The sequence below is a fragment of the Oncorhynchus mykiss genome, chromosome 2 (assembly GCF_013265735.2).
Source record: "Oncorhynchus mykiss isolate Arlee chromosome 2, USDA_OmykA_1.1, whole genome shotgun sequence".
Taxonomy (NCBI): Eukaryota; Metazoa; Chordata; class Actinopteri; order Salmoniformes; family Salmonidae; genus Oncorhynchus; species Oncorhynchus mykiss.
This window is the reverse complement of record NC_048566.1, coordinates 81,290,588-81,393,900: the sequence shown is the minus strand read 5'-3', so window position 1 is coordinate 81,393,900 and position 103,313 is coordinate 81,290,588. Positions and strand designations below refer to the sequence as shown.

The window sequence follows — 103,313 nt, the reverse complement described above, 5'->3', positions numbered from 1 at the left end:
CATGCCCCCATTCTCATCGACGGGGCTGTAGTGGAGCAGGTTGAGAGCTTGACGTTCCTTGGTGTCCACATCACCAACAAACAAATATGGTCCAAGCACACCAAGACAGTCGTGAAGAGAGCACGACAAAACCTATTCCCCCTCAGGACACTGAAAATAATCGGCATGTGTCCTCAGATCCTCAAAAGTTTCTACAGCTACACCATCGAGAGCATCCTGACTGGTTGCATCACTGCCTGGTATGGCAACTGCTCTGCCTCCGACCCCAAGGCACTACAGAGGGTAGTGCGTACGGCCCAGTACATCATTGGGGCCAAGCTTCCTGCCATCCAGGACCTCTATACCAGGCGGTGTCAGAGGAAGGCCCTAAAAATTGTCAAAGACTCCAGCCACCCTAGTCATAGAATGTTCTCTCTGCTACTGCACGGCAAGCGGTACCGGAGCGCCAAGTCTAGGTCCAAGGCTTCTAAACGGCTTCTACCCCCAAGCCATAAGACTACTGAACATTAATCAAATGGCTACCCAGACTATTTGCAATGCCCCCCCTCTTTTACGCTGCTGCTACTCTCTGTTAATATCTATGCCTAAGTCACTTTAGTAACTCTACCCATATGTATATATTACTTCAATTAGCTCGACTAACCAGTGCCCTGCACATTGACTCTGTTCCGTTACCTCCTGTATATAGCCTGGCTATTGTTATTTTACTGCTGCTCTTTAATTATTTGTTACCTTTTTTTCTTTTTTTTCTTAAAACAGCATTGTTGGTTAAAGGCTTGTAAGTAAGCATTTCTCTGTAAGGTATTTGGCGCATGTGACAAATACAATTAGATTTGATTATGTATGAATATTTTTAATGAGGTTTTACTTTCTCAACTTCTGTAAGTGAGAATGAGATGTAAACACTTGTAATCAATGCAGTGATAAATGTACACGTCTCTAAAGCTTTCAGTGTTTTAAATCAGACCCTGGAACGCTGTTTTATATTTGCCTAGGCTTACTTTATAATAGGTTATGCATTATATAACGTTGGCACAGACATATGATTAGGGGTAGTTCATAGGCCAAAATTGGGGGGTTGCTGTGTTCTGTGTGGTTTCACACTTTAATTGCAAAATGAAGCAGTTCGGGCTAGTTTGAAATAGAATATGTTTACCAAAGATGGTAGGCCTTGTAGTATTTTGTGGCCTAGATGCTTTTAGTAGCCTACCCTTTGGGACCTCCCTTACTGAGCATACTAAAAGAAAGCATCGCGCACAACCTAACCAATCGAATTCGTCTATTTCTCGACGGAGCCTTCTTCCCTACTGCCCTTGTGAAAAACCCTCCTCCAGGGTGAATGGAATGAATATATCCTTCCTTTTTATTTGATCAGTCCTAAACATCGGACTGTAATCAGATATATGTAAATCATTAATAGTAAGAAAACCCGTATATTATTGGACTTTATTGTGGATTATATAAATAGGGCACTTCACGAAGGAGGACTAGGCGGGTGCGACGAGGGATCGAGGGACGCCGCCATATTTGCTCTTGCTAGCTAGTGCACTACGAGATACGTGCTTTGTTTCGTGTACCCTTCATTTTAGTACCCTTGTATTTGTTCATGATGGAAGCGATGGATAAAAGGCCTTTTGGTTCAGAATATAACTATAAAAGTAAGTTTTATGCCAACCACGAATGTCGTTTTCTAAAATTTGTGTTAACCTAATTGTTTATGTTAAGCATAGGGTATTATTTTGCGACGCCGACTTGGGAGTCTGTTAAAGTTATCAAAGTTATTTGTTTACTGCTGATGATGGATATACTAACATTGTTGTATTTTTTACCCAATAAGTGTCGGAAAATGACATATCCAGATTGATAAAATTGCGTGCAACGAATGACGCCATCTTCACCGGGAAGAGAAACTCTGCCATGCCTGCCTGGAGGTGAGTGAGTGATACAATGTCTGATACTCAAAACAAAAGTGGATGTTTGATGGCTTTGATAATGGCAATTAGTTGTGGCTTTCATCTATATGCTTACCTCAAAATAAACTGTATCTTATGCCACTTTATTTGATATGAGAATGTTATATTTGATCAATTTTGTTGATAAATCAATGTTGAATCACTGATGTACATTTCCTAACAAAAATATAATTTGAAAAACATGTAGGCCTATAGGAAAGTCAGTGTTTTAAGAGCTAGTTATGAAGATGAAACCCTATCGATATCTGACTTAACTCACTTTGATTCTGCAGAGCAATGTTAGTGGAGTTGGGTCTCGAAGGAAAGCTGACAACTGGGCAATTGAAAAAGAAGTGGGAAAACCTTAAAAAGAAATATAAGGTAATAATTATGAATGCAATTGAGTACAGGAAACAAACACCCTTGGCCTTAACTCAAGATGTATTATCTTCTATTTGAATCACGCTTGAACACAGATTCTAGGCTTTGGTTCCGGCCCAGTACTAACCCGATGTAACTAATCAAGGGCTCAATGATGCATTTAATCAAGTGTGTGTCGTAACCATAAATCCTGCAAAGACAAGTAATAGAACATTAACCTGATTTTACCCTGTCATCTTTCTTTGTAGGATTTTAAGTACCCTCCTCTTGGCATGGAGAAAGTCAATCCAATGTCCTGGCGTTGGTTCCACCTCATGGACGATGCCATCGAGGGTCGCCTATCTGGGTCTGCCCGTATCCTAAACCCTTCACTGTTTGATTTTGGGGAAGTTGGGGACGTTTCATTTGCGTCCTCTCCCACTACCTCTCCCATAGCAAACAAGAGACTTTGTATGAGGCCGGAGGGGGGTGAGGGGACAAACATTTTTGAGTTCTGGGCCAAAGCACAGTTGGGGGAGAGTGTTGGGGCTGCGAGCACGGTAGCAGATGGACAAGTGGCGTACACAGACGCAGCTACAGAGGAGATCCGTAGGGCTGCGGTGGAGTGTGAGAGGGCCCTGCGAGAGGAGGGCAGGGGTGGGGGTCAGAACGAGAGGGCCGCGCCTGACAAAATGCCAGTGGGTGGATACGGGAGGACCATGGCTGAGGATGTAGAGACCATAGCTGAAGACGGAAGAGCCATGTTGGTGAGAAATCCTGGCAGGAACATTGAGAGGGAGACTGCTGAACTAGAGAGACAGATAGCAGATTTGGAGAAGGAGAGGGAAGTGTTAGAGAGGGAGCAGGCTGATTTTGACAGGGAGAGGTTGATATTGGACAGAGAGAGGGATGTGGTGAACAGAGAGAGGGTGGCTGTTGAGCGAGGCAGAGCATCACTGGACAAGGACAGAGCGGCGATGGATAGGGAGCGAGCGGCGATGGAACGGGAGCGAGCCATACTGGACAGGGATAGGGCGTCAATCGAGAGAGAGAGGACAGAGCTGCAGAAAGAAAAGGAAGCCCTAATGAAAAGCAAGATTTCCAGGAACAACGGCTCTGCTGATGTAGAACTGGACTCATCTACTATAGAGAAGAGAGAAAGACTGCTTTCCATATTTGAAAGACTTGTTGATAAGCTGTGAAAATGAAACATTCAAAAAACGTGTCTAGGTGAAGGATACTATAGGTGACAGTGCGTACAAGACATGAACAGGTTTCTATGTCACCAGGCCCCTTATCATTGTGATCATTTTCATAAAGTTATCTAGTGGTGGCTCTCAGATCCTCCCTGCAGACACTGGGAGTGCAGTCATTTAATTAGTGCTTGGTGAAATGAGCATTGAGTATGAGGTTTCACCTGGAAAAAGAACCCGCTACGATGTTTGTTGCGCTTGTTCTGTTTTAATTTTTTTTTTGTAGCTTGTTTACCATTAAATGTCATCCACTATTTAAATATAGGTTTACACTATGAGAAATGACAATAATTTCTGTTCCCTAAATGCATTTGTTAAACTGCATTTGACCATTATTTATGTTCTGTTCGATCTGCCAGAGTACCAGTGTAATGCTATACTGTTAATAAAGCCCACTTTTTTTTTCTTCGTTCCTCTAGTTGTCATATACTGCCATTACTATGTAATTACCCTCTACCGAGGTAGTAAATATGCATGAATGCATTCAGTTGTACAACTATAGTCTTTTACAATAAGCACTATGCAACTGCCTATATTTACATACCTGGTACAATGTAATGCTCCTCTATGACCCTGGAATAATACCTATAACATAATGACATAGCCTTCCTCACTGCCAACATGTCAATGTTATGATCATTTTATTTACTTTAAAAAGGTGTGCTTGAATCATGCAAAGACAGTCAGATTAATGTTATCAGGTTTCCAGATATTTATCCAGTCAACATTTTCAGAAAGAAATAATCTCAAAAACATCTGTCAGACAACAGTCAGTCCATAATTATTCCATCTGTGCCTAATGGACAGCTCCTGAGATACTATTGTACAGCATTACAAGTTTAATAAAGTCAAAAAAGGTAATGAGGTTTTCTGAACACCAAACGCATTAGTTCTTGTCACACCTTTTTTGCTTTGTGCAAAATCTGTACGATTCCATTGGCTGGAGACTTCCAATGGTGTCACGTGCCCTGCAAAAGGATTGTACATGTTAGCATTTTAAAATGCTCACATACAAAAAAACTAGAGAAAGTTGCCAGTCAACTCAACACTCATGACCTTTTCTTGACAGACAGCTGGTTGCCAGGCCAGGGAGTGTCCATTGGTTGGCTGTGGACACCAGGGCCTGAGAGATCCTGAAGTCATTGGAAAAACGTTAGGCCATTACCTCACAAGAGTGATGTGCCTAAACAAAACATCTGGGATACCTTGTCACAGCATAGATGTTCGTTAGAGGAAATGCCTGTATCCAACATGTGACACAATTACCTGACTGTGGCACGACGTGCCAGAGAAGACACTGACTGACTTCAAGGGGAAAGACCAAGCAAAACAGGTGCATGGCTGTGGGACAGAAAATCCAAAATAACTAAAAATTCCCCTCCAAGAGGAAATAGAGATGTGCATGTGATAATCCACCATGCATTAGCAGTACAAGCTCTGAAACATCAAAATAACTATAAACACTTGGAAGGAGTCATCAGACAGAGAAGAGCATACAATATACAAAAGATGGAGCTTTATAAAATGTTGGTCATTTTTTATGTTTACTGCACACCTTGATGCCTGTAGTCGGTGTGTGCGAAGTTCAAATGTGTGCCAGTCATGTTGAGAGTGCATATAGGGTGCTTTGTTTTTACACTGCTGCTACTCGCTGTTTATTATCTATGCAGTCACACGGCAAACTACCAAATTACCTCGACTAATCTGTACCCCCGCACATTGACTCAGTACCGGTACCCCCTGTAACATAGCCTTGTTATTGTTATGTCAGTTTCTTGTGTTACTTTTTTAGTTTATTTAGTAAATATTTTGTTAACTCTATTTCTTTAACTGCATTGTTGGTTAAGGGCTTGTAAGTAAGCATTTCACGGTAAGGTATACATACACCTGTTGTATTCTGCACGTGACAAATTTAATTTGAGTTCAGCCACACCCCTTGCTGACACATGTATTAAAATCGAGCACACAGCCATGCAATTTCCATAGACGAACATTGGCAGTAGAATGGCCTTACTGAAGAGCTCAGTGACTTTCAATGTGGCACTGTCATAGGATTCCACCTTTCCAACAAGTCAGTTTGTCAAATTTCTGCCCTGCTAGAGCTGCCCTGGTATGTGAAGTAGAAACGTCTAGGAGCAACAACAGCTCAGCCTCGAAGTGGTACGCCACACACGCTCACAGAACGGGACCGCCATGTGCTGAAGCACATAGTGCTTAAAAACCACCTGTCCTCGGTTGCAACACTCACTACCGAGTTCCAAATTGCCTCTGGAAACAACGTCAGCACAAGAACTGTTTGTCGGTAGCTTCATTTAAAGGGTTTCCATGAACGGGCCGCCGCTCACAAGCCTAAGATCACCATGCGCAATGCTAAGCGTCGGGTGGAGTGGTGTAAAGCTCGCTGCCATTGGACTCTGAAGTAGTGGACACACGTTCTCTGGAGTGATGAATCACGCTTCACCATCTGGCAGTCCGACAGACGAATCTGGGTTTAGCGGGTGCCAGGAAAACGCTACCTGCCGGAATGCACAGAGACTGGCCTGCAGAGCCCTGACCTCAACCCCATCGAACACCTTTGGGATGAATTGGAACACCGACTATGAGCCAGGCCTAATCGCCCAACGTCACCAATGCTATGTGGCTGAATGGAAGCAAGTCCCAGCAGCAAAGTTCCAAAATCTAGTGGAAAGCCTTTCCAGAAGACTGGGGGCTGTTGTAGCAGCAAAGGGGGACCAACTCCATATTAATGCCTATGATTTTGGAATGAGATGGTCGACGAGCCGTTGTCCACATACACTACAAGACCAAACGCATCTTAAGTGTGTTAAGTCTAAAGACAAGTCAAACGCATTATCTGCTGATGTATGCATGTCCTGTGGCGAGAAGGAAAACACTTGCAGAAAATTATCTGGGGTTATTTAACTGTAGAATTGACACTTCTTTCAGAATCAATGGAAATATCCTAGTAGACAATGTTCATTAAATATTGGGTAGTATTATTCGTGGCCATGGTTCCAAGGGGTGAAGTGAAAGGCCCACATTGTACGCCCAATTTCTTCTCGTCACACTGAGACACAATAATAAACATCTCAGTGATGGCGATTCTTTGGCCTGTTCTTTCATGATATTGCTCTAATGGCGAGTAGTTTTGTCTCTGAAGTTTCAGATTGCTGTTCAAAGGACCTTGTTTTCCCTGGCAACTTCGTGGCTTTTTCACCGACTTTCGATAGCAAGGACTGAATGTTCGTGGTTATTTTAAAGCCATTGCATCAAAACACATAGCTACCAAATTTTTGTTTTTTAATATCATGGAAAAAAAGTTATGTTTAGGACGGTCCTTTCTGTCAAATGGCTATTGTAGCTAGCATATCACAGAATTGACATCTACAGAAAATATTTTTGTTAAAATGTTTTCATTTTGTTGAAAAGATTGAATATCCTCGTAATATGCAAGAAAAAACTAATTTTTTTAAAAGTGGCGATGTGTCAACTATAAACTGCTGCAGAATTTGTGAACAAATATTTGGATCCAGTTGCGTTGTTTTTCTACCCCATGTTACACGGTTACGACACAGGAAACAACCAATCATATTGGTTGAAATACATGACACATCAAATTCATATGGATCGTCTATAACGTCGAAGTATATGCATATACTGACAAGATACTTGTCTCAATGGGAGTAGTTGTCCACAAAGCGGCACCTGTGTCAAGCTCCCGCCTATTCCTTTCTTTGGATTGGTGGATACATATATTTAAATACATGTTTTAGTATTCAATAAGGGTTGTTGACGTCAACAGCCTGTATTCAATTGGGATATGCTATTTTCGCCTTCACCTGCTCGTCGCAACTAGGAAACTCGAAAATGTTCAGACTCGCTAACTCATTGAAGTCAACAACCGCGTTCATCCAGTTAGCATTTCGGAAATGTCTGAGTTTCCTAGTTCCGACTTGCATGTGAACGTGGCATAGGGTGGTAGACTATGCTAGTAGTCTCATTTAATGAATGCACCATGCCATCTCGAGACAACTCCAAAAGTGTCCCCCCCCCCCCCCCCCCCAGGATGTCACGTGACCATTTATTTATTTTTATTGAACCTTTAACTAGGCACGTCAGTTAAGAACAAATTCTTATTTACAATGACGGCCTACCCCGGTCAAACCTGGGGTAGGCCGGTTGGAGCAGCCCTATGGGACTCCCAATCACATATTTAATACAGCCTGGATTCAAACCAGGGACTGCAGTGACGCCTCTTGCACTGAGATGCAGTGCCTTAGACAGCTGCACCACTATATCAGTACACTCATAACAATCTAAATAAACCTTACGTAGCAAATAAGCCATACACTTTTTTGTTGACCAAATGCCACTCTCTCATTGACCTCCATGCAAAACAAACGAAACATCGCCTGCTGGAGACAGATTTTTTTCCCTCTGGCTTCGCCTCTTCCTCGCTGATTAAGTGTTCACTGAGGGGATTCTATTAAACTGACCCGGGGTGCACTGGGCTATGGACCAACACGTGACCGGCCGAAGGCTGTGAGGGAGGCGCGCCCTTTTTCTTTGGAGTTTAATGGCGGTTGGCATCCAATATGTTACATTACCGCACCCAACGGGACTATAAAATAAATATATTATGCTTTGTAATACAAAATGGGAAAAGAAAGAAGTAAACAAATAAAATAATAACATAGATACCCTCCCTTCAAACTAACCCTACACTCATTAAAAACCCACTACCCCATTCCCTACTTTGACCCTATCAACTCCTGCACCATGCTAGAGGCCTGGGAGGACGGGACACCACCACTCAACATACCCTGTAACTTCTGAGGTCAAATCTCGTATACCAAAATACTTCTCTGCAGCTACCACCACAATATCTATTTTCTGTGGTTTACGTTCCATTTCTGCGGTACCTTACTTAAGTGATAATGCCCTCGAAGCCAGTATTTGTAAGATATATTGGCCAATATATCCTCCAAACACCACCTTTGAGGGCATGATCACTTTTATACAACGGGTTACCAACATATTCAAATAATGATTTACATATTTTCATTACATATTTTATTTTTATGAATTCATTCTTCCTTCAACAAGATGTAGTCTCGACACAAATCTAGGGTTGCTACCCTAACTGGTTGGTCGTTCATTCTAACGGTTCGTTTGCCAGAGACGCGACCCAGTCGTTAAGTATTTTTGTTCTGCATCTATGGACCCAGTCGTTCGATCTAAATGTTCTGTTGCCATACTGGCTGGCAACGTTCTTATCCAATGGTTGCTAGCTAGCCAACTACGGCTAATGTACAGTCACGTCAAACAGTGCAGCCAGAATAGCACCACTCGCCTCAGTTATGTTGTCAACAAGGTAGCCAGATCTGTTGTTCAGAAACATAACCGAGGTAAAGACAGTTTTAAGTTGGATATTCGCACTTTCAAACCACTTGAGCCACAGACTCCAAATAAGTGTCAATATGTTGGAAAAATTGCGCAAAACACTGCACAGGTCTTATTTTCACGATTTGGTCATTCATTCGCTTTCCAAAGCTAATAAACATTTGGAAATGTGAGCAGCATTAAGTATTCCTAGTTGAATTAGTTAGGGAGTGTAAACAAAGTACTAACTTTTGTTACATTTAAATTTCAATAGCTCCTTGGTCATGTGACCTACTGACCTCAACCAAGGTTCAGAATGTCCACTAACTACACTTCTATATTGCACACCCTTTAGTTTGTCCATTTTCCCCTCACTCAATTTTACATGATTTTTTTTCAAAATGTTACATTTCAATAGCTCCTTGGTCATGTGATCTACTGACAAGGTTCAGAATGTACACTCAGTGAGCCTACACATTGCACACCCTTTAGTTTGTCCATTATCTCACACGTTTCTACATACATTTTTCAAACGTTCTAATTTCTAGAGCTCCTTGGTCATGTGACCTACTGACCTCAAACAAGGTTCAGAATGTACACTCAGTGGGCAAGTCAGATCTGTAACTGTGTGATAAGGATTGGCTCTAAGGACTGAGTCGGTCAGGCTTGGTGACAGTGACTCTGGACGTGCCCCGGGCCCTTCTTGCGGATCTCCCCAGCTACGGTGCTAGCCGGCCCTTAGAAGCTGACTTAGAACTGGTATGGACCTGGGAAATCCGACTGTTTAATTAAAACAAAGCATCACGAAGGCCCGGGGTGGGGGATTTCTGCCCAGTGCTCTGAACAAATTCAATGTAGTGCGGGTAAACGGCTGGAGTAACAATGACTCTCTTAAGGAATCCTTAGCCTTAGTAAGGGAGATAACGAGGTAGCCCTCTAGTAGGGCTCTTCCAATCCCCCCCTGTATGTCACCTGTTTTCAGGTGTCGCTAACATACGCAAAGAGAGTCCTGCAGATGGTGATGGCTGTTGAACGTTAACGGAAGGCGGCAGTCGGTCATGGAATATGAAAATGTGACGGCGGTTCCACCAGACTCATTGATTTGCTGCGGGGCTCTTGTAAACGAATCCTGACCTTGACAGGAAGCCAATCAGAGAATGATGACTCAAACCTATCCCTGGCTTTGGCTGGGAGGGGGGGAGTCAAGTCCTGGGAGACGGCTGATGAAAGTGTACTACTGGCATCAGTCTTATCACAGAGCGGCTGTGGTGAAACGTTTAAACTCGTCCCCGTATACTTAGCTAACTGTAAACCGCAAAAGTGTGAATCGAACGCTGGCTTCGGCTGGACCCACTAACAGTGGAGCACTAAATGGAGATGGAATGTGCTTAGCGGTTATGGACACTGCCAGGTCTAAGGTCCGCCTGGGTGCGGGACTCCACACATTCTATGTGGGGGCTCTCCTCCACACTCCTTGGAACATGTAGTGGAGATGGCGTGTGCCTTACCATTAGCTGACACTACCAAGCCTCAGGCTTGCCTGAGTGCGGGACACCACACATTGTAGGTGGGGAGGTCTTCTCTACGCTCACTAGACTCTAGACCCATTGGCCCTGCAGTGATAGGGCATTGCATGGATCTGGATCATGCCCTACGAAGTGGGGAGAGGTATCTCCAGCTTGTCTGGGAGGAAGGCCTACATCTGATGTGGGTAGTACCATCCACGCCCATTGATTTGCTGCGGACCTATAAAATGGACGGGTGAAGCCTAGGTTCCCACTGGGCACGGATCACTGAATGTCAACTTGATGAAATTCAAAGGAGTATACCCACCTGTCGCGGTCGCACTCATATCACCCAAGCACATTTGGTGTATGTGCTTGGCTGAAGAGCCAATGCTGCGAAGCTACCATCTGTGGGATTATGACTGAATGCCTCTATGTCAGAATCCCCCCTAAATGTAACGATACAGTAGCACCACAGATCTTCGGTTGGCCCGGGATAGCCTGCCTCTTTTGGCAGGTGAGTAGAGCTGTTTGTGACGGGGTTGGGGTGCGGCCGGATGAGTTACCGCCCCTCTCCTGATGCGCACCGCATGTTTGTGGGGAACATAGTGCAAAATCACTTGCAGACAACCTGATTCTGGGTCGGGGTTCCGTACGTAGCAGAGCAGCTCACTCGCTGCGATCTATTGAAAGTCAGCCATCGATCCAAGCTTTTGTCGGGGACAGAAGGCCTTCTTCCCCTACCATCCTCCTTTTTTACTTATGGGTTACCAGATGTATGCAGAAGGGCCAGGGGCCAAAGGCCAGACACAGAGTGTGAGAGAGCCCAAGCAGGCAGGTAGAAGGCGTAAGACATTGACATGGGGCTCTGGATAGGTAAGGGTCACCCTACCACCCCCCCATCCACTCCACCTGTGAGTCAGGTTGGGACTCGCTGTAGAAGTCAAAGGGTCACCAGGTGCACGAGGAGGTGCACTCAGGTGCACTCCATCAAGGCAGGGGGCACTCAGAGTCCGAGCAGGGGTGGCCGGACACGGAGGCCATGGAGTTTATTTAACCATGCAAGTCTGTTAAGAACAAATTCTTATTGGGACTGTTTGGGACAAATTCTTATTGCCTGTTTGGACCTGTCCAAGGGTATCGTCGGATGGGGCCACAGTGTCTCCCGACTCCTCCTGTCTCAGCCTCCAGTATTTATGCTGCAGGAGTTCATGTGTCGGGGGGCTAGGGTCAGTCTGTTATATCTGGAGTATTTCTCCTGTCTTATCCAGTATCCTGTGTGAATTTAAGTATGCTATCTCTAATTCTCTCTCTTTCTCTCTTTTTTTCTCTCTCTCTCGGAGGACCTTAGCCCTAGGACCATGCCTCAGGACGACCTGGCCTGATGTCTCCTTGCTGTCCCCAGTCCACCTGGCCGTGCTGCTGCTCCAGTTTCAACTGTTGTTCCTGCGGCTACGGAACTCTGAATTGTTCACCGGATGTGCTACCTGTCCCTGACCTGCTGTTTTCAACTCTCTAGAGACAGCAGGAGCGGTAGAGATACTCTGAATGATCGGCTATGAAAACCCAACTGACATATACTCCTGAGGTGCTGACCTGTTGCACCCTCTACAACCACTGTGATTATTATTATTTGACCCTGCTGGTCATCTAAGAACATTTGAACGTCTTGGCCATGTTCTGTTATAATCTCCACCCGACACAGCCAAAGAGGACTGACCACCCCTCATAGCCTGGTTCCTCTCTAGGATCTGGCCTTTTTAGGGAGTTTTTCCTGGCCACTGTGCTTCTACACCTGCATTACTTGCTGTTTGGGGTTTTAGGCTGGGTTTCTGTACAGCACTTTGAGATATCAGCTGATGTAAGAAGGGCTTTATAAATAAATTAGATTTATTGACAATGACTGCCTACCCTGGACCAATTGTGCGCCACCCTATGGGACTCCCAATCACGGGGGATTTGATGCAGCCTGGATTCGAACCAGTTACTGCAGTGACACCTTTTGCACTGAGATGCAGTGTCTTAGACCTCTGCGCCACTCTGGAGCCACACTCAGAGTCTCTGAGTGGTAAAAAGTGGACGGGTCACAAACTGCACAGAGACTGTTTCGGGTTACCAGGTGCACGTGGTTCCTGACAGCGGAAATATAGACGTCTTAGTGTCCGGGGAGGGATGCTTAAGTGTCGTTGCCTAGTGGGCAAGGTTATGGAGATAGCTGACCCTGGCCGGGACGCGGTGATGGGTGATGCCCAGTGAGAGGGGTGTTGACCGGATAGGGAGAGTAGGTGTGGAGGCCCGGAGGTCTGTAGTTCCAGGGAGTAAGCTATACACTCTCAGCCCCAGGGAGAGGGCAGGCAGGCGGCAGGGAGTGTAGGCATAGAGGCCTGGAGTCAGAGATCACCAGGTCAATGGGTGCCTGCCTGGAGGTCAGGAAGGCCCCAGGGAGAAGGCCCAAGTGAATAGGTGTGTGAGTGACACTGTCCTTCAGGGGAACAGAGCAGGCAATTAATGTAAAATTGTGTGAGATGAAAATGGACAAGCGAAAGGGTGTGCAATATAGAAGGGTAGTCAGTGGATATTCTGAACCTTGGTTGAGTCCAGTAGATAACATGAACAAGGAGCTATTGAAATTAGAAAATTTGAAAAATTAATGTAAAATCTTGTGAGATGAAAATGGACGAACTAAAGAGTGTGCGATATAGAAGGGTAGCCGGTGTACATTCTGAACCTCTTTTGAGGTCAGTAGGTCACATGACCAAGGATCTATTGAAATTAGAAGGTTTGACAAATGTACAATGGCTTGCGAAAGTATTCACCCCCTTGGCATTTGTCCTATTTTGTTGTCTTACAACCTGGAATGAAAATTTTATTTTTTGGGTGTTTGTATCATTTGATTTACACAACATGCCTACCACTTTGAAGATGCAAAATATGTTTTATTGTGAAACAAACAAGAAATAAGACAAAAAAACAGAAAACTTGAGCATGCATAACTATTCACCCCCCCCCCCCCCCCCCCCCCCCAAGTCAATACTTTGTAGAGAGACCCTTTGCAGCAATTAAAGCTGCACGTCTCTTGGGATATGTCTCTATTAGCTTGGCACATCTAGCCACTGGGATTTTTGCCCATTCTTCAAGGCAAACCTGCTCCAGCTCCTTCAAGTTGGATGGTTTCGGCTGGTGTACAGAAATCATTAAGTCATACCACAGATTCTCAATTGGATTGAGGTCTGGGCTTTGACTAGGCCATTCTAAGACGTTTCCCCTTAAACCACTCAAGTGTTGCTTTAGCAGTATGGTTAGGGTCATTGTCCTGCTGGAAGGTGAATCTCCAACCCAGTCTCAAATCTATGGAAGATTGAAACAGGTTTCCTCTCAAGAATGTCCCTGTATTTAGTGCCATCCATCATTCCTTCAATTCTGACCAGTTTCTCAGTCCCTGCCGATGAAAAACATCCCCACAGCATGATGCTGCCACCACCATGCTTCACTGTAGGGATGGTGTTCTCTGGGTGATTAGAGGTGTTGTGTTTGCGCCAGACATAGTATTTTCCTCGATGGACAAAAAGCTTAATTTTAGTCTCATCTGACCAGAGTACCTTCGTCCATATGTTTGGGGAGTCCCCCACATGCCTTTTGGCGAACACCAAACATGTTTGCTTATTTTTCTCTTTAAGCAATGGCTTTTTTCTGGCCACTCTTCCATAAAGCCCTGCTCGGTGGAGTGTACTATGGACAGTCCTATGGACAGATATTCCAATCTCCGCTGTGGAGCTTTGCAGCTCCTTCATGGTTATCTTTGGTCTCTTTGTTGCCACTGATTAATGGCCTCCTTGCCTGGTCCATGAGTTTTGGTGGACGGCCCTCTCTTGGCAGGTTTGTTGTGGTGCCATATTCTCTCCATTTTCTAATAATGGATTTAATGGTGCTCCATGGGATGTTCAAAGTTTAGGATATTTTTTTATAACCCAACCCTGATTTATACTTCTCCACAACGTTGTCCCTGACCTGTTTGCCACTTTTCCGTTTCAATCATTTTTGAATATTTTGAAACATGTTGTTTTTTTCATTTCCCTTCACCAATTTGGACTATTTTGTGTATGTTCATTTTATGAAATCCAAATAAAAATCTATTTAAATTACAGGTTGTAATGCAACAAAATAGGAAAAACGACAAGGGGGATGAAGACTTTTGCAAGGCACTGTATGTAAAATCTTGTGAGACAGAAAATGGACAAACTTAGAGTGTGCAATATAGAAGGACAGTCAGTGTTCATTCTGAACCTTGGTTGGGGACAGTAGGTCACATGACCAAGGAGCTATTGAAATGAGAAAGTTAAAAAAATTAATGTAAAATCGTGTGTGATGAAACTGGACAAACCAAAGGGTATGCAATGTGTAGGCCAACTGAGTGTACATTCTGAACCTTGTTTGAGTCCAGTAGGTCACATGACCAAGGGGCTATTGAAATTAGAAACATTGAAAATGAATGTTAAATCGTGTGAGATGAAAATGGATAAACAAAAGATTGTGCTATATATATGGCTACTCAGTAGATATTCTGAAAGTAGTTTGAGAGTTGTAGGTCCTAAGACTAAGGAGCTATTGAATTTCTCAAATGGACAAACAAAAGGTTGTCCAATGTGTAGGCCCACTGAGTGTACATTATGAACCTTGTTTGAGATGTGTGGGTCACATGACCAAGGCGCTGTTGAATTTCAAAAATGTAAATAAATAATTTAAAATAGTGTGAGATGTAAACTGACACAAAAAAAAAAATTGTGCAATGTGTGTCTATGCCATCGGGTTAGCTAGAACCAGTTTTGAATGTTTTAAGAGTAATGGTCACTACGTTGATGGTCCCTAACTGCTGTTGGTGGATGTAAGGAAAACTACAGGCGAATAAACAGCCATCACTAACACAAAGCGGCTGCTGACAACATACAGACTTGAAATCATTAGCCACTCTAACAAATGGATCCCTAGTCACTTTATTAATGACACTTTAATAATGAGGTTTACATATCTTGTATTTCTCATCCCATATGTATATACTGTATTTTAGACCATCTATTGCATCTTGCCTATGTCACTCGGTCATTGCTCATTCATATTTATATGTACAGTGCCTTGCGAAAGTATTCGGCCCCCTTGAACTTTGCGACCTTTTGCCACATTTCAGGCTTCAAACATAAAGATATAAAACTGTATTGTTTTGTGAAGAATCAACAACAAGTGGGACACAATCATGAAGTGGAACGACATTTATTGGATATTTCAAACTTTTTTAACAAATCAAAAACTGAAAAATTGGGCGTGCAAAATTATTCAGCCCCCTTAAATTAATACTTTGTAGCGCCACCTTTTGCTGCGATTACAGCTGTAAGTCGCTTGGGGTATGTCTCTATCAGTTTTGCACATCGAGAGACTGACATTTTTTTCCCATTCCTCCTTGCAAAACAGCTCGAGCTCAGTGAGGTTGGATGGAGAGCATTTGTGAACAGCAGTTTTCAGTTCTTTCCACAGATTCTCGATTGGATTCAGGTCTGGACTTTGACTTGGCCATTCTAACACCTGGATATGTTTATTTTTGAACCAGTCCATTGTAGATTTTGCTTTATGTTTTGGATCATTGTCTTGTTGGAAGACAAATCTCCGTCCCAGTCTCAGGTCTTTTGCAGACTCCATCAGGTTTTCTTCCAGAATGGTCCTGTATTTGGCTCCATCCATCTTCCCATCAATTTTAACCATCTTCCCTGTCCCTGCTGAAGAAAAGCAGGCCCAAACCATGATGCTGCCACCACCATGTTTGACAGTGGGGTGGTGTGTTCAGCTGTGTTGCTTTTACGCCAAACATAACGTTTTGCATTGTTGCCAAAAAGTTCAATTTTGGTTTCATCTGACCAGAGCACCTTCTTCCACATGTTTGGTGTGTCTCCCAGGTGGCTTGTGGCAAACTTTAAACGACACTTTTTATGGATATCTTTAAGAAATGGCTTTCTTCTTGCCACTCTTCCATAAAGGCCAGATTTGTGCAATATACGACTGATTGTTGTCCTATGGACAGAGTCTCCCACCTCAGCTGTAGATCTCTGCAGTTCATCCAGAGTGATCATGGGCCTCTTGGCTGCATCTCTGATCAGTCTTCTCCTTGTATGAGCTGAAAGTTGCCTGGTGTGTTCCATGTTGGTGTGTTCCATGTTCTTCATGATGCTCTCTGCGCTTTTAACGGACCTCTGAGACTATCACAGTGCAGGTGCATTTATACGGAGACTTGATTACACACAGGTGGATTGTATTTATCAGCATTAGTCATTTAGGTCAACATTGGATCATTCAGAGATCCTCACTGAACTTCTGGAGAGTTTGCTGCACTGAAAGTAAAGGGGCTGAATAATTTTGCACGCCCAATTTTTCAGTTTTTGATTTGTTAAAAAAGTTTGAAATATCCAATAAATGTTGTTCCACTTCATGATTGTGTCCCACTTGTTGTTGATTTTTCACAAAAAAATACAGTTTTATATCTTTATGTTTGAAGCCTGAAATGTGGCAAAAGGTCGCAAAGTTCAAGGGGGCCGAATACTTTCGCAAGGCACTGTACATATTCTTATTCCATCTCTTTGCTTAGATCTGTGTATTAGGTAGTTGTTGTGGAATTGTTGGATTACTTGTTAGATATTTCGGCACTGTAGTAATTAAAAGCACAAGCATCTGCTAACCATGTATGTGACCAATACAATTTGATTACTCCACTTTTGTTTTGAGCCGACATCACTTTCGGGCAGAACGGGGCAGCCGGCTCATGCCCGGGAGACAGCCCGCTTCCAAAACGAATGCAATTATCTTCCACGCGTTGCAAAATACGCCTGCCCGGGCCAGATTAATAGAATCCCCTCACTAGCCAGCTTGTTAAATAGAAGAAAAACTGCATAACATCTCGTTAAATGTTGTACATTATTGTGCAACCTGTTCCATTTGGTACCAACTCGAAATATTCCTAACACATGGACAAATTTACTGCGAGATGAAAGGAAGAAATTGTTTTGATTGTTATTCCGTTAGTGGGTTGGGTTATCTGAGCTAGCTGCTTGCTACCAAAACGTTAGCGGCCACTGTTGCCTGCCTAGGCTACGAAAACGTTAGCTCCTAGCCAAACAACGAATCGAGCGCTGGCAAATCCAAAGTTCTTTGTTTAAACAAACTGCACCTTGAAGAGAAATATTATCAAACTCAACGAGATTCTGGCTGCAGGATAGGTACAACTACCTACTCAGCTATTCTTATAGTAAGCTCACTGGATGAAAAGCTTGGGCACGCTTCCTTCCTGTAAGTGTTCACTTCTCCATTCTTTAGCTGGCGCAAATGGTGGACCCACTTCCCGTCACGGATAGCTCTTATAAAAGTGAGTAGCTAACGTTATTAGCTAATTTCCCTTGTCTAATTTAGTTAGCTGGCAGAAGGTCAATTGTAACATGTTCAATTGCAGGTTGTTTTACTAGTAAAGTCATTTATTATGTGGATTGTTTTTATCAGCTGTGCCTCCATCGAGATCTCTAGCTTGTTATAGACAAGGAGATTGCAATACATTGTGTTTTGTTTACGGTATCTGAAAAGGACATCAAGAGGTTAATAGAACTCTGTTCCTCCAATGATGTTATTTTCACAGGACAAATAAATGCTGCCAAGGTTGCCTGGAAGTATTTATTTCACCTTTATTTAACCAGGTAGGCCAGTTGAGAACAAGTTCTCATTTACAACTGCGACCTGGCCAAGATAAAGCAAAGCAGTGTGACACAAACAACAACACAGAGTTACACATGGAATAAAGAAACGTACAGTCAATAACACAATATAAAAATATATATACAGTGTGTGCAAATGAGGTAAGGCAATAAATAGGCCATAGTGGCGAAATAATTACAATTTAGCAATTAAACACTGGAGTGATATATGTGCAGAAGATGAATGTGCAAGTAGAGATACTGGGGTGCAAAGGAGCAAAATAATAATATGGGGATGAGGTAGTTGAGTGTAGAGGTCGACCGATTATGATTTTTCAACTCAACTCGATACCGATTATTGGAGGACCAAAAAAAGCAGATACTTTTTTAATATACATATTTGTAATAATGACAATTACAACAATACTGAATGAACAATGAACACTTTTATTTTAACTTAATATAATACATCAATAAAATCTATTTAGTCTCAAATAAATAATGAAACCTTTTCAATTTGGTTTAAATAATGCAACAACAAAGTGTTAGAGAAGAAAGTAAAAGTGCAATATGTGCCATGTAAAAAAGCTAACGTTTTTAAGTTCCTTGCTCAGAACATGAGAACATATGAAAGCTGGTGGTTCCGTTCAACATGAGTCTTTAATATTCCCAGGTAAGAAGTTTTCGGATGTAGTTATTATAGGACTATTTCTCTCTATACCATTTGTATTTCATGTACCTTTGACTATTGGATGTTCTAATAGGTACTTTAGTATTGCCAGCCTAATCTCGGGAGTTGATTGGCTTGAAGTCATAAAAGTCATAAAAGAGCTGCTGGCAAACGCAGTAAAGTGCTGTTTGAATGAATGCTTACGAGCCTGCTGCTGCCTACCATCGCTCAGTCAGACTGCTCTATCAAATCATAGACTTAATAATATAATAACACACAGAAATACGAGCCTTAGGCCATTAATATAGTCAAATCCGGAAACGATCATTTCGAAAACAGAACGTTTATTCTTTCAGTGAAATACGGAACCGTTCCGTATTTTATCTAACGGGTGGCATCCATAAGTCTAAATATTGCTGTTTCATTGCACAACCTTCAATGTTATGTCATAAAATTCTGGCAAATTAGTTTGCAACTAGCCAGGCGACCCAAACTGTTGCATATACCCTGACTCTGCGTGCAATGAAATGCAAGAGAAGTGACACAATATCCCAAGTTTAATATTGCCTACTAACATGAATTTCTTTTAACTAAATATGCAGGTTTAAAAATATATACTTCTGTGTATTGATTTTAAGAAAGGCGTTGATGTTTATGGTTAGGTACATTTGTGCAACGATTGTGCTTTTTTCGCAAATGCGCTTTTGTTAAATCATCCCGCGTTTGGCGAAGTTGGCTATCTTTGTTAGGAAGAAATGGTCTTCACACAGTTCGCAACGAGCCAGGCGGCCCAAACTGCTGCATATACCCTGACTCTGTTGCACAGAACGCAAGAGAAGTGACACATTTTCCCTAGTTAAAAGACATTAATGTTAGCATGCAATATTAACTAAATATGCAGGTTTAAAAAATATATACTTGTGTATTGATTTTAAGAGAGGCGTTGATGTTTATGGTTAGGTACACATTGGTGCAACGACAGGGCTTTTTTTCACGAATGCGCTTGTTAAATCACCCATTTGGTGAAGTAGGCTGTGATTCAATGAGGGCAAGCTAGATAACTACACACATGGTTGATGATATTACTAGTTTAACTAGTGATTATGTTAAGATTGACAGTTTTTTATAAGATACATTTATTGCTAGCTAGCTTCTTACCTTGGCTCCTTGCTGCATTCACATTACCGGTAGTCCGCCTGCCACGCAGTCTCCTCGTGGAGTGCAATGTAATCGGCCATGATTGGTGTCCAAAAATACCGATTACCGATTGTTATGAAAATTTGAAATCGGCCCTAATTAATCGGCCGACCTCTAGTTGAGTGGGCTATTTACAGATGGGCTATGTACAGGCGCAATGATCTGTGAGCTGCTCTGAAAGCTGACGCTTAAAGTTAGTGAGGGAGATATGAGTCGCCAGCTTCAGTGATTTTTTTGGCTTTGGGGGTGATCAGTGAAATAGACCTGCTGGAGCGCGTGCTACAGGTGGGTGCTGCTATGGTGACCAGTGAGCTGAGATAAGGCGGGGCTTTACCTAGCAAAGACTTACAGATGACCTGGAGCCAGTGGGTTTGGCGACGAATATGAAGATAGGGCCAGCTAACGAGAGCATACAGGTTGCAATGGTGGGTAGTATACGGGGCTTTGGTGACAAAACAGATGGCACTGTGACAGTGCCATCCACTGGCATCCAGTGGCATCCAATTTGCTGAGTAGAGTGTTGGAGGCTATTTTGTAAATGACATCGCCGAAGTCAAGGATCGGGAGGATAATCAGTTTTACGAGGGTATGTTTGGCGGCATGAGTGAAGAATGCTTTGTTGTGAAATAGGAAGCCGATTCTAGATTTAATTTTGGATTGGAGATGCTTAATGTGAGTCTGGAAGGAGAGTTTACAGTCTAACCAGACACCTAGGTAGTTGTCCACATATTCTAAGTCAGAACTGTCCAGAGTAGTGATGCTAGACGTGCGGGCATGTGCGGGCAGAGATCGGTTGAAGAGCATGCATTTAGTTTTACTTGCATTTAAGAGCAGTTGGAGGCCACGGAAGGAGAGTTGTATGGCATTGAAGCTCATCTGGAGGTTAGTTAACACAGTATCCAAAGAAGGGTCAGAAGTATACAGAATGGTGTTGTCTGCGTAGAGATGGATCAGATAATCACCAGCAGCAAGAGCGACATTGATGTATACAGAGGAAAGAGTCGGCCCGAGAATTGAACTCTGTGGCACCCCCATAGACTGCCAGAGGTCCGGACAACAGGCTTTCCAATTTGACACACTGAACTCTGTCTGAGAAGTAGTTGGTGAACCAGGCGAGGCAATCATTTGAGAAACCAAGTCTGTTGAGTCTGCCGATAAGAATGCGGTGATTGACAGAGTCCAAAGCCTTGGCCAGTTTGATGAATACGACTGCACAGTATTGTCTTTTGTCGATGGCGGTTTGATATCGTTTAGGAACTTTAGCGTGGCTGAGGTGCACCATTGACCAGCTCTGAAACCAGATTGCATAGCGGAGAAGGTACGGTGGGATTCGAAATGGTCTGTAATCTGTTTGTTAACTTGGCTTTCGAAGACCTTAGAAAGGCAGGATAGGATAGATATAGGTCTGTAGCAGTTTGGGTCTAGAGTGTCACCGCCTTTGAAGAGGGGAATGACCACGGCAGCTTTCCAATCTTTGGGGATCTCAGATGATACGAAAGAGAGGTTGAACAGACTGGTAATAGGGGTTGCAACAATTGCGATGGATAATTTTAGAAAGAGAGCTTCTGGATTGTCTAGCCCAGCTGATTTTGTAGGGGTCCAGATTTTGCTGCTCTTTCAGAACATCAGCTATCTGGATTTGGGTGAAGGAGATGGTGGAGGCTTGGGCAAGTTGCTGTGGGGGTGCAGAGCTGTTGACTGGGGTAGGGGTAGCCAGGTGGAAAGCATGGCTAGCCGTAGAAAAATGCTTATTGAAATTCTCAATTATAGTGGATTTATCGGTGGTGACATTGTTTCCTAGCCTCAGTGCAGTGGGCAGCTGGGAGGAGGGGCTCTTATTCTCCAAATATGTCAGGGTTGGTGTATGAAATTGTATACACCAGTATACCACAACCAGGTTTATATCTATCTTTTAACGGTGCAGTGCAATTCTAAGGGGTTTGGGTCTTGATGGAAAGCTGACAGCTGACCAGATTGCCAAAAAGTTGGAAAATCTGAAGACCAAATACAAGGTAAAGTGGGCTTGTGTTCTTAGAAGACTGAGATTTCGGACTTCTAAAATAAGTGTTTACTGATATTGTCAATATTTACTGATCATGAAGTCAAAACAAAAAAGCCTCATCCCAGCCATAGTCACACTTTTGTATTTGTCTTTTAGGACTTTAAATACATTTTTCTTGGCAAGGACACTGTTGCTACCAGCATAGCCTCCTGGCCCTGGTTCCAATTTATGGGCGAGGCCATGGAAGGACGCCTCTTCAACAGCGCCCAAGTTTTGGCAGTAGCATCTTTGGCTGGTGAGGCTCCAGGTTCTTCCTCACCATTAACCAACGAGAGAGGACAGGGGGGTGACGGTGCTGACATTTTGGAGTTCTTGATCAAAACTGAGATGGAGGACAGTGTGGGGACAGAGAACTTGGAGGACAATGCAACTGTTAACACTGATGCAACTCAGACTGAGGGCCCTACTACTATGGGCTGGCGAAGAATTTCAGAATGCTCGTATAAAAGTAAGTGAGTTGGGGATACTCTGATTCTGTTGACCTTTCAAATTATTTCTTCAACCTTAATTTGACCAGGAGGTCTGTTTAGTCCAGGGCTCTCCAACACTGTTCCTGAAGAGCTACCATCCTGTAGGTTTTCAGTCCAAACCCAGTTGTAACTAACCTGATTCAGTTCAATTAATTATTAGAATCAGGTGCTGTAGATTAGGATGGATTGGAGCAAAAACCTACAGGACAGTAGCTCTCCAGGAAAGGGTTGGAGAACCCTGGTCTAGACTCTGGTCTTTAAGGTTCCCTAGTGGCGCAGCGGTCTATGGCACTGCATCTCAGTGCTTGAGGCATCACTACACACACCCTGGTTCAAATCCAGGCTGTAACACAACCGGCCGTGATTAGGAATCCCATATGGCGGCACACAATTGGCCCAGCATCGTCCGGGTTTGGCCGATGTGTGCCGTCATTGTAAATAAGAATTTGTTCTTAACCGACTTGCCTAGTTAAATAAAGGTTCAAATTCAAGAATAAGAATTTAATTGTAGTTATTGGTTGTTAGCAAGCTTGCTGCAAAAAATGGTGTGTTATTTGATACATGGTAATGTATGCTCAATCTGATGTACCTGATTCATATTACTGACATTGGTTCCTGCTTATCAGTGACAGAGCAGGAGACGGAGAGAATGATAAAGCTGCGTGCCGTGAATGAGGCTCTCTTCACAGGCAGAAAACATACTGCCAAGCCTGCCTGGAGGTGAGTATGTTTGGAAAGGACATATACAGACCATGTTTTGTCCCAGCACATCCTGTGATTATCTGTCCCAAATCCACCTCCAGCTCCTTTGCACTTATGTATGTCTAAAAGGACTGGATAGGTGTAAACAATATGGTGATAAGTCTTTCTAGCTCGACTTGGAGCTATTACCATATTGCTTATACCTATTTGATAATTTCAGATTTCGTTAACTGCTCTAAATGAGAATTAGTTTGCAAATTGTTGTCTTCTGCATTTTTGTTTGTCTCTGACAGGAGGCTGCTGAGTGGAGGACGGGCTCATAATAAGGGCTGGAATGGAGTAAATGGAATGGTATCAAACACATGGAAAACCATGTGTTTGATGAGTTCGATTACCATTCCATTGATTTCGTTCCAGCCATTACTATGAGCCCGTCCTCCCCAATTAAGGTGCCACCAACCTTCTGTGTTTGAGTTTATTTTATTTTTACAGGGACAGTGCACATTAATCAACGTTTCAGTAAAAGTGACGGTTTTAGCCGGCCGGCTAATTTTCAACCGCAGTCCCTGGGCAGGTTATTAAAAACAATTACAATATAGACAATAGCAACATAGGACAAGCAAGACATAGCATACAGACAGAGCAACATAGAACAAAAAGCAGCAAGACAAAATTAATAAAAGCAACAAAGTGTTTCCACACCTCACAAACAACAGACAAAATGGAAAGCGGCAACACACAGCTAGGGACCATGTTCACAAATCTGATTGACCTTTAGCCATGTCTTCAAGCATTTTGTGAAAGTGTGATATGTGGTGCAGTTATGTTGTCTCCATGTTTTCCTGCAGAGCTATTTTGAATGAGTTGGGCCTTCAGGGAAAGCTGACTACTGACCAGCTTGCCAAAAAGTGGGATAACCTCAAGAGGCGATATAAGGTAATGTGACAGTGACGGCAGTACTCAACCAGCGTATTTGTGCGTTTCATTTTCATTCTTGAATTTTTTTGTGTAGTGTATAAGAAACGTTCCCAAAGTTTCTTGAAGTTATTCTTAATCCACAATGTATCGCTCTCTCATCACCTCCTGCACACATCTCTTCTCAATTCCACTCCACACTGCTTTGTCCACTGAACCCAGACACTTTATTCCTCTTTTGGTGCAGGAGTTGAAATGTCCAGCCCGCAGCATGGAGAGCAACCCAAATTCCTGGCCCTGGTTCTACCGCATGAATGATGCCATGGAGGGACGATTCGCCGGCTGCGCCCCCATCCTGACGCCAGTAGTAGAGGAGGGTGATGAGGAGTTTGAGCCCTCTCCACTACCAAGGAAGAGGGCTCGTCGGATGCCAGGGAAGGGGGGGATGTCTGAGTTCTTGACAGAGTCTGAGATGGATGAGCTGGTGGAAACGGAGGAGAGGAATGGAGCAGCCGTCTTCCAAGGGGCCACCATAGGGGAGTATCACACGGCCACAGAATTCTCATATAAGCGTAAGTGATGATGTTTTGCCTTTCAAAGGGACTATTTGCTAAAAATATACATCAATATGATTTTCCACTTTCTTGGAATGGTATTGGTCGACCCAGACAGTTTATAAAGTGCATGTTTGAGTTATTGGCAATAAGCTAACTAGCAACAAGTTACTTCGATAACAATTATTTGTGAATAATAACGCTAGTTGTTATATTTGCTTGATTTACAGTGACTGAGGAGGACACCAAGAGATTGATAGAGCTGCGTGCTTCCAATGAGGCTCTTTTCACAGGGAAGAGAAATACAGCCAAGCCTGCCTGGAGGTGAGTTAGCTTGTGTTGGAAGAAACTATTTGGCTAAATAAAAATGTGATATTTCCAGTCAATGTACTCAGTTTATTTTATACTTCCATTATTTCTCTGTAGGGCTATAGTAAAAGAGATGGGCCTCGCAGGAAAGTTGTCTGCTGACCAGGTTGCCAAAAAGTGGGACAACCTGAAGACAAAATTCAAGGTATTGTAACTAGTGTGTGTCCGTGTATATTTTGTCCATGATTTCTCACCCTGTTTCAGGGGCTGTGTGTGTAGTTGCTTGCACATGTACACTGACTGTACAAAACATTAGTAACACTTTTCCTAATATTGAGTTTCACCCCTTTTGGCCTCAGAACGGCCCCAATTCATAAGGGCATGGACTCTACAAGGTGTCAAGTGTTCCACAGGGATGCTGACCCATGTTGACTCCAGTGCTTCCCACAGTTGTGTCAAGTTGTCTGGATGTCCTTTGGGTGGTAGACCATTCTTTTTATATATATTTATTTCTTTACTCCATTTTTCTCCCCAATTTTGTGGTATCCAATTGGTAGTTAGTCTTGTCTCATCGCTGCAACTCCCGTACGGACTCTGGAGAGGCGAAGGTCAAAAGCCGTGCGTCCTCCGAAACACAACCCAACCAAGCCGCACTGCTTCTTGACACAATGCCCATTAACCCGGAAGCCAGCCGCACCAATGTGTCGGAGGAAACACCGCTGACACAGTCACCTGGTGACTGTGTCAGCGTGCACAGCGTCACAGGACATCCCTGCCGGCCAAACCCTCCCCTAACCCAGACAATGCTGGGCCAATTGTGCTCCGCCCCATGGGCCTCACGGTCGCAGCCAGCTTCGACAGGTGCTGGACCATTCTTGATCCATACGGGAAACTGTTGAGCGTGAAAAACCCGGTGGCGTTGCAGATCTTGACACACTCAAACCAGTGTGCCTGACACCTACTACCATACCCCGTTCAAAGGCACTTTTGTCTTGCGCATTCACCCTTTGAATGGCACACGTACATGATCCATATCTCAAAGTTTAAAAACAATTATTTAACCTGTCTCCTCCCCTTCTTCTACACTGTTTGAAGTGAATTTAACAGGTGACATCAATAAGGGATCATAGCTTTCACCTGGATTCCCCTTGTCAGTCTCATGGAAAGAGGTGTCCCTAATGTTTTGTACAGTCAGTGTATATGTACATGGATGCTCATATGTGGGGACCAGAAGATGGATAGGTCACACTAAGTGATATCTCCTAATAAGTTTATATCTTCTCTTAGGACTTGAAGTATCCGCCGCGTGGCATGGAGAACCAGAGCACCCCTGCCTCCTGGCCTTGGTTCCAACTCATGAATGATGCCTTCGAGGGCCGACTGGCCGCGAGAGCCCCCAAAATAACTCCCATATGGATGAACGAGGAAGACTACTTGTTTGTATCCTCACCGATGCCTACAGAGAGAGACCCGTGTCCCATGCCAGAAAGGAGTGAGATTTCTGATCTGGAAGAGGGAATGAGACCAGAGGGGACAGAGGTGGATGGAACGGTTACGTTCTTAGACGCCAGTGGAGAAGAGTGCCCCACACCTGTGGAATTCTCCTATAAAAGTCAGTGTCATTCCTTCATTCTTCATGTCTCCGAATGTTCTTTTCAAGGAGGATAAAATATACTTTTAGAAGTCAAATTTCATGAGTAAAAATGGATTAATGTGTTCAGGTCTATATGGACTAGGGCTGTCCCCGACTAAAATAAATCTTGGTCGAACGAGAGTAGTCTTTTCTTTTGAGCAATCGATTGGTCGAAATTTAAAAACATGTACTTTTCCATATATAGACACACCCTATGTGTTTTAATAAAATCAACTATATGTACTGAGCTTGTCTGATGCTTTAAGCTCGCTGTTTTATTAAATAATTAAGTCACACAAATGACTCAAGGGAGCCAGAGATCAAGATAGCCTAACCAGAAGGGGAAAAAATAACTGTTCCGTACCCTCCTCCTCCTGCTGCTGCTCGCCTTCAAAGATTCTGCCTTGCCGTTACACTCCTGAAGTTGCCGGTAATAGGCTACACCAGGGGTCGGCAACCTTTTTCCATTTGGAGTGACAATTTATCTTACCATTTCTATCGATCTGTGTGCCAGTTATGATTTTCATTTGCACATTTTTGTGGAACAGTTTGATTTAATGTATTGTCTTTTATATCTCAAAATCATTGTAATGTGGTTCATCTAAATTCTATCTAACAAACAAATAAAAACATGGTAGCCTGAAGGTAGAAAATATCCTGATAAATATACTATAAATCACATTGGCTACGCATGTCTGTCTGCAATGAACTTGAAACATGTATCAACTGTGTCCGGCCCAAAGCCCATTGCTAGCAAATTTTCAACATTGGATAGAAAATACTGGGCCCTCAGTTTCCCACCCTAGTGAGCTTAGGACAGACACAGCTGTAGACTATTTGTGCAAGGGATAATAAGTAATACATTATTTTGAAGTTTACACTGGATCCGAGCATTACATTTTTCCCTTTCAGGCCGAGTGGTTATCAAAAGGGAGAGACCTGGAAATATTTGTCAAATACATTGAGGAACTATTGTCATTCTCAATGGAATCTAAAAAGAGACTTTGTTTACTTGCTGTTTGAGTTTAAGACATTTTTAATTTGAGAAGCTCCACAGCTCAATAGTGGTAGTGAGTTAAGACAATCAGAAATACTATCCAACATCCCCAAATAGGCACATTTATAAGTCAAGTAGCCTAGGCCTACTTCTATATGCGTAATCAGGTGCACATCCTTACTCAACATTGACAGGAGCTCTCCAAACAAAAGACAATGGGAAAAAAATGTACAATTTGTAAATGTTAAGAAATAAACCAAAACTTTTTCTCACAAGTGTAGCATAGGTTGTGAGCTCTGCAAACAACATTTCCACTCCGACCATGAGAGAGCTTCACGACTGTAATAATAATATTGAATGCATTAACAGAAATTACCGTAACCAAACAAATATTGTAGATTAGAAATTATGTGAATTAAAGTAAATGTAGGTTACTACTGGTGATTACAGTGGGGCAAAAAAGTATTTAGTCAGCCACCAATTGTGCAAGTTCTCCCACTTAAAAAGTTGAGAGGCCTGTAATTGTCATCATAGGTACAATTCAACTATGACAGACAAAACGAGAGAAAAAATCCAGAAAATCACATTGTAGGATTTTTTATGAATTTATTTGCAAATTATGGTGGAAAATAAGTATTTGGTCACCTACAAACAAGCAAGATTTCTGGCTCTCACAGACCTGTAACTTCTTCTTTAAGAGGCTCATCTGTCCTCCACTCGTTACCTGTATTAATGGCACCTTTTTGAACTTGTTATCAGTATAAAAGACACCTGTCCACAACCTCAAACAGTCACACTCCAAACTCCACTATGGCCAAGACCAAAGAGCTGTCAAAGGACACCAGAAACAAAATTGTAGACCTTCACCAGGCTGTGAAGACTGAATCTGCAATAGGTAAGCAGCTTCGTTTGAGTAAATCAACTGTGGGAGCAATTATTAGGAAATGGAAGACATACAAGACCACTGATAATCTCCCTCGATCTGGGGCTCCACGCAAGATCTCACCCCGTGGGATCAAAATGATCACAAGAACGGTGAGCAAAATTCCCCAAATTCCCAGACCCACACGGGGGGACCTAGTGAAGAGCTGAGACCATAGTAACAAAGCCTACCATCAGTAACACACTACGCCGCCAGGGACTCAAATCCTGCAGTGCCAGACGTGTCCCCCTGCTTAGGCCAGTACATGTCCAGGCCCGTCTGAAGTTTGCTAGAGAGCATTTGGATGATCCAGAAGAAGATTGGGAGAATGTCATATGGTCAGATGAAACCAAAATATAACTTTTTGGGAAACACTCAACTTGTTGTGTTTGGAGGACAAAGAATGCTGAGTTGCATCCAAAGAACACCATACCTACTGTGAAGCATGGGGGTGGAAACATCATGCTTTGGGGCTGTTTTTCTGCAAAGGGACCAGGACGACTGATCCATGTAAAGGAAAGAATGAATGGGGCTGGGTCTTTCAGCATGACACTGATCCCAAACACACCGCCCGGACAACGAAAGAGTGGCTTCGTAAGAAGCATTTCAAGGTCCTGGAGTGGCCTAGCCAGTCTCCAGATCTCAACCCCATAGAAAATCTTTGGAGGGAGTTGAAAGTCCGTGTTGCCCAGCAACAGCCCCAAAACATCACTGCTCTAGAGGAGATCTGCATGGAGGAATGGGCCAAAATACCAGTGTGAAAACCTTGTGAATATTTACAGAAAACGTTTGACCTCTGTCATTGCCAAGAAAGGGTATATAACAAAGTATTGAGATAAACTTTTGTTATTGACCAAATACTTCTTTTCTACCATAATTTGCAAATAAATTCATTAAAAATCCTACAATGTGATTTTCTGGATTTTTTTTTTTCTTATTTTGTCTGTCATAGTTGAAGTGTACCTATGATGAAAATTACAGGCGTCTCTCATCTTTTTAAGTGAGGGAACTTGCACAATTGGTGGCTGACTAAATACTTTTTTGCCCCACTGTATATGTAATGGGGAATTGATAGACACTAACAATCAAAAGGGCAAACAATTCACACAAGGAAGTTATGAAACAATAAATGTGCATGAAATGGCGGGAAAGACGTGCTTTGTGCATCTTAGCCACACTCCCCTTTTCCTTGGATAGTGGCATCCCCGCGGCTTCCTCAATGGATTTAGTCCACTGAGACCGGCGAGAATCAGACATGTCAAGTGTGCCATGAAAAAATCTATATATTTGCGACTGCTCAACAAAAAAATTCCCGGCCGACCAAGAGCCTATCGACCAGACAATCAACCAGTTGACTAAATGCGGTCAGCCTTAATATGAACCATATACAGTGCCTTCAGAAAGTATTACTCCTTGACTTATTCCACATTTTGTAGTTACATTCTGAATTCAATATTGATTCATATTTTGTTTATCACCCACCTACACACACTACCCTATAATGATTAGTGAAAATATGTTTAGAAACTTTTGCAAAAGTATTAAAAATAAGATACAGATCTAATTTACATAAGAATTCACACCCCTGAATACTTTGTAGAAGCACCTTTGGCTGAGATTACAGCATGAATTGTCTTGTACAGTGCATTCGGAAAGTATTCAGACCCCTCTACTTTTTCCAAATAATGAAAACCGGTTTAGACATTTTTGCAAATGTATTAAAAAACATATATTTTTTTTTAACATACCTTATTTACATAAGTATTCAGACCTTTTGCTATTAGACTCAATTGAGCTCAGGTGCATCCTGTTTCCGTTGATCATCCTTGAGAAGTTTCAACAACTTGATTGGTGTCCACCTGTGGTAAATTCAATTGATTGGACACACCTGTCTATATAAGGTCCCACAGTTGACAGTGCATTTCAGCAAAAACCAAGCCATGAGGTCAAAGGAATTGGCCGTAGAGCTCCGAGACAGGATTGTGCTGAGGCACAGATCTGGGGAAGGGTACCAAAAGAATGGCTGCAGCTGTGAAGGTCCCGAAGAACACATTCTTAAATGGAAGAATTTTGGAACCACCAAGACACTTCCTAGAGCTGGCTGCCTGGCCAAACTGAGCAATTGGGGGAGAAGGGCCTTGGTCAGGGAGGTGACCAAGAACCCGATGGTCACTCTGACAGAGCTCCAGAGTTCCTCTGTGGAGATGGGAGAACCTTCCAGAAGGACAACCATCTCTGCAGCACTCAACCAATCAGGCCTTTATGATAAAGTGTCCAGAGAATCCACTCCTTAGTAAAAGGCACATGACAGCCCACTTGGAGTTTGCCAAAAGGCACCTAAAGACTCTCAGACCATGAGAAACAAGATTCTCTGTTCTGATGAAACCAATATTGAACTCTTTGGCCTGAATGCCAAGTGTCACGTCTGAAGGAAACCTTGCACCATCCCTATGGTGAAGCATGGTGGTGGCAGCATCATGCTGTGGGGATGTTTTTCAGCGGCAGGGACTGGGATACTATTCAGGATCGAGGAAAAGATGAACAGAGCAAAGTACAGAGAGATCCTTGATGAAAACCTGCTTCAAGTCACTCAGGACCTCAGACTGGGTGAACGTACACCTTCCAACAGTACAACAACCCTAAGCACACAGCCAAAACAACGCAGGAGTGGCTTCAGGACAAGTCTCTGAATGTCCTTGAGTGGCCCAGCCAGAGCCCGGACTTGAACCTGATCTCTGGAGAGACCTGAAAATAGCTGTGCTCCGACGCTCCCCCATCCAACCTGACAAAGCTTGAGAGGATCTGCAGAGAAGAATGGGAGAAATTCCCCAAATACAGGTGTGCCAAGCTTGTAGTGTCTTACCCAAGAAGACTCAAGGCTGTAATCACTGCCAAAGGTGCTTCAACAAAGTGCTGAGTAAAAGGTCTGATATTTCAATTTTTTATATTTAAAACATTTGCAGATATTTCTAAAAACCTGTTTTTGCTTTTTTATTGTGGGGTATTGTGTGTAGATTGAGGGGGGACACAATGTAATACATTTGAGTAAGGCTGTAACCTAACAAAATGTGGAAAAAGTCAAGGTGTCTGTATACTTTTCCGAATGCACAGTTTACTTGTATTTGGTATTTTATTAGGATCCCCATTAACTGTTGCAAAACCAGCAGCTACTCTTCCTGGGGTCCACACAAAACATGAAACATATTGACATAACACAGAACATCAATAGACAAGAACAGCTCAAAGACAGAACTACATACCATTTTTTTTAAAATATGTAGCCTACATATCAATGCATACACACAAACTATCCAGGTCAAATATCTGCATTTGAGGATTATCTCAAGCTTTCTCACCCACCAAGTTGGGTGGGGAGTGTGGGAGAACAGCAATCTAAGTCTTTCCAAAGATTTTCAATTGGATTCAAGTCTGAACTTTGGCTGGGCCACTCAAGCGCTTTCACATTTCTGTTCTGAAGCCATTCCAGGGTTGCTTTGGCTGTATGCTTGGGGTCATTGTCCTGTTAGACTGAGGCAAAGATTTCCATTCCAAGGTCATTTGCACTCTGAAGCAGGTTCTCGTCAAGGATTTGCCTGTATTTGGCTCCATTCATTGTTCCCTCTATCCTTACCAGTCTCCTAGTCCCTGCCGCTGAAAAGCATCCCCATAGCATGATACTGCCACCATGCGTCATGATTTGGATGGTGTTCAGACCGGTGACCAGCTGTGCCTGGTTTTCTCCAGACATAGTGCTTTGCATTCAGGCCAAATGGTTACATTGTCTCTCAGATCATATAATATTTTGCCTTATGCGCCGAGTCTTTTACATGCCTTTATGCAATCTTCAGGTTGCCATGTGGCTTTTTCTCAGGAGTGGCTTCCTTCTGGTACACTCTTCCATAAAGTCCAGATTGGTGAAGTGTTATAGAGATTGTTGTCCTTCTGGCCAGTTCTCCCATCTTAGCCAAGGAACTCTGTAGTTCTGTCAGAGTGGTCATTAGGGTCTTGGTCATCTCCCTGACCAAGGTCTTTCTTGCCTGGTTGCTCAGTTTGGTTAAATGGCCAGCTCTCGGCAGAGTAGATCCAAATGTGTTCAATTTCCCAATGATGGAGACCACTGTGCTGTTGGAATCTTTCAACACTCTAGAAATAGTTTTACACCCTTCCCCAGATATATGCCTCCCCACCACTCTATTTCAGAGCTCTACAGCCAGTTCCTTGGACTTCATGGTATAGTTTCTGCTCTGACATGCACTGTCAACAATGGGACCTTATATAGACAGGTGTTTTCTTTCTAATTTATCTCCAAACAATTAAATTGGCCACAGGTGGACTCCAATCAATTTGTAGCGACGTCTCAAAGATGATAAAAGGAAATTGGATCCATCTGAGCTCAATCTGGAGTAAAAGGGTGTGAATACTTATTTAAATGAGATTTCTGTATTTCATGATGTGTGAGAAAAAAAATAAACAAAACAACAATGTGGACTAAGTCAAGGGGTATGACTACTTTATGAAGGCACTGTAGGCAACAATCAAGAAAAACATTGGCAAACGAATAGTAACTTTAATTTTGTTTTGATGACAGTGACAGAGCAGGATACGAGGAGGCTGATTAAGTTGCGTGCGGCCAATGAGGTTCTCTTCACTGGGAGGCGAAATGCTGCCAAGGCTGCATGGAAGTGAGTAGGATTTAGTATGAAAATAAATGTCAATGATGAAGCACTAAAGTCAGATATGCATAATCAACACTGATCACATTGGTTATTTTTGTGTGCAGGGCCATTTTAAAAGAGTTGGTTCTCCTGGGAAAGGTGTCAACTTACCAGGTGGCCAAGAAGTGGGACAACTTAAAAAGAAGATATAAGGTAAACAAACTGTCAAGTGTTTCTGGCAAATTTCTGCAACATGAAATAATCAAAGTTTAAATGGATCAAAATCAGAATGTTTATATTGAAGGACCAATCCTTAATAATGTCCATGCATTGCTAAAACACTTTCACCCAGCTGAAGTCTGCTCTGTTGTTTGTATTCTACACTGTGGTCACACTTGTCCCCTCTTGTTCCCTGAACAGGACCTGAAGTACCCTCCTGTGGGCATGGAGAGCATAGCAGACAACGCTGCTTCCTGGCCATGGTTCTACCTCATGAATGAGGCCATGGAGGGCCGCCTCGCCGCCAGCGGACCTGTCTTGACCCCTATAACGGAGGGTGATGACCCCGAGCCTTCCCCTTCACAGTCGTCTCGAAATAGAGGATGCCCGTTGCTGGAAAAGGGTGACATCACACTGGAGTACCAACAAGAGATTTATGTGCACCCCACCATCGAGGAGTGCCACCGGGCCACAGCGGAGTGTGAGAGTGCACTGAGAGAGGAGAGGTTGGGTAGGGGGCCAGCAGGGGGCACTGCTGCTCAGAAGTCAGTGACACTGGAGAGAGGGTGGGAGATGGTGGAGAGGGAGAGGGCAGCGATAGAGGGGGATAGAGCGGCGGTAGACAGAGAGCGGCAGTGGCTGGAGAGCGAGAGAGCCAACTTGGCAAGAGACAGGATGCTGTTGGAACAGGACATGGCGGCACTTGGTAGAGAGAGAGAGGCCTTTGAGAGCCAGAGGGCAGCAGTGATGATGCACAGTGCTACAGGGGTGCACACTGGACACGTCAACCACTGTGGGATGGGGATGTAGACCTATGGTATTAACTGCCTTGGAAGCCAAGGACTGTTCAAGAGCCTTCAAGTTAATTAGAGGAGTCTTTTCAGCATGTTTTCACCTTATTGGCTTGAGATTAATAAATGTTTTACACTCACAAGAGAACACGCTGTCTTTGATTTGTGATTGATACATTCAAAACATCTAAACGTAATGGTTTATTAAACTAACCAGTGACAGAGACTTCAATCTGTAACATTGTGGACTTGTTTTAAATGGCATTTGAGAATTTCTCTTTCTTTTCACAGAACAGGCTAATGATGTCATGTAACCCTTAAAGTGTTTGTGGTGTGACTCATTATCTCAATGGCCTCATCCTGTCTTTTCAGTCTCGGTTGCAATTATATTGTAATATAAGACAAAATTAGCACTATAAGTGAGAGAACTGAATTTGTTATGGAAGTGTTAACTTTTTATGTACTGACTACTTTTCTCTAATGTGAAAGCTGTTTCCATTTTCAAACAATGAATATGCTATAAATTACTGCCAAAAAAGTATGGAAGTGAAATATTGTTTGAGAAATCAAATCACAGTATGACCAAAGCTCAAGTGAGAAATGTGGTAATATATTTTTTGAGGAAATAGTACCCGCTCAACAATTGTGTATAGCCTACAATAAAAAGGCTCATACTCTGCTCATGATTTTCTTGTTATCGGATCTGTACAAATGTAGAGGACTAGGGGCTAAAATCAATGGATGGTTAGGTTTGAATGTAACAGCTATTTTATTTAACCTTGATATAACTCAACATAGTAATGCATGGAATTAAATATGTTTGTGTCCAGATGCCCTTTGTAGCCAGCTGAAGAAGCTTTGCTAGGAGAATCTCCAGGTGGACTTTATAAAGTCCTTGTCTAACCCGCTCCACTGGCTGGGACAGTGTGCCAAGTGCTGGGACAAGTCCTTCTTTCTTCACGGACCTGGAGGTCATGCAGTTCCACCGACTGTCTAGCTTGAAGTGTCATCGCGGCTGCAGCCTCCAGTGCAGTGAGCAGAGGGTTTCCGGGTGGAAAGGTTCCATATTACCCAGGAGATTCATTGCCTCTTGCATAGACCTTGTTGAAACATAATGCACAATGTGTTTTTGACAGGCAATGCCTGTGCATAGTACTGCAGTTGTATATTGTTTTGAGAGGGGGTGGAGAAAAGGAGGGATGATTCAGTTAAAGAATCTGGTGAAGAAAGAAACTTAGGTTAAAAGCTAACTGGATCAACCTGACTAGCAACCAGCTGCATTTGCTCTTTTGTGTTTTTCATAAGGGGATTCTCATACAGGCAACAGGAGAGAGAGTAATCAGATATCATGCTCACTGTACGCATAGGTAAGTCATAATTTCCCAAAAAATGCCAATGTTTTATGTTTACTGAGAAATCTGTATGTCAATCTGTCAATACAGTATTTGCTTTAAGAACAATGACAAGGTAATCTCTTGTAGGACAAATGATGCATAAAACACAGGGCTCCAGAAGTAAGTTGCAAAGCCAGGTTTTTTTAAAGCATGTTTTAATGTATTACTGCTCAATATATGTTTTAATAGTGTCTATAGAGTACTACGGAATAACTTATTTTATGAACAGATGAATAAACAAGATTATAAACAAAATATTTTTTCCCATAGAGGGTTGAAGACTACCAACCAACAATGTGGTTTTACTGGTATAGCAATCTTCTATTTATCTCTGGCTCAGGCCAGTCTGGTGTTATTAACCCTTTCCTACTGTAGGGTGAGTAGAAATATACTTTAGTGTTTAGTGTAGGGCCCAGATCCTAGCTTGTGATCCATGCGAGTACTGACTTTCTCATAATTCATGCATTTACTGTATGTCAATAGGAAATTGGATTGAACATGAGTGAAATCAGCCCTTTGGTTGTAAATTTTACAGTTGTAGTCATGCAGTCATTGACAGCTGTCTATGCTTGTCCACAATACATAAGTGACTTGGTGATTATCCTGTATAAGTACGATATCCCCATTATTTATCTTGCAGGCCTTCTTCCAATCATAGCAGTGCTTGGAATCATTTTCTTTGCTGTTTTCCTCATAATGCGGTCTCAAAGTAAGTCTCGATGACAATGTTTGTCACACAAGGACACATTCATTTGATAACGACTATTAATTACATGCTGTTAATAAAACCGGCATAACATTTGAATAAAAGTTTGTCATCTAGCCTAGCAACTGATGAATTTATCAGGAAAAGTGTTAATGTTTTCTTCAAGAGTAAGTACCCGCTACAATAGTTCCCATTCATAATGATACACGCCGCTCCTTCCCCCTATTACTCTAGGCCACACCCTCTCCTGGTATCCTGAGTTTCCTGGTCCAGAGTGGCTACAGGTGACTAATGTACCCAAAGAGACCAGTGAGTAATCAGAAGGATGTGTATTTCCACCTGTGCAACATGTTTGGGCTACTAGCATCCACATATTCAACATTTAAACAAAACAAAGTTATAGCTGGCAAGGCCAAAAAGCTAGTCTATCCCATCAAATTAATGGTATGGGGAACCATTAATATGTGTGATTGTGTGTGTTTCTCCTCCTGAATACTTGCACAGCCTCCAGACAAAGACCGTGTGGCATCCCAAAGCCCTGTCCAGAGGGGGACTTCAGCTTTTTAATCGCCAGTGGAGCTGCTAATGTGGTTGGACCCAAAATCTGCATGGAGGACAAAATGTAAGGAACATATCCTTATGTGTGTTGTTACAGGTTTTTTCCATTTATGTTTTGGGGTTGGACTTTTAGCACGTAGGGCTCACTGTGACCTTGTTAGTCAGTATGTGTTACACCTGTGCTGGTTGCAATGTCGTTAGTGTGAAGGTGTTTCACCTGAGCTTGCCCAGATGCTATTTAAGAGTGGCTGGCCCACTGTTCTAGTTGTCTTGATAGATCCGAAGGGTTAACACCTTTAGTTGGTGCTCCCTATTTTTATTTTGTAGACCAGCAAGCCTTCATCTGCTTTTGCGCCACACTTTTGTTTTGCTTCCTGTCTTTACATTTGGTGTGGGTTTTACTTTCGTTTGCTTTTTCTTGGGCAAATTCAGTCGGCGCTCATGGTGGGTGTCTTTTAGGTTCCTGTTGTTTCTAGTCAACCTTTAGTGGACACCACCATGAGTCTTTCAGAACCCCTCCTAAAACCCCACCTGTTTTGGTTGTTGGTCAGTGACTCTGTTTGTGCCCTATTCTGTTTGAGCAATTTTTAGTTTTTTTGCTGGGGAACGTATGTGTGAGTGAGAGCGATATCTTGATGTAGAGTGCCCTATTATTGTTCACTGTTGGGGGGGAGGTTGTCAGGTTGTGAGACTCTGTTCTATGTTCTCTTCAGGGTTATGGGTTATGTGGAAGAAAATGTTGGGTATGGAATTAACATTGCTGTTGTGAACGGTAAGTCAAAAGGTTATATGCACATAGTATTAACAGTTTTCTTATTTTACATCTTGTATTCAGCGTAAATCTGATTTTAAATACCTAATTATTCTCTTTTTCACACAGGGAAGACTGGGGAGGGTATGAAGACAGCATTTTTTAACATGTATGATGGTGGTAAGATGGTTTACAGCCCCTATAAAAAAAAAAATGTCCAGCGGAGCATGTACATTGCCTAGTGACCATCTACACACCACATTGCAGTTTTCACATTTTGCAAATCTAAATGGTTTAAATTGGGGACTTTTTTTAACCAATCTACACAACATACTCCACATTTCAAAGTTAAATAAATTATATAACAAAATACAATTATATCCCAGTTATGTATTCAGAAGACTGAGGCAGTGTTTTATCTAACCTTTCATATTTCTTTGAGCCTAGCAAACTGCCCAGTCCCTGCCGGTGACAAGCATACCCATAACATGCCACCTCAATACTTGAAAATACAGTATCAACATTGCATTCACTACACATTACTGACCTGTATGGGGAAAAAAGGAACCCCGTGTTAAAACTCCACTCTAAATCATTGATTCTGTTCGCAAAAAGGCAGTTAAGTAATATTCAAGACAATACATCAAAGAAATATACTTTTTAGAATAAACTGGAGGTTTGGGTCAAATCCAGTACAACACACAGTGAATCACTTTATTTTCAAGTATTGTGGTGGCAGCATTATGTTATGGGTATTCTTGTCACTGGCAGGGACTGAGTTGGTTAGGATCAAATACATTTGAAAGGAGCAAAGCTCCAGAATTTAGTACATTTTATTGCCGAAGACATACCAGAATGGCTTTCCAAGAGGTGTTGAGTGGTCCAGTCTATCCTGAATTAAATTTGCGTGAAAATAAGAGACATACAGAGTATACCAAACACCTTCCTAATATTGAGCTGCACCCCCCACCACATAACAGCCTGATTTCATCGGTGCCTGGACTCTACAAGGTGTCAAATGTCACAGGCTCCGAATACAACGGGTGTAGACCTTACCGTGAAATGCTTACTTACAAGCCCTTAACAAACCATGCAGAATATTTGCTAGATAAACTAAAGTTTAAAAAATTACACAAAATAACTAACGAGGCTATTTACAGGGTATACCGTTAGAGTTAATGTGGTACAGGTCAGTTGGGGTAATATGTACAGTGGCAAGACAAAGTATGTTAACCCTTTGGGATTACCTGGATTTCTGCATAAATTGGTCTTAACTTTTGAGCTGATATTCATCTAATTCACAACAATAGACAGTGTGCTTAAACTAACATGCAAATTGTGTATTTCTTGTCTAAATGTAATATATTTTAAACGTTCCCAGTGTAGGTTGGGAAAAGTATGTGAACCCCTTGGCTAATGACCTCCAAAAGTCAGATAACCTGGAGTCCAATCAATGAGACGAGATTGGAGATGTTGCTTAGAGCTGCCCTGCTCTATAAAAAACACTCACAAAATGTAAGTCTGCTATTCAAAAGAAACATTGCTTGACGTGAACCATACCTTGAACAAAAGAGATATCAGAAGACTTGGTGACTTGCATAAAGCTGGGAAGAGTTACAAAAGTATCTCTTAAAGACTTGATGTTCATCAGTCCACGGTAAGACAAATTGTCTATAAATGGAGAAAGTTAAGCATTGTTGCTACTCTCCCTAGCAGTTGCCATCCTGCAAAGATGACTGCAAGATCACAGCACAGAATGTTCAATGAGGATAAAAAGAATCCTAGAGTGTCAGCTAAAGACTTAGAGAAATCTCTGGAACATGTTAACATCTCTGTTGTTTATTCTACAATATGTAGAACACTAAACAAGAATGGGAGGACACCATGGAGAAGCCAAACATTGCTGCACGTCTGAAGTTCGCAAAAGAACACCTGGATGTTCCACAGCGCTACTGGAAAAATATTCTGTGGACAGATTAAACTAAAGTTGAGTTGTTTGGAAGGAACACACATCACTATGTGTGGAGAAAAAAAGGCACAGCACACCGACATCAAAACCTCATCCCAACTGCAAAGTATGGTAGAGAGAGCATCATGGTTTGGGGCTGCTTTGCTGCCTCAGGGCTTGGACAGTTTGCTATCATCAACGGAAAAATGAATTCCCAAGTTTATCAAGACATTTTGCAGGAGAATGTAAGGCTATCTGTCCGCCAATTGAAGCTCAACAGAAGTTGGGTGATGCAACAACACAACGACCCTAAGAACAGAGGTAAATCAACAACCGGATGGCTTCAACAGAAGAAAATATGCCTTCTGGAGTAGCCCAATCAGTCCTGACCTCAACCCGATTGACACCAGACATCCCAAGAATATTGCTGAACTGAAACAGTTTTGTAAAGAGGAATGGTCCAAAATTCCTCCTGACTATTGTGCAGGTCTGATCCGCAACTACAGAAAACGTTTGGTTGAGGTTACTGCTGCCAAAAGAGGATCAACCAGTTATTAAATCCAAGGGTTCACACACTTTTTCCACCCTGCACTCAATGTTTACACGGTGTGCTCAATAAAGGCATGAAAACGTGTAATTGTTTGTGTTATTAGTTTAAGCAGACTGTTTGTCTATTGTTGTGACTTAGGAGAAGATCAGATCAAATTTGATGACCAACTCATTCAGAAATCTGGGTAATTCCAAAGGGTTCAGATACTTTTTCTTGCAACTGTACATGTAGGTAGGGGTAAAGTGACTATGCATAGATAAACAGCGCGTAGCAGCAGCGTAAAAAAAGGGTGTCAATGCAAATAGTTTGGATAGCCATTTGATTAACTGTTTAGCAGTCTAATGGCTTAGGGGTAGAAGCTGTTAAGAAGCCTTTTGGACGTAGACTTGGCACTCCGGTACCGCTTGCTGTGTGGTAGCAAAGAGAACAGTCCATGACTGGAGTGTCTGGAGTCTTTTACAATTTGTAGGGCCTTCTTCTGACACCGCCTAATATAGAGGTCCTGGATGGCAGGAAGCATAGCCCCAGTGATGTACTGGGCCGTACACACTACTCTCTGTAGCGCGTTGCGGTCGGATTCCGAGCAGTCGGATGCCATACCAGGCAGTGATGCAACCAGTCAGGATGCTCTCGATGGTGCAACTGTAGAATCTTTTTGAGGATCAGAGGGCCCATGCCAAATCTTTTCAGGGGAATAGGTTTTGTCGTGCCCTCTTCACGATCTTGGTATTGTCCTGGCACCACACTGCCAGGTCTCTGACCTCCCTGTAAGCTGTCTCATCATTGTCGGTGATCAGGCCTACCGCCGTTGTGGTCGGTAACTTAATGATGGTGTTGGAGTCGTGCGTGGCCACACAGTCATGGGTGAACAGGGAGTACAGGAGGGGACTAAGCACGCACCCATGAGGGCCCCCAGTGTTGCGGATCAGCATGGCAGATGTGTTGTTGTTTACCCTTACCACCTGGGGGTGGCCCATCAGGAAGTCCAGGATCCAGTGGCAGAGGAAGGTGTTTAGTCTCGGGGTCGAAAGCATTCCACAGGGATGCTGGCCCATGTTGACTCCAGTGCTTCCCACAATTGTCAAGTTGGCTGGATGACCTTTGGGTGGAGGACCATTCTTGATACACATGGGAAACTGTTGTGTGGAAAAACCCAACAGCGTTGCAATTCTTGACAAAAACTGGTGCGCCTGGCACCTACTACCATACCCCTTTCAAAGGCACTTGCCCGTTCACCCTCTGAAAGGAACACATACACAATCCATGTCTCAATTATCTCGCGGCTTAAAAATCCTTTAACCTGTCACCTCCCCTTCAACTACACAGATTTAAGTGGATTTAACAAGTGACAACAGTAAGGGATTATAGCATTCATCTGGTCAGTCTGTCATGAAAAGAGAAAGTTTTGTATACTCAGTGTATTGCTGTCCATCAATGATTCCCAACCAAATTTACTGAGCTTGAGCAATTCTGACAAAAACAATGGATATACAGAGTTACATAATTATTGGCACCCTTGATAAAGATGAGTAAAAAATATATGATACTGGGCTATATTCTATGCTAAATAAAATTGGAAAATTATATTTTATACTAATACAATTAATCAGATTTAAAAAAAAAAACTTATAAAAAAAAGAAAAAAAGGGGTCAACATTATTGGCAACCCTGTTTTCAGTAATCCAGCACTCTCCCCTTGCGAGAATGACAGATTCTTTCCAAAATGTTTTGAGAACACATTGGGATGGATTTTAGACCCTTCCTCCATACATAATCTTCCCAGATCCTTGATATCCTTTGTCTGTGTTTATGGACTGTCCTCTTTTGATTCAAACCACAGGTTTTCAATGGGGTTCAAGTCCGGAGACTGAGATGGCCGTTGCAAGATGTTGATTTGTGGTCAATTAACCATTTCTTTGTGGATTTTGATTCATGCTTTGGATTGTTTTGCTGGAAGATCCACTTGCGGCCAAGTGTCAGCCTCCTGTCAGAGGAAACCAGGTTTTTGGCAAAAAATGTGCAGTTATTCAAAATGAGTAAACTGTAATGGCTTCCAAAGATGCTTCCACCAAGTATTAACTGTGAGGTGTGAAGACATGCAATAAAGACTTAATATTTAAAATTGTATTTAGAACATTGTCTATCATTTGAAACTTTATTATTTAAGGCAGCAAAATGTGAAGATTGCAAGGGGTGTGTAGATTTTCACTAGGCACTGCATTTCCTGCTTAGCAACATTAGTTAAATGCATCTCCACCCTTTCCATGATCGATTTCTGTACCTTGTTATAAATGTTGAGCTATTAACCAACCAGATACAATCATTCCTGTATGGGTTGGTCAACCATATCCAGCACATTGAAAACTGAAGTACAATTTTTTTTAAAATAATACATAGATTTTGTTCAATTTGAGTGTACATAATTCTAATTTCCACTCCTCAATAAAGAAGAAAACCATTGATCATGTTGAAAAGCTGACATGTTATCCCTGTCTTGCAGATATTGAACCTCTGGTGGAGTTTCTGGAGTCCATTGAGAATGGATCCATTGTGTTGATTGCCACCTACGACGACCCAGCTACAAAGTGAGTCACATTTCATTTTAACATTAAACCAACTTTCATGGCAGAATTTGACCAATATGGTCATCCAGGATACTATATGATAATGCTTTGGGATCTTTGGAGTGTGCACCAAAATCATTAAATTAATTGAAGCGCTCTGCATGCTCATATAAAGTCCTATCGAAAGCCTATCCATATTGTTTTTAGTGATACAATTAATGATGGTAGTGAGGAAAAATACTGAATGGTTTTAGTAATTGATTGACAGATTGAACGAAGAAGCAAGGAGGCTTATCAGAGAGCTTGGCAGCTCTGCTATCCAGTCATTAGGCTTCAGAGACAACTGGGTCTTTGTTGGAGGAAAAGGAGCAGATGTCGAGAGTACCTTGGAGAAGGTAATACCATACCAACGTTTATAATATGTTTTCACTGTCTCTGTTATCCAGTTTTTTGGATTGCACCTGCAGTTCCCCACTTTTTACTGATATCATTTGAGCTGGAGGAGCTATGTGTTTATGTTGCTGTTGCAGGAATCTAATTGATCCGTTTCCCCCCCCACAGCATATTAAAAACAATAGAGACAAAAACAAGTATGACTCCTGGCCAGAGATGATTGAATTGCAAGGATGCTTACCACGCTATTTGGAGTGATTGGTACCAAAAATGTTGTTATCCTGCCAGACCCCATATCCACTGTAAACATTTGCACATGTTGTGATGTCTGTATTACTCTGAAAAATGCATAATAAACAACAGTTTGGCCTTGTCTATGAAGTATTTTTTTGGCAAAATACAGAATTATCTGTTTATAACACAGATAATAGAGCTCGTTAGTCTGTAGTCCTACAAACGGGAAATTAGTTACCTGTGGTTCATTCAGCCATTTTTATTGGGGAAATTGATGGGGAAAGAATGGGGTTTTGGGATAAACACCAAAAATAAGGTCTGTGGTTAACACAGGCTTTGGTCTTATACGTTTTGTTCAATTAGATCGGTAAATCAGCTTTTAGTTACTTTTTTCTTGCCCCTTATTTGTGGAACATTCTTCAAAATATTCTTAATGTGATGTTTTGGTGCCTCAAGGGCAATTCAGAAAGCTGATTGAGGACCTTATTACTGATGAATGTGTTTTTTTTTATGACCGTGTCTTTCTAGAAGCAATTTGTATTTATATGAATGCATTTTCTGTAATTCAGGGCTAGTCTGTAAATGGGACCTTGGTCTCTGTATGACTCCTAGATAAAATAAAGGTAAAATAAAATCTGACATTTTAGCATGGAATTAAACATCAAGGTAGGTATTCAGGTAACAATCATGTAAGTAATAACAAATAAACAGTGCAGATAACAATTACCATCATCAACTCAATCTTCTCTTTCCTGCCAAGGTAGGATTTACCCTCCATCCTCCTCTTCCGAACGTCTCCTTTCCACTTAAGGGTATTTTGTTTTCTTGGTTGGCCCATTCTCATCCCCTCAGTTGTGCTACTACTGCTGTACAACTTTTTATTTGTAGTAGCTATCTAACACTTACTGAGATGTTTCACCATATGACAGATGTGCTTATAGGCGGTGTCATAAAAACAGAATTATATTTAGACACACACACTATACAGAGAGAGCAATGGAGTGGGAGGATTCTGCGCTGGCCTGACCAGTTGATCAGCTAGCTACTGTACATGGTTGACACTGCAGCAAGTTTAGCCAGTTGATCTAGTGTTGACCGAATGTGATAGTTAGCTATTGCCACACACCTGTTTAATCTGTTCACTCTTTATGCCAATGACAAGGTGGCTAGTTAATTTAGCCAACAAGCAGAGATCATATTATTAGCTAAAAACAGGAGATTAAACATTCTGTTAGATTGGGATTCTGGGTTAGCCAGCAAACTAGGTAGCTACCTAACCATTTAGTTTGCACACACCCTCAAAACACAATTTCAACTGCAAAATTATATAAGAAAAATGTACACAGACAGTATGGTGAAGAAGGCACAACAGTGTGTCTTCAACCTCAGGAGGCTGAAGAAATTTGTCTTGGCCCCCTAAGACAAACTTTAAAAGATGCACAATTGAGAGCATACTGTCAGGCTGTATCACTGCCTGGTATGGCAACTGCACTGCCCGCAACCGCAGGGTTCTCCAGAGGATGGTGCAGTCTGCCCAACGCATCACAGGGGGGCACACTCCTTGCCCTTCATGACACCTACAGCACACGATTTCACCGAAAGGCCAAAAATATAATCAAGGACAACAACCACCCGAGCCATCCAGAAGGCGAGGTCAGTACAAGTGCATCAAAGCTGGGACCGAGAGAGACTGAAAAACAGCTTCTATCTCAAGGCCATCAGACTGTTAAATCGCCATCGCTAGCTGTCACCTGTTTTAATTTTGTATTTTTTTTTATTTTACCTTTATTTAACTAGGCACATCAGTTAAGAACACATTTTTATTTTCAATGACGGCCTAGGAACAGTGGGCCTTGTTCAGGGGCAGAGTGACAGATTTTTACCTTGTCAGCTCAGGGTCAAACCTGTGTGGATTGTTAGATATTACTGCACTTCTGGAGCTAGGAACACAAGTATTTCGCTACACCCGCAATAACATTTGCTAAATATGCATGTGTGACCAATAAAATTTGATTTGAAAAAGCATAACAAGCAAATGTCTTGGTATTTGCTTCCTAAAAGCCTTGATTATATTTCACCATCTTTCATTATTAGTAATTCATTGCAATAGTATCAACATTAAAAATTATAGTAATTATGAAAATAACCATTCTAACCTGTCTTGCTTTCTTTTCAGTTTGCATTAGCCTCAAACAAATTAGGAGAATTTTACTGTAGAGCATTTTCACTTGAACAATTTAGTTTTTATTCTAATGCAAAATTGAGAGAACCAGTATTTTTGTTCTTATTGCTATATAACTTATATTAGAATAACACATAACTAAACCCACCCACCCCAGACTTTATGATTTTATCTGATTTGTTTTTCAAGAGCCACACCATGTGTGTGTGTGTATATATACAGTGCCTTGCGAAAGTATTCGGCCCCCTTGAACTTTGCGACCTTTTGCCACATTTCAGGCTTCAAACATAAAGATATAAAACTGTATTTTTTTGTGAAGAATCAACAACAAGTGGGACACAATCATGAAGTGGAATGACATTTATTGGATATTTCAAACTTTTTTAACAAATCAAAAACTGAAAAATTGGGCGTGCAAAATGATTCAGCCCCCTTAAGTTAATACTTTGTAGCGCCACCTTTTGCTGCGATTACAGCAATAAAGTAGCTAACAGCAAAGTCAAAGCTAGAAGGGGGGGTGGAGTCAAGTAAAAAAAAAAATGGGGGGGGGGGGTTCGATGTGAGGAGGCTATAGACTTACAGAAATTATACTTACTATGACTGTGATATGTGATTGTCCCACCTAGCTATCTTAAGATGAATGCGTTAACTCGCTTTGGATAAGCATGTCTGCTAAATGACTAAAATGTGAATGTAAATGTTCAGTATATATAATGTGGGGGGTTTGGGGGGCAAATGTTTAAATTGTGTAGTATTAGCAATAGTAAATACGAGTCTGATAGCAGCAGTTGTAATGTGTGTGTGTTGCATGAATGTATATGTTGTGACGTATTGATTAATACGTACTGCTGTTCATCGAATGATTAACTGATTATAATTACGTGATTCAATTAATCAGGTAATTATTAACTCAATAACCTGGGGCACCATGGGAAAGTTTGGTTTTATTGAGTTCCTATTTCCCAAATTAACTCAAAGGATATCAGAATATTTATTTTACAACAGTCACTAATTAATACATTTCCTCTACATTCTCATCCTGAACGTCGCAAAATCCGGGAATCTGCACACAACCGAGTCCCACTAAATAAGTCCGTACCACACCAATTGAGTTGATTATTTATTTACAGTGCCTTGCGAAAGTATTCGGCCCCCTTGAACTTTGCGACCTTTTGCCACATTTCAGGCTTCAAACATAAAGATATAAAACTGTATTTTTTTGTGAAGAATCAACAACAAGTGGGACACAATCATGAAGTGGAACGACATTTATTGGATATTTAAAACTTTTTTAATAAATCAAAAACTGAAAAATTGGGCGTGCAAAATTATTCAGCCCCCTTAAGTTAATACTTTGTAGCGCCACCTTTTGCTGCGATTACAGCTGTAAGTCGCTTGGGGTATGTCTCTATCAGTTTTGCACATCGAGAGACTGAAATTTTTTCCCATTCCTCCTTGCAAAACAGCTCGAGCTCAGTGAGGTTGGATGGAGAGCATTTGTGAACAGCAGTTTTCAGTTCTTTCCACAGATTCTCGATTGGATTCAGGTCTGGACTTTGACTTGGCCATTCTAACACCTGGATATGTTTAATTTTGAACCATTCCATTGTAGATTTTGCTTTATGTTTTGGACTCCATCAGGTTTTCTTCCAGAATGGTCCTGTATTTGGCTCCATCCATCTTCCCATCAATTTTAACCATCTTCCCTGTCCCTGCTGAAGAAAAGCAGGCCCAAACCATGATGCTGCCACCACCATGTTTGACAGTGGGGATGGTGTGTTCAGGGTGCTGAGCTGTGTTGCTTTTACGCCAAACATAACGTTTTGCATTGTTGCCAAAAAGTTCAATTTTGGTTTCATCTGACCAGAGCACCTTCTTCCACATGTTTGGTGTGTCTCCCAGGTGGCTTGTGGCAAACTTTAAACGACACTTTTTATGGATATCTTTAAGAAATGGCTTTCTTCTTGCCACTCTTCCATAAAGGCCAGATTTGTGCAATATACGACTGATTGTTGTCCTATGGACAGAGTCTCCCACCTCAGCTGTAGATCTCTGCAGTTCATCCAGAGTGATCATGGGCCTCTTGGCTGCATCTCTGATCAGTCTTCTCCTTGTATGAGCTGAAAGTTTAGAGGGACGGCCAGGTCTTGGTAGATTTGCAGTGGTCTGATACTCCTTCCATTTCAATATTATCGCTTGCACAGTGCTCCTTGGGATGTTTAAAGCTTGGGAAATATTTTTGTATCCAAATCCAGCTTTAAACTTCTTCACAACAGTATCTCGGACCTGCCTGGTGTGTTCCTTGTTCTTCATGATGCTCTCTGCGCTTTTAACGGACCTCTGAGACTATCACAGTGCAGGTGCATTTATACGGAGACTTGATTACACACAGGACGATTGTATTTATCATCATTAGTCATTTAGGTCAACATTGGATCATTCAGAGATCCTCACTGAACTTCTGGAGAGAGTTTGCTGCACTCAAAGTAAAGGGGCTGAATAATTTTGCACGCCCAATTTTTCAGTTTTTGATTTGTTCAAAAAGTTTGAAATATCCAATAAATGTCGTTCCACTTCATGATTGTGTCCCACTTGTTGTTGATTCTTCACAAAAAAATACAGTTTTATATCTTTATGTTTGAAGCCTGAAATGTGGCAAAAGGTCGCAAAGTTCAAGGGGGCCGAATACTTTCGCAAGGCACTGTAAATATATGGATGAGCAATGACAGAGCAGCATAGGCAAGATGCAATAGATGGTATAAAATACTGTATATACATATGAGATGAGTAATGCAAGATATGTAAACATGATTAAAATGGCATTATTAAAGTGAATAGTGATCCATTCATTAAAGTGGCCAATGAATTCAAGTCTGTATGTAGCAGCCTCTCTGTGTTAGTGATGGCTGTTTAACAGTGATGGCCTTGAGATAGAAGCTGTTTTTCAATCTCTCGGTCCCAGCTTTGATGCACTTGTACTGACCTCGCCTTCTGGATGGTAGCGGGGTGAACAGGCAGTGGCTTGGGTGGTTTTTGTCCTTGATTATCTTTTTGGACTTCCTGTGACATCAGGTGCTGTAGGTGTCCTGGAGGGCAGGTAGTTTGCCCCCGGTGATGCGTTGTGCAGACTGCACCACCCTCTGGAGAGCTTTGAGGTTGTGGGTGGAGTTGCTGCAGTTGCTGTACCAGGTGGTGATACAGCCCGACAGGATGCTCTCAACTGTGCATCTGTAAAAGTTTGTGAGGGTTTTAGGTGACAAGCCAAATTTCTTGAGCCTCCTGAGGTTGAAGAGGCGCTGTTGCGCTCCTCTGTCATTGTCACAGCTGTGCATATCCCCCCTCAAGCCGATACCACGACGGAACTCAAGGAACTTCACTGGACTTTATGTAAACTGGAAACCATATGTCCTGGGGCTGCATTTATTGTAGCTGGAGTTTTTATCAAAGCAAATTTGATAACAAGCCTACCTAAATTCTATCAGCATATTGATAGAATACTACTGCTACTCTAACTTCCGCGATCCATACAAGGCCCTCCCCTACCCTCCTTTCGGCAAATCTGACCACGACTCCATTTTGCTCCTCCCTTCCTATAGACAGAAACTCAAACAGGATGTACCCGTGCTAAGAACTATTCAACGCTGGTCTGACCAATCGGAATCCACGCCTTAAGATTGTTTTGATCAAGCGGACTGGGACATGTTACAGGTAGCCTCAGAGAATAATATTGACATATACGCTGATTCGGTGAGAGAGTTTATAAGGAAGTGCATAGAAGATGTTGTACCCACTGTGATGAGGTACAAGAATGGTGACTGGGAATATGGCCGAATACAAACAGTGTAGTTATTCCCTCCGCAAGGCAATCAAACAAGAAAAATGTCAGTATAGAGACAAAGTGGAGTCGCAATTCAATGGCTCAGAAACGAGACGTATTGGGCAGGGTCTAAAGACAATCACGGATTACAAAAGAAAAACCAGCCAGGTCACGGACACCGACGTCTTGCTTCCAGACAAACTGTAGTCGATTTAGCTACTTCAGGACATCAACACAAGCAGGCCAAGTTTTTCTTAGGAAGTTATTTGATTGGTGTGAAGTCAAATCCAAACTGGCCTCCCTTGGAGGTTGTTTTGCTGCACCAGTACAACCCACAGTTGAGCTCAGCTCAATGCTGATTGGCTAATTATTTATATTTTTTAACAGGGAAGGCCAAATGCTTCAGCCTCTTGCGAATTGACAAAAATATTAAAACACAGAGAGAGACGAAAAATTAATAATTATTATTTATATATTTTTATTGGTCAAATATTTGGAAAGCCTGGCTTCCCTTCGCATCCATACTTTTGCGATTGCTCTCTATTCAGGAAGGCCCTTACAAATCTGTCCGTAAAATCCCTTCCCATGAAACAGAGAAGACACTCTGTCCTGCTGAGTTTTGATCAGGGTTTGGAACCGGTTCAAGGAACAGAACCAGAACCGAGAACGAAAATGATCTATTCTGTTTTGAAAGATAACCGTTATTTTAAAAGCATGGGAGCCGGTTAATAAGGTTATTTTACCTTCCGGGCATTTTTTTCCAGTCCCACAAAAAAAAATACAACAAAGTGCCCATGCAAAGCCCTCACTGTCACTCAGAAACATATTCCAGTGACTGCCTGCCACCTGAAGATTTTTGCCTGTGTGTGTGTGTGTGTGTGTGTGTGTGTGTGTGTGTGTGTGTGTGTGTGTGTGTGTGTGTGTGTGTGTGTGTGTGTGTGTGTGTGTGTAGGCTATCTGCCCTCCCCCTCTCGCTGACGCATGCATAGTCTACTGTAGCTGCTGATGTTACAGGCGTGATTCAGAAATTAGGGAGAGAGATTTGCCCAAGTGATATACTGGGCCGTATGCACTACCCTCTGTAGTGCCTTGCAGTCGGAGGCCGAGCAGTTGCCATACCAGGCAGTGATGCAACCAATGCTCTCGATGCTCTCGATAGTGCAGCTGTAGACCCTTTTGAGGATCTGAGGACCCATGCCAAATATTTTCAGTCTCCTGAGTTAGTTAGGCTAACTCTCTGATGTTCAAAAGACATTCAAAGTGCCTTCATGGAAGCCGCTCCTCCGTAGGTATAATTCTGTGGTCCTAATTCAGGTCATGCAAGTCATAACAACAAGATGCCCAGCGCTTCATGCCCACTGCTCTCCTCACCTTCAAAATTTCAGTCGTATGTCACACCCTACACTACACTTGTCTGTCCAATGCGTGTACATAGCTTGCACGGTCCACTGCTCTATCCATTGGTGAAGACATTTAATGTTGAGCTAAATGTAAAAAATATATATATTTCTGAAGTTTAAAAGGGAACCGAATGGAACGTTATTTTTTGGGGGGTTTGAACCGGTTCAGGATTTTACTTCGCTGGTGGGAACAATGGCACAAAAATAATGATGGTTCTGTTCAGAACAAAACCAACCCCTGGTTTTGATGCAGTCTTTACACGACAAAGTCAGGTTTGGATGTCAGTTATCCCGTGAGAGCTTTTGTCACGAACCCATTAAGATGTTTTAGGTGCCAAGCTTATGATCATGTTGCAGCAGTGTGTAGGAAGGAGATTCCTAGATGTGAGAAGTGTGCAGGAGGGCATGAGACAAAGGAATGTGTAGTATCGGTTGAAAAAGTTGTGTGTGTTAACTGTAGCGGTAAACAGAACGGAAAACGCCGCACACTGCTGCTCATGCTCCCAGGTGATATTTATTTATGACAACATTTCAACCCTTAGTTCTTCATCAGGTATCCATCATATACCATATACCTGATGAAGACCTAAGGGTCAAAACATTGCGTTTTCCTTTCTGTTTTTGATGAATTTGCCTACAACTCCAGCACCTCCAGCATATTCTTTATTTAACTAGGCAAGTGAGTTAAGAACAAATTCTTATTTACAATGAAGGCCTACCGAGGAACAATGGGTTAAATGCCTTGTTCAGGGGCAGAACGACATATGTTTACTTTGTCAGCTCGGGGATTCGATCAATGCTCTAACCTTTTTCTTTTTTTTCACCTTTATTTAACCAGGTAGGCCAGTTGACAACAAGTTCTCATTTACAACTGCGACCTGGCCAAGATAAAGCAAAGCAGTGCGACACAAACAACACAGAGTTACACATGGGATAAACAAATGTACAGTCTATAGCACAATAGAAAATCTATATACAGTGTGCGCAAATGGAGTAAGGAGGTAAGGCAATAAATAGGCCAATAGTAGCAAAGTAATTACAATTTAGCAAATTAACACTGGAGTGATAGATGTGCAGATTATGATGTGTAAGTAGAAATACTGGTGTGCCAAAGAGCAAAAAAGTAAATAAAAACAATATTCAACTAACCTACCGCCCCAGGTTAGGCAGTAGGGCAATTTTTCTTCCCTTTTCCCAGTCCTTTTTCCTTTCCCTTTTTGTGTCACATCGTGTAATGAATTCGCACTCCAGAACAGTAGGCAGAAACACACGGCCAGATAAGAGAACTACAGTAGATGACTAGGAAGGCTGCGACTGGCCTCACACTCCAGTACAGTTGGTGGCGCTGTATACGCCTTTCAGTTGGTTGCGATCGGCCAATACAAATGTAAAGAAGAAGAACAATCCTTTCCCATACTGCAATGCGTCAATAATTTGATAATGTACCAAAATGGTGAGGAGTTTCTATGTGTACATCCATTTATTCTTTTTGTATGGTGTACATATGATACATTTTGTGTTGCAGTGGCTTTTATTATTATGCAGTGTTTCCTGTAGGTAGCTAGAGCTGAAAACACAGACAGGAAACTGTATTGGGCTCAAGGCCTTTGAGGTCTAGCACTGCCTAGCTCGAATTATTTTCAGTTGGCTAGCGAGCTATAGTAGCTATATGCTTATGGCCAACGTTAGCTAGCTAACTGTATACATATTATATTGTTCTAGTTGAAATTGGTAGTTAGGTAAAGGTCTATACGTATCCCACAAAAATGCAACCCAATAGCCCATGTAACACCACTATGCAACAGTAACCTGTTGAAGTTAGCATGCAAACAACTAGCAAACTAGACAGGCAGGATATAAGCATGTTTTGTGACCACTGACACTAGCCCAAGCAGAGACCTTAGAGGATAATAATCTATGACCCAAGCATTAGTTTGAACAGTTACAGCAAACAAGTTGAAAAAGATAAATGTGCACATTGAACTAGCTATGGCTATTGACATTGTGACATATGATTATTTTTAGACACTGATCTACAAGGCACTGATGGTTCAGGCATTCTTGGGGGCCCTGATGTACGCAGACGGATCCCCATTAAGCTGATATCCAAGCAGCCAGTCAGAAACAAGGCTGTTAACCACTCACAGAGACCCTTAAGCAGACTGCCCTCCAAAACTCAGTCTAATGATGAAGGTAAGCATGATGGTGGCTTGAAGGAGAGAGAAGCACATCCAGAATTGCCATTCATGCCAATTGTATTCCTTAATGTTCTAGAGGGCTTTGGTTTCAAGCAGGAAGATAGATTTGAGCGCAAGTCTGGAGATGCGTTAGGCAACCAGAGGAGGTTCCCTCAGCCCGTGTTCTGGGACTACAAAGTAAGTGTCCATTCTCTATATTTCTTCTAAAACACGGTTACTCCTCTAATTTGTTGCGACCCAAAATAACGCTATCATGATGTTGCAGGCTGCATATTGTGTGTATTCTTTCAGAGACAGCTAAATGTGAAAATATTAGTTTTGTCTCTTCAGCTGAATCTGGTTGGCGAAAAGGACGACACGCCAGTTCATTTCTGTGAGATATGTGGCCTTCCCATAAAGCTCTATGGACGCATGGTAAGTTTATGCCTCCTTCCCTCACTAGGAATATTTCTGCAAGTAACTATAATCCACACTCTTTATTCATTCATTTTTATGCCTTGACACCACAGTAGGTTGGTGGCACCTTAATTGGGGAGGACAGGCTTGTGGTAATGACTGGAGCGGAATCAGGGGAATGGTATCAAATACATTAAACACATGGTTTCCATGTGTCTGATGCCAATCCATCTACTCTGTTCCAGCCACGAATATGAGCCGTCCTCCCCTCACCAGCCTCCTGTGCTTGACACTTGGCACTCATGTGTGCTAACATTGTTCCTCTTCCACAGATTCCCTGCAAGCATGTATTTTGCTATGATTGTGCCCTGCTCCATGAGAAGAAGATGGAAAAGATGTGTCCAGGGTAAATTGCCTCTCAAACCTTTGCGTTTGATTATACTGTACAAGTTAAATTAGTTGTGAACTGTTGTGAGCTATCTCCCTCACATTGTGAGTGCACAGTCTAGTCTCTCTGCTAAGTCTCAAAGCATGTGTCGATGTAATGCGTGTGTTGTCGCTGGCTCCACTTCCCTTACTAAACCCCTGAGATTAGTCTCACCCTATACAGCTGCACAGATCCGGTCCAGCGGATCGAGCAGTGCCTGCGGGGCCTCCTCTACATGTGCAGCATCGTTCCGGGCTGCAAGCGCACCTACTTGTCCCAGCGCGACCTGCAGGCCCATGTCAACCACCGACACATGAGGGCATCCAAGGCTGCAGGAGGGGGCATTCTACCACGCCTAGAGCCCTTGCATCCACAACTGGCCTCAGAGCCACCTGACCACTTCCGTCGACTACCACTGCCCCACCTGGCCAAAGGACACCCCCTCATACCCCCACAGCTGCAGGGACACGACCCCTATGGTCAGCCCCCTCCCTCCTCGCCGTCAACCCCCTCCTCTGAACTGGGCCCCTCTGGTCTCCATCGCCCCCCACTGGGTCAGGAGACGTTCCGCATTGCCACGTTGACTACTCGTAAGCACAGCAACCTCATCACTGTGCCCATTCAGGATGACTCTGGGGACTCGCCCCTTCCCCAGCCTGCCCAGGGCATGCCCCCTCCCCACCAGCATCAGGGAGACTACCCTGGCCAGCCCCACCACCTGATGGCCCTCCCACCCCAGCAGCAGCACTACGGCCCACCCCCTCAGCCGCCACCCACCCTCAGCCACCCTATGCAGCACCTGCCTCAGGGCTCCGGGACGCCTCATCTGGTCTACAACCAGGTCCCTCCCATGTCCTCAGGCCTGTCTCCTATCACCCCACCACCCGGACACATCATGGGCCAGATGCCTCCCTACATGAACCACCCACCTCCCCTAGGCCCCCTGCCCCAACACGGTGGTCCTCCTGTTAACACGCCCCCTCCCCACCACTACAATCCAAGCTCCATGCAGCAGGATCGGGGCACTCTTAGCCCGCCCTTTAATCAGCCCGGGGGACTGAGCCCAGGGATGTGGCCAGCCCCCAGGGGCACTCACCCGCCCCGCATGCAGGGGCCCCCACCCCATGGCCAGATGCCTGGTCCTCCCCAGCACCCAGACCAGTCCCGCTACCACCCTTACTATCAGTAACCTCACCCACAAAACCTAGTTCAGAGTTCAAACATTGCATTGTGTTGATTAGTTTAAACATGGAGCCGATATGAGTGAGTGGAACTAATGATAACCTGTATACTCACTTCAGGTTTTCTGAAAATCTCAATAGATTTTAGAAATCATTTCTATGTTTTTGAATTCTCATCAAATTAATTGTGAAAGACTGAACTTAATTTAATTTTTCTGAAATCAATCCTTATTCAGACACATGGAAATGTTATTTTGTAATTTTCCAAATATGTAATGCCTGGTGAATTGTTCAATGGGATAGAATTTGATTAAATGTATGGTTACAAAAATGATTTGTCTTTGGTACATTGTGTGGAGGCATTGGCCATTCATATTTTGGGTGAGATGTTAAACAAAATGAATGTACTGATATGAAAATAATGATCAAAAATACCTGCCATTTCTGAAATGTAAGCAACTGAGTATTTTTTAACCAAATTTTATTACAATAAAGGTTGCATACCCCCGTTTGATCATGTTATTGTGGAAGACCTTGTAGGCGTATATTTTACACTGTCGGAACTTAGTGGATTGTGATTTTCAAGATGCGAATAAATGCCCATGTTTGTTGGTACAGGCCCGGAACTATTGTTATCAAATACGCTTCCTCCCGGCCTAACTATTGGAAGGACACATTTCTTGAGCTATGATTGGCCAGAAAGAAGCACGCTAGAAGAGCGCACGATAAATTCGATATTTGCTCAGCTATGTAGCTAGCTACTGTAGTTTGATTGTTTATTGAACTACAGTTTAAGTGGTCCTGGTATAATCTCGCAAGTTACAGAAAATGACCACTTTAGTTCTTGATAACGGAGCTTATTCGGCCAAAATTGGATACAGCCACGAAAAAGTCAGGTAACATTAACGTTACAAGCTATGATGCTAGCTAACAAATATAATTGGATAAACATACCGTTGTGCTTTTTATTGTTGGATGTTTTATAGAAAAAAATGCATCTATTATTGTGACCAATTTCAAGGGAATAATCAGATCGGATGGTTAAAGCTTCAATCTGTGATTCGTTTTTCAGCTAAACGGGAGCCCCGTCACTTGTTTTGGTATGGTCGGGTTGGTTGTTCAGCAGCAACTGAGGCAAAACATGCGGGATTCTTAGATTGTTGACAACGTGTAAACTATATTTCGTCTCCAATGTTTATATTTAACATAAATACATTTCCACAATGAGCACTTGTCTCTCAAATACTTCGTTACTTATTGGTTAACTAGATTTTATCCATATTAGCATTGACATGAAATCAGTCCGAACAAGACAGCATGGTATCAACAGCTTGATTAAAGTTGTTGCAACCAGTCACTTACGATTCCCCACATGGCAGTTTGTCATTGTTGGTAGCTATCTGGCCATCCAGAATCACAAAAACTCATGGATTTCTGCCCCATTGATGCGTGCACATCGTTTTCCTGAATTTGTCAGCTAACCCATCTATACAGATGGGGCTAGGGAAATGAGCTCCCTCTCAAATTCATAGACTGTTCTCTAGCTAGATGCAAGGACTGACACTTCATGACATGTACATGATATTTTGAAGCTTTATGTTCTTGTTTGTAAACAATGGAGTAATAAAACCTTTCATTTGGGTAATAGAGAAATAGTCGTACTCGCTAATGGGGCATTTATAACTTCAATAATCAATGGGAAATATCAATAATATTCATACCTTTTAAATGAGTATTTCGGGATTTTACAACTTTATTTTAGATGGTTCCTAACCCTGAAAGTTGTTTTCAAGCCAGGAGAAATTGTAATGCATGGTTCGGTTTTCTTTAAACAGCCACTGCAAACTTCAGCTAACTTAAGCCACTGCAAGTTAAGATTAACGGAAGTGATGTGGGCATGTAAAAAACAAATCTAAAGATAGTTACGTTTGTAGTGGCTGTGTAAAGAAAACCGAACCATTGATTACAGTTTATCCTGGCCCATAGACTACTTGCAGAATGAGGAACCATCTAACATTAAGTTGTAAAATCCTAAACTACCTCTTTAACCGGCAGACCTCTTCGATTTCAAGCAGAGTGCTCTTGTTTCTCTTTTCCCATAGCGTTATCCCAAATTGTCAGTTTCGCTCCAAGACGTCAAGGCTGAAGACTTTTACCGCCAACCAACTGGATGAAATCAAGGATCCCTCAGGACTTTTCTACATTCTCCCTTTCCAAAAGGTGCGCACGTGATCTGACGTGTCGTCCAGGGGGTTGCACTGCATCTTGCCAGTAAATTATTCCTAGGCTTGGCGGACAAAAGGGGCACTGCATCCGATAGACTAAAATGCTTTTTATTGTCTGTTCTGTTGCAGGGTTACCTTGTTAATTGGGATGTCCAAAGAAAAGTGTGGGATCACCTCTTTGGAAAGGAAATGTTTAAGGTGCTGTTGATCCAATGTGTTGTGATTAAATGATTTTCCACAATTAGCTGAATCACAAATGTTGTGTAAGTAACCCTATGGAATTGAAGATGGGTGGAGATTGATAACAGTGGGGAAGAAGTTGCAATGTGTATGTTATGGCTGCAGGTGGACTTTGCAGACACCAGTGTAGTGATCACAGAGCCCTACTTCAACTTCACCTCCATTCAGGAGTCCATGAATGAGATCCTGTTTGAGGAATACCAATTCCAAGCAGCTCTCAGAATTAATGGTGAGTTCAATGTACTCAGTAAAGGACTTCCCCAGTGGCCGAAGGCTTGTGTGTTTTCAATTAGTAACTATGCTAGATCTAAGATATCTATATTTTGATCTTACACTGTGACTGAATGATAAATTCAACCCCATGCAAGTTAAATTATGATGATACAGACATGGCTGTGATAATGGTAGAAAGTATTCCTACTTGGCTGTGTAATGCGGATGTCCTCTCTGTTTCAGCTGGATCCCTGAGCGCCCACCGCTACTTCCAGATGAACAACCAGGAGCTGTGCTGCATTGTGGTGGACAGTGGCTTCTCCTTCACCCACATAGTCCCCTACTGCAGGGGGAAGAAAATGAAGGATGGGATATGCAGGTTAACACTATTGCTACTCAACATTAACAGTGCAAAAATGTTAACAAAAAGTACTATAATTTTCAAAAACGTGCCACGACATGATTCAAAATGAGTTTGGAATATTTCAGATCACAATTGTATTATATACACCTTTTACCAAACCTGTAACCTCAACATGTACATCTTAAAAATGCATATTTTATGAAATATAGTAGCCTTTGGTGTTATTTATTTGTGCTGTGCCCTAAAGCTAATGTGACATGGTTTTGGGATTTAGCTATTAGCATGTAGCCATACTTTGAGTTGACCATAGTTTTATTTTGTTTCCCTTGGTAGGATCAACGTAGGAGGCAAGCTACTGACCAATCATTTGAAGGAGATTATTTCATATAGGTAAGACTGTCATGTCAAACTGACATTGACTATTGTGTTCATAGTTTTGTACAGCTCCTCCAATGTCACGTGTTTGTGCAGAATTGTAATTTATATAATTTTATTGCGCTGAATGTCCTTCCTCAACAGGCAGTTGCATGTCATGGATGAGACCCATGTGATCAATCAGGTGAAAGAGGATGTGTGCTATGTATCCCAGGATTTCTACAAGGACATGGATATAGCACAGTAAGGACATTTTCATTTTTATTAGACCATCGTCTCGCCTGCTAAACTAGACACAAGTCTGTATGTGCATTTATTTAACTAGGCAAGTCAGTTAAGAACAAATTCTTATTTACAACGATGGCCTACTGGGGAACAGTGGGTTAACTGCCTTGTTCAGGGGCAGAACGACAGATTTTTACCTTGTCAGCTCGGGGATTTGATCCAGCAACCTTTCGGTTACTGGCCCAACGCGCTAACCTGCCGCCCCAAACTTGTAGGCTACTATTTAATTGAAGCAGTTATGTCAGTAGATAAGTGAGACAAGTGAGACCATTGAGTGAGTGTTGATTTAAAGGTGGTGATCGACTCTGTTTGCAGGTTAAAAGGAGAGGACAACACAGTGATGAGAGATTATGTGCTACCAGATTTCAGCTCCATCAAGAAGGGCTTTTGCAAGGTATGGATTCTTCACACGCATTTATTTGAACCCACTTTCCGTTCATTGTTACACCTAAACTCAGCAAAAAAGAAACATCCTCTCACTGTCAACTGCGTTTATTTTCAGCAAACTTAACATGTGTAAATATTTGTATGAACATAACAAGATTCAACAACTGAGACATGAACTGAACAAGTTCCACAGACATGTGACTAACAGAAATGTAATAATGTGTCCCTGAACCAAGGGGGGTCAAAATCAAAAGTAACAGTCAGTGTGGCCACCAGCTGCATTAAGTACTGCAGTGCATCTCCTCCTCATGGACTGCACCAGATTTGCCAGTTCTTGCTGTGAGATGTTACCCCACTCTTCCACCAAGGCCCCTGCAAGTTCCCAGACATTTCTGGGGGGGAATGGCCCTAGCCCTCACCCTCCAATCTAACAGGTCCCAGACGTGCTCAATGGGATTGAGATCTGGGCTCTTCGTTGGCCATGCCTCACCAGACATTACTGGCAACAACGTCGCCTATGGGCACAAACCCACCATCACTGGACCAGACAGGACTGGCAAAAAGTGCTCTTCACTGACGAGTCACGGTTTTGTCTCACCAGGGGTGAGGGTCGGATTCGCATTTATCGCCGAAGGAATGAGCGTTACACCGAGGCCTGTATTCTGGAGCGGGATCGATTTGGAGGTGGAGGTTCCGTCATGGTCTGGGGCGGTGCGTCATAGCATCATCAGACTGAGCTGGTTGTCATTGCAGGCAATCTCAACGTTGTGTGTTACAGGGAGGACATCCATGACATTCCTGACTTGCAGGAAATCATGCACACAAAGAGCAGTAAGGCTGGTGGCATTGTCATGCTGGAGGGTCATGTCAGGACGAGCCTGCAGGAAGGGTACCACATGAGGAAGGAGGATGTCTTCCCTGTAACGCACAGACCATGACGGAACCTCCACCTCCAAATCGATCCCGCTCCAGAGTACAGGCCTCGGTGTAACATTCGTTCCTTCAACGATAAATGCGAATCCGACCATCACCCCTGGTGAGACAAAACCGTGACTCGTCAGTGAAGAGCACTTTTTGCCAGTCCTGTCTGGTCCAGCAATGGTGGGTTTTTGCTCATAGGCGACGTTGTTGCCAGTGATGTCTGGTGAGGACCTGCCTTATAACAAACCTACAAGCCCCTGGTCCAGCCTCTCTCAGCCTATTACAGACAGTGTGAGCACTGATGGAGAGATTGTGCGTTCCTGGTGTAACTCGGGCAGTTGTTGTTGCCATCCTGTACCTGTCCCGCAGGTGTGATGTTCGTATGTACTGATCCTGTGTAGGTGTTGTTAGTGGTCTGCCACTGCGAGGACGATCAGCTGTCCGTCCTGTCTCCCTGTAGCGCTGTCTTAGGCATCTCACAGTACGGACATTGCAATTTATTGCCTTGGCCACATCTGCAGTCCTCATGCCTCCTTGCAGCATGCATAAGGCACGTTCACGCAGATGAGCAGGGACCCTGGGCATCTTTCTTTTGTTGTTTTTTCAGTCAGTAGAAAGGCCTATTTTTAGTGTCCTAAGTTTTCATAACTGTGACCTTAATTGCCTACATCTGTATGCTGTTTGTGTCTTAACAACCGTTCCATAGGTGCGTGTTCATTAAATGTTTATGCTTCATTGAACAAGCATGGGAAACAGTGTTTAAACCCATTGCAATGAAGATCTGTGAAGTTATTTAGATTTTTACAAATTATCTTTGAAAGACAGGATCCTGAAAAGGGGGCGTTTATTTTTTTGCAGAGTTTACTTTACAATTTAAGGAGGTTGTGGATGGAGTAGTCCCCTGTTCTCTGACCATCCTCTGTGTCTTCCCCAGCCAAGAGAGGAGATGAACTTCACAGGGAAATACAAGACTGGAGAGCAGATCCTGCGCTTGGCCAATGAGAGGTTTGCCGTCCCAGAGATGCTCTTTCACCCCTCAGACATCGGCATCCATGAGATCGGCATCCCTGAAGCGCTAGTCAACTCCATCAACAACATGCCAGAGGGTAGGAGAAAGAACAATCATCACACTTTCACTCACAGCCATACAAGAGATTGGTGAAGGGTGAAGAGGTGTCAATGAAATAAAATGTCATTTTCTCTCCTGTTTCCTTGTATAGAGATGCAGCCCCACTTCTACAAGAACATTGTTCTCACTGGGGGTAACACATTGTTCCCAGGGTTCAGAGATCGGGTGTACAAAGAGGTCCGCTCCCTCACCCCCACCGACTTCCAGGTTTCTGTGCTGCAGCCACCCAAGTGAGTGCACAGGCAGGGTCTATTTAGAAGAGTGAAGAAGAAATAAACACTAGTTTGCAACTACTTTTCAAGGCTTAGCATTTTTATTTAGGGAGTAAAATCTTATCACTGATTTGTAAACTAACACGTTACCTTTCTCTGTCCGTAGTCCAATCTCCTACCCATGGGAAGGAGGCAAGCTCCTGGCAGAAAACCCAGACTTTGATGAGATGGTGGTCACTCGCGAAGACTATGAGGAGAATGGACATTTCATTTGTGAAGAAAAGTTTGATATCTAAAGGACTTTAGTTGTAATCATATGTCTCACAAAGGTCATTGGACAGAGGATGGCTGAAGCAACTACAGCAGATCCAACAATTACATTTTTTTTAAACTGAAAATGTAATTGGAATTCAGATTTCTAGTACTGTTATTGGGATGCAGACTTTACATTCTTACGTCTTCGGCTATCATTATAAATGTGTGAACATTGAATCACAGGTAACAAACCACCCCCAAAGCCCCTCACTCATCATTAAATTGCTCCAGTGAGTTTATTTCCTAAATAAACACATTCCTCAAGAGTCTGTTAGATGTTGATCATTATTTCCCCCCTACTTACAGATTCAACTTTACTATCAACTTTCGTAGAATCAACTACAGTGGGGCAAAAAAGTATTTAGTCAGCCACCAATTGTGCAAGTTCTCCCACTTAAAAAGATGAGGCGTGTAATTTTCATCATAGATACACTTCAACTATGACAGACAAAATGAGAAAAAAAAATCCAGAAAATCACATTGTAGGATTCTTTATGAATTTATTTGCAAATGATGGTGGAAAATAAGTATTTGGTCAATAACAAAAGTTTATCTCAATACTTTGTTATATACCCTTTGTTGGCAATGACAGAGGTCAAACTTTTTATGTAATTCTTCACAAGGTTTTCACACACTGTTGCTGGTATTTTGGCCCATTCCTCCATGCAGATCTCCTCTGGAGCAGTGATGTTTTGGGGCTGTTGCTGGGCAACACGGACTTTCAACTCCCTCCAAAGATTTTCTATGGGGTTGAGATCTGGAGACTGGCTAGGCCACTCCAGGACCTTGAAATGCTTCTTACGAAGCCACTCCTTCGTTGCCCGGGCGGTGTGTTTGGGATCATTGTCATGCTGAAAGACCCAGCCACGTTTCATCTTCAATGCCCTTGCTGATGGAAGGAGGTTTTCACTTAAAATCTCACGATACATTGCCCCATTCATTCTTTCCTTTACACGGATCAGTCGTCCTGGTCCCTTTGCAGAAAAACAGCCCCAAAGCATGATGTTTCCACCCCCATGCTTCACAGTAGGTATGGTGTTCTTTGGATGCAACTCAGCATTCTTTGTCCTCCAAACACGACGAGTTGAGTTTTTACCAAAAAGTTATATTTTGGTGTCATATGGTCAGATGAAATTCTCCCAATCTTCTTCTGGATCATCCAAATGCTCTCTAGCAAACTTCAGACGGGCCTGGACATGTACTGGCTTAAGCAGGGGGACACGTCTGGCACTGCAGGATTTGAGTCCCTGGCGGCGTAGTGTGTTACTGATGGTAAGCTTTGTTACTTTGGTCCCAGCTCTCTGCAGGTCATTCACTAGGTCCCCCCGTGTGGTTCTGGGATTTTTGCTCACCGTTCTTGTGATCATTTTGACCCCACGGGGTGAGATCTTGCGTGGAGCCCCAGATCGAGGGAGATTATCAGTGGTCTTGTATGTCTTCCATTTCCTAATAATTGCTCCCACAGTTGATTTCTTCAAACCAAGCTGCTTACCTATTGCAGATTCAGTCTTCCCAGCCTGGTGCAGGTCTACAATTTTGTTTCTGGTGTCCTTTGACAGCTCTTTGGTCTTGGCCATAGTGCAGTTTGGAGTGTGACTGTTTGAGGTTGTGGTCAGGTGTCTTTTACACTGATAACAAGTTCAAACAGGTGCCATTAATACAGGTAACGAGTGGAGGACAGAGGAGCCTCTTAAAGAAGAAGTTACAGGTCTGTGAGAGCCAGAATTCTTGCTTGTTTGTAGGTGACCAAATACTTATTTTCCACCATAATTTGCAAATAAATTCATTTTCATTTTGTCTGTCATAGTTGAAGTGTACCTATGATGAAAATTACAGGCCTCATCTTTTTAAGTGGGAGAACTTGCACAATTGGTGGCTGACTAAATACTTTTTTGCCCCAGTGTACTGTCTGGGGAGAAACTGATCTCTGAAGCGGGATCATGGATCCATCTGTGTCATAGAAAAACGGATATGGATTTCTATGAGAATTTAGGTTCTATAAAGCTTTCTCTGCAGGAAAGGCTCATTCTGAGACCATTTGTTCAACGGTTACATCTGGCACCTGACGAAAGTGGCTGGTATTTATTGACAATCATTATGAGAACACATGTAAGAGGTCATGCATGCTTATGACAAGATGCATTCCAACAACATCTTAATGCATTATACCTGTTGGTGTAACAGGATAAATAACCACGGCAAGAATCGGTGAGAAATCCAAATTGAGATCAGGCACTGGTGTCTTTAGTCATGGGACATCTACTGTTGCTTAACAACAGACCTTGTGGGTAAAGATGGCAAACAATTACTTATTTGAGGAAAGCTAAGAAACAACTGTATGCATTATATAACGGCCTGAAGCATTATATATATGCTGTTGTTATACTGTTATGCTGATTAGGTTTATATTGTTACCTGTGCATAGAAGGCACTGACATATCTGTACTTTGTACCAAATGAAACTGGGTGTAGCTGGTAGTATGATATCAGTTTCAACTCAACTCCAGAATACATTGGTGGCTATGAGTGATCATGGAAATATGGCAAGTTTTTGCATGCCTTCCAGTCATGGTAAATCCTACATTTTCAAAGAGAGACAAAACATGTTTTTGTATTTTTGACATAGACACCAGCAATACAGTATAATGTTTGTAGGAAGCAGGAAAAAACTTAATGATTTGCTCAAGTTTCATATTGCCATTGCTCATGTCTGGAAAGGCAACCTGAGATTGCTCTCTTTCTCTGTGACAGGCCAAGCACTACCAGAAGTCAAGATTGTGCTTCTTGGCAACAGAATCTCTGGCAAGAGTTCCTCTAGAAATACCATCCTGGGTATAAAGAAATGAAGGCAAAAACAGTCAGTTGCACAAAGCAGTCAGTTGTACTACCAACTACACTGTATGGTGGTCACAGTGATCGAAACACCACACTGGAGCAGTGTTCCGACAGTGACCACTCCAAAATGGTTTAAAGAAGAGATTCAACATAGCAATTGTCTGTGCCGTCCAGTGACATACGTATTCCTCCTGGTAATCCCAACCGATGAGCCATTAAGAGAAGCTGATAAGAGAGCAGTGGAAGAACACATGGGTCTTTTCAGTGAGATGGTTTCGAGACATCCTGTTCACGTATGGTGATAGCCTACAATAAATAACAATTGAGCAGCAGATTGAAAGGGAGGGGGAAGCCCTCCAGTGGCTTGTTACAAAATGTGAGAACAAATATCATGTTCTTAGCAATATGCTCAAAGTGGAAAATACTCAGAAGTTGTAAAACGTCTGGAGAAGATAAAGGAGATGATGGAAAGAAACAGGTAAATAATAGCCACATTTATCTAAATGGTTAGTGTGGTGATAGGAAACGGGATTACAGTAGGTTTTACAAGACCTTGAAGAGGAGAGCAGCGATTGACAGAGGGAAGCAGAGGATGTTGAAAGTGCAAGAGCAACGAAATATGATCAAAGAAAATGGTAAGTCCAGTGCAGTGGTCCATTTGCAGTAGACCCACATGACTACTGTGGTCTTTGACCCCTTTCCTCTATTAGCTTAATTGACCTTTGTGACAGAGGTATCACACACATTAATAATTCAACCATTTGAAGAATTTATTTCTAAAACGCTATATCCACCAATTTTTCACATTTGTGTTTTGTAATCAGAAATCATTGCTTATTTGTGTGTAAAATATTACTGTTCCTAGACTTGTAATTCATAGATATTAGATGTGTACGAAAATAAATGTTTTTGCAAAATGCTATATATTCATTGTTTAGCTGAAATGGAATGTTCGTATCCTGTATATTTGACTGATATGTGGTTGTCTCTCTATCTTAAGATGAATTAATTTACTGTAAGTCGCTCTGGATACGAGCATATGCTATATGTTAAATGTAAATGTTTTACGTACAGATCTCATATTACTGTATTGAATTGTCTATATATATATATATATATATATATACAGTGCCTTGCGAAAGTATTCGGCCCCCTTGAACTTTGCGACCTTTTGCCACATTTCAGGCTTCAAACATAAAGATATAAAACTGTATTTTTTGTGAAGAATCAACAACAAGTGGGACACAATCATGAAGTGGAACGACATTTATTGGATATTTCAAACTTTTTGAACAAATCAAAAACTGAAAAATTGGGCGTGCAAAATTATTCAGCCCCTTTACTTTCAGTGCAGCAAACTCTCTCCAGAAGTTCAGTGAGGATCTCTGAATGATCCAATGTTGACCTAAATGACTAATGATGATAAATACAATCCACCTGTGTGTAATCAAGTCTCCGTATAAATGCACCTGCACTGTGATGGTCTCAGAGGTCCGTTAAAAGCGCAGAGAGCATCATGAAGAACAAGGAACACGCCAGGCAGGTCCGAGATACTGTTGTGAAGAAGTTTAAAGCCGGATTTGGATACAAAAAGATTTCCCAAGCTTTAAACATCCCAAGGAGCACTGTGCAAGCGATAATATTGAAATGGAAGGAGTATCAGACCCCTGCAAATCTACCAAGACCTGGCCGTCCCTCTAAACTTTCAGCTCATACAAGGAGAAGACTGATCAGAGATGCAGCCAAGAGGCCCATGATCACTCTGGATGAACTGCAGAGATCTACAGCTGAGGTGGGAGACTCTGTCCATAGGACAACAATCAGTCGTATATTGCACAAATCTGGCCTTTATGGAAGAGTGGCAAGAAGAAAGCCATTTCTTAAAGATATCCATAAAAAGTGTCGGTTAAAGTTTGCCACAAGCCACCTGGGAGACACACCAAACGTGGAAGAAGGTGCTCTGGTCAGATGAAACCAAAATTGAACTTTTTGGCAACAATGCAAAAGGTTATGTTTGGCGTAAAAGCAACACACCATCCCCACTGTCAAACATGGTGGTGGCAGCATCATGGTTTGGGCCTGCTTTTCTTCAGCAGGGACAGGGAAGATGGTTAAAATTGATGGGAAGATGGATGGAGCCAAATACAGGACCATTCTGGAAGAAAACCTGATGGAGCCTGCAAAAGACCTGAGACTGGGACGGAGATTTGTCTTCCAACAAGACAATGATCCAAAACATAAAGCAAAATCTACAATGGAATGGTTCAAAAATAAACATATCCAGGTGTTAGAATGGCCAAGTCAAAGTCCAGACCTGAATCCAATCGAGAATCTGTGGAAGAACTGAAAACTGCTGTTCACAAATGCTCTCCATCCAACCTCACTGAGCTCGAGCTGTTTTGCAAGGAGGAATGGGAAAAAATGTCAGTCTCTCGATGTGCAAAACTGATAGACATACCCCAAGCAACTTACAGCTGTAATCGCAGCAAAAGGTGGCGCTACAAAGTATTAACTTTAAGGGGGCTGAATAATTTTGCACGCCCAATTTTTCAGTTTTTGATTTGTTAAAAAAGTTTGAAATATCCAATAAATGTCGTTCCACTTCATGATTGTGTCCCACTTGTTGTTGATTCTTCACAAAAAAATACAGTTTTATATCTTTATGTTTGAAGCCTGAAATGTGGCAAAAGGTCGCAAAGTTCAAGGGGGCCGAATACTTTCGTAAGGCACTGTATATTGATGTCACATTTAATTATATTACATTTGACTGTGCAAAACCTAGCAGTAGTACTTGTGTCTCTGAGAGTGAGGCGGTTATATAGCATATAAAACATGATTATTTGTCTCTGAAATTAAACCAAGTGATACATTTTAAACAAATACATGTCTGTCATTCAACAGTCCCTTGCTATGATTAGATAGTGAAAAAAACACACATTCTTTCATAATTTCTTTCATCAATAAAAGCAAATGTACCAACATTTCTGAAAATGTGTATATAGCGTTTTGGAATGAAACTCTTCAGTTGTAGATGCCAAATTTCTCTCACATATTGCAAAGACCAACTTCTCTTTTAGGATGTCACTTAGGCCTACTTGATATAAGCCTAAACATAGATATAGTAAATACTAACACTATTTTTGTTCAGTCTCTTTCAATAAATATATGGTACAGGGAACTTTTGTATCTCACCTTCCACCCTACACTCTTTTCACAGAACCTGCAATCCACCTCTCAGAACTCAGGATTGTTCTTCTGGGATGGAGAATGAGTGGGAAAAAGTTCAGCAGGCAACACCATCCTGGTAAGGGAGGAATTTCAGACTGAGCAAGTAACATCTGAGTGTTTAGAGGGGCAGGGTGCAGTGGCAGGGCAACAGCTCACTGTTGGACATACCAGGAAGATGGACAACCTCTGAGATCAACACTCCAAAGATGGAGAAACTGGAGAAAGCTCACAGTGTGTCTCTGTGTGCCTCAACCGCATGCATTCCTTCTGGTCGTTCCTGCTGGCGTCTGCTTCAAAGAAGTTGAAAGAAGAACCACGGAGGAACACATGGGTATGCTCAGTGAGACAGTCTGGAGACACACCATGGTGCTAGGAGACCATGCCATTGAGCAGCATAATGAAAGTGAAGGAGAGGCCCTACAATGGCTCATTGAGAAATGTGTTTTCAATAACATGAACAAAACCCGGTCACAGAGCTATTGGAGAAGGAGGAATTGGTGGCAAAGAACAGAAGTTGCCACACCAGAAATTAGGATCTAGATGATGAAGAAAAAACGATATCTGTAACTGAATGGGAAGATCTAGTCGAGAAGATGGTCAAGATAACAACAGAGGAATCGCAGAGGAAGCATTGTTTTTTTCCCCCTCCCAGCAGTAACTTTGATTTAAAGAAAGAGAACCTTGGATCTTTTTATTATATATGCCTATTCAATAAGTGCATACCACGCAACTGCACTACTTTTACTGTGTGATAAGAAAGGCACACAATATGAGGGGCTTTACTCAACCCTGCTTTTATGTTTCAGTGAGTGGTGGCACCCCCTCTGAAGATGGAAGCTCAGTTTATAGTGCTGAAGCACACGCCAAGGCAAATATACTTATGACTAACAAAGTGAATAAATGGCTAGGTCAACTGAGTACAGATGTCAGTGTTATTGAGCCAACAAGGAAGACAAGGACAAACACAGGAAGCATAGACTTCCCTCTTCCCAGCAGTCAGTAAGTCTATTAAAATGACAAGCTTACTGATGAGTCTTGAATAATAACCACCACTCCTGCTTTAATTCTCCTTTCTGTACTAAGTTGATGACTGATGATTACTTTTATTAGGAATTGATTTGTCTCATACATCATGTCAATATACAATTATTCACCTAGACATACTAGCAGCACATAATTTGCAAACATTACAAACATAGTGCAAGAGCCACGTAACAGACTTAAAGTATTCACATAGACAGATAACCATACAGCACAGTACAACCACAACACAACAACAGCTAAATGTACCAGAAAGATATTGCAAAGCTATTTTTGTTTTACATAATATACAGCTGCACAGCTATTATTTTTTTATTTTATTGAACCTTTATTTAACCAGGTAGGCAAGTTGAGAACAAGTTCTCATTTACAATTGCGACCTGGCCAAGATAAAGCAAAGCAGTTCGACACATACAACGACACAGAGTTACACATGGAGTAAAACAAACATACAGTCAATAATACAGTATAAACAAGTCTATATACGATGTGAGCAAATGAGGTGAGATAAGGGAGGTAAAGGCAACAAAAAAAAAAGAAAAAGAAAAAAGGCCATGGTGGCAAAGTAAATACAATATAGCAAGTAAATGGTCAAGATGTTCAAATGTTCATAAATGACCAGCATGGTCAAATAATAATAATCACAGTAGTTGTCGAGGGTGCAACAGGTCAGAACCTCAGGAGTAAATGTCAGTTGGCTTTTCATAGCCAATCATTTGAGAGTATCTCTACCACTCCTGCTGTCTCTAGAGAGTTGAAAACAGCAGGTCTGGGACAGGTAGCACATCCGGCAAACAGGTCAGGGTTCCATAGCCGCAGGAAGAACAGTTGAAACTGCAGTAGCAGCACGGCCAGGTGGACTGGGGACAGCAAGGAGTCATCATGCCAGGTAGTCCTGAGGCATGGTCCTAGGGCTCAGGTCCTCCGAGAGAGAGAAAGAAAGAAAGAGAGAATTAGAGAGCATACTTAAATTCACACAGGACACTGGATAAGACAGGAGAAATACTCCAGATATTTACTAGAGGGATATCTTCAACCACCAACTTACCATCCTGAGACAAGTCCGAGTATAGCCGAGTATAGATCAACCACACGGTGGCGCTATAACGGGCCCATGTTTATATCTCAATCTTTTTGACTCAGAGTGATGAAATTTGGCAAAAATGCTCAAGGAAATGAGTCTACCTACCCTGCAAAGTATAGGTTTTGTTTGGCCACATAGTGGCATTGTTAGACAGGACAAATCATTTACACAAGCTCATTGGCTCATACCAGCCATATCGTTTCAAGAGTCTTGGAAAATATTGTGTTTGAAGATGTGCATAAATAGATGCTGTATGCCAAATTTGGTGCAGATTCTGTAGATAAATACGTTTTAAAGTAATCAATATCCTTAAACGGGCCACAATACATCAAAATAATATTATCTTGCATGATCAGTTTGATTTTGAGTTCTGATATTTGAAGGAAAAAAGAAACCGCACACTGCTCTTGATAGTAACACTGAACTTTAATAAGCTTACGTATCGGCCTCGTGGCCTTCGTCAGGACTTTTGACGAAGGACGAAGGCCGTGAGGCCAAAACGTAAGCTTATTAAAGTTCATTGTTACTATCAAGAGCAGTGTGTGGTTTCCTTTTTCCTTAATCTTGTTCAACTGTTACCATGCACCTGCAAAAAAGATTGCTCAGATGTGCGAGAGCCTTTTGAATTTGGAGTTCTGATATTTGGCAAGCCTGGTAAACAGTACTGATGTAACTTGTTATAGGGAAATGTGTCAAAGTTTTCCTGGTGGCTGCACAATGGGCCCATATCTGAACCCTGGCATTGCTGCTTGCAGCTACTGTATATATGATCCCTGTACTCTTCTAGCTAGCCTAGATACGACTACAAGATTTGGATTTGAGTGTCTTTGAAGTTTGGTTTAGGTCGTCCTGCCTCTTAAGATTTCATAGCAAGCTCGTGCTATCATGGCGCGAAATCTTGGAGAACCAATTATATTTTCCTTGGCGGGAACAGACCAGCAGGAACGTCAAATACAGTTTACTTTAGAGACTCTGTGGAAACGCTACAGCAGCAACAACGTAACCATAACGTAGACTGACCGACGACTGTATAAATATATACAGTATTAGCAACTAATAAACATTTGACTTATGTCGAAATTACAGTAGGTTAAAGCGGTAGCAGTGACTAGTATTCGTCCTCACTTAATTTAAACGTTGACGTAAATAAACAGTAGTTAGTTAGTCTAGTGTGTTCCTTAGATTTTTGGCTAGAATAACACACGTCCGGTACTGTTAATGGCCTCCACTGGGAGAAAACAGTCAAAGAAAACGAAGCATGCAGAAGACTCAACTGACATAAAATCGTTTGATTTCGCTCTTGAGGACGAAAAGACAGGACTGAGTTGTTCAGAGGATGACATCCGAGAAGGTATCTAGCTAACTAACTAACGTTAGCTATGCAAAGGCAATTGGTTTTCTGACCCCATTTGGGCTAGCTAACAGTTAGCTATTTACCGTATGTGGTATCTTATCACCTTCATCTCTGCCAATGTCCATAGATGAAACTCCTGTTGTTGACAAGATGGCCAAGAAAAGGTCATTTGAGGAGGATGATCTAAAAGTTGGAGTGGGGTAAGTTATAAAGTTAGCAAACATAAATTAAGCTTCCTACCAGCAACGGCCTCTTACAATCGTCTAATTGAGCCTTCATCCTTGTAATTGTTTCTTGAATCTTGGCACTCCCTAGGAACGAGGTACAAACCATGTTGGAGAGATTTGGAGGCAAGTTTATCACAATGTGATTTATTTTAGCTTGACAATAGCTATATGTTGAATACTCTAAAACAACTGTTGGTTAAGGTTGTCGTAACCAAAGGTAGGCTTATGCTATGTTCTTTAATACATGTTTCTCAAATTAGTATTTGTTTCATAGCTGATATAAGCAAAGCCATGCAAGCCAAGAGAAAACGTTTAGAGACCTTCACCAAGAGCTCACTGAAGGGCAGCAATCAGAAACTGGAGCAGCTGTGGAATACCCAGTATGCACAAAGGTAACAACACCTGCTGAGACCAGAGATTGTGTGAGGCATGTCAGCCCTCCTTCACCTCAGCAACACCTCCTGACATTGAATATAGGCATTATCACAACCGGCAGTGATTGGGAGTCCCATAGGGCGGCGCACAATTGACCCAGCGTCATCCGGGTTTGGCCGGTGTAGGCCATCATTGTAAATAAGAATTTGTTCTTAACTGACTTGCCTAGTTAAATAAATGTTAAATAAAAATATATAAAATGTACACACAGACGGCACCCAGTTTGTCATATACATTACGTGAAAAAATTCTGAAAAAAACAGGGCCCATATGAATGTCTGCATTCTTTGTTTAGCTAGGTGTTTTCTTTATTCAGATGGAGCTGAAGAATACAAAGGTACCAATCAGAAGTATACTTCTACCTGAAAGTTTTGCTTTGTTCTAGTTAAAATCTCCATGAACACTGCCAGTTGAATTTTTGTATCGTAGCTTGCTCTTTGTGTCAATGTTTTTGGATCACCTTTGAAACAATATGCATGCTCTCAAATCAAGCACCCAGACTCCAGCAACAACAAAACTAAGAATATAATTATGTTTGGGCGCATTGTCAATGACTACACATGGCAGGTAACATTTGATATCACTGTAGTGGCCAAAATCCTATCCCAGACACCATTTTATTGCCATTAGTTTACACATTTATTAGCCTACATCTGATGTTTGCTTTGCACCTTGTTATTTGTCTTGGGTAACGGTGAAAACTTTGTCTACTGGGTGTTTTTGCAGGCAGAAGCTGACTCAGGAGTACTCACAGCAGGTGTCATCTGTGCTGCAGCAATGGGAGATTGATGCACAGAAATCAGAGGATCAGGAGGAAAAATTGAATGTCAGTGCTTTTCTGTATACTGATAATGCAACTTTTTTGGGACTCAGATACAGTATACAGCTGAAATGTAACATGATCTTTTCCTCTGTAGAACTTGTTTCGCCAGCAACAAAAACTGTTCCAGCAGGCTAGAGTGGTGCAAAGCCAGAAACTGAAAACCATCAAAGAGCTATATGAGCAGTTCATTAAGGCGAGTCCCAGATGACAGTTTCCTCATACAATGTTAGGCAGGTGCAAATGCTCCCAAAGCCATTGATCCATAGCTGGAATTCCATCATTACAGATGAGGAATTTTACACAACTTTTTCACAAGTGTTTTTGATTTGCACATCAGTATGGTACTTAATTTATAAATTGGCCGTTCTGTGGCATTCGCTAGATGACTTCTCCGTCAGGTTGGTTTTCTGTATTTACGGGTCATGCTACGGGAGTACCAATTTCAAAATTACGCGTCAACTCGCTGCTGTTCTCCAACACACTATTGTACAAATCAAAACACCTGTCAAATTGAAGTGCAAAAAAAACGCTATTTGGAATGATTCAATTTCAACCCAGATCTTTCTATCAAGTTAATCAAAATAATTGAAACTCTTGGGTTTGTCATAATGTCTTTTTAAGAACATGGAGGAGATGGAGAAGAGCCATGAGACCTTCTTGCAGGGGGCACAGGTGGAGCTGAAGAAGGAGATGGCAGTGTTGCAGAAGAAAGTTATGATGGACACTGTGAGTTACGCAATGTCAATTGCTTCGACAGTTTAAAAAAAATTGTACACATGACAAAATTATGTTAAGTTCAGCTAATTGGCTTGGCTCAAAGCTAGCAAACGGTCAAAAATAACTTATTTTCACGTCATGTAGCCTTCATGTCTGAGGGTTAATTAAAGTAAATTGAAACTGCTTATTAATTTATGATAGAAGTTATGTTGCGTCCAACTCCTACTCATTTGTGGCTACCACTGAGTTATGGCAAGAAGAATGTCGCCGAAGGAGATGGCTGCCGTTTTACGATCCTGTAACCAATTGTGCTATTGTGTATGTTTTTTTCGCGTTATTTGTAACTTATTTTGTACAATAAGGATTTACTTCAGACGCCCGACAAGGTGTCGAGGACGAAGGTCTGGGTGCCTTGTAAGGATCCGTCGCCGAGAGGGTACCTTTTCCATCGGTCCTATTAGCCAACGTACAATCAATCGATAATAAAATAGACCAACTACGATCATGTATATCCTACCAATGGGACATTAACTGTATTATCTTATATTTCACCGAATCGTGGCTGAACAACGACATGAATAACATACAGCTGGCTGGTTTTAAGCTTTTTCGGCAGGATAGAACAGCGGCCTCTGGTAAGACAAGGGGTGGTGGTCTATGTATATTTGCACAAAGTTAATTAGGGGAAGGGGGTATATTTGACCTCCATCATCTAGGAAGTGACAATGGTTAATCAAATTTCCCCATTTATGCCCATTGTTTTTGCTCAGTTTTGCAGGCCTTCTCATACATCTGCAACTGTATATGCATTCGTAAATCATGACCTTTCTTGAGTTGGGCCCTGGGATGGTCCAACTGTTGAGAATCTGAGTCTATGGTTGTTGTATGGGAAAGGGGTTGAGTGTGTATCCCACAACTGTTACGAGGGAGTAAAAGATGTTAGGGACAATATAGGACGATTCACAATAATTGTTTGCTAATGTAATAATTCCTTGCCATAATGTAATTTTGGAAATGGCGAGACTGGTGAGAAGTAAAAATCCTTTACATAAATTGCCTACATTACTACAAATATTAATAGCTAATTATGGAAAATAAGAAACAGGATTTAATTTAATTTTAATGGCTATATATAAAATACAAATACAGTTGAAGTCGGAGGTTTACATACACCGTAGCCATATACATTTAAACTCAGTTTTTCACAATTCCTGACATTTAATCCTTGTAAAAATTCCCTGTCTTAGGTCAGTTATGATCACCACTTTATTTTAAGAATGTGAAATGTCAGAATAATAGTAGAGAGAATTATTTATTTCAGCTTTTATTTCTTTCATCATTCTTTCATCACATTCCCAGTGGGTTTTCTATAGGATTGAGGTCAGGGCTTTGTGATGGCCACTCCGATACCTTGACTTTGTTGTCCTTAAGCCATTTTGCAACAACTTTGGAAGTATGCTTGGCGTCATTGTCCATTTGGAAGACCTATTTGCGACCAAGCTTTAACTTCCTGACTTGCTTCAATAGATCCACACAATTGTCCTCCCTCATGATGCCACCTATTTTGTGAAGTGCACCAGTCCTTCATGCAGCAAAGCACCCCCACAACATGATGCTGCCACCCCTGTTCTTCACAGTTTGGATGGTGTTCTTCGGCTTGCAAGCCTCCCCTTTTTTCTCCAAACATAACGATGGTCATTATGGCCAAACGGTTCTATTTTTGTTTCATCAGACCAGAGGACATTTCTCCAAAAAGTACGATCTTTGTCCCCATGTGCAGTTGCAAACCGTAGTCGTGTCTTTTTTTACGGCGGTTTTGGAGCAGTGTCTTCTTCCTTGCTGAGCGGCCTTTCAGGTTATGTCAATATAGGACTCGTTTTACTTTGGATATAGATACTTTTGTACCTGTTTCCTCCAGCATCTTCACAAGGTCCTTTGCTGTTTTTCTGGGATTGAATTGCACTTTTCGCAACAAAGTACATTAATCTCTAGGAGACAGAACGCGTCTCCTTCCTGAGCGGTATGATGGCTGCTTGGTGCCATGGTGTTTATACTTGCATACTATTGTTTGTACAGATGAACGTGGTACCTTCAGGTGTTTCCCATGATGTCAAGCAAAGAGGCACTGGGTTTGAAGGTAGGCCTTGAAATACATCCACAGGTACACCTCCAATTGACTCAAATGAGGTCAATTAGCCTATCAGAAGCTTCTAATGCCATGACATCATTTTCTGGAATTTTCCAAGTTGTTTAAAGGCACAGACAACTTAGTGTATGTAACCTTCTGACCCACTGGAATTGTGATACAGTGAATTATAAGTGAAATAATTTGTCTGTAAACAATTGTTGGAAAAATGACTCATCATGCACAAAGTAACCGACTTGCCAAAACTATAGTTTGTTAACAAGAAATTTGTGGAGTGGTTGAAGAACAAGTTTTAATGACTCCAACCTAAGTGTATGTAAACTTCCGACTTCAAATAAATATATATATATTTATTTTTTAATGGCTATATATAATACAAATCGAGGTGAGGGTGATGGAAATTTATTTGGCGGTTGATCTGCTTCTGTTCTGTGGGTGGCACTGTGTGCTCTTTTGGAAGGATGTGTCCCGGTTTCCGGGGCTATGGGGTCGGGGGTGGTCTGCCGGGCATTGGGATGACAACCCAACTTGGGATGGGGAGGGGTTTTAGCGGGTGGAATAGTGGGGACCAATTGGAGGTTTACTAAGTAGCAATGCAAATGTCATGGTACAGCTATATAGACATTCAATCATCATGTTACTTTTTAATTGTATGTTTACAAACATATTTTGAAAAATAGAAATGAAACTTGTGTCTCATTATGGTAAGTGGTGAAATAAGTATAGCCAGTTGTAATTGTAATGGCTTAGCAGATAATAAGAAAAGACGATCAGTATTTACCGGGCTAAAAGAGAATGAGTGTAATATATTGTTTACAGGAAACTCATTCAGTCATTTTAGATGAAGTTTTGTGGAAAGAGGACTGGAGGGGGGAATATACACTGCTCAAAAAAATAAAGGGAACACTTAAACAACACAATGTAACTCCAAGTCAGTCACACTTCTGTGAAATCAAACTGTCCACTTAGGAAGCAACACTGATTGACAATACATTTCACATGCTATTGTGTAAATGGAATAGACAACAGGTGGAAATTATAGGCAATTAGCAAGACACCCCCAATAAAGGAGTGGTTCGGCAGGTGGGGACCACAGACCACTTCTCAGTTCCTATGCTTCCTGGCTGATGTTTTGGTCACTTTTGAATGACAAAAGTCATTTTACAACCCACACAAGTGGCTTAGGTAGTGCAGCTCATCCAGGATGGAACATCAATGCGAGCTGTGGCAAGAAGGTTTGCTGTGTCTGTCAGCGTAGTGTCTAGAGCATGGAGGCGCTGCCAGGAGACAGGCCAGTACACCAGGAGACGTGGAGGAGGCCGTAGGAGGGCAACAACCCAGCAGCAGGATCGCTACCTCCGCCTTTGTGCAAGGAGGAGCAGGATGAGCACTGCCAGAGCCCTGCAAAATGACCTCCAGCAGGCCACAAATGTGCATGTGTCTGCTCAAACAGTCAGAAACAGACTCCATGAGGGTGGTATGAGGGCCCGACGTCCACAGGTGGGGGTTGTGCTTACAGCCCAACACCGTGCAGGACGTTTTTCATTTGCCAGAGAACACCAAGATTGGCAAAGTCGCCACTGGCGCCCTGTGCTCTTCACAGATGAAAGCAGGTTCACACTGAGCACATGTGACAGACGTGACAGTCTGGAGATGCCGTGGAGAACGTTCTGCTGCCTGAAACATCCTCCAGCATGACCGGTTTGGCGGTGGGTCAGTCATGGTGTGGAGTGGCATTTCTTTGGGGGGCCGCACAGCCCTCCATGTGCTCGCCAGAGGTAGCCTGACTGCCATTAGGTACCGAGATGAGATCCCTCAGACCCCTTGTGAGACCATATGCTGGTGCGGTTGGCCCTGGGTTCCTCCTAATGCAAGACAATGCTAGACCTCATGTGGCTGGAGTGTGTCAGCAGTTCCTGCAAGAGGAAGGCATTGATGCTATGGACTGGCCCGCCCGTTCCCCAGATCTGAATCCAATTGAGCACATCTGGGACAGCATGTCTCGCTCCATCCACCAACGCCACGTTGCACCACAGACTGTCCAGGAGTTGATGCTTTAGTCCAGGTCTGGGAAAAGATCCCTCAGGAGACCATCCGCCACCTCATCAGGAGCATGCCCAGGCGTTGTAGGGAGGTCATACAGGCACGTGGAGGCCACACACACTACTGAGCCTCATTTTGACTTGTTTTAAGGACATTACATCAAAGTTGGACCAGCCTGTAGTGTGGTTTTCCACTTTAATTTTGAGTGTGACTCCAAATCCAGACCTCCATGGGTTGATAAATTTGATTTCCATTGATAATTTTTGTGTGATTTTGTTGTCAGCACATTCAACTATGTAAAGAAAAAAGTATATAATAAGAATATTTCATTGATTCAGATCTAGGATGTGTTATTTTAGTGTTCCCTTTTATTTTTTTGAGCAGTGTATTTCTCCCATGGGCAAAGAATTTCAAGAAGGGGTGGTTATATTAATTAACAGTCATTTTGATCCAAATGTGCAAATTGTCCAAACAGATCATCAAGGTAGATGGATTATTTTAAATATGTTATTGGACAATAAACAGATATGCCTTATTAACCTATACAGTCCAAATAATGATGATCCAAGCTTCTTTGAAAATATATATAAGAATTTATCAACTCTACAAGCCACACTAGACTCTATTATTATGGTGGGGGATTTTAACAAGGTTTTACTGGTGTTTTGCGGTTACTATTTAATGAAGCTGCCAGTTGAGGACTTGAGGCGTCTGTTTCTCAAACTAGACACTCTAATGTACTTGTCCTTTTGCTCAGTTGTGTACCAGGGCCTCCCACTCCTCTTTCTATTCTGGTTAGGGCCAGTTTGCGCTTTTCTGTGAAGGGAGTAGTACACAACGTTGTACGAGATCTTCAGTTTCTTGGCAATTTCTCCCATGGAATAGGCTTCATTTCTCAGAACAAGAATAGACTGACGAGTTTCAGGAGAAAGTTATAACAGTAACATACCAATAAAACATTTTTTTTTAAAGACGAGCCTGCTGGCCTTACTGAGTTGATAGGAACATTAGACCAAGCTATTTAGGAGGGATATCCACACCTAGCAGGAAAAACAGATGTGATGTGCTGAGGGGTGCCCTATACCTGCGCCCGGAGGGGAGTAGTTCAAAGTATGGGTACGGGGGGTGGCTTTGGTCTAAAATGATTTTGTGAGCCTTGCGGAGGGCCCTGACCTTAAAGATCTCATCCAGGCCTGTCTGTTTGACTCCTAGTACCTTGCTTGCTGTGGTGATAATCCGTCTAAAGCATATTTCTATGGCTGACAGTGGGCATTGCCAAACCAACAAACAATACAAGAAGTTAAAATACTCTCAATTAAAGATTTGTAAAACAGTCAGTATAGTACAGTCTACATTAAAATATCCCAGCTGTTTGAGAAAGTACAGTCTGTTGGTTCTTCTTGTAGATCAGGTCTGTACATTTACTCCATTGAAGCTTATTGTCCATGAGGACACCCATGTATTTGTATTCCTCTACAATCTCTAAAGGTAAAGGTAGGTGGTGAACACTTCCTGAAGTCTATGCACATCTCTTTGGTCTTGTTGGTATTGAGGACCAAGTGTGATTTATCACACCGCTCTACAAAGTCATCTAGGAACGGGCCATGATGTTCCTCGTCATCATGCAACAGGCTGATCAAGGAAGTGTCATCAGTGAACTTAATAAGGTGTCTGTCAGAATGGGAACTAGTACAACTATTAGTGTACAAGATGTACAGGAGTGGGGACAAAACACATCCCTGAGGAGAGCCTGTGTTGGTATTGCGTATGTCTGACACGTGGGGACCTATTTTGACTCGCTGTGAGCATTGGCTCAGGAAGTCCAACAGCCACAAAAAGTATTCGGCGCATGTGACAAATACAATTTTTTAATTTTTTAAAATCTGGAATGATTTCCCATTGGTTACTTGAGTGTTATAACCTATCTCTCTCTGTCCACAGCAACAGCAAGAGATGGCCACTGTCCGCAAGTCTCTTCAATCTATGCTGTTCTAGAGGAAGTTTAATCTGAGGTTACCATGTCAATAGCCTCTACAGTCAAACCGCTAAGGGTTTTTACAATTTGAGAGTTCACGACAATTAGACACTGGAAATGAAAGACAGATAAGGTTTTGAAGGTCTGAATTCTGTTTGTATATTTGCATGCTGTATTTATTCCTTAACATGTTGCTTATTCATATATTTATTTGCCAGTTGATCTGCTATTGTGTGCTTACCTGTATGTTTATCTTGTTTGTTTCATTAAACAATTTGCTGTTAACAATACAATTTTGTTTTTATTAAAGCCATTATAAGTAGCAGTTATTTTTTATAATGGACTGAAGTATTTTCTGATTTGTCAAGGCAGACAACAATAACAAAACTTTGATCCACTCCTCTGTCTGTGTGTTTTTACATTTTTGCCTCTTGTTTTTTTCTCCAAACATTGATGTATTCTTTTTTTATATTTACATAATGTTGGGGCTGTACAGTATGTTGGTTGTAATATAGTAGACTATCAAATCACCAGTACATCCCTGCAAATAGGTGGAAATAATGTACCAATAACTGCGCTGGGCATGTAAACAAACCCACAAGGAAGAAGACACTTCACTTACTGGATAGGTTTGCAGGGACTGTTATTTGGCAAAAATGGGTAAGATTTGTTGCTACCTTTTTTAGTGTGTCATACTTTTGTTACGTTTCTCATGAAATCAATGTTTGCTCTGTGTTAGCATTTAAAGAGCTACGTAGGATGTTGTAAATTTACAATTTCCTATGAATACAGTTCAAATTATTTGGGTGTTTTTTTTAGGTAAACCAGATGAACGTTTGCTATCCAGGGAATGTGTAAGACAGATGTTGCTTTATACTAGCTACTTCAATGACCTCTTCTGTCTCCTCGTATTGCATTGTTATTCAGGAAAATAACTTGCTGACCCGTGAAAGTGAATGCATACCAGACGATGCTATTATAGCTAGGCCTTTAGTAATATGCATTGACCAGACCTGACATTTTGTATTTTGTCCTTTGAAGTTATGTCTGTATAGTTTGATCAATGTAATGAGTAAAGTATGACTACTATACTTTTATCTATCTCTCCTGCCTTGTTAAATCAAGATGGGTTCTTCTCCTATCTCTTTTCTGGCTTGTTTTGCACCAGGAAAATTGGATGGAGCTGTGGTTGGATGGAGCTGGGGAAAAAACTACAATTCTTTACAGACTTCTAGTTGGGGAGGTCGTCACCACTATAACCAGTGAAAGAAAATATTCAACTTATTCTCAGTGCTGAGTAACATACTCAAACTGATGCTCGTAACTTTGCATGCCAATACAATGGTATGTCTTGCAATATATATATATATATATTTGTCACTGAAATGGCTCAAGCTACTGGTCTGCCCCCCCAGCCATTGGCTTCAACATGGAAACGGTAACATACAAGGATCTGACATTCCAGGTGTGGGATCTTGGAGGGCAGACCAGTATTAGGTTGTAATATATTCCTGACTTCAATTTATTTATTGTAGCATATGTCTCACACTACTGAAGATTACAACTGTCAGCGGTCAGTTTGTCCAGTCAACCAACAATTGTATTGGTTACACTGTTTCTTCTTGCATCTCTCTCTGTTTCAGGCCTTAGTGGTGCTGCTACTACTCCAAAACCGATGCTGTTATCTACGTAGTGGACACCAGTGACCAGGACGGGATGGGAATTTCCAAGTCTGAACTGGTGGCTATGCTTGAGATATCCCAATCTAATCATCCCCAGCTTACAATTGGCTTATTCATCCCCCCTCCTCTTCCCTGTAACTATTCCCTAGGTTGTTGCTTTAAATGAGAATGTGTTCTCAGTCAACTTACCTGGTAAAATAACAAAAGGAATTTGGCTTTAGGAGCTTGTATATGCTTACTGGTACCATGGCTCACACTTACAGTGCCTTGCGAAAGTATTCGGCCCCCTTGAACTTTGCGACCTTTTGCCACATTTCAGGCTTCAAACATAAAGATATAAAACTGTATTTTTTTGTGAAGAATCAACAACAAGTGGGACACAATCATGAAGTGGAACGACATTTATTGGATATTTCAAACTTTTTTATTATCAAAAACTGAAAAATTGGGCGTGCAAAATTATTCAGCCCCTTTACTTTCAGTGCAGCAAACTCTCTCCAGAAGTTCAGTGAGGATCTCTGAATGATCCAATGTTGACCTAAATGACTAATGATGATAAATACAATCCACCTGTGTGTAATCAAGTCTCCGTATAAATGCACCTGCACTGTGATGGTCTCAGAGGTCCGTTAAAAGCGCAGAGAGCATCATGAAGAACAAGGAACACACCAGGCAGGTCCGAGATACTGTTGTGAAGAAGTTTAAAGCCGGATTTGGATCATACAAGGAGAAGACTGATCAGAGATGCAGCCAAGAGGCCCATGATCACTCTGGATGAACTGCAGAGATCTACAGCTGAGGTGGGAGACTCTGTCCATAGGACAACAATCAGTCGTATATTGCACAAATCTGGCCTTTATGGAAGAGTGGCAAGAAGAGTGGCAAGAAGAAAGCCATTTCTTAAAGATATCCATAAAAAGTGTTGTTTAAAGTTTGCCACAAGTCACCTGGGAGACACACCAAACATGTGGAAGAAGGTGCTCTGGTCAGATGAAACCAAAATTGAACTTTTTGGCAACAATGCAAAACGTTATGTTTGGCGTAAAAGCAACACAGCTCACACCATCCCCACTGTCAAACATGGTGGTGGCAGCATCATGGTTTGGGCCTGCTTTTCTTCAGCAGGGACAGGGAAGATGGTTAAAATTGATGGGAAGATGGATGGAGCCAAATACAGGACCATTCTGGAAGAAAACCTGATGGAGCCTGCAAAAGACCTGAGACTGGGACGGAGATTTGTCTTCCAACAAGACAATGATCCAAAACATAAAGCAACATCTACAATGGAATGGTTCAAAAATAAACATATCCAGGTGTTAGAATGGCCAAGTCAAAGTCCAGACCTGAATCCAATCGAGAATCTGTGGAAAGAACTGAAAACTGCTGTTCACAAATGCTCTCCATCCAACCTCACTGAGCTCGAGCTGTTTTGCAAGGAGGAATGGGAAAAAAATTCAGTCTCTGGATGTGCAAAACTGATAGAGACATACCCCAAGCGACTTACAGCTGTAATCACAGCAAAAGGTGGCGCTACAAAGTATTAACTTAAGGGGGCTGAATAATTTTGCACGCCCAATTTTTCAGTTTTTGATTTGTTAAAAAAGTTTGAAATATCCAATAAATGTCGTTCCACTTCATGATTGTGTCCCACTTGTTGTTGATTCTTCACAAAAAAATACAGTTTTATATCTTTATGTTTGAAGCCTGAAATGTGGCAAAAGGTCGCAAAGTTCAAGGGGGCCGAATACTTTCGCAAGGCACTGTATAAGTACCTAGGAGTCTGGCTAGACTGTAAACTCTCCTTCCAGGCTCATATCAAACATCTCCAATCTAAAATCAAATCTAGAGTCGGCTTTCTATTTCGCAACAAAGCCTCCTTCACTCACACCGCCAAACTTACCCTAGTAAAACTGACTATCCTACCGATCCTCGACTTCGGCGACGTCATCTACAAAATAGCTTCCAATACTCTACTCAGCAAACTGGATGCAGTTTATCACTGTGCCATCCGTTTTTGTTACTAAAGCACCTTATACCACCCACCACTGCGACCTGTATGCTCTAGTCGGCTGGCCCTCGCTACATATTCGTCACCAGACCCACTGGCTCCAGGTCATCTACAAGTCCACGCTAGGTAAAGCTCCGCCTTATCTCAGTTCACTGGTCACGATGGCAACACCCACCCGTAGCGCGCGCTCCAGCAGGTGTATCGCACTGATCATCCCTAAAGCCAACACCTCATTTGGCCGCCTTCCTTCTAGTTCTCTGCTGCCTGTGACTGGAACGAATTGCAAAAATCGCTGAAGTTGGAGACCTTTATCTCCCTCACCAACTTTAAACATCTGCTATCTGAGCAGCTAACCGATCGCTGCAGCTGTGCATAGTCCATCGGTAAATAGCCCACCCAATTTACCTACCTCATCCCCATACTGTTCTTATTTATTTACTTTTCTGCTCTTTTGCACACCAGTATCTCTACCTGCACATGACCATCTGATCATTTATCACTCCAGTGTTAATCTGCTAAATTGTAATTTTTCGCCTACCTCCTCATGCCTTTTGCACACAATGTATATAGACTCTTTAAAAATATATATATACTGTGTTATTGACTTGTTTATTGTTTGCTCCATATGTAACTCTGTGTTGTTGTCTGTTCACACTGCTATGCTTTATCTTGGCCAGGTCGCAATTGTAAATGAGAACTTGTTCTCAACTAGCCTACCTGGTTAAATAAAGGTGAAATAAAAAATAAATAAATAAAAAGTGCATCACCAATCCTTAGATAAGGCTGTACAGTGTCATATGAATGCCAATAGGTTGACTGGGGAGGTGATTTCCCAGTCAAAGTCCTGCAATTAGAGCTACGACACTAATATTTGCGTAAACTCTTCACAGTTGTGTTCTGTGGGTGTTACCGAGTAGACGGATACCCCATTTCATTGCTCCACATTCCAACATTGTTTAACCTTATCTAGACTAAATATGTTATGATTACGCCAATTGTAACCTTCTGCATCACTTTCAACTAGGGACTTCATTTGTGTGAGCCTCGTAGGAAAATACATGGTACTTGTACCCGGGAGGTATAGTAACCAACTATGAATTGAAATATACATATAGTCAACAGTGATATTCACTGACAACTACATAGGTCACAAACATTTTATGAGCATACCAGCTAACAACTTTTTTTGATTTTTTTATCATGAATTTATTACATTCATTAAAAAGATCAATAACAATCTTTGTGATAACTACAGCTAACCTTCAATTGTGGATTCTCGGTTTCACCAGCAAGATGACAATTATGACTGAGAGTAAAAATCCCTAGTCAAAATATTCTATACCTAAAAATCTTTAAACTATTTTATACGTTAATGACTGGTATTTTACCTACCTATAGCGCTATTGGCATTCATTATTCTCAGATGAAGTGAGAGAACTCGCACTTGAAAAATGCTCCTCTCGCGCGCTCTGAATCTATCCAATCACCGCTTTCATGCTGTTGACCAATGACGGGGAAGTAATGTAGGCTGGAATACGCCCCTATCTTTAAAAGGGCGTGGATTTGGCTAACCTCGTTTGGGGGAAAAGCATTTCGCAAGCGTTCACGGAAGTCTCGCGATGTTGCGCCTCTGTTTTGATGCACTTTTGCGCAGCCTTAACAGTAATTTGTTTCTACCCAGCTAGTGTGGTGTTGCATCTCATCACTCAACTTTCCGGTTTTCTTATCGTTGTCGACTATCAGCAGGTTGCCAGTTTCGGTGCAATGTCCATCTGGTTTCTCCACCTTGTTATTGCACAAACGAGGACTCGTCAGACAGACAGTGCAGCACCCGACTCGATGAGGCGTGTGGACCACTTCAGAGGTTTATTAACTAGCTAGCTGATCATCAAAATATAAGTGCCACCTTAAAAACATGAGTCCAGAAGGAAAGACACTGTTGAACATCGTAATCCTGGGCTTTGGATTTATGTTCATGTTCACTGCTTTTTCAACATGTGGAAATATAGAGCAAACTGTGATCAAGAGTTTCAACAGCACTGGCTTCAGTGGGAGTGGATACACAAGCATGTCCATCATCTATGGAGTTTTCTCTGCATCCAACCTGATTGCTCCCTCGGTAGTGGCTGTTATAGGACCACAACTTTCCATGTTCTTTAGTGGACTAGCATACAGTGGATACATTGCCACGTTCATCCAACCCTTCACTTGGAGTTTTTACACAGCCTCTGTAGTTGTTGGAATAGCGGCGGCAATATTGTGGACTGCTCAGGGTAACCTACTCACCATCAACTCTACAGACGCCACCATTGGCAGGAACTATGGTATTTTCTGGTCCTTGCTACAGTTCAGCTTTTTATTTGGGAACATGTATATTTATTTTGCCTGGCATGGCCATGTTCACATATTAGACAAGGATCGTCAGACTGTATTCATCGCTCTCACGGTCATAAGCCTGATAGGCAGCTTCCTGTTCTTCCTGATCCAGAAGCCAGAGCCTAAGTCCATATCCTCTGATGAATCTGAGTCACTGCTGCAGGCTGAGTCCTCAGAGAGTGCCTCTGTTGTTGTAGTACCTCAAGGTTTCGGTTCCCAGGCTCTGGATGCTTTCAGGAAGGCATTGCAGCTGTCTGTCACTAAAGAGATGCTGCTGTTAAGCATCTTCATAGCATACACAGGACTGGAGCTGACCTTTTACAGTGGGGTATATGGGACGTGTATTGGGGCCATGACTCAATTTGGGGACAATGCCAAAAGTCTGATTGGGCTCTCAGGCATTTTCATTGGCATTGGGGAGATCCTGGGAGGGGGCATGTTTGGGATGTTGAACAAGTGCAACCGGTTTGGGAGGAGCCCTGTGGTGCTGTTGGGGCTGATCACTCACTTTGTGGCCTTCTACTTGATCTTCCTGAACATCGCCAGCGACGCCCCTCTGGCCCCAGAGGAGGGTACAAACCTGAAGGCCTTCATCACCCCCAGTGTTGAGTTGGCTCTGCTGTGCAGCTTCCTGCTTGGCCTGGGAGACAGCTGCATCAACACCCAGCTGTTGAGCATTGTGGGATACATGTTCCAGGAGGACAGCGCTCCCGCCTTCGCTGTCTTCTACCTTGTCCAGTCCATCATGGCAGCCCTGGCCTTCTTCTACAGTAACTACCTACTACTGCACTGGCAGCTGCTCATCATGGTGCTAGTGGGCTTCCTGGGCACACTATCCTTCTTCATAGCTGAGGGGATGGTGGTCTCCAGAAGACGCGATACTGACAACAATAGCATATGACAACCTAGGCCTAAGGGGACAAGGGGCTGTGGTGAGAGGAACTTCCTATCATCCCTTTAGGACCCTTCAACTGACACTGTCACTGGCCTACCTGAGCCCCACTAAGCACAGACTGTAGGTAATGCTGTTTTTGCAGTCATCCCAACTCTATAGATTTTTGCTTTTCAAGTGCAAGAGACACTTTCTGTTGAATGCTGTATGTTTGCTCTACTTGGAGCACATCAGTCCTTTTTTAAAGGAGGGTATGATAGTGGAATCCATACAAAATTATTGAACAATGCTGTGAATATTTTTATCTGAGAAATGTATTTTGAATGTAAACCAATCAAGGTCTAGACCTGGGCATAGCACTATTACAGGAACCGCTTTAGTTGTTAATAATCTTGTCAATTGCTTTAGACACTAAAATGAAATGTGCTGCTTTGCTTGTGGACCTGTCAAAAGCTTTTGATACTGTTGATCATGCTATTGTATTGAATAAGTTGTCCTCGATAGGCCTGAGGTCTGACTCCTGTTCATGGTTTAATGATTATCTTAGTGAAAGAACTCAAGCCATCATGATTGATGGGGTTAAGTCTGAATTTCTTGATGTAAGGTGTACCACAGGGGTCACTTGGGACCTGTTCTATTAACTATTTGTATAAACACCATTGGTCAATCTGTGTTAAAAATGGTAAAATTCGGATTTTGCGGAGTCAGTTAAGAACAAATTCTTATTTACAATGACAGCCTGCCAAAAGGCCTCCTATGGGGACGGGGGCCTGGGATTAAAGAAAATAAATAAATACAATATAAATATAGGATAAAACAAACATCATCTGGATTAAGTCTTTGAATGAAGAGATTGAGAAAAAACTGTCCAGTTTGAGGGTTTGTTGCAGCTCGTTCCAGTTGCAAGCTAAGGGGAACTGAAAAGAGGAGTGGTCCAGGGATGTGTGTGCTTTGGGGACCTTTAACAGAATGTGACTGGCAGAACAGGTGTTGTATGTGGAGGATGAGGGCTGCAGTAGATATCTCAGATTAGGGGGAGTGAAGCCTAGGAGGGTTTTTATAAATAAGCATAAATCATTGGGTCTTGCAACAGGTATACAGAGATTACCAGTTAACAGAGGAGTATAGAGTGCAGTGATGTGTCCTATAAGGAGCATTGGTGGCAAATCTGATGACCAAATTGTAAAGAATGTTTAGCAGCTCGAGAGCACCCTTACCTGCCGATCTATAAGTTATGTCTCCGTAATCTAGCATGGGTAGGATGGTCATCTGAATCATGGGTAGGATGGTCATCTGAATCAGGGCTAGTTTGGCAGCTGGGGTGAAAGAGAAGCGATTACGATAGAAGAAACCAAATCTAGATTTAACTTTAGCCTGCAGCTTTGATATGTGCTGAGAGAAGGACAATGCACTGTCTAGCCATACTACCAAGTACTTGTATGAGGTGACTACCTCAAGCTCTAAACCCTCTGAGGTAGTAATAACATCGGTGGGGACAGGGAAATTCTTCTTACCAAACCACATGATCTTTGTTTTGGAGGTGTTCAGAACAAGGTTAAGGGTAGAGAAACCTTGTTGGTCACTAAGAAAGCTTTGTTGTAGAGCATTTAGCACAAAATCCAGGGAGGGGCCAGCTGAGTATAAGACTGTATCATCTGCATATAAAAGGATGAGAGAGCTTCCTACTGCCTGAGCTATGTTGTTGATGTAAATTGAGAAGAGAGTGGGGCCTAGGATTGAGCCTTGGGGTACTCCCTTGGTGACAGGCAGTGGCTGAGAGCAGATTTTCTGACTTTATACACTGCACTCTTTGAGAGAAGTAGTTAGCAAACTAGGCCAAAGACCTCTCAGAGACACCAATACTCCTTAGCCGGCCAACAAGAATGGAATGGTCTTGGCCAAAAGCTTTGAATCAAGGGCAATAGTGACATCATTGAGGACTTTTAAGGTTGCAGTGACACATCCATAACCTGAGCGGAAACCAGATTGCATACCTGAGAGAATACTATAGACATCAAGAAAGCCAGTCAGTTGATTATTGACAAGTTTGATGATACTATTATGTATGCTATTGTCCCAACTGTTGATCTGACTGTGTCAAAACTATTTCAGATTAACTACATGTTCACTCATTAGATGGTTCTCCAATCGAACGAGTTCCCACATATAAATACTTAGGCATTTGGATTGATATGGATTTGACATTTAAAAAACATAGATGAGCTTGTTAAGAAGCTAAGATTTAAAGTTGCCTTTTTCTACAGAAACAAATCGTGCCTCTCTCTAAACAGTAGGAAGCAGACTGTTCAGTAAACCTTCTCTACATTGCTCCCTTTTTGTTTACAAGGCTCTACTTTATAAACCTATGTCTTATATAAGGTTGCTGTTGAAGTATAGACACTTGAATTGCCTAACCCGTTCACAGGTTTGATTAACTCTCGAGGTTCCTAGGGTCTCCACCGAGTTAGGTAAGGTCTGCTTTTAGTTTGAATGCACCGTATTCCTGGAACAAAATTCTAAATACATTCCATCTTGATGTTCTGGTGCCGTTCTGGCAATTAAAAGCAATTATTGACACTAAATTGTCCAGTCAATCAAACAATATATAATCATCAATCAAATAATGAGTTCATTAATTTATCAGTCCAAAGAGTGATGTAGCAATCACACTTAAAACAACCATAGTGTTGAGGTAATTAATTACAACTTGTTATGCATTATCAACCTGATATTATACTTGAATGTAGTTACATTTAGAATGGCACCTGTATTTCCATGTTTGGGGGGGGGGGCTTAAAGGGGAACTGCACCTGCTGATTTGACCTAGTTTTTTGGTCTTACTCCTCAAGAAATGCTGGCGGCCATGACAAGAAGCCAAACGTGAGTTGGCTTGGGGGTATGGTTTGATGTACACACCCATCTGTCAGAACCTTGCCCACAGCTGTTTACCCCCACTCAGTCTCAACAAACAAACCTGCAGGTTGAGTTCAATAACTACAGGCAAATGTATGGTGAGATGCCGGAGTAAGCTTTCAAAAGGTCGGTAGCCTACAGAGTAACATGAGAAGAATGCAATTGCTGAATTTATTTAGATATTCTAAACTAAATGTTTGATAACTTTCAAATGTAGTAACAGGTCCATGTAGAATAAACAACCCTTTACACAATAGCATAGAAGAAGTGTTCTGCTAATATAACGATGCGCACCTTTCATTGTCATTCCCAGCCGATACAGATACTGTGCCTATTGCCATTTTGTCTGGTGGTAATGGGGCTACCTTGGCAAACATATCAGAGTGGTCATACCTTCTTGTGTGGTGTCCCGTATACAACAGGAGTTCCCTGATCCTGGAGCAGAACACACAGGTGTTCTCTCTCCCCACATTGACTGATACCATTCAATTCAATAATAAAAAAAGACAATACAAGTCAAAGTTGTCTAATAAAATTGTAATGCTGATTGCCAGGTCTCTCCATTCAGAGACATCAGTGTTACGCCCGTCTGTCAGTCTGGACTTCATCACATCATCTTGTAAGTTTCCATGTGCTGGCTCAATACATGTTTCTGTGAGGTGGTTAGAGCGTTGGACTAGTAACCAAAATGTTGCAAGATCAAATCCTGAGCTGACAAGGTAAAAATCTGTCGTTCTGCCCCTGAACAAGGCAGTTAACCCACTCTTCCTAAGCCATCATTGAAAATAAGAATTTGTTCTTAACTGACTTGCCTAGTTAAATTAAGGTAAAATAAAAAAGTTAATTATGTAAACGCCTTACTCTGCTTTTCTTAATCGGCGTAAGGTCATAATGGAAGTAAGCATACCCTGATTGAAACACCTGGTTTAATGATTTTTAATTATTAGGACATGTAAACAGTTTAATCGGCGTTCCAGCTGTGTATTTGATCTGCGCATGTGCCAGCACCAGTAGCGTAGGCCTCCCTCCCTGTGTGAGTGAATGTATCCAGCTTAGACATAGTTTTCGCAAACTTTATATGTCCAAACTCAGAATCAAATAGTCTTTGCAAAAATAACATGGTCGCTGTGGTTGAACGTTTATTTTTATTGCTGATTTTCTGCATTTCTCAATAGTCCCATCAGTAGCCTAATTTCAGATGTGTCCATGTAAACAGGAGTATTAGGGAAATCATTCTTCTTGCAAAGCATGTTAACATTTTAAACTATTATATTAATCTGACTATCCAGAATAATCATATTGTTGTGTTCATGTAACCATGCTCACTGTTCTATTACCAATGGCAGTTAGGATCGGTAATATCTGACACACAGGTGCTTTGTTGAAGTTTGAAGTGGTTAGATAAAATCTACCCAATTATGGTCTCCCCATCAAAAGACTGAGGCTGCCGTCTGGCAAAAGCATCTCCAGTCAATCTGTAGAAATAGGCAGAGTTAATCAGTGACACATGGAATGAAAAGGGTGTTGCTATCACTGGACATTTGTGCTGTACTGTATTATGAATAATCACCTCATTGTGGATATGTTAAGTATATGTGTTGAGTGCCAGGTCTCTCTGCATCTCATGCATCTGTGAACACATACACACAGTCACTGTTTGTTAGAAATATTATGAATAAATGAAAACAATATTCTCATTTTTAATAGAACTGTAACTAAGTAAACTTATACTCAGTTTTATTATATCTGATTAACAATATGAGTTCATAAGAAGGGTTTGTGTGACATGGACAAGGAGTAATTAAAGTTAATGAACACCATTCCAACTGGGAAGAAAGGAATGGGTTGTGGATTAAGTAAACAGATAAGGTAGTTAACCTATGGTTGAACCGACGAAACTGAGCTCTGGGGTGTTTTAGATCAAATCAAATCAAATTTATTTATACAGCCCTTCGTACATCAGCTGATATCTCAAAGTGCTGTACAGAAACCCAGCCTAAAACCCCAAACAGCAAGCAATGCAGGTGTAGAAGCACGGTGGCTAGGAAAAACTCCCTAGAAAGGTCAAAACCTAGGAAGAAACCTAGAGAGGAACCAGGCTATGTGGGGTGGCCAGTCCTCTTCTGGCTGTGCCGAGTGGAGATTATAACAGAACATGGCCAAGATGTTCAAATGTTCATAAATGACCAGCATGGTCCAATAATAATAAGGAGGAACAGTTGAAACTGGAGCAGCAGCACAGCCAGGTGGACTGGGGACAGCAAGGAGTCATCATGTCAGGTAGTCCTGAGGCATGGTCCTAGGGCTCAGGTCCTCCGAGAGAGAGAGAGAAAGAAAGAGAGAATTAGAGAGCGCACACTTAAATTCACACAGGACACCGAATAGGACAGGAGAAGTACTCCAGATATAACAAACTGACCCTAGCCCCCCAACACATAAACTACTGCAGCATAAATACTGGAGGCTGAGACAGGAGGGGTAAGGCAGTGAGTGCATTCCTATGTTTTCTGTCAGCTAAGTGGTGATCGATAATGGTGAGGAGTCAAAAGTTAATTCAGTTTTGTTGTGTGTCCTGTGTATGTTCTAGGGGGTCAGAATGAACTTTTAAAGTTCTCTTTGTCCCGGTCTGGAGGAGGAGATTCATTTTAGAAGCAATGAAATGACGCCATGTTATTGTATATAAACTGTTGCTCGTGGTAACGTGGGAGCGCGCTCCAAGAATAAATTCTGTTACCTATTATTGATAAGACTGGTCTCCGTCTATTTTATGCAAACAAGAATCTTACAAATTCTCATAAAATAGATTAAGGGAATTCAAATAATGAAAACATATTGGTATAATTAAATTACAGTAACACTGTTCTATTATCAATGGCAGTTATGGATATGTGATGTTATGTTTGTTCTTTGTCTAATGACAAACCAGGGCATAGGTTTAACTACTTTTAATAAACCGATGCTTCAGCTAGCAATATCACTGTGTAGCCATGCAAGGCAGACCCCCCCCCCCCCCCCACCGCTGCTTGGCTTGTGCATTGCCTCCTGTGTAATGCAGTCTTAATGTTAACACAACACATCTTCCTTCCTTTAACATTAAAATAATTTTCTCTAACCTCACGTCACATGTCAAATCTCACATTTGTTTACTCAGCATTGCATAACATGCAAAAAAAAATAAAATCACACATCAATAAACATATTTTGAGCATGTTTGTTTTTTCCAAAGAAATACAGTTTCTGGCCAACAATACTCTATTGTGGCTCTCTTTGTTTTCACATAAACAAAAACATTCAGTCCAGATGCTTTTTTAAAGCAGTTTTCCTGCTCATGGGACCATTCCCATTAGTTGTTCTGTTCCAGAAGACCTCTGGGTGGAGTGGACTGTGCTGAAAATTGAGGTATGAACTTTGCAAGGTAGGCGATCATGCCTGTGAAGCATCTCATGTCGTCCTTGTTCTTCGAGTGCTCCATTTTGTTGATCGCTGATGTTTTCCTCAGGTCTGGTTTGACTCCCTCCTCTGAGAGTACGTCTCTCTTACCTTTATGGTAAGTGTTTTCCCACCAAACTCGCATTTGTCGTTGTTTAGTTTCAGGTTGACTTTCCATGTCAGTTCCAGCACAGCACTCTCGCGTTGTGCTCTTTTTTTGTGGACCCCCAGACGATGATGTCGTCCATCATTGTCTCTACTCCTGGAATATGCTCGAAAATCATGTGGATTGTCTTGTGGTAGACCTCTGGCGCTGAGAGAATCCTGTATGGTAGACAAAGAAATCTGTACTTGCCCTCAGGTGTGTTGAATGTGCATAGCCTTGAGTTTGCATCATCTAGCTTCATTTGCCAGAATCCTGATGAGGCCTCAAGCTTACTGAACCACTTTGCTCCAGCAAACAGCAACATTATCTATTTTCTGGTTGGCAACTTCAAATGCTCTCACTTGATGGCTGTGTTGAGATTTCTAGGGTCTAGACATATCCTGAGATTGCCATTCTTTTTCACCACAATAACCAGTGAGCTTACCCAATATGTAGGTTCATTGATTTTTGTGATGACGTCCAATTTCTCCATGAGTCCAAGTTCCTCCTTGATCTTTTTCCTCAGTGTGAATGGAACTTTCCTGCACGAATGCACAACTGGAGTAACTTTGTCATCGGTACATGTTTTGTGTTCTCCAGCTAAACATCCGAGACCTTCAAACACATCCTTGTACTCAGTCAGTAGTTATTCTTGGTCATTTTCAGTCTGTGATGTCACTACAAACACTCTTCACCAGATTCAGCTTTTCACATGCACTGTTTTCTAGGACAGGCTGTACACTTTTCCACGATCAGCAGCTGTGCTTTGAACTGTTTTCCTTTGTGCTGTAAAGTTATTATGAAGCTTCCTTTGACTGGTACATTCTCCCAAGTAACCTTCACAGGGTGTATTTTGCCTTATACTTTGTGTTTTGTAGTCATCCAGCAACAACAGGTTTACCTGAGCTCCAGTATCGAGCTTGAATGGTATTATAGTCTCATTCATGATCAATGGCACAATCCATTCAGCTTTTATTGCATTGCAAATATCCAATCAACAAAGAATTCTTCAGTTTCCTCCTTGACTGTGTGAAAAATTTTCTTTGTAGCCTCAGCTCTGCAGAATTTTGAGAAAGTATTATTTTCCCCAAAGTTGTTACACAATTTTCCATATGGAGGGAAATTTTATAGCTTGTGGATAACTCATTTTCCACATGTAAGCTGTGTTCGAATACTCATACTACCCACACTAGCCGTACTATTTGTGACGTGAATTGAGTATATAGTATGCTTATTGGTCATAGTATGGATATAGTTAGTATGCCAAAATTTTCCGGATGTCGTACTAAATTTGCCAAAATATGAAGTACCGTAATTTCCGGACTTTAAGCCGCTACTTTTTTCCCACGCTTTGAACCTCGCGTTTTATACAATGACGCGGCTAATTTATGGATTTTTCCCGCTTTCACAAGATTCATGCCGCCAAAAAACTGAGTACCGTCACATAATATGACGTAAATCGAGCGCGCTCAAACTTCCCATCATTCTGATTATGGTAGTAATTTTGTCACCCTCATCATGGCAAAGACACTGAGAAATGCATATGATGCAGCTTTCAAGTTGAAGGCGATCGATCTGGCTGTTGGAAAAGGAAATAGAGCTGCTGCATGGGAGCTTGGCCTTAATGAGTCGATGATAAGACATTGGAAACAGCAGCGTGAGGAACTGACTCAGTGCAAAAAGAAAACAAAAGCTTTTAGAGGGAAGAAAAGCAGATGGCCCGAACTAGAAAATGAGCTTGAAGACTGGGTCAACACACAGAGAGCAGACGGCCGAGGTGTTTCAACTGTGCAGATCCGACTGAAAGCCAAAACAATCGCCACCACAATGAAGTTTGAGAATTTTAGAGGTGGACCATCGTGGTGTCTAAGATTTATGAGACGTAAAGGCCTGTCCATCAAGGTACGGACGAGTCTGTTTCAGCAGCTCCCTCCCGACTACGAGGAAAAAGTTTCAAACTTCCGCAAATTCATTGATGCAAAGATAGAGGAGCATTCCATCAGCCCGCACGACATCATAAATATGGATGAGGTTCCTCTGATGTTTGACCTGCCTCTCACTCGGACTGTCAACAGGAAAGGCGAATCATCCGTCACGCTGAAAACAACTGGGCATGAAAAAACGCACTTCACCTGTGTTCTGAGCTGCACGGCATCAGGAGAAAAGCTTCCACCGATGTTGATTTTTAAACGCATGACGATGCCAAAAGAAAAATTCCAGAGAGGAATTGTTATGAAAGTCAACAAGAAAGGATGGATGACGGAAGGCCTAATGCATGAATGGCATACGGAGTGTTACAGCAAGCGACCGGGAGGATTCTTTCACAAGAACAAGGCATTGCTCGTGTTGGACAGCATGAGGGCCCACATAACAGATTCTGTGAAAGAAGCCATCAAGAGGACAAACTCAATTCCAGCTGTGATTCCTGGGGGCACAACAAAGTATTTGCAGCCACTCGACATCAGTGTAAATCGTGCATTTAAGGTGGCGCTCCGTGTTCAGTGGGAAGCTTGGATGACAAGTGGGGAGAAATCCTTCACTAAAACGGGCCGCATGCAAAGAGCCACTTATGGTCAAGTCTGCCAGTGGGTCCTGACAGCGTGGAGCATTGTCAAAAAATCCACTATCATCAACGGGTTTCAAAAGGCTGGACTGCTGCGTGTTGTTGAGGGCAGTTCAGCGGGGAATTTGCCTCCGGATGAAAGTGACGAGAGCGACAATGAAAACGATCCAACATCGGATGAAGCAATTCTGAGGCTATTCAACTCCGACACCGAAGGAGATGACTTCAGTGGTTTCAGTACACAGGAGGAGGAAGATAGTGACCAATGACTTTATTGGTAGGCTACTGTTTAATATGTGTTACAAGCCGTGTTTCGTTAAAGCCTATTTATTTTTGTTACAAGCCGTGTTTCGTTAAAGCCTATTTATTTTTGTTACAAGCCGTGTTTCGTTAAAGCCTATTTATTTTTGTTACAAGCCGTGTTTCGTTAAAGCCTATTTATTTTTGTTACAAGCCGTGTTTCGTTAAAGCCTATTTATTTTTGTTACAAGCCGTGTTTCGTTAAAGCCTATTTATTTTTGTTACAAGCCGTCTTTCGTTTAAAGGCCGTGTAAAGTTAATTTGTTTCAATGTACCGGTAGGCACCTGCGGCTTATAGACATGTGCGGCTTATTTATGTACAAAATACATATATTTTTTTTAATCAGTTGGTGCGGTTTATATTCAGGTGCGCTTAATAGTCCAGAAATTACGGTATACAAACAGCCCAGCCTCCTCAGTGGGTTTGACGACGAGTATGAAGCGAGGGCCAGCCAACGAGAGCGTACAGGTCATGGTGGTGGGTAGTATATGGGGCTTTGGTGACAAAACGGATGGCACTGTGATAGACTGCATCAATTTGTTGAGTAGAGTGTTTGAGACTATTTTGTAAATGACATCGCCGAAGTCGAGGATCGGTAGCATGGTCAGTTTTACGAGGGTATGTTTTGGCAGCATGAATGAAGGATGCTTTGTTGCGAAATAGGAAGCCGATTCTAGATTTCATTTTGGATTGGAGATGCTTAATGTGAGTCGAAGGAGAGTTTACAGTCTAACCTGGAGGTTAGTTAACACAGTGTCCAAAGAAGGGCCAGAAGTATACAGAACGGTGTCGTCTGCGTAGAGGTGGATCAGAGAATCACCAGCAGCAAGAGCGACATCATTGATGTATACAGAGAAGAGAGTCGGCCCGAGAATTGAACCCTGTGGCACCCCCTTAGAGACTGCCAGAGGTCCGGACAACAAGCCCTCTGATTTGACACACTGAACTCTATCAGAGAAGTAGTTGGTGAACCAGGCGAGGCAGTCATTTGAGAAACCAAGGCTGTTGAGTCTGCCGATGAGGATGTGTTGATTGACAGAGTCGAAAGCCTTGGCCAGGTCAATGAATACGGCTGCACAGTAATGTCTCTTACCGATGGTGGTTATGATATTGTTTAGGACCTTGAACGTGGCTGAGGTGCTCCCATGACCAGCTCTGAAACCAGATTGCATAGCGGAGAAGGTACGGTGGGATACGAAATGGTCGGGAATCTGTTTGTTAACTTGGCTTTCGAAGACCTTAGAAAGGCAGGGTAGGATAGATATAGGTCTGTAGCAGTTTGGGTCTAGAGTGTCTCCCCCTTTGAAGAGGGGGATGACCCGCAGCTGCTTTCCAATCTTTGGGAATATCAGACGACACTAAAGAGAGGTTGAACAGGCTAGTAATAGGGGCTGCAACAATTTGGGCACCATTTTAGAAAGAGAGGGTCTAGATTGTCTAGCCCGGCTGATTTGTAGGGGTCCAGATTTTGCAGCTCTTTTAGAACATCAGCTATCTGGATTTGGGTGAAGGAGAAATGGTGGAGGCTTGGGCGAGTTGCTGTGGGGGGTGCCGGGCAGTTGACTGGGGTAGGGGTAGCCAGGTGGAAAGCATGGCCAGCCGTAGAAAAATGCTTATTGAAATTCTCAATTATAGTGGATTTATAGGTGGTGACAGTGTTTCCTAGCCTCAGTGCAGAGGGCAGCTGGGAGGAGGTGCTCTCATTCTCCATGGACTTTAGTGTCCCAGAACTTTTTTGAGTTTGTGCTACAGGATGCAAATTTCTGTTTGAAAAAACTAGCCTTAGCTTTCCTAACTGCCTGTGTATATTGGTTCCTAACTTCCCTGAAAAGTTGCATATCACTGGGGCTATTCGATACTAATGCAGTATGCCACAGGATGTTTTTGTGCTGGCCAAGGGCAGACAGGTCCGGTGTGAACCAGGGGGCTATATCTGTTCCTGGTTCTAATATATTTTAATGGAGCATGCTTATTTAAGATGGTGAGGAATGAACTTTTATGGAATAACCAGGCATCCTCTACTTATGGGATGAGGTCAATATAATTCCAGGATACCCCGGCCAGGTCGATTAGAAAGGTCTGCTCGCTGAAGTGTTTTAGGAAGCGTTTGACAGTGATGAGGGGTGGTCGTTTGACTGCAGACCCATTACGGATGCAGGCAATGAGGCAGTGATCCCTGAGATCTTGGTTGACAACAGCAGAGGTGTATTTGGAGGGCGAGTTTGTTAGGATGATATCGATGACAGAGATTTTACGGATTTGGGGTTGTACCTGGTAGGTTCATTGATAATTTGTGTGAGATTGATAGCATCAAGCTTAGATTGTAGGATGGCCGGGGTGTTAAGCATATCCCGGTTTAGGTCACCTAGCAACACGAGCTCTGAAGATAGATGAGGGAGGTCACAAGTTTTTTTAAACGAGTATGGCCTTAGTATTCCCAAGAAGACAGAAGGCTGCGATCGGTGCTTCAACAAAGTACTGAGTAAAGGGTCTGAATACTTGTACAGGTATTTTTTTTTAAATATATATTTTTTTATAGATTTGCAAAAATTTCAAAAAACCTGTTTTCACTTTGTCATTATGGGGTATTGTGTGTAGATTGATGAGGGGGAAAATAATTTGATCAATTTTAGAATAATAATGTAACAAAATGTGGAAAAAGTCAAGGGGTCTGAATACTTTCCGAATGTACTGTATTTAGTATAGTTTTATCTAAAAATGTTAATATTTTACAATTTTTATTTGATGAAATTCACTGAGGAGGATGGTCCTCCCCTTCCTCCTTAGAGGAGCTTCCACTGATTCATACATTAAACTCTGGCCTGAGAGGATGGAAGTTCAATATGTAGCTAGAAGTAATAGGCTAGGTTAACTAGCTGGCTAATCTTTGCCCATGAAAGGAAGTTAGACGAGCGAGCAGGGCGTAAAACATACCTTTTTTTACCAGCTAAAACGGATTAACATGCTTTGTAATATTTCTAAAACAATAAACGTATTACAGGTATGAAGTAATGTGTTAAATTGTTTAATACATTTTTTGTGACATTTTATCCAAAAGATCACAGATGAGACAAATTTGTTCACCTGCCCCTTTAAGGGCTAGAGGTTATCGTGGTAAGACGACTGAAATAATGTTTTTGCCTGTGAGGTTGAGTCTGACTAGTCAGTTGAAAGTCAAACATTGTTTTTCAACCTAGCTTGCGAACCAAACAATATAAATTGCCAAAAAACACATGGACAAAGTTTCACTTCAGTAGACTTTAGATTCAAGTAAATTATACCAACTTTTATACCTGTGCACCGTGCTTCTAAAAATGTATATTTCATTAAGCGCGAGGTGGGATAGGCTATAGTAGGCTTTGCAGTTCTTTCACTTTGTGCTATTCATTTACCAGCTATAAAACAAAACGGCAGAAATACTTTGAAAACAGCTACTGCAGCATTCATTTTGCTAGAAATGTGATCATACTTGACCATTTGTATTTACAAATGCGAGTGAAATTAACACCCGCATTTTGGCGGATGTTAAAATTTAGGCCCTGCTAGCGAGCAAGCATTTTTGCCAGGTAGCCTAGGACAACAAAAACTAAAAAAGTGTGTACTGTATGACAATCATAGACTGTTTCGGCAACATGAGAGAAAGAAGGATGGCATTGGTCGGCAAATCCGACCGCGACGCCATCTTGCTCCTACCATCTTATAGGCAGAAACTCAAACAGGATGTATCAGTGACTAGAACCATTCAACGCTGGTCTGACCAATTGGAATCCATGCTTCAAGATTGTTTTGATCACGCAGACTGGGATATGTTCCGGTCAGCCTCAGATAACAATATCGATCTATACGCTGACTCGGTGAGTGAGTTTATAATGAATCTCATTGGAGATGTTGTACCCACTTTGACAATTAAAACCTATCCTAACCAGAAACCGTGGATGGATGGCGGCAATCGCAGAAAACTGAAAGAGCAAACCAACGCATGTAACCATGGAAAGAGGTCAGGGAATATAGATGAATATAAACAGTGTAGTTATTCCCTCCACAAGGCAATCAAACAAGCGAAATGCCGGTACAGGGACAAAGTAGAGTTGCAATTCAATGGCTCAGACACGAGACGTATGTGGCAGGGTCTACAGGAACTCCCAGACTACAAAAAGAAAACCAGCCACGTCACGGACACCGACGACACGCTTACAGACAAACTAAACACCTTCTTTGCCCGCTTTGAGGATAATACAGTGCCACCGTTGCGGCCCACTAACAAGGACTGCGTCTTATCCCCGCCCTGTGCAATTGGGTCCTGGACTTTGACGGGCCGCCCCCAGGTGGTGAAGGTAGGAAACAACATCTCCACCTTGCTGACCCTCAACACTGGGGCCCCACAAGGGTGCGTGCTCAGCCCCCTCCTGTACTCCCTATTCCCTCAACGACTGCATAGCCATGCACACCTCCAACTCAATCATCAAGTTTGCAGACGACACAACTGTAGTGGGCTTGAATACCAACAACAATGAGACATCCTACAGGGAGGTGAGGGCACTGGGAGTGTGGTGTCAGGACAACAACCTGTCACTCAAAGTCAACAAAACAAAGGAGATGATCGTGGACTTCAGGAAACAGCAGAGGGAGCACCCCAATATCCACATCGAAGTGACAGCAGTTGAGAAGGGAAAGTTTTAAGGTCCTCGGCATACACATCACAGACAAACTGAAATGGTCCACTCACACAGACAGTGTCGTGAAGAAGGCGCAACAGTGCCTCTTCATTCTCAGGAAGCTGAAGAAATTTGGCTTGTCACCCAACACTCTGACAAACCTTTACAGATGCACAATCGAGAGCATCTTGACGGGCTGTAGCACAGCCTGGTATGGCAAATGCACCGCCCTCAGAGGGTGGTGCGGTCTGCACAACGCATCACCGGGGACTCAAACTACCTGCCCTCCATGACACTTACAGCACCCGATGTCACAGGAAGGCCAAAAAGATCAAGGACAACAACCACCCATCCAGAAGGTGAGGTCATTACAGGTGCATCAAAGCTGGGACCGAGAGACTAAAAAACAGCTTCTATCTCAAGGCAATCAGACTGCTAAACAGCAATCACTAACTCAGAGGCTGCTCAGAGAGTCTGCTTGGAAAGACAGTACCGTGCAGTATCGAAGAGCCCTTACTGCTGCTCGATCATCCTATTTTTCCAACTTAATTGAGGAAAATAAGAACAATCCTAAATGTATTTATGATACTGTCGCAAAGCTAACTAAAAAGCAGCATTCCCCAAGAGAGGATGGCTTTCACTTCAGCAGTGAAATATTCATGAACTTCTTTGAGGAAAAGATCATGATCATTAGAAAGCAAATCACGGACTCTTTAAATCTGCGTATTTGTAACGATCGCCGTTGGTGGAATGAGACCAAGATGCAGAGTGGGGCAGGTTAATCATATTCTTTAATGCTAACCAGGAAAAACAAGAACGAGAAAACCAACTAAACGTACAGCCTTGTAGGGCTAAACCGCAACCATACAAGAACAAGATCCCACAACATAGGTGGGAAAAAAGGCTACCTAAGTATGATTCCCAGTCAGAGAAAACGATAGACAGCTGCCTCTGATTGGGAACCACACTCGGCCAAACACAAAGAAATACAACACATAGAATGCCCACCCAAATCACACCCTGACCAAACCAAATAGAGACATAAAAAGGTTCTCTAAGGTCAGGGCGTGACAGTATTCCTCCAAAGCTCAGTTGTCTTGAGTCTACACAACTCTGCCAGGACCTAGGATCAAGGGAGACACAAGTGTTTTAGTACTGTATCTCGACACAATGAGGAAAAAAATAATGGCCTCTAAACCTTCAAGCTGCATACTGGACCCTATTCCAACTAAACTACTGAAAGAGCTGCTTCCTGTGCTTGGCCCTCCTATGTTGAACATAATAAACAGCTCTCTATCCACCGGATGTGTACCAAACTCACTAAAAGTGGCAGTAATAAAGCATCTCTTGAAAAAGCCAAACCTTGACCCAGAAAATATTTTAAAAAACATCTCCCATTCCTCTCAAAAATCTTTGAAAAAGCTGTTGCGCAGCAACTCACTGCCTTCCTGAAGACAAACAATGTATACGAAACGCTTCAGTCTGGTTTTAGACCCTATCATAGCACTGAGACTGCACTTGTAAATGTGGTAAATGACCTTTTAATGACGTCTGTCCTCGTGCTCCTAGATCTTAGTGCTGCTTTTGATACCATCGATCACCACATTCTTTTGGAGAGATTGGAAACCCAAATTGGTCTACACAGACAAGTTTTGGCCTGCTTTCAATCTTATCTGTCGGAAAGATATCAGTTTGTCTCTGTGGATGGTTTGTCCTCTGACAAATCAACTGTAAATTTCGGTGTTCCTCAAGGTTCTGTTTTAGGACCACTATTGTTTTCACTAAATATTTTACCTCTTGGTGATATAATTTGGAAACATAATGTTAACTATCACTGCTATGCGGATGACACACAGCTGTACATTTCGATGAAACATGGTGAAGCCCCAAAATTGCCCTCGCTGGAAGCCTGTGTTTCAGACATAAGGAACTAGATGGCTGCAAATGTTCTACTTTTAAACTCGGGGAAAACAGAGATGCTGTCATGCGGGACTAGGTGGGTGAGGAAGGAGTCAGGCACAGAGAGTTCCACCGGGAAAAGGTTCACTTTAATGCGGCACAAAATAACAAGCCCACCACACAGTAATGTGGACCACCCAAAACACAGGGTGCCAGGTCCAGAACACGTACACCTCTACCTAATGCACACACGTAACAAAAATACAATCCCGCACAAAACAAGGGTGGGTACACGTACTATAAATAAGGAAGCCCATTAAGCACATTCAACAGGACACAGGTGAAACTAATAAGACAAAACAAACAGAGAACGAAAAAGGGATCGGTGGCGGCTAGTAGGCCGGTGATGACGACCGCCGAGCACCACCCGAACAGGCAGGGGAGCCAACTTCGGCGGAAGTCGTGACAGATGCTGGTTCTTGGTCCAAAGAAACAAAGAGATCTTCTGTTGAATCTGACAATTAATCTTGATGTTTGTACAGTCTTCTCAAATAAAACTGTGAAGGACCTCAGCGTTACTCGGCGTTGACAAACATATCAAAACTGTTTCAAGGACAGCTTTTTTCCATCTACATAACATTGCAAAAATCTGAAACTTTCTGTCCAAAAATGCAGAAAAGTGTATCCATGAATCTTGACTAGAACCAGAAAATTGGATCATATTATTCTAGTGCTAGACTCTCTGGCTTCCTGTTAAGGCAAGGGCTGATTTCAAGATTTCACTGCTGTCCTACAAGGCATTACATGGGCTTGCGCCTACCTACAGTGGGGCAAAAAAGTATTTAGTCAGCCACCAATTGTGCAAGTTCTCCCACTTAAAAAAGGGGGACATCTTGTAATTTTCATCA

General features: G+C 42.2%; 7 protein-coding genes across 11 annotated transcripts; all 7 read left to right on the top strand.

Annotated features, from left to right (window-relative positions):
• Positions 1-1,276: 1,276 nt before the first annotated feature.
• LOC110497549 lies at positions 1,277-3,977 on the top strand. The gene is made up of 4 exons (XM_021573705.2): positions 1,277-1,658; positions 1,838-1,931; positions 2,246-2,333; positions 2,582-3,977. The coding sequence occupies exons 1-4, from the start codon at positions 1,607-1,609 to the stop codon at positions 3,512-3,514; spliced, it is 1,167 nt and encodes a 388-aa protein (XP_021429380.1). The 5' UTR covers positions 1,277-1,606; the 3' UTR covers positions 3,515-3,977.
• A 16,303-nt stretch (positions 3,978-20,280) lies between these two features.
• Positions 20,281-34,955, top strand: LOC110497515. Its single transcript, XM_036956477.1, has 11 exons — positions 20,281-20,325; positions 22,199-22,550; positions 23,199-23,292; positions 24,123-24,210; positions 24,437-24,761; positions 24,974-25,067; positions 25,170-25,257; positions 26,340-26,664; positions 33,193-33,286; positions 33,385-33,472; positions 33,680-34,955. The coding sequence occupies exons 2-11, from the start codon at positions 22,271-22,273 to the stop codon at positions 34,286-34,288; spliced, it is 2,085 nt and encodes a 694-aa protein (XP_036812372.1). The 5' UTR covers positions 20,281-20,325; positions 22,199-22,270; the 3' UTR covers positions 34,289-34,955.
• Positions 34,956-35,280: 325 nt separating this feature from the next.
• LOC110497525 (protein FAM3C) lies at positions 35,281-43,398 on the top strand. 2 transcript variants are annotated; one of them, XM_021573668.2, is made up of 10 exons: positions 35,311-35,636; positions 35,751-35,783; positions 36,304-36,372; positions 36,604-36,678; positions 36,874-36,991; positions 37,641-37,699; positions 37,808-37,858; positions 42,677-42,761; positions 43,009-43,135; positions 43,302-43,398. In XM_021573668.2, the coding sequence occupies exons 1-10, from the start codon at positions 35,618-35,620 to the stop codon at positions 43,389-43,391; spliced, it is 726 nt and encodes a 241-aa protein (XP_021429343.1). In that variant the 5' UTR covers positions 35,311-35,617; the 3' UTR covers positions 43,392-43,398. The 2 variants fall into 2 exon arrangements, with proteins under 2 accessions (XP_021429351.1, XP_021429343.1); XM_021573676.2 differs by lacking the exon at positions 35,751-35,783 and having other exon boundaries at positions 35,281-35,636.
• An 8,688-nt stretch (positions 43,399-52,086) lies between these two features.
• On the top strand, positions 52,087-55,477 carry LOC110497501 (E3 ubiquitin-protein ligase Hakai). Of its 3 annotated transcripts, XM_021573637.2 has the most exons (6): positions 52,087-52,219; positions 52,792-52,959; positions 53,041-53,141; positions 53,295-53,378; positions 53,693-53,766; positions 53,956-55,477. In XM_021573637.2, exons 1-6 carry the CDS (start codon positions 52,207-52,209, stop codon positions 54,974-54,976), a joined length of 1,461 nt encoding a protein of 486 aa, XP_021429312.2. In that variant the 5' UTR covers positions 52,087-52,206; the 3' UTR covers positions 54,977-55,477. The 3 variants fall into 3 exon arrangements, with proteins under 3 accessions (XP_021429312.2, XP_021429320.2, XP_036812371.1); XM_021573645.2 differs by lacking the exon at positions 52,087-52,219 and having other exon boundaries at positions 52,791-52,959; positions 53,058-53,141; XM_036956476.1 differs by lacking the exons at positions 52,087-52,219; positions 52,792-52,959 and having other exon boundaries at positions 53,281-53,378.
• Positions 55,478-55,641: 164 nt separating this feature from the next.
• Positions 55,642-61,903, top strand: actr6 (actin related protein 6). 2 transcript variants are annotated; one of them, NM_001160696.2, is made up of 11 exons: positions 55,651-55,864; positions 57,071-57,188; positions 57,323-57,391; positions 57,539-57,662; positions 57,890-58,025; positions 58,344-58,400; positions 58,530-58,628; positions 58,986-59,064; positions 60,913-61,084; positions 61,199-61,337; positions 61,486-61,820. In NM_001160696.2, the coding sequence occupies exons 1-11, from the start codon at positions 55,797-55,799 to the stop codon at positions 61,613-61,615; spliced, it is 1,191 nt and encodes a 396-aa protein (NP_001154168.1). In that variant the 5' UTR covers positions 55,651-55,796; the 3' UTR covers positions 61,616-61,820. The 2 variants fall into 2 exon arrangements, with proteins under 2 accessions (XP_036789289.1, NP_001154168.1); XM_036933394.1 differs by lacking the exon at positions 61,199-61,337 and having other exon boundaries at positions 55,642-55,864; positions 60,913-61,066; positions 61,492-61,903.
• An 8,898-nt stretch (positions 61,904-70,801) lies between these two features.
• Positions 70,802-79,832, top strand: sycp3 (synaptonemal complex protein 3). The gene is given in 10 exon segments (NM_001124507.1): positions 70,802-71,173; positions 71,304-71,319; positions 71,321-71,332; positions 71,335-71,376; positions 71,492-71,526; positions 71,678-71,795; positions 72,565-72,664; positions 72,756-72,854; positions 73,283-73,387; positions 79,509-79,832. Coding segments are annotated over 10 exon segments (714 nt in total). The 5' UTR covers positions 70,802-71,040; the 3' UTR covers positions 79,563-79,832.
• A 4,987-nt stretch (positions 79,833-84,819) lies between these two features.
• LOC110497492 (UNC93-like protein MFSD11) lies at positions 84,820-87,820 on the top strand. The gene has a single exon (XM_021573625.2). The coding sequence runs from the start codon at positions 85,148-85,150 to the stop codon at positions 86,507-86,509; it is 1,362 nt and encodes a 453-aa protein (XP_021429300.1). The 5' UTR covers positions 84,820-85,147; the 3' UTR covers positions 86,510-87,820.
• The last annotated feature ends 15,493 nt before the right edge of the window (positions 87,821-103,313 follow it).

What these genes read in the sequence shown, in the direction of transcription:
- LOC110497501 (XM_021573637.2), top strand. An exon ending in CCGTGTTCTGGGACTACAAA is followed by an intron (nt 53,142 to 53,294) that starts GTAAGTGTCCAT and finishes TTGTCTCTTCAG; the next exon opens with CTGAATCTGGTTGGCGAAAA. An exon ending in TAAAGCTCTATGGACGCATG is followed by an intron (nt 53,379 to 53,692) that starts GTAAGTTTATGC and finishes CCTCTTCCACAG; the next exon opens with ATTCCCTGCAAGCATGTATT.
- actr6 (NM_001160696.2), top strand. Translation starts at nt 55,797, where the DNA reads ATGACCACTTTAGTTCTTGATAACGGAGCTTATTCGGCCAAAATTGGA. An exon ending in TACAGCCACGAAAAAGTCAG is followed by an intron (nt 55,865 to 57,070) that starts GTAACATTAACG and finishes CTTTTCCCATAG; the next exon opens with CGTTATCCCAAATTGTCAGT. An exon ending in TCTGTGCTGCAGCCACCCAA is followed by an intron (nt 61,338 to 61,485) that starts GTGAGTGCACAG and finishes CTCTGTCCGTAG; the next exon opens with TCCAATCTCCTACCCATGGG.
- LOC110497549 (XM_021573705.2), top strand. Translation starts at nt 1,607, where the DNA reads ATGATGGAAGCGATGGATAAAAGGCCTTTTGGTTCAGAATATAACTAT. An exon ending in TCTGCCATGCCTGCCTGGAG is followed by an intron (nt 1,932 to 2,245) that starts GTGAGTGAGTGA and finishes TTGATTCTGCAG; the next exon opens with AGCAATGTTAGTGGAGTTGG. An exon ending in ACCTTAAAAAGAAATATAAG is followed by an intron (nt 2,334 to 2,581) that starts GTAATAATTATG and finishes CTTTCTTTGTAG; the next exon opens with GATTTTAAGTACCCTCCTCT.
- LOC110497515 (XM_036956477.1), top strand. Translation starts at nt 22,271, where the DNA reads ATGGGCGAGGCCATGGAAGGACGCCTCTTCAACAGCGCCCAAGTTTTG. An exon ending in TTCAGAATGCTCGTATAAAA is followed by an intron (nt 22,551 to 23,198) that starts GTAAGTGAGTTG and finishes CCTGCTTATCAG; the next exon opens with TGACAGAGCAGGAGACGGAG. An exon ending in ACCTGAAGACAAAATTCAAG is followed by an intron (nt 25,258 to 26,339) that starts GTATTGTAACTA and finishes ATCTTCTCTTAG; the next exon opens with GACTTGAAGTATCCGCCGCG.
- LOC110497525 (XM_021573668.2), top strand. An exon ending in TAAAACACAGGGCTCCAGAA is followed by an intron (nt 35,784 to 36,303) that starts GTAAGTTGCAAA and finishes TTTATCTTGCAG; the next exon opens with GCCTTCTTCCAATCATAGCA. An exon ending in CCTCATAATGCGGTCTCAAA is followed by an intron (nt 36,373 to 36,603) that starts GTAAGTCTCGAT and finishes CTATTACTCTAG; the next exon opens with GCCACACCCTCTCCTGGTAT.
- LOC110497492 (XM_021573625.2), top strand. Translation starts at nt 85,148, where the DNA reads ATGAGTCCAGAAGGAAAGACACTGTTGAACATCGTAATCCTGGGCTTT.